Source organism: Osmerus mordax, chromosome 6 (genome assembly GCF_038355195.1).
Source record: "Osmerus mordax isolate fOsmMor3 chromosome 6, fOsmMor3.pri, whole genome shotgun sequence".
NCBI lineage: Eukaryota > Metazoa > Chordata > Actinopteri > Osmeriformes > Osmeridae > Osmerus > Osmerus mordax.
The window spans coordinates 10,898,639-11,038,374 of record NC_090055.1 but is presented as its reverse complement, the minus strand read 5'-3'; the positions used below and the strand labels follow the sequence as shown (position 1 = coordinate 11,038,374).

The following is a 139,736-nucleotide window of genomic DNA, read 5'->3' as shown; positions in this document are numbered from 1 at the left end:
TTTCTAATGCATGAACCTCTATGGGGTAAGAGCCAAATGAGTCGTATATTTTTCATAAACATCAGAATTGTTCAGTAGCCTAAAGACTGCCATGTTTCCTGAAACTTCGCACCGCCTTTGACTAGCGTCTTTTGCGTTTAAAACCAATCAGAATAGCCTTCACAAAGCGGAAATGACAACACATGTTGTGTCAACCAATGTGATCTACTGAAAAAGCCTATTCCTGCCCCCTTTCTCAGTCATTTTGCAAATGGGTTCTGCAAATCGCGCCTAGAATTTCTGCGTGTTCTTTAGTTGTCCGATTGGACTGTCCAAACGGGTATGTATATAATGTAAACAGTCCATCGTCTTAATTTGTTAAAATTTGACACGAAATTTCTCCTTTTAAATATGTGTATCAAAGACAAATGTTATCACATGTCTCCTTGCAGGGACACACAACATGCGATTTTCTTGTGTATCACTGCGCGTTCGTGGAACAATAACCTCGTTTTCCGAAACAGTGTGATTATTACTATTCTGCAATGCGGACACGGACATGTGCATTTATAATTCATATAACAGCTGTTTTATTTGAGCAATTTTATAATTGAGTCTTACCTCAAGCCATATATGCAATGAACTACTTTCTCCCCGCCCCTTTTGAAATTGTCTTGTTGTAATGGGAAGTTTGGCGAGTAGCCTATTTCAGAGATTTGGTTTACTTTCAGACAGTTTCTTCCAATAAAGAAAAAGAGATGTTGGATGTTGCACGTTACAATCTAGCAGTTTTTAGGAACGATGTCTTATTAACTGAGTAACTGAACAATATGCTAAAGAAATGAATTGCCCTATAGTACTTTATTGCTTGCATGATATCGGAGGCAATTTGTGTTTTTAATTTCTTCTTGCAATAGCCAAACAATATATTGACTTACATTTTCAAGCAGCAACATGGACACTGACTTATTTATGGAGTGTGAGGAAGAGGAATTGGAGCCATGGCAACTGGTTGACGACGATGTGGAGGAAGATTACATGAATATAACGGAGTGTAACGATAACGGTGAGTCAATGCTCAACCATTTCAATGAAGACGTTGCCACACCCATTCTGAGCAGGCACTTGCCACAGTGCAACTGGATGTGTAGTGCAGTTGTAGCCTCTGTGGATATGTCTCTCTTCCCTGCATTTTAACTGTTCAACTTGAAAATGTAGTGTGTGTATCTCTTGTAGCAAACAATGCTGCCCTCACACCTTCTCCTGAGACTTCACGTCCCATTGTTTCCTCTGCTACTCCAACAGCAGCACAGCAAAATGTCCTCAGTGCAGACCGCTTGTCTGTGGGGACCATCAAAACACTGCTCTCCACTACAACGCGTGAGTAAAGTGTTGTACCATTCTAATGGCAGAGAAAATAGTATTGAACCAGTCAGACAGAATAAGTAGTTGCGTAGCTTTTGGAAAATGTGACTGTTTCCTTATCTTTTTCGTCTCCTGCTCTGGCTTTCAGCTTGTATGACAGCATCAGTGCGACCCAACCCCTCTGCTCCCCTAGTGGCATCTGCCCCCATGCCGGCTGTTGCCTCTCTGGTGCCAACGGGCATCGCCCAGGGACAGCAGCTGTTCCTGACACAAACCTCATCAGGACTGGGTACCATACTGCTGCCCACAGGCAAGCCTGGCACCCACTCATCCATCAACCAGCCCATCTTTTTGACTTCACAGGTAAGACCATCCTCCTCAGCTGTCCCTCATTCAATTCAGTTCCAGTCAGCAAGTGATTCAAATAAATCACAGCTTTTCAGTGACCATAGATAAAATGCCGTCGGTCGATTTAGTTCTTATTGATCCTTTCATAATGTTGATCTTTATTCTCCCACAGGGATTCCCAGTCCAGAATGTGCGGCCTGCACAGAACACGATCAACCCAATGGGCTTTGTGTTGAACATGCCAAATCAGCCTTTTCAGCCTATTACCCTGCTTGCTGGTAATTCAGTGTTGTAAACGTATAAGCTTATTATTACAATTTCATGAAGTGCATTTTCACAGTACTGTGTAAAACGTTTTACAAGTAGACAGATGTATTGCTTGGGTTTTATATCCTCTGTAAGGTTAAAGATACGAATGTGAGTGCAAAATATTTTCTATACATAAACTTTTCTATACATTTCTTGTGTGCTGACTATTTCCACCCCAGGGTCACCTGGTGCCCATGTGCTTCGACCTGTGGTAGGGGTGCCCCAGGTAATCCCTAGGGCCCAGCCTGCCCAGGTGAGACCCCAGATTCAGATCCACCAATTCAGACCCCCCACTGCTCCTGTGCAACCAAGAACCACTATGGCCATCAATATACCTACCATCAAGCTACCTGCCACCCTCACCATCCATACGAGCCAAGCTGGCAATGCCAGAAAGGTTACCTTTGCAACTACCAATACAACGGACACCCTGTCAACTGCTGCCACCACTACCCTACACCTGAACTCACAGACACAGTCGGGTAAGTTTAATAGAAACGCTTAAACTTTAGGCTTGTGACTAGGTGGGCAAAAGCCAAGGCCTTAATATACTTCCATTTTGTATGTGTACGTACTGTGAAGCACTGAGACAGACTCACAAGAGAGAAGGTAAGCCATAGGGTGTTTAATACCACCTTTTGGTGTAAAACAAATACAGTATTAAGGAAACTGAAAAAGCTGTGTCGGCGTGTCTCTTCAGTTGCCATGTCTCTAAGCCTCTGGACCTCCTGGCTCAATCTTTAGGGTTCTTCTCTCCTTACGGCAAGTCTGTGTAGCAGAAAACATGTCCACATCAACCAACATATCACCCCTTTTTGTCCCCTTTTGTACTCACCAGGAGTGGGGTAGATGAGCATCAGGTGTGCCTCATTGAGGCTCTCTTCCCCAGCCCAGGAGTAAAGGGCTGGGCTGAGGCTTTGCGTCGGTAACTGGCTGCCAGGCCTATGGCCGACAAGGCCCCCTTGTCACAGTACGCAAACACAACGCAAGCTGCATTGCTTACAATGTCCACAGCGTACTCTGTCTAAATGGATGTTATGTCTACTAGAAGGCAGGTCAGCAACAACATTTTCTACCTGTCCGGACATACATTCCAAATATTTCTGATAAACATGGTGACAGAGGAGGAGGAGGAGGAGGTGTTGTTAATGTCTTAAGAAGATGATAGAAACAGCGGCAGTGGTGCCAGTTTCTCCAAAATTCTCTGCCATTGTGTACTACTACTTGTTTGCTGTTTCTTTATTTCCATTTTGCTGACCGTCAGAGGATCTTTGGTATACTGCCACATGATCTCTGCTTGTATTGCGCCTTGCATATGCGTACACTTGGAGCACAATGGCAGCCATCATGCGTACACATACTTAATTTGAAGTCAATGATGGCCTTTACAGAAGGCCTTTGACATAACATGAAAAAAACGTAAACTAAGCATTTAACTAGACTTAAATGCAGTTCTGTCGTCAGCTAACATGCTATTGTTGTTTTTACAGTTTCTAAATCCTCTCAGCAGCTGAAGTGTCCTAGATGTGGAAGCCATTTCAAAATGCAAGCAGCCCTACAAGGACACATGTGTGTAAGGACTCTTGATGCACCTCAATGATTGACATTTATGCAACACCCCACCCACACACACACACACACACAAAAGGTTGAAATTGTGTGGAATTGTTTTAATTACATATGTATGATGTTACACAATCATATAATTACTGTTAAACCTATGTACACCTAGGCAATTCTTTTTTTATATACCCTATTTACACTGCAACATTTAGTAAAATTTAGAGAGATGTTGGTGTTTGGTCATTGGCATTTCAATATATGGCATTTCAATATATCGGACTATCTTGTGTCTTCTCATGAGCCACCACCACTAATCTGGTTGATCAGATGGTTATTAATTCAGTTACGTTAAAGGTGCTACTGTATGTGACCTCCCCCCTCCTAGTTCTGCTGTCCAGACATCGTAAACACCACTAACGCCAGTAGCACCACGGTCAACACTCTGGGGTCTCCTAGCAGGGTGGTTTCTGCAAACGCTTCCCTGGCTCCTGTCAACACTTTGAGTCCCTCGAAGTTGGTCATGAATGTGGAGTGCTTTTACTATGGTACCAAGAGGGGTTATCATGAGCCGGGTCTCAACACCAGGAAAACCCCCATGAATTGCCAAGTCTGCTCCATGACACTAATTGATAACGTTAGGTGAGAGTACTACAGTATTATTGTATTATATTTGAGTTCCACACTGCTCATGCTAAGATACTGTTCTGTGTGTGTGTTGTTGGATTTGTGGCTCTTAATCTGTTTTGTCTTTGTCCTTCACAGCATGATGAGCCACATGTGGTGCCACTCAAATCAGGGGTCGCAAAGTAGTCTGTCGAATGCACTCAAGTCCTGCCAGTATTGCTTCCGGCAGTTCTGCTCAACCAAACAGTGGAAATGCCACTTAGACAAAGTCCACAGTCCCATTGAATATCCCTGTAAGTATTAACTGCAAACTTGTTTTTGTGCAGAAATATGCTTATTTTTGTATTGAAATAAATGAATGTCTCTGTCCTACCAGGCATATGTAAGATTTGTGAGTGGGTGTTTGAGAGTGAGCATGTGTTCCTGAACCACATGAAGGCCACCCACAAACCAGGCGAGATGCCATACGTCTGTCAGGTGGGTGAACTTTGACCTCCTTGTACCCTGATCACCAAAATCAGTCAGACCATTTGGGGTTTTGTCCAACAACAAAAAAATTACTTCCACAATCTGCTCTCCTCTCATTCTCCTCGTGTTGACAGGTGTGCGAATACAGCTCATCCTTCTTCTCACATGTGTATAATCACTTCCTGTTGTATCACCGTAAGACAGTCTACTTGCTCTGTGTCTACTGCCTGAAAGTTTTCAGGAACGAGACGTCCTACCAACAACACTTTTTGCGCCACCAGGTAAATAACAAAAATGTGTATATAAAAATTCTGATATTGCAAGAATCTTGAGGATCCTTTCATTGAATTGGTTGTGAATGGACCCTAAAACCATCTTTTTTGTTGCTTCTTATATTTTTTTCTATAGAATCACAAAGCTTTCCACTGCAACAAATGTCGCCTCCAGTTCATCCTCTTACAGGACCTGATAGAGCACAAGACGCAGCACCACCGCACTGTTTGCAAGCCCAAAGAGTTGGAAGGCTTGCCATCAGGGACTAAAGTGAGTGATGTTGTGGACAGAAATATAATTTCTTGGAATCAGTCATTACCTTTTATGCATTTTTTTATTGGTCCCATTTCTTTGAATATATAAAAAAACATTACTCACTACATTACTCTCTACGTTGTGCCGCTTACACATCAATTGAATCATCTTACTATTCATGTGCCCCATAAGGTGATCATCAGGGCGCGGCCTGCAAACGAGATCCAAGTTGCCAGGAGGAACCCACTCATGCCTATTGATCCTGAGTTCCCCCCTTTTCCCATGCAAGAACCTGCCCATCACTACAGCGCCTTGAAACTTCTGAAGTTGAAGTCACCCAAAAAATTGCCATTGTCCATAGAATCTCAGCAGGGCAAAGGCAACCCACACAAAAGAAAATCAGTCAGCAAAATGCTGGATATGCTGACTAAGTTCCAGGACAAAAGGTGCTTTCTTTTGCTGTTGGGACTTTTGTATACAACTACTTAAGGTGTTTGTGTGTATGCTCTGTCTGTATGAGGTTAGTTGACCGTTCTGCTTTTCCAGTGGCATGCTCCTGGACCAGAGGTGTATGGAGTGTGGAACAGGTGTGGCCAGTTTCCCCGACCACTACCCTACCTCCGTGCGGTGTTTGCTGTGCACCTACAAGACTTGTTGCTCCCGCTCCTATGCTGACCACATGATTGAGTGAGTGTAGAAGTTTCCATCAAAAGTTAATTCTACAACTCTTACTGCATACAATTATGCACATATGAAGTTATGATAATAATTTATAGGTATAAAACATTTGTGGGAAATGATTCAGTTTCACTTTAATCTCTGACAGGCATGAGTTTTGACTGCATAAGTTGCGTACGTCAAGTATTTTGAAAAGTAAAATAATTGTAATTTATCTTGCTTGCAGCAACCATGTACCTCAAACAAACGCCAAGTCCTTTCCTCTGCATAAGAAGCCACCCCCCTGGTAAGATTGGTCATGCTCAGTTTTAATGTCTCTCTCTTTGCACAGGTATGTGTAAAATATCTCTGCTAAATTACTTGCTTTCTTTTTCCCTTTCTCAGTTATTTTAAGCTACAGTGTTGTGGGTGTGACTTTTCCTCCCCCACTGGTGACCTCATGGCCAAGCACCTGGTCCAAAACCCAGACCACAAGAAAAGCACATGTGAACGAAAGAGTAAGTGTGCACTCTAAATAATCGACAGTTTGTATTGTTTTGTGTGTGTGTTTTTCTGTTTGAACAATTTCAACTTAAAATCACAGCCAAAAAGCTTCTCACAGCAGTGATGATTGCATCTCTTAGACATTTAGTTGGTTGGTTTAGTAAGGTAAATAAACAGGAACAGTCTTGAATCAAGTGAGGACAATTTGTATAATGGGGAATAAATCCTTATTGAAACCTTGTTTATATTAAACAGTTGTGTTTACTTTTGCTGTTTAAGAATAGTGCAGAGGCTTCTGACCTTATGAAATCGAGGTTGTGAAATCTTGGCAGTCTGAAGCAGCAGACTAACAGCTGGCTTTGTGATTTTCTACCTCCCTTCCTTAGAATATGTGGAGTTTGACATTGGATTCTGCCAAGACAAGGAACTAGAAAAGAATGAAGACTTGCAGAAGCCTGCTTGGGCTTTAATAGAACACTGGACAAAACCTCTCCCTCCCGGCGTTGACGGTGCCATTACCAAGACCCTTAACTTCACTGTGAACTCTGGCCCTCAACATTCCTTATCTAAGAACAGTGACGCCATAGACTACTTCAACTTGCTTTTCCCCAAGGATCTCATTGAACTCATTGCCTACGAAACCAATGCACACGTCAAGACTTGCCAGTTCCTTGGCTGGCATGACCTTAACTGGATCCCTGTCACCCCCCATGATATCAAAGTCTTCATTGGTCTAAGTATCCTTATGGGCCTCGAGAACCTTGCTGAACTACCACATTATTGGTCCTGGAAGCACAATGCAAAATGTGACACCTTTTTCCGAGCCATGACATTCAATCGCTTTCAGCAGATATCTACTAACATCTGTATGGGAAGTCTCCTGAGTGAGGAGCATAGTGGCAATACCAGCAGTGATAAGCTCCATATTTTCCAGCCCATGCATAACATTTTGGGCCCTGCCATGTGGAACGCCTACCAGCCCAACCAGTGCCTGTCCATAGACCGTGCTCTGCTGCCCAGTCATGAGGACAAAACCGGCTCCACCAAAGGGGGGGACTCCAAGGCTCCACCACAGGTGTGGCTGCTCTGCGACTCCAAGTCAGGCTACTGCCACAGGTTTCTCATTCAGTTGAAGAAGGAGAAAAATATTGATTTGGGGTTCAGTGTCGTCTCCCCACTGGTGGACGGCCTTCATGAAAAACACCACCAACTCTTCCTGGCCAGTTCATTGACTTCTGTGCCACTCATGCAGAAGCTTCTAGACCAGGGCATATATTCTTCAAGCTCCTTCCCCACTCAAAGTCCCATCATTCCCAAAGAGATCTGGGAGCAGGGCAGACTGGAGAAGCCTGGGGACTTCCTACAGAGGCAGTATGGCCCCCTGTTGGCCACCCGCTGGATGGACACCAAGGAGATGGGCTGCCTGTCCACAAATGCTAAGCCCGGGGAGCCGGACACGGTGTGGAGAAAGTCCCAGACCAAAGTAGGTGAACTGAGCCCCATCAACCGGCCTCTGGCCTTCAGACTCCTCCAGGAGAACATGAGGGGTGTGGATATCTGCAAGCAGCTGTTAGCCTGCAACCCACTCGGAGGCCTGCAGCACAACAAGTACTGGAAAAGTCTTTTTTGCTTCCTGGTTAATTTGAGCATCGTCAATGCATTCATCACGCTGCGGGAGAGCCGCAAAGACAACCCACCACTGTGGGTGCAGGATGGACTTTTCACCCAGGTCGCCTTTCGCAAGCGCCTAGGAAACCAATTATTGAAGAGCGTCCGGAAACGCACATGGGTCTCTGCTGAGTTTAAAGTGGATACAGTCCAGAAGAAAAAGAGATTGAGGGTTCAGGTGAAAACAGAAGCATCAACACTTCAATTAGATGGAGACGGAAGGAAAACTGTCACACACAGGATGGTCAGACTCACCCCTAGGACCAGAAGGTGCCGGACCTGCCATCTGAAAAACCTCCGCCACGAGAGCGTGTATGGATGCATCATTTGCAAAATCAACCTTTGCAAGAGGACATCCTGCTTCTGGGAATACCATGGCTACCCACCAAATACTCAAGGTTGGTCACTCCATTTGAAAATGGATCATTCAAATATGGTTATGAATCATTTTATCATCACTCATTTTTTTCTGCTTCTATTTTATTAGTGTATTGTGTGTGTGATAGCTCAATCATCAATCTCACCTCTTTTTACTACAGGAAACACAAAGGTTGGATTTGTTGAAGATGAAACAAGGTATTGTGTTAAGACACATTTTCACAAATCAAATTCTATTGGTTTAGTCCAAAATTGTGTGTCCTCTGTAGTGACTCTGATTTCTTATACTTTTTTTTAAATCATAGCAGAAGCAATCAGTGGGTCACTTCAGACCAGGAGGATGACATAGACCTGGGAATGGCCCCAGTTGAGGAGATGGACTCAGATACTGATGATGATAGTCAGTTTGAGGTCATTGGCGAGGAGACAAGTCATCAAAGAGAATCTAAACCTCCATTATTGCTGCCCATGCCAGCAGAGCCTCCTGATGAAACTCAAACAGAGCTGCCGGTGGTTAAAGACAATGCAGAAGTGCTCTCAGCACGCCAGCTGAGGATAGCTCTATTTGCCCTATGTAGTGGAATAAGCCACGCCTCAGCAGATTTCTCCACCCAACCCCAGCTCATACAAAAATGGCTGGCAGACAAAAGGAGGCAACTAATGCACAATAGCAAGGAACAAGACAGAGGTAAGGCAGCAGAGAGTCTTGTGGAATGGGTCTTATCCCAGCGTGAGCTGCAACAGCCTGTCAATGAGAGGAACCTCTTCCACAAGGCCTCAGAGATCCACAAACAGGGCGGCTTCAGCAGACCCTTTCGTATCTCCTACGACTGGGCTGTGGGCTTCATGCTGCAGCATAAACTGGGTCTGCGTCCCCCAGGCAGGGCCCCTACAGTCAGCCTCAGCCTGCCACGCTCCATGGAGAACAACATCAGTGATTTCACCAAGTTCACCTCGAAAATAATCCATGTCCACAAGATACCCCACACCGCCGTAGCAGCCATGGATGAGCTGTCTGTCTTTGTGGACTTCAAGTGGCTTGCAGACGAGACCAAGGTGGAGAAGCATGCAGCCCTCCGTATGGTTGGGAGTGGGGATCCTCTGTTCACTATTTACCTAGCTGCACTGGCAGATGGCACTTTGCTGCCCACCTTGGTCCTCACAAAGGAGCCGCTGCCTGACTTGGTCCCATCTAACCATGTCATACTGGTAGCGAAGCAAGAGTGCATGACCAGGGAAGATGACTTAGATCTATGGCTATCTCGGGTGTGGCAGCAGCGCATGCCAGAAAAGAGCCATAGCAATAAAGCCATGCTAATCCTCGATGGCCATCGCGAGCACGTGTCTGACCACTTTCTGGGCACCCTCAGTGACAGCTGTACACTGCCGGCAGTTGTTCCTACCGGTTGTACCAGCCGTATTCAGCCTTTAGAGATGTGCATACGACCGATATTGCAACGCTTCCTGATTGCCCGCTGGGCCCAGCTGGCAACTGAGGATGGGCTGACAGGGGCTTCATGCAAAGATGTCGTTCAGCTGCTGACAAATTGGCTGGTGGAGGCTCTATCCTGCTTAGCTGATCAGCCTGAACTGGTCTTTAAATCCTTCCTCATTACTGGGCTGCTCACTGAGCAGAAGGACCATGAGACCATTCAGAGCCTGGAAAATGCCCAGTCCATGCTGTTGACTACTCTGACAGGAGTCTTGGTGGGGCCAGAGTTGGCTGCATTTGAGCAAGAGGATGAAGAGGATACACACAGTGAAGAAAGGGATTTAGGTGGGAAGGTGGATCATGTCTTACCACAGCCCCTTGTGGAAACGGATAAGGACAAAATTGAAGTTGAGGAGGACATGGATGAGGAAGATGTCGAAAAAACTGATGATGAAGATGAGGATGTAATAGAGGATGAGGACGATATGGATGAGGATTAGTTAAAAGTATGACGATAACCATTTAGATTGCAGTTGAGGACAAAACTGGGCGATGATCATTATAGTAAAACAATTTGGTGAGGTCAAGTAGCTACCACACAGCCCTAACAGCGTCCACCATAATAAAAACATCTTGTTTTCCTCTCCGGCTCTCCTACTCTGCAACACTTTTTTCTATCTGAATCTGTTTCTCCAGGTAATTGGTCAATGTGCCATTGGGCACCCCAAAAAACTCAATGGACCCCATGCAAGTCTTACAGTATGATTATTTAATGTAATTTTGGGTCAAACGTTGGAAATGTCCCTCATACTTAATCTGTTGATGTGTGATAAATTAGTTCAAGCAATAAAGTATATTGCTTGAACCTGGCTGTTAATATTTGTAGGTGCTGTAAACACTTTTAATAAAGTATAATACAGTTGACATACGTCTTCATGTTGATTTATGTTCTTCATAATTCCCTCATTGAGATGCCTGCAACAATAGGCCTATGTCTGAATGAAATTCGCTGTTGGATCACCATGTGACATATCTTCCTTTCAGACATGCACATTTAATTTAACATCAGACGACGTTGTGTCTAATGCTGTGTACTCAGATTTTGGACCGATTTCCCCCTTCCGACAATCCTAAGGTAATGTCCCAACAGTATTGTCCCGATTATCTACAGATTTTTTTATCAGATTTTCCCTTGGTGTGAGGTGTGTTAACAGTGACCGAACTTGCCCGGAAGAACGTCGGAGCGAATCGTAAATAGTATTCAACATGTTGAATATTTACGATCAGAAATCCTGATGTGTGGGGGGAACCCCGAGGACAAACACCACACACTATGCAAAACGGTACAATCTATGATTTTTTTGGTCCTCATGTTTGTGGTCTCACATTTTGAAAATCTTAAAAGATTTAAAAAAATGTTTAGTGTGTAGGCTTCTACCCAGCATAACGTAATTTTATCAGCCGTATCACAACTGTGCATAGCAAGTATCTCCATTGGCCGCCTTTGTAGGCTTCCCATCCAATCAGTCAAGTTAGAAAAGTCACTGGTGTTTTCTGTACTATTTTTCCATTGGCTTAAAAAACAGATTCTTTACTTTTGATTGGATTGGCAAGGCGCTCCCATATGCGTTGATCAACTGTCAACACATTAGTAATACCCTATTCACTAGGGTATACCCTAGTGTACCCACATTTATCCCCTAGTGTACCCTAGTGTGAATAAATGTGGGTAACAAATGTGGGTACAACTTTTGGCGCAGAATAGAAGAAGGATGTCGTTTAATGCAATAGTGCGGTTTTGATTATCTGTCAAATATTGATCTAGGGAAAGTGGAGGGAACCAACCGCGGACCCTATCAAATCATGTCAGCTGCAGAAAAGGCAGTCGACAGCAAGTCTTGTAGTATTATGTACAATTGAAGTTGCCAAAACACGCCCATATCTCCTTGGCCTAATTTTTACATGAACCACGCCTCATAAACGTCCTACCACTCAAACAGCTTCTACAAAAGCTACAACATTCCCATTTTCTCACTGGATGACACTGAGATCAGTTACGGACTGAACTTTGAACCTGGTTTAAGTGACTGCGGGATGGGTTAGTAGGCTATATGCCTGATTACTTCTACTTTGTTGTTAACGTAATAACTTAACCATTATGTATTTGTGCATGCATTAGTGGTTGTTTGTATGTTATACAAAGAAAATGTAGGCTAGTTCTTAATGGTAGAATGCATAGATTTACTTTTGCATATCCTTCCCCCAGCTGCGAACGGTTTAGAAACTTCGAATACTTCTTCTCAGACTCGTTCATTTGGTTTTGAACTGTGCAGCGAAAGTTACTCGAAATGCAATACAATTGTATATGGTTTAAACAAATGTAAAAATATGTGGACAGATGGCATAAATGTGCTATAGAAGTTTGCTATATTTTTACGCCGAGATTACAACATACAAGCCACTGCTATAGTATCATATGAAGTATAATTTATATATAATACTAAAGAGATGCACTATCCTACTTACTGACGCTTAATAATTGATGGAAAGGCAAACATGTATTTAATATTCAAACAATGTATCGTTTAAATGATAGACACATTGTTATTGCAACATATTTTTAGGGAGAATGTTAAAATATTGTAAAATATACAACATATCACAAAAATGTGGGGACTAACTGAGAAACTGGGCTTATCTATATGCAAACTTTCGATTGTAGTGAGAAAAACAGCTGTTTTCCTGTTTATCTTAACAGCCAAGCGCCCATGTTGTGGTCCTGGCTACAAGAGCCCCCTGGATGCCATGAAGGGTGAGTGAAAACCCTGCACTTGTAGGTCGCACTACTGAGACCACTAAAGGCTTGAGTTAATTGCATATTGAAACATTTGACAAAGTTTTAAGATATTGGCAGAATATGAGAATGTTTAGTTATCATGGGTCTCCTGAAATAGGGCCTCAGGAGAAGATTGTGTATTTGCCCTGCATCTATCGTAACACAGACATCGAGAAACCAGATTACCTGGCCACGGTAGATGTGGATCCCAAGTCCACCACCTACTGTCAGGTACTAAAGTTTGTGATTTACATGCAACACTTTTCAAGCCTTTGGACATAATGCCCTGTGATGTGTCAGTTTGTGTTGTGACTGATGATTCATTTTCCATTTTTTGAGTCTGTAGAAGAAATCTTTAGTGACAATTGAAATATATTACAGTTTTAGTCACTTTTTGCATGAAAAAGTATGCAAATAGAACTAAAAACAAACAAGAAATTGACCAGAAACTATAAAGTGTTTAGTCCCCTTGTGGATGCCCCCTGGCAGGTCATTCACAGGCTGCCCATGCCCAACCTGAAGGATGAGCTCCACCACTCTGGCTGGAATGCCTGCAGCAGCTGTTTCAGTGACGCCTCTAAGAAGCGCAATCGCCTCATCCTGCCTGCTCTCATCTCTTCGCGGATCTATGTTGTGGACGTGGGAACAAACCCCCGTGCTCCACGAATGCACAAGGTAACAAGTCAGGCAGTGTTTGGGTTTATGTTTGTTGTGTACTTTTTACGTCTGTTTTTTAGAATTCTAATGGTATTCATAGTGCATGCGCACTTGCATGTATCATTTTTTTGGATTTTCTCACAACCGAAAAGCATAAAAACAAAAATTACAAATCTTCTTAGCAACAATTTAGCCTTTTTTATCCACTTTGAATTCTACACATACTGTGTTGAGAAAGTTTAGATATATATTGTCTTTCTTTTTTAAGTTCCGAGAATACATTTCCCCAATCAAAAGTAATGTAATCTAAAACTGTTGATGTGCTCCCCTAGATAGTGGAGCCCACAGAACTTTTCTGGAAGTGTAACTTGGCCAACCCCCACACTACACATTGCCTGGCCAATGGCCAGATCATGATCAGCTGCATCGGAGACCCCTCTGGCAATGGAAAGGGTAGGAGAACCATCAGGAGATGTTGTCTTTTGACTATATTGAAGAACATAACCACTTTATATCAGTGAGGTCAATCCATATACAAATTAGACTGCAGTGAATCCAAACTAAACCAACCCCCTGATTACCTAATGAGGCGTATGTGCTGTTGCTCCCAGGAGGATTTGCCTTGCTGGACGGTGAAACGTTTGAAGTGGTGGGTAACTGGGAACTTCCTGGGGAGGCTGCACCTTTTGGCTATGACTTCTGGTACCAACCTAGACACAATGTCATGATGAGCAGTGAATGGGGCGCTCCAAAAGCTCTCGCCAACGGCTTCAACCCGGAACATGTCAAAGAAGGTGCATGAATTGAAGGCTCTGTTTATAGTTGGGAAGTAGGCCAACCATGTGAAATATGAGAATACCAGTGTGAACATAAGAGACGGAATACAATCAAATAAAGCTGTGACCAAATATTGACTTACTAAATGTGTTTGTGTAGGTCACTATGGCTCTTCCATCCACGTGTGGGACTGGACCACCCATAAGAAGCTGCAGACCCTGGACCTGGGGGAGGAGGGCTTGGTCCCCCTCGAGATCCGTTTCCTGCATGACCCTGCTGCTGCCGAGGGCTATGTGGGCTGTGCTCTATCAAGTACCGTCTTCCACTTCTTTAGGACTGAGGTGAGTGAGTACAGCACAGTTCACATGTCAGATCACTCTAAAGGGAACCACGGCACTAAATGATTAGATATACATTTTATATTTATGTTTTCTCTATTAAGAAAGGGGACTGGGATGCAGAGAAGGTCATCAAGGTTCCCAGGAAGAAAGTGGAAGGATGGGTCTTACCTGAAATGCCAGGTGTGTGTCTGCACAGATTTAGTTGCAAGAAGGCAATTTTGTGCTAGAGTTCATGATAGTGTAGATGTGTGATTTGTTAACCTATAAAATGCTGTTTGACTAAGTCTATGATTGATCTGTTTCAGGTCTGATTACAGATATCCTGATCTCTCTTGATGACCGCTTCATGTACTTCAGTAATTGGCTGCATGGAGATATAAGACAGTATGACATAACAGACAGGAAGAACCCTCGTATGACTGGCCAGGTGACATTCTGTTTTATAAACACTAGAATACCTCACTATAAACATAGAATACCACATGCCATGCTAAATACATTTTATACAAAAACGTTCGAAATAACGACTTAATAATGAAACAGTTATTGGAGTTAAAATGTTGAATTGGTGTGAAACTGGTTAAACTGGACTGTGATGCTGTACAATAAGTTTAAGATTGTAAGCAAGTAGTTGTGATTATGAAATTTGCCCCAGGCAAATTTATAGACACTGGTTAAGTTATGATTGTCAGACAATTTGCATCTTCTCTTTGTTGTTTCATGTTGTTTCCAGGTCTTTCTGGGTGGCAGCATCTTGAACGACGGGCCAGTCAAAGTCCTGGAGGATCCAGAGGACCAGAGCCAGCCCCCTCCACGCATCATCAAGGTCTGTATCTTTATATAATATAAACGTTTTTTTTGTGTGTGTCACTAAAGTTGATAAATAGCTGTGGTAAAATATGTGACTTACTGTATGTGTTTCCAGGATATTATATGCCATAGGTAGCAGGGTAGCAATTCTGACGTGTGTGTGTGTGTGTACACGTTTGTGTAAATCAGGGGAAAAGGGTGCAGGGGAGCCCCCAGATGTTACAGCTGAGTCTGGATGGGAAGAGGCTGTATGTGACCACATCTCTCTACAGCGCATGGGACAAGCAGTTCTACCCCAAAATGATTAAGTAAGACCCTCTATATTGTGTTTACCACCTAATATAAAACCCAGTTATTCTACTGTTTACTTTCTACGTACATTTCAGATTTAGGTAGAAGCTGATCTAAATACAAAACATCTGTCTCTTTCTCTCTCCCTCTCTGTAGGGAGGGCTCTGTTATGATGCAGATGGATGTAGACACAGCCAACGGTGGCCTCAAACTTAACAAAAACTTCCTGGTTGACTTTGGGAAAGAACCTGGAGGTCCTGTATTAGCCCACGAGCTCCGATACCCCGGTGGAGACTGCACCTCTGACATTTGGCTGTAATGTTAGTAACAGTAGGCCTAACCACCCTCAGAGAATAGATTGTTACTGTGGCCCCTTTTTACCAAATCTCTTGAAAAGGACAAAGCGTGTGAAAGGAGAAGCTTAATAGCACCTTCCCAGCTGGGTAGGGTAGGGTAGCCTGTCTGTCTGTTTCAGGCATGATTCGTACAGCCACTATTCTAGGTCTACTTCATGTGCAGGGTTTCCCGCAGCACTTTTCAGTTAAGGCTAAGCAACACACGCCTGCCGCCTTAACTACTGCCCCCCACTCCCCCGGTCTGACGGCAAACCCTACCACTTTAACTAACACATTTTCTGCGGAAAACCCTGATGTGCGTATATCTTTCTTCAAGCATACATTCCAAGTAACCTTATAATACGTGTTGTAGCACATTTCTCCACCAGGAAATGCTGAGTGTGTAACATGTAAACGTGTCCTTTGCAGTTGTTGTATGACAGGTCACAAATACCTGTTTCATGAAAATGAAATGAATTATCTGACTACAGCTGACTTTCTATAGAATCAATTAGTGCAAATTTTCACTGTGGTCTAATTGTCATTCCAAGGAAACTGGTTATTTTGCGATGTTTAATAAAATGGTTGCAGCTGATATTTCTGTAATATGTCAAAACATTTGTTGCTAGGCTCTAGGCCACCTCTTGGCTTGTTGCTCACTCATTTGAACATCTCAGTTTGCTCAGAGGGGTGGATAAGTCGGTAGACAGTTCTTTAAAATATTGCAGAGAAATGGAGATAACAATTTCTCTGCAACAATAGCAGAGAACTTTTAAAACAATAGCCAACTTCAAATGAATTCCACATGGTTTATAAGTTATTGCATTGGGAATACTGTTGTCATCCACCCATATCTTAAAACCACTTAAAAATGTAACACATTTAAGTGAAGTAAGAAGTTCTGATACAGAACTCACCAGTGCATAGTAATGCAACTTTAGAGAGAATATGAGCTACAATATCAAACTGAAGAAAATGAATTATCCTTAACACTAAGAAAAAGTAAAGTACTGTCCCCCAACAGCTAGACATACACAGCCATGGATTTTCACAATCAAGGCAAAGTTGCATCCTTTGTTTGATAGAGTAAAATATTAAGGTTTCATTGAAATTGGTGGCTGCTTGTGGTCTGCTGTCTTAACAGGAATGAGCTGGGCACATTATTATGGACACCTTATTCTGTCCTCCCATATTCCTGACTTTTGTTGGCCTCCTCTGCCTTTGACCTGTGCTCTCGGCAGTGCTTCCAATCTTCTCAGCATGATTAGGGATCCGAATGTATTGCAATTAGATGACATGCCTCGAAAACGTTGGGAGGAACTCCCTCTCACTTTCTCTGAAACACAGACAGGTTGCATTTAAATTTTGCACTAAGCCTACACATGTTGTGCTTGTTGTGTCTAACTTTCTGACCGACAGGTTAAGCAAGCATGTAGGAACTAGAGACACTTTAGTAGACATACAGCGAAAGTGGTGATCTGTCATTATGCAAGAGTATGCTGACCTCTGATCTTGTAAATATGTTATGAAGCTGGATTTCATAATACTCCTGCCTGTCCATTACTGGGGAATCTGCATCGGTCTATTACGTCACATTGCCCACATATTAGACCCATGTAAGAACGTTGACAATCAAAAGGAATCAAAATATTTCAACGCTACTGTACAACTTTACAGCCCTGGCAATTGCTGTCCTGGCTTCCTTTGTACCATGCCAGTGCATAGCAATCCCAAATATTTTTTTCATGTCAAGGAACTGTTGTCTTACTCTGTAATAATACATCGATCTCAAGGCTTAACTCTCCTATTAGCCTTCAAAAGACCATAAATGTTAAATATCACAAAACCAGACAGCCCCATAATGGTTTTTAATGCAGAGTTCAAGGTGAAAAGTGTCTGTTTGAAACTGGATTTAATGTTTGAAACTTTAATGCTACACATTCTTATCCTGATTAATGTGTAGACAACAAGATACACGTGGTGGCACTGGCTTTGAATTGATGAACCATTACAAAACCCTGAACTGGGATTCAGAAATGATTGATGTGTCTGGTTGTTCTTTCGTTGGAATACATTTGTGCTTCTCCTTTTAGATCTTCAGTGAGATCTCACCTCTAAATTCTCTCACTTCACTTTACACCTCGCTCTGTCCCTTCCTTCAGTGTTTGACATAACAGTAGGTACTTGATGAAACTTTGTCTAAATCAGCCTTTCTTAGTCCTGGTCTCATAAAAAAAAATGGGGAATGGAAAATTGGGCTGAGCTGTAAAACAGTCTGTGTACCTGGACAAGGAATGCTATGAGCATGTGCCTGTGCAGTGTGAGGCAGACTAGACCAGTACTAGGAATTAGTTGCTAAATAGTTAGGGGTTTATTCATTCCTTTTTACAAAAATTGTTTATTAGGGAAACAACAATAGATCCAATGAACAATAGAGTGGGTGCCAAATAAATTAAATTAAGAAAGTCCCAACATTGTCTCATCCTATCTGACCTCATTTATATATCTCACCAAACCGTAACAAGCCCCTACCTGGCACCCGACTGTGAACTAGCCTACTGCCACTATACGAAACCCAAACCTGTGTGATTTAATACCCAAGAGCTAAAACTTCAGCTCTTACATTTAGTAGACACTCTTATCCAGAGTGACTTACAGTTAGTACAGGGACATTCTCCCCAAGGCAAGTAGGGTGAAGTGCCTTGCCAAGGACACAACGTCATTTTGCACGGCCGGGAATCGAACCGGCAAACTTCTGATTAATAGCCCGACTCCCTAACCGCTCAGCCATCTGACCCCAGCTCTTCCTCTGTCTAACGAGGATGGAACATCACAGGATGTCAACAACTAGCTAAATCTGCCCTGTTGGTGTGTAAAAGGACAGACAGGTCTTTGTTCGTTGTTTTGCAAGCAATTTAAATCTTTGATCAAACAGTGATGTATATACCAGGAATTTATTTATTTATATAAAATGGTAAACAATAATTATTAAAGGAGGTGGCCTATAACAAACTTGAATACTGGACAGAGGGTAGAATAATAGTGTTGGTGCCAAACACATGAAATTAAGAAAAGCCCCTCATTGTTTCCTCCTAGCTGGCCTAAGTAGCATTACTCACTATACCCTAGCAAGGCCGGCTGTGAACTAGCCTAGTGTCACTAACAAAACGCTCAAACCTGCCTGATGTAGATGTAGGCCCATGGGTGTATTAACTGCCAACCTTGTCTTCTCCTGGGCTAGCTACAAGGATGGCGGACAGTGGGGAATTGATTAACACGATCGCCAAATGCTCAAATCCACAGAGGACATCAAAAGTGGTTCAAAGCTTGGCAAGGTAACAGGTGTTTTCGCATCTACATCAGCGGTGGCCTCTGCAGCAACGCCTTCAGCCAAACACGCACCTTACATCACTTTAATTGTGTTAGTGGCCGTACTCTGTAATTATCAATAGGGAGACAACAACACATGGGGCCACTGGACAGTGGAAGCCAAAGAAATTACATCAAGAAAATTATCACGCAATCTAATCCCAGCTGGCCTAATTGATAGATCTAACTAAACCCTAACAAGCACCCACCTTGTCTTTTCCCAAAAGTACACGGAGTGGCACCTTCCTGTGAACTAGCCTACTGTCACAAAGACCAAACCTGCGTGATGTATATGGAACCCCATGGGCATTTTACCTGCCAACTTAGTCCTCCTCTGGGCTAACTACAAGCAAGGTGGACAGAGGTGAAGAGATAAACACGATTACCACAAATGCTCAAGTCAACAGATGACAGTAAGTAGGGCTGTGCTATGTGGACAAAGGAAACAATTTCCCAATTATTTTTATGGTCATTACGATTCTATTTGTGATGATCATATTAGTCAAGACGTTTACTTGAGCCATTTTTTTTCAATATTAGCTGCTTTAATAATGTGCCCTAACAGAAATACTGAAGTTTTCTGCAATACTAAATGAATATAATCTTTGACACTTGTCTTCCAGAAATGATTCATTCAGGAAAGTTGGCATCACAGAGGTAGCAATTAGTGCACCCCCAAATATAAAGAAGAATATGGACCAACCAAAAACTACATCCTAAACCAACTAAAGCACACTTAAGAATATTTTGCCACAATAATGTCAAGCAAGCAACAACATGCAGCACCAAAACCATCCAGCTACACAGTAATAAGTATGCGCATGGACCCTGGACTGGCCCTCATTATCTTACAATACAAAAATAATTTGGGTCTATTCATTCTAATATATCAAAATGGTAAATATTAATAATTAATAACAATTGACGGCTACACTGGACAAAGGGGAGCACAAATGGCCAAAGAAACGAAGGCTACTAATGAAGATTCTCAAGCGGTCTAATCCCAGCTGGACTAACTGATGTAACTGTTCCCTAAAGAATATGGAGTTGCACCCAGCTGTGAACTTACCTAGTGTCACTATATAAAGACTAAACCTGCGTGATGTACATGCAATCACATGGGTTCCTGCCAACTTCATCCTCCCTTTATTTATTGTCCCTAAAGACAATAAATAGCTGTTTTGGAATATATAACATGCTGTATGTTGTCCCAGTGTATTCTAGGTAAACTGGGTACAATTTCTGACGTGTGTGTGTGTGTGTGTCTGTGTGAGCGTGTATGCACATGCAGGGAAGCCCCCAGATGTTATAGTTGAGTCTGTATGAGAAGATAATGTGACCACTTCTCTCTACTATGCCTGGAAAAAGTTATACCTCCAAAATGATGAAGACCTTGTAGATTGCGTTTACCAGTTAATAATAATAACTGGGGATGTTGCTGTTTACTTTCTGCATATTTTCAACTAATAAGTATAAAATAAAATAAAACAAAAATTTGATTTTGGTCTAAACTGGTCTACTTACAAAACTCTCTCTCTCTCTGCTTGGCTATTTTTGGATGCAAATTGACGTAGACGTCTCCAATGTTGACATCAAGATGAAGACGACTTCCTGGTTGACTTTGTGAAAGAACCTGGAGTACGGTGTTCATTTTAGGACATCCTCAGATCTCAGAATCAGAATCAGAAAGGGATTTATTCGCCATGAGAGTTTGCACAGACAAGGAATTTGCTTTGGCAGGAAGGTGCATACAATAAACATATACCTAAAATTTAAATTAGTGGACTAACTATACTAAGGGTACATAAACTAGCAGTACTAAGTGTGATTAGAATAGAATTAAATATACAGTAAAATATAAGTTGCCGTAAATTACAATATAAAAATACAAATATTACAAAAAATACAAATGTACAAGATACCATGTTGTAATGCAGTGCAAAAAGCAGTGTTTTAGGCAAGAAGTCATTTGAGTCAGTGTGGTCCCTTGGCCTTGTTGAAGAGGCCAACAGCGGAAGGGAAGAAACTGTTTTTGTGGCGTGAGGTATTGGTCCTGATAGACCGCAGCCTTCTGCCGGAGGGGAGTGACTGAAACAGGGAGTGTCCAGGGTGGGAGGAGTCGGCCACAATCTTCCTCGCTCGCCTCAGGGTCCTCGAGGTGTGCAGGTCCTCGAGGGTAGGCAGATTGCAGCCAATCACCTTCTCAGCAGTACGGATGATACGCTGCAGTCTGCTCTTGTCCTTGGCAGTGGCAGCAGCGTACCAGACGGTGATGGAGGAGGTGAGGATGGACTCAATGATGGCTGAGTAGAAGTGCACCATCATTGTCTTTGGCAGGTTGAACTTCTTCAGCTGCCAAAGGAAGTACATCCTCTGTTGTGCTTTCTTGATGAGGGAGCTGATGTTCAGTTCCCACTTGAGGTCCTGGGAGAGGATAATGCCCAGGAAGCGGAAGGACTCCACAGTGTTGACTGGGGAGTCACACAGGGTGATGGGGGTGAGTGGGGCTGTGTTCCTCCTGAAGTCCACAACCATCTCCACTGTCTTAAGAGCATTGAGCTCTAAGTTGTTCTGGCTGCACCAGGTCACCAGGTTGGCCGCTTCCCACCTATAATCAGACTCGTCTCCACCAGAGATGAGCCCAATAAGGGTGGTGTCGTCCGCAAACTTCAGGAGTTTGATGGACGGATGACTGGAGGTGCAACTGTTGGTGGAGGTGCAACTGTTGACTGGAGGTGCAACTGTTGGTGTACTCAGACTCATGTGTTAGACTCAAACGAAAAGGCGTCAAGTCTCAGACTAAAAAAGGCCAGACTCAGGTGAAACGGCTTCAGTCTCAGAAAAGCCTGTGTCGTTCTCAGACAAAATGCCCTCAAACTAAACGGCGTCATTCTCAGACAAAACGCCCTCAAACTAAACGCCGTCATTCTCAGACAAAACGCTCTCAAACCAAACGCCGTCATTGTGGAGGACCAAACCTGCCATATTTACAAATGAATGAATGAATAAATAAATGTCCACATCCATGCATTTAGACAGAAATAAACGAATATATGTATTAATTAATGCACAATTGTCAATCAATAGTTACATATATTTTACATTTATGTATGTATTTATTTTTGTATTTATTTATTCATTTATTGATTGATTTATTGATTGATTGATTCATTCATTCATTGTTCCCAATATGATAATGAGAGGAGGCCAGTAGGCGTGGAAACTGACGTTCAGACATTGCAATCAATCCAGAGCCATAGATTCAATCTAGCTAACGCCTGGGACACACTGGCTGCGAAGCGGATATCGTTTTTATGGACAACATAGCCTACATGGCCAGGCTGGCCGACCTCGTTGAAAACAAAGATTTAATTCACCATATGATATTTGGGTAAACAAACATGTTATAAAGAATTGACTACGTTAGTTGTGGGCTTTCATTTAACACCCAACTTCACTACGCTGACCGGCCAACCATGTGTTTACCCCGATAAAAACGATATCCGATCAATTCTCAAAATGTAAACATTTTAAAATAAAAAATCCTGATTGTTGATTGTCAAACCAACATTTTTGTCCTGTGTGTAAGAGCGAGATAGACGATCTGTCATAGCCCCCAATCAAGCAGATTTGTGAAGATTGACAACACAAAGTTAATCATCGAAGATGAAATGTAGCTTAGTCCTACATGGAGTTGTATGCCCAACAACACGTATTTTACAAAGACTACGGCAACAAAAGCCAAACATTGCCACGTTATGTTGGGAATGGGATGCTGTTGCGACGGTTGTTGGAGCAACAAGTTGCTGTCCTAGAAAAGGCATTTCCTGCTGAAAATGCGTTGGAATGCTGATTTTTTTTTTAATGGCTGAAAATACAGAAATGATAAAATACCCGCAAGCTGAAATTGATTTTAAAAATGTGTGATTCACACAAAAGAGGGAGTGTGGAAGCTGAACTGCATCATCTAACAAAGCTAAGAGCTTAAATAGCCTACAATGCGGGAGCAGCTGAAAGCTGAACTGTTAAACAGAAGAAGTAGGCTAGCTAGTCATAACAAGAATATTATAGTTTTAACAGCTGAAATTATAGTTGGGGTAGTAATAGCTGTAGCCTATCATTGAGTGCGTTTACTCGGCTTTCTTAGTAGGATTCAATGTGTTGATTGAATGAAACATACAGTACTAGGGCCGATACAGGAAGACACGGCGACACTTTGTTGCAGAAGGATGATGGTGCAAGTTTTGTCCGTGGAGCATACAACGATTAATAAAAATAATCATGTAGAGTCGTCATGTAAACGGAGTAATCGTATTATTGGCATAAACCGACAATTGCTAGTAATCGGGTTTCTCGTGGTCAAGTAAACGCACCAATCACCTGTGTGAGAGACTGAGTGGTGCGTGTCTGTCGTTGCCACGGTGATGGTGTAGCTATGATTGCTAACGCGCTGAGGGCAGAGAATAACAGAAATGTAGCTAGAATCCACACCTCAAACAAGTTAACCTAGCCGCAAAACTGTACGTCCAATCCCAAAAATAAGGATATTTTCCGAGACTCAATGATGGCTGTGTAGAAGTGCACCATCATTGTCTTTGGCATGTTGAATTTCAGGTGCTTTCTTGATGAAGGGCTGATTTTCAGTGTTGGCATGGAATGTCTTTTTGTGACTATATTTACTTAGTCCGAATAGTAAGCTACTGCTGTCCAGGTGAGACTCTCACCTGGCCCCGAGTCTTGACCAAATCCCTTGGAATGTACAGCATGTGAAAGAACAAGCCTACTAGCGCCTCCGACTGGTTGAAGCAGGAAGGAAGCATCTTGATTTTCATTCAGGCATGATTCGAACAGCTACTAGGACTTCTTGCTTTTAAGCTTATTTCTTAATTACATGTCTGGCACGTTACATGTCTGGCACCCCAGTTATGCTAACAGTAAGATAACATAGCATGACCTTGTAAATTTTGTATTTTTAACTGTACGAAAACCAGTTATATGTTTAAAACTTTTCCTTGTGAAGGAAAGCACATAACCACAGCTGACCCCTTATATTGATCAATGAGTTGAGTTATAATTATGATCTAGTTATAATTCTAAATTAACTGGTTGTTTTGTGTTGAAATTCAACTGTAACGGAAGAGAGCTGAATTGTAGGTAGGCTATAGAAAGGGCCCCTTGGCATGTCACTGACTTCTCTCAATTTACCCCGAGTAGTGGTAAAGTCGGGAGACAGCTTTTCGAAATGGATCCGAGAAGTTTGAGATAAAAGATAAACCTCAAAACTCACCGAAGACATTTTAGGTAGGCTACATCTTACGACATATACAGTAGATAGTCTTGTTAGGTTCTCAAAGACCGACCAGGCTGAAGGCAACAAGTTAGTGTTGTTTTGCAGCTAGCTACTGCTAGCTAGAGCTAACTAGTCTAGTTGAGTAAACTATCACAGACAACTACTGTAGTTAAGTAAATGCGAATGGTTGCACGTGTAAATAAGGGCCATAATATACATGTGTGTTGGCAAGCATTTTCTTCCTCTTGTAAGAAACTAACTGGGTACTAAAGACTAGATAAAGCTACCCTTGCAAGTTAGCTACTTGTGCTAGGCTAGCTAGCATGAGTGCTAGTGCAAATACAATTAATACTAGTTTGCCGTTTTGATAGTACTGACACTAGCTTGTTGCCAGTCAATAAGGTTATTTAGAAGAATGTTAGAGCTAACTTCAGAAGCTACTTTCCGCTATTTCAAAGGTACTTCTAAGTCCGATCTTATTCCATATAAATGTAAAGATGGCTTTACCAACATGGCTAGTGCTAGCTCTAACTAGCCCACCAGTTAGCTGTCTAGCTGGAACAGTTGCTAGTTGTTAGTGCAGCACAACAACTTCAGTTTAGCCAAATAGTAAACGAATCTTCGACTACTTATTTAAACTAGATGGTTAGAGCTACATGTCACCTAAACGTATGTTAATTTACTAAGATAGCGATCTATAAGTTTCATGAGTAATTTATGTCTAGGTTAGCTACTGACACTGGTCAGCATGGAGTTCTCGGTCATTTAAACGGATTCATGGAAAACAGAATAGAAAAGGAAGGTCAACCACGATATGTTTAAACTTGCAAATTTGTACACAGTCACGATTAAAAAAAGAAAAACATCAGTGCATAGTTATGCAACTTTATAGAGCGTATAAACTACAATTTTAGACTGAGCAAGTTGAATACGGGCCGAAGTTGTTGGATTCTTGTGTAGATGTGGTATGTGCTGCTTGACAGCAATGAGCTTGCCCTTATTCTAACTTCATCTCATTTCCTTCTGTTCTTCTGCTCTTACCTAATTTAGTTGGCCTCCTCTTCCTTTGGCCTGTGGTCTCGGTAGTGCTTCTAATCTTCTCAATGGGATTAGGGAATGGATTGTCGTATGGTGACATGCCTGGCACATATTGGGACAAGCTCTCTTTCACTGTTTACCTGAAACATGCTCAAACACACACTGAAGGGTTGGTTATCACATTCAGAAGTGAATGTGTATAAGTTTAAGTAAGTTGTGCAGAAAAAACAGACTGCTCATTATGGCAGTGTTTCATATGCCAGACAAGGTTTCTGACTGATAAGTCTAGTAGGGGCCAAAGAGATGTTTGGTGTGACCTGTTTACAACTAGGGATATCGGACAGTTATTGTAGTGTTAGAATACCATTATTTTGTTTTTGTTACTCTGTGTCGCTCTCTCTTGCGCAAGTTCATATGCAAGTTATTTGTATGTCTGTCAAGGTCTGCTGTACTTGTAGCCTGTTATACTTGTTTTGTTCTTTCCACATTCCCCCTATGTCTGTCTCACTCTGTGCACAGGAACTCTTTTAAGCTTCTTTACTGTATTTCTCTGCCTCTCTTGTGATATAAAGAAATAACATTGACATGTCCCTGACCTCTCTCCCTCCTCCACCAGTGGCTGTGTGGAGCGGTGAGCAGGCATGATGGGTGACACAGAGCTTGAGCAGCCACTGGCTCAGCAAGAGGAAGAAGAGCAGCCGCAGAAACGGAGTCCCTCCTCCACAGCCTCCCCCTCTGTGTCCATCTCCTCCTCCCCTTCCCTCTCTCTGCCCTCCTCCCCTTCCTCCGGCCCTCACCACCAGCAGGCCCTCAGCCTCACCCCCAGCCCCAGCCCCGGAGAGGGTCCACCCGCACCCAGCCCGACTCTGGATGTCATATCAGAGGGTGTCGGAGAGCTGAGCCTGGTTATTGACCCTGAGGTGGCTAAGAGGGCCTGCCATGAGGTATTGCAGAAGGTCAAGCAGCTGAAGGGTGACGGCGACGGGTCGGGGTCCGAGAGCGGAAGCGGTGCGACGGATCATGCGCAAGTCAATGGTACCGGGCACGCGGACACCTCCGTGGATGGCCTCACGGGTATCATTAAAGCAGCGAAGATCCGTGAGGAAGAGGATGCCGAGGCGGCAGGCTCTGTGAAGAGTGCCCGGCGGCGCCAGCGCCACAATCCCTCAAAGCAGTCGTGGCTGCTGCGTCTGTTTGAGTCGAAGCTGTTTGACGTGTCCATGGCCATCTCCTATTTGCACAACTCCAAGGAGCCTGGCGTGCAGGCCTACATCGGCAACCGCCTGTTCAGCTTCCGGCACGAGGAGGTGGATTTCTACCTGCCACAGCTGCTCAACATGTACATACACATGGACGAAGATGTAGGAGATGCCATCAAGCCGTATGTGGTGAGTTTGGGACCGCACTTAAAGTAAACGGCATGTCCCTGATATCTGTGTCAAGGGTGAGTTTATGTTCTGATGCTCCAGTGTTAAGTTTCATAGGGTGTACAGCCTACTAAACACACAGAAGCAGAATGGGCCTGTTTTTTGCAAGTGTCTTAGTGGTTTCATTCGTTTACTCCGCAGCCAGTCGCAATTAGTATTTCATTTTCGGCACGATACATGATCAAATCCCAAAAGAGCCCAAACCACGTTTTTCAGAGGCACATCCGCTTTCGTTTTAAGATCCCACGTCGGCTGTCTCCGCAGGTTCACCGCTGTCGTCAGAGCATCTCCTTCTCGCTGCAGTGCGCCTGGCTGCTGGGGGCCTACTCCGACGACATGCACATCTCCACGCAGCGCCACTCGCGCGGCACCAAACTCCGCAAGCTCATCCTGTCCGACGAACTGAAGCCGACCGGCGCCCGGGCTCGCAGGGAGCCCCTGACTCTGACTCCCTTCTGTCCCGTGGCGCCCGCCGGCCCCTCCTTGCACGTGCACGGGCTGGGCGGCGAGCACAGCCTGTCACCCTCCAAGCGGACGCACCAGCGCTCCAAGTCGGACGCCACGGTCAGCATCAGTTTGAGCAGCAACCTGAAGAGGACAGCCAGCAACCCCAAGGTGGAGAGCAGCCAGGATGAGGTGAGCGCTGGTGCTGAACGCACCCCACACCGTGGAGGGGGATGTTTTCACTTGACTCGTGTTACTGCTGTGGAAGAAATCTGGGATTTCTTATGTGCTCATATTAATCACGATCGATAAATCGGCTACTGCCTTATCTGGTCATGATTCCGATGCAATTAACATAGTCACATATTGTATTTGTACTGTGATTGTCTCCGTCTGCCTATAAGAAACCCCAGATTTCTTATACACTACCCATTCAGAGATCAGTAGTAGTCTTTTGTGGAAAACGATGGACAGTGTGCATTTATTTAGAAACTGCAGTGTTGCATCATACCTATATGCATGCTGCTGCCTGAACACTGGTTCTGTACAACACTGAAACCCTGTGGTCCAAAGCTCTGTCACATGATGAAGGGACCTCCACTTAAGCCAGAGTTAGTCAGATGACAAACCACTGCGTGCTTGTGCTACAGATCGACCATGATGGCGGTCCTGCAAGTAAAACCCTTCACTTAAATTCTGAATTTAGCCTATGACTGCTCTGGATGGACATAAGGAATCAAAGACAGGAAAATATTTGAGTAGGAGTTTGTGTTTTGTCCACCACTGGGAATGAGAAGAGACTCTTCGTACATCTATAGTTAATACTGTGCCTATCTGCGCACGCCCCTGAAAGTGATAAGCTGTCATTATGTAAGAGTATATGCTGATCTCTGATCTTGTGTATATGTAATTAAACTGTGATTTAGGATTACTCCTACCTGGTCTTCACTGGCCTTCAACCAATCAGACCCACGGTAGAACAATAAAAATGAAAAACTACGGGAAATATTTCAGGGGTCACAGAAATAGAAGAGCCCATCATCATTAGCACTGTCAGTTTATTTTGCTTTCATTCCGACAGCAGAAATAAACATTGGTTGAGAGAAAGCATGTCCCTGGCCTGTATTTTGGTAAAAATTGGAACAGGGCATAAAAGAGAGATTGTTTGCTCTTAGTGTCTAAAACAATTATTAATAATTAATGTAGCTAACGGGTTATAGGTAGAAGCACTGGCATTGAATTCATGAACCATTACAAAACTCTGAACTGGGATTCAGAAATGTTTGATGTTGGGTTGTCCTTTCATTGGAAGAGCTCTGTGCTTCTCCTTTTTAGATCTTAAGTGAGATCTCACCTCTCTCTCTTCACTTCTCACCTCGCTCTGTTTCTTCCAGTCTCTGGCTGTAGATGTCATGTGAGCATTGGTCGAATGAGTTAGTGAGAAGAAGTAATTAAAGAGTTTGTGAATTCAGAAGCTGCATCAAGCAATTTGAAGGCAGTTCGTGGCAGTCCGTGAGCTCAGTGGTTAAAGACCAACCGCATCACAGAAATGCTTAACATTTACATCTGACCTTTTCATTTAGCAGGTGCTTTTATCCAAAGTGAAATACAAATGGTGCATGTAGTAAAGTAAGTACAGCAGATAATCAAGGACAAAAAATGCACAGTTCTAACAGCAGTTCTGTAGTTGGTGCCTAGGAACGGTCTGTATTTTCGCCAGACACAGTGCGCTGTACAGGGTCAGGAGGATAACACGGCACTGAGAACTCGCTGCCCTACCCTGAGGGGATTAAACAGAGGAGATTTGTCTTATGTGATATTGGCTCTCATCCCAACGCTCTTCAGGGCAGGATGACTTGGCATTCAGTATGCATCCTTTCCACAAGCAGTGCTTCGCATTTCCTCGCGACTTGTTGGGTTATAACCTCCATCAACTCCAAAGTCCGAAACTTCACCTTTTTAGTACATAAAGCTTTACCAGTGTCTTACCTGATTATGAAATACACAAATTTGGTCAGCCCTCGCTATTATCAACCCCGTTGATCTCAGTCAATGCCTAAACATCTGGCGCCCTGGTGCCCTTTCCTGGCGACGATGACCTGGTGTCTTCATCCTGTTCTCCGCCCCTCACCTCACACCGTAACTAAGACCTCTAACTCCTGACCGTCTCTAGGATTCGAGCTCCAGCTCGACTGAGAGTCTCCACCAGGAGGCTGGGACAGTAAGTTTACCGCCCGTCATCACCAGCGCTCCCTGTGGTGCATTGTGTGATACCAGCCGTTTCCACTGGCAGCTAAGGGTCATGGGTTCAACTGCGCATGGTGGGGATTTGTAAGCATGTACCTGTGTGGGCTGTTAAGAAGAAGGAAAACGAAAAAAAAATTGGGACTGTTGATCTTTGGAATTATTATTGGTATTACCCAGATAAATTGTCATGCTTATAAATCTCCACTCTTCTGACAGATTCTATTTTTTTTTCCTGTAATTGAAAATGTCTTGTGTTTTTTTGGGGTCAAATTTCTGGTATTGCAGGTTCTGGTGTTCTCTGACTTCAATGTCTGTCAACTGTGAACTTCTTCCTGATGATTGAAGCTTTAATGCCTTCATTTACTTAAACAATTGTTGAAGTTATATTCTTCTTTTCCGTATTAATGGTTGTGCAGTTTCAACTGAATTATTTGGTGTTTGTGTCAAGTTTGGTAACAAAGTGATTAACAACAGGCCTTAGTAAGGTGGCCTTCCAGGTTTGTCCATTGTTTAACTTGGAATCATCAACTATTGCAGCTCCTCAATAATGTATGGATTATTTGCTGAAGTAATTGCTCACGGGGGGGTCTGACTTGCTTCACATTTGGTCAAATGGGGAAAAGGAGTGTTGTAGTGGGTTTTGTCGAGACCTGTTGGCCAAGTCATTACAATTACAGTTCTATCCCTCACAGTATGAACAATTACACCAGGTCAATTGTTGGTCCAATGACATTCTGTGGAGCATCCCTGACAGGATCAACATCATACATCTCACATCTGCCTTTTTCATCCTCCCTTCCTTGCAGCCTGTGCGCCTGACGCCCCAGAGAGAGTTCATCAAGTCCCTGATGGGCATCGGCAAGCGCCTGGCCACACTGCCCACCAAGGAGCAGAAGACCCAGCGTCTGATCTCGGAGCTGTCGCTGCTCAACCACAAGCTGCCCGCCCGCGTCTGGCTGCCCACCGCCCCCTTTGACCACCACGTGGTGCGCGTGCCGCACACGCAGGCTGTGGTGCTCAACTCTAAGGATAAGGTGAGGGAGGACACACACCCCTGCAACATCCAACATTTGACCGCTCATAAAGTTTTAAACCCTGGTGTTTGTCCCTCTCCAGGCCCCGTACCTCATCTACGTGGAGGTGCTGGAGTGCGAGAACTTTGAGATGTCCAACGTTCCCGTGCGGATCCCGGAGACGCGGATCCGCAGCACGCGCTCGGTGGAGAACCTGCCGGACTGCGGCATCACGGCCGACCAGCGGGCGGGGAGCTTCTCCACTGTCCCCAACTACGACAACGATGACGAGGCCTGGTCGGTGGACGACATCGGGGAGCTTCAGGTGGAGGTGCGTCTCACTGGAGCGACCAGACCGGTTTGGCATTTGTCGCTAATAACGCTCTCCGTTCGGCTCTAATGCGACTGTGGACTTCTTCTGTTTATTTTTTCAGCTCCCCGAGATCCACACCAACAGCTGTGATAACATCTCCCAGTTCTCAGTAGACAGCATCACCAGCCTGGAGAGCAAGGAGCCCATCTTCATTGCCGCAGGAGATATAAGGTACATGTGTAGATAAGGCTTTGCTCGAAGAACACAGAGCTATGCGACTGAACACATCTTGTCACAATGTTTGGTTTCATGCGCCTGACAAGCTCCTCGGGTGTTTCAGAAAAATCCTTTAGATTTAGAATCCTTTAGGTTTGCCTAAGGATGTGCATTTCTTAAAACAAAACTTTCTCTTCCTGTCACTTTGTTGCTAGGCGCCGTCTGTCGGAGCAGCTGGCTCAAACCCCCACCACGTTTAAGAGGGACCCCGAGGACCCATCTGCTGTGGCCCTCAAAGAGCCTTGGCAGGAGAAGGTCCGGTGAGTACTGACTCCCTCCTGGAGGGCCAAGTGGGCACTGTGCTGCAATATGGGAGACTGCTTAACACTTATCACTGCACACTGAAAACAGAAAGACTTCCTTTCATTCAGTTGTGCAATATGGATTGACACATCTGAGTATTGTATTTCAAATTTCTTATTTTTTATTTCTCCTGTTTCCAGAGACAAGTCTTGTGTAATTCTTATAAAAGAATGTTTTTAGAATTTGAAGTTTTTTCACGATATCTCATCTCCTTTTCATCTGGTAGGCGGATAAGGGATGGCTCCCCCTATGGTCACCTCCCTAACTGGCGCTTGCTGTCCGTCATTGTCAAGTGTGGCGACGACCTGCGACAGGAGCTCCTGGCCTTCCAAGTGCTGAAACAGCTGCAGGTAGATACTGTACCCCACCTCAGCCCTCAGCTAGGCTGGGGTTCCTTGATATAGATAAGCTACTGCTTCTGGGGCTGAAGCTCTCCATATGCCAAGGGAAAAAATATGCTAAGCTTTTTTTAGCCAATGCTATACTATGCTATGCCCCTGCTACATATCAATAAGCTGAGAAAGGCATCCTTTTTTGACCCCCTCTGTGTCTGTCCATCCTCCAGAGCATCTGGGAGCAGGAGCGCGTGCCCCTGTGGATCAAGCCCTACAAGATCCTGGTGATTTCCTGCGACAGCGGCATGATTGAGCCCGTGGTCAATGCCGTGTCCATCCACCAGGTAGCCCTGTCCCCCACCACAACCGGTTCATTCACATGCTTTTCATATTTGGTTTCCTTTCAAGCCTCTCCTCTTCCTCTTGTTTCACTGGATCTTATGGGACCCAGTTTTCTTCACAAACTCCGAGTGCTTGATTCTATTTTTTTGATTCCGTGCGCGTTGTTTCCTTGCGTGCTCAGGTGAAGAAGCAGAGCCAGCTGTCGCTGATGGACTACTTCCTGCAGGAGCATGGCAGCCCCACCACAGAGGCCTTCCTCACCGCCCAGCGGAACTTCGTCCAGAGCTGCGCCGGCTACTGCCTCATCTGCTACCTGCTGCAGGTCAAAGACAGGTGAGATGGCGTGTTTTCTAAGAGCCACTTTCCTCTTTTCAGCTGTAAATTGTACTTTTTCCTCTTTCTACTGCCTGCATCTCTTTTATTTCCTTGACCACCCCCCCCTCGCCCCCCCTCTGATGTGTAGCAAGTTTGTGTCGGGCTGCACGTTGACGCCTTTTCGGTCACTCGCCTTACCCTCTCTTCTGACCTCCGTCTCTCCACCCCCCCCCCCCCCCCCCCCCCAGGCACAATGGGAACATCTTATTGGACGCGGAGGGGCACATCATCCACATAGACTTCGGCTTCATCCTGTCCAGCTCGCCGCGCAACCTAGGCTTCGAGACCTCCGCCTTCAAGCTCACCAGCGAGTTTGTGGACGTAAGTCACATGACCGGCATGGGAACGTGCCTTCTCTGTGCTGTTTCTCTGCCACCCTCTTCTGACCCTGCGGTTTCTCCGTTTCTCAGGTGATGGGAGGTCTCGATGGAGACATGTTCAACTACTATAAGATGCTGATGCTACAAGGCTTGATAGCTGCGCGGAAACACATGGACAAAGTCATCCAGATAGTGGAGATCATGCAGCAAGGTAGGCTCTGCTCTATCCCCTTCTGTCTGACTTCTTGAATACACATGGGGATATGTATGGGGGGTGGGACGGGACGACGACAAACGGTCTGGTTACTATTATCCAAGCCAAACGTTCTTTTCCCACCATGTACCACATGTCCGCCTCTGTCCAAATCCTATCCACTCATCTGTACCCCTTTCTACACCCTGGCTTTAATCACCACCTCTGTCCCCAACTCATCTCAACCTTCTCCCTCTCCCCAAATCTCCACGCTTTCCTCTCCTCGTCTTTTTGTCCCCTCCCTGTCCCAGGCTCCCAGTTGCCGTGCTTCCACGGCTCCAGCACCATCCGAACCCTGAAGGAACGTTTCCACATGAGCCTGACGGAGGAGCAGCTGCAGGTGCTGGTGGAGCAGATGGTGGACGGCTCCATGCGCTCCATTACCACCAAGCTCTATGACGGTTTCCAGTATCTCACCAACGGCATCATGTGAAAAGAGAGTGTGTGTTTGTTTGATGTTTGGTTGGTTGAGCGCGTGCGCGTGTGTGTGGTGGGCATCCTCCATTAACAAACACACAGACTTGAGAAAACCACACAGCCCCGTGCCCAGCCCTTCCACCAAACCCTCTTAATACCTCAACAGACTCCTAATGCTTGTTTATAGTGGTCCCTCTAACACAACACCAATGCTTTGGTCCCTATTTTTCAACTGAGGTCTTCGCTCACAGGACTTTTATACCAGAACTGAAGCCCGAGGAGGTCTCAACTGTGAAGCCCCCCCCCCCTTTATTTTTCCAAAGACTTCCTCGCTGATCTGTGGTTGCCTCTTCTGTCTCTGTTTTAATTGCTCATATTTGTGAGTTTGTTTTTGTCGTAGCTTCAACGAGTGTTCCCTCTTTTCGATATGTAATGGTTCTGTTGTTCTGTCTCACTTAACACTGCTCCCTAGCTCCTCTGTTCTATTGCCTCCCACCACCAACCTTGTGTTTTACAGTCTCCAACTGAATCTACATTCATCCCAACAGATTAATGCATTTTGCTTTTTGTTTTATTCATTAATTTATTTTTTATGAACTTTATTGGCTGTTCCTAACCAAACACTTTCTAGACAAAAGTTAGACAATGAAATGTGGTTTCAGTTCTGTCTGTACTCTTAATTATGAACAAGGTACACTTCTCAAGAGGGCATGAGCAGATTGACTGCGAGGAAAATACATGAAGGTTATTTTGACACAAAATCTACCTGCAAAATTGAAAATTGTTTTCTCTGAAATAACACTACCAGCCATAATCTTCATTGGTATTATATTCATTGGCATAAATACGTTCGCTTGCCAAGGTGAATAGTGAAGTTTGTCACTCATTTGTTGTTTCAATGTCACCAATTCCATTGTTTCAATGTCACCTGAGGCTGTGCAACTTTTACTACTACTATACATTTATATCTATAGCCTTTTCTGACTGTATGAACAAGACAATACATTTCTAAGTAGGCCCCACCGCCACATACTTGTTTCAATGGTCAAAGCTAAATTTTTGTTTCATTTGCATCAATTGAATATGACACTTGCTCAGTGAGGAACTGTCAACTTGTATTGAACGAACCTTGTGCGTTTTACTGTGGATGAAAATGGAGATTAATGTAGCTGCTCTCGTGCATCAACTAAGCCACATGACATCCTCGCTCATCGGACGGGACTTTTACCTTGCAGGTGTTTGACAGGTAATGGAAAGCAGTGGAAGCTGGACACCTGTGTTGGAGTACCTTCATGAACATTCAAGTTTATAAAACGCTGTGAAAGCGTTGAAAGGAACCGGATGTCCTTTACTATGGATTCATATCTAAGGGTTGTAATACATTATTTGAAGGGCTGCTTTCCAGAGTTTATAAGATGGATGTTTAAATGGCCAGCGACTGTGGACTAAGCAGATATTTTTTATATTGGCTGTCTTTCAACAAATACAGTGTGCTACTGTAGTTTCCATCACGCCAATCTCCTTTGTGTCAGTTACTTGCCACCCATCACTCCACATGCAATCCCCCTTTCTAAACAAGTCTAATGAAAAGTGTGAGCAAACAAGCTATGTAATACTTTCTTAATTGTTTTTTTTCTACCACTTTGTTCTGCTGTCAAAACCTTTTACTTTCTGTATTACCTCTTGAACGGACCAGCTTTTGATCATGTGAAAGACCTCCATTAACTTGTGAATGTTGCTTTGTATAATAAATTTAACTTTATTGTCTCAGCGCAATTGTCAAATTTATGAACCGGTGCATATTTTCGTTCAGTGACAGTCCTGCAGTGACATCTAAGGAAGGAAGAAAAAGTTTGAAAGGTTGAGCGAAAAAATGTACACTACCTTTCAAAAGTTTGGGGTCACACAGACAATTTTGTGTTTTCCATGAAAACTCACACTTTTATTTATCAAATAACTTTCAAAATGAATAGAAAATATAGTCAAGACATTTACAAGGTTAATTATTATTATTAGAAATAATTTTTATTTGAAATATAACTTGTTCTTCAAACTTTGCTTTTGTCAAATAATGCTCCATTTGCAGCAATTACAACATTGCAGGCCTTTGGCATTCTAATTCTAATCCTTCTAATCATCCATTAGTTTTCTAAGGCAATAAGCAAACACAATGTACCATGCGAACACATATAGTTGCTGGAAATGGGCCTCTATACACCTATGTAGATATTTCATTAAAAACCAGACGTTTCCACCTAGAATAGTCATTTACCACATTAACAATGTATGGTGTATTTCTGATTAATTTAACGTTATCTTCATTGAAAAAAACAGTGCTTTTCTTTGAAAAATAGGGACATTTTTAAGTGACCCCAAACTTTTGAACGGTAGTGTATACACAATTATTTCCAATCATTCAATTTAATGGGTTTCCATATGTATATAAACAATATTTTTGACGTGAGTGGGCCATGTATTTTCTTAAATGAATAGGTTCTAGTTGTTGTGTCGCGTATGTGCACCACCAGAGGACACCAGTCCTTCACCTGACATTTGCTTTTAGGGCCAGCCCACTGTCCCATGACGGGTGGAGATATCCCCTACCTGTCCACACATGCCGCTATTAAGCAGACGTTTCGGTGATCTTGTACCCCACCTCCTTTGAATTTTCTTATGTTTTCACTTGTTTGAAGAGCGTTTTAGATGTTTGTAAGACTTTTTTTTTACTGTGACAGTCATATTATGGACGATACGATTTTTACGTTTTAGCAGCTTTACAATGATATGACAATCAACTTGCCTCGAGGGACACTCCTTGGACAGCTCGAGGAAGGGAAGGTGAATTTCTTAGCATTCACGCACTGAAGCAGGAAGTTGCAAAGAAGGGATAATGGTAAGATTTGTTTTAACATTATTCGACACGCACCTACATTTATTAGAAAACAAAAAGTAGCTCGTCGTTTCACAATATGCGGTCATCCTGAATTATGATACACTTACAGATTGGTCAGTCAAATCCATGCATTTCCTAACAGATTTGCAATTATTGCACAGTGCACGAATTTTAAAAGCCCCTCGCCTGAGTCCAGCCATTTAAGTTCCGCAAGTTCTTGTGATCTTACTAACTTGAGTTAAGAGTTGGGTGCAGATATTTCAGAATGCGGTCTTGAGTACTAACTTGGGACAAACTCATCTGACGGGATAAAAAAAAAAATCAAGTGCTGTGGGTGCAAATGAATCAGCAGGGACAAACGTGTTTGGGCAGGGTTATCCACACCAGGCTGGAGAGGGGAAGGAATGTTGAGAATTCTGGATGAGAAAATTTGGTCAGTTTTGTCTCTCCAGGCCCAATGGAGCCTACTCAGCTCATAATATTTCTGTCCTCTTATGGAATTAAAGTCATCAGTGAGCCACTGTCGTCTGTGCCCTGGTAAAAACAGCCTGTCTTCCTCTTTCATTGTTAAAAATAGCAGAGAACTGTGACTGGCCCTGCAATGACTAGACTGGACTTTTGCACCATAGTGACATGCTCAGTTTTGTCTTCTCAGCTTACCAATACAAAAGGTAGCCTCAAAACCCAATGCAACACACATACAGTACACACACAGGTGACAGTGTTTTATAATTACTGTGGCTTCCATTAAAAAGGGTTAATAAGTTACAATTAGTTTTTTTTAAAATTGTTTTTACTTCATATATATGTGCCAGGGTTTGGTTGTCTGTCCTGCAGGCTGCAATTTTTGATACCAGAAACCTTTTGTTGGTCATTCTTGATGTTATTATTGTCACTTGACCTCATCAGGATCCCAATGGGGACTGATGCATAAAGATCATGTATCCCAAAGAAATGAGAGAAGGTCGAGTCGTTCACTTGAAATAGGGAGATCTTTATGTGGTTCTGAATCTTAAAATGTATCCACATAATGATGGGTGGTACAGTGATTGTTGGTGGGTTCACCTGTTACCACTTTTAGCTTGTTTGCACCTCAAGTTTCAAGTTTTTATTGTCAGGTGCACAGAACAACACAAGGTCAGACTGGGCACTGAAATTCTTGGGACAAGACAACGCAAGCAACCTGGCATAAGATAACATATAAGTACTAAGAACAGATTACATCTATGATGATCTAAAATAAAATAAGATAAAATAAAAATCAATCATAATAATAAACATCCTAATATACAAAATAGTATGCAATATACAATATACTAGACCTCTAATACACATAATGACCTATACTAACCTTAGACAAGACCTATACTAATCTAAGACCTATACTAACCTAAGACAAGTGGGGTACAGTTAGTGCAATAGTGCAATCTTGAGTTGAAAGTGACACTGTGTAAAGTGACTAGTGAAAAATGTATCAATGTAAAGTGACTAGTGAGAAATCAATGTCCATTCAGAAGCCTGATGACCCTTGGATAGAAACTATTGTCCAGTCTGCTTGTGCGAGACCGAATGCTACGCACTTTATGCTTAATGAGTGTTAAGTATACAGGCTTACTAAAAGACAGGATTATTTAAAAAAAGATGGAGGGAAAGCGAGGGACTGACTTTTAATATTAACAGTTGCTAGAGCACCAGAATTTCAAAATCCCAAACTGTTTAGCGACACTTTTGTTTCATCCTCATCTCTTCATACCCTCATCTTTTTATTTGACCCTCCCCTCCTCTCCTCTCAGGGGAGTAAGGAGCGTTACCATTGGCAGACCCAGAATGTCAAGGTCAGCGGGGTGGACGACATGGTCCTGCTGTCAAAGATCAATGAAGAAGCCATAACGGACAATCTCAAGAAGAGATACATGGACGACTACATCTTTGTATCCTTTACACACACACACACACACACACACACACACACACACACACACACACACACACACACACACACACACACACACACACACACACACATACACATGTTCTGACCCCACCCAACACAATCCTGTTGTTAAGAGATTTGCCCTAATGATAGGCTACACAGTACACAAGCACATGTTCTAGTGTCTCAACAAGCTCCTCCATGTCACATTTGGCAGAAGGTGGCATGGATGTATTTATCAGATATAATTGAGACTATATGATTCTGGCTTGTTGGTTGCTCCTCTTTGACCTGCTGTGCTTAGACATACATAGGACCGGTGCTGATCTCAGTCAACCCCTTCAAACAGCTGCCATACTTCACTGATAGAGAGGTGGAGCTGTACCAAGGAGCTGTAAGTACACACACACCAATGTTATAATTCAGGAAGTGAATAACGTTCTTGGTTCTCATGGTGTAGGGCTTTTCCACTGTGAAGCTAAGGTCACTTCCAGGCTGGCTCAGATCCAGTCTGTCAGCCTCGCCCATGACCATTAAGCACAGTTAATAAGTTACCTGATCTATGTTAATTTCCACACCTCACTGCCTGCTCCAGTTCTTTTATTGTGGAAAAAAAACAACAAGGCTAGAAGTCAACAGAAACCGGTGACCATTGCAATGTAGAGTTTACTAGTGGTTTGAACACAATTTCTTAATGACAGAATCCCCTCCAGGAAACTGGTCTGTCTCGTTACAGTCGATGAAGTGCAGTTGATTTTTGCAGTGCTTGAAACTTGAAATTTGGTAAAGATCACAGTGTACAAGAGGGAGCTAATATTCGGTTCTAGTCGGCAGAACACAGAAGATCAGATGATAATGATGATAATGTTAAAGATGATGGTGGGGGGCGGTGCACCCTGTGGCTGAACTGGACTTGGATCCGGCCCAGCATGTCTTGCTGCATGTCCTCCCCTCTCTCTCTAACCTGCTTTTCCTGTCTACCTTGAACTGTACAATTCAATAAAGCATGCCCCCCCCCACACATTTTTACATATATGTGTATATGAAAAGATGATAATGATGGTGCTAATTGTTATCAAATATATGACCCCCCCTCAATCCCCGCTCCCTTCCTCTCCAGTCCCAGTATGAGAATCCCCCTCACATCTACGCCCTGGCCGACTACATGTACCGCAACATGATGATCGACTGTGAGAACCAGTGTGTCATCATCAGGTCTGACCAATCAACCCAACAGCTCTTGGACTTGATTCCCATCTTAGATTTACAGACATGCTTTAACAGCTTTTTACCATCCTTCATCTATTCCACGTGCAGTGGTGAGAGCGGAGCTGGAAAGACGGTAGCAGCCAAGTACATCATGAGCTACATCTCGAAAGTGTCAGGTGGAGGTGCCAAAGTTCAGGTGCAGGCTTCTTCTCTATTTTTACACCTTCACAGTCAAGCATGAAATAAAATGATCATTGATTAATCTCAAATAAAATAGCCATGATATGTAACTGTGTCATACACCCAGATTACTCTGACCACTTCTTGTTTAAATGACTGAAACATGAATTAAACATAAAAACAGTAATTATATAAAGATGATGAATGATGCTAAAATCTATCTGTGCTCATCTTTTGTGCTAATCATGCTTGTCCTTGGGTTTTCCCAGCATGTGAAAGATATCATTCTTCAATCCAACCCTCTGCTGGAGGCCTTTGGGAATGCCAAGACAGTCCGCAACAACAACTCCAGTCGCTTTGTGAGTAGAATCAGAACTCCACAGAATACTGGTTGTTAGACAGGAAGCGCTAAGCTGTCTGCTCAAAACCTTGTTTTTGGAATTACAATTCAGATTTGTACTCCCTGATCATTTACAAAGATAGGAACAGCACAAAGATATGAACCTCAATTTAATCTACCCCCGTCTCCCCAGGGGAAGTATTTTGAGATCCAGTTCAGTCGGGGAGGAGAGCCGGACGGAGGGAAGATCTCTAACTTCCTGTTGGAGAAGTCCAGGGTGGTGTCTCAGAACCAGGGAGAGAGGAACTTCCACATCTACTACCAGGTACGACCCAGCTTGTCACCACATCACCGGGAGGGAGAAGATGAAACACTGTGTGTTGTAACAACGTGTTAAGTAGATTTCATGTGTGAAAAGGATTTGTGACATTGTACAGTTAGTCCAGAAGCTTTCAACAACAGACACGGATACATTGCTGCTGTGGGACCTAAATGATGTCAGTATGCTTGATTTCGAATGACCTTTTGATCCCAGGTCTTAGAGGGCGCAAGTAAAGAGCAGAGGGAGAACCTGGGTATCACCACGCCAGACTACTACCTCTACCTCAACCAGTCCGGCACCTACACTGTAGAGGACGTCAATGACAAGAAGGAGTTTGCAGACACCATGGTTTGTTCATCTCTTTCTTTCTCTCTGTTTGTTGCTTTCTATTTATCCATATCCAAGTGATTTTCTTTCACTTTGTTCTCTTAAAATGTTCAAAGACTGTTCTCACTTCTTTCGATTGTGTGTGTGTGCGTGCATGTTTGTCAGGAGGCCATGTCTGTTGTGGGTCTGTCCCTGGATGAGCAGGACACAGTGCTGCAGATCGTAGCAGGCATCTTGCATCTGGGCAACATTGCCTTCCGAGAAGAGGGCAACTATGCTGTGGTGGAGAGTGAGGACTGTGAGTAAACAAACACATAGACATTCAGGCACAATTCAGACACCTAGAACATTCTGTGAATTTGTTTCCCTGAAACAAACGTAGAGAGGGATATAGTCCAGGTGTTTCCAATTTGATCAATTAGTCTTTTTCCTTTAGGACAATCATGTGAGTGCTCAGTGTTTTCATGGTTCTGTCTCTCCTCACCCCTCCTTCCAACCTCTCCTCACCCCTCCTTCCAACCTCTCCTCACCCCTCCTTCTAATCTCTCCTCTCTTCCAGTCCTGGCTTTCCCAGCCTTCCTGTTGGGCATTTCCCAGGAGGGCCTGAAGAACAAGCTGACCAGTCGCATCATGGACAGCAAATGGGGGGGCAAGACTGAGACGATCGCCGTCACCCTCAACACGGAGCAGGCCTGCTTCACACGCGACGCCCTCTCCAAGGCCCTCTACTCCCGTCTCTTCGACTACCTTGTGGACGTGAGTACATCTCCTGGCACTTTACAGTTTACTCTTTCGTTCTAGATTTAACTCTCCATGGATGTTTACTTGGTTGAACTGAGAGAGACCTATCTATGAATGCTCAATTTAGCTTTTTAGGGGCCATGAGTAAGCCATAAGATAAAACTGCATATACAGTATCTTTATCTGCAAATTTTAATCTACATGTGATATTGAGGATGTTGGTGTAGTAAGGTGTTACTTAGTTAGATTAGTTATAGCTTTTATTATATTTTGCCCTTCAGCTATGGGACACAAAGAAAAGGAATTTGTCGGCTTTTTAAAGCCTCTTAATTTCTAATTCAGTCTCATACTCATTATTCAGTTGTTCTTGTGTGCGTGCATGTTTGTTGGATGACACAAGATAAGGCACGTCTAATGATATGCGTTAAGAAAGAGCACAGTTTCCGCATGTCAGGTCTTGTTTTCAAACAAGGACATTGCTGTTATAGCTACACATTACGTTTGCCATGCCTTTTAGGAATAATTTAAAAAGTGCAGAGTAGATAAACAGTAAATGCTTTTGCTCTGCACGGCCCCACGTGAAATATTTACAAGTGTAGATGGACGTGAAATAGGGCTGGGCGGTATGGCCTAAAAGGTTTATCACTTCTTTGTTCGGCAAATCAACCCCACTGACGTTATTTTCAGACATCATTAATGGCTTACACTTGCCAACAAAAGTAGTTTGCTCATATGAATGTTTGCTTCCTCTGGAGTTGGGCTAGCTTGTTTGTTGACTTTCATTGGCTGGCACAATGCGTGCAGTGTCCATGCTGCATGTTTTTTTTGGTAAAAGATACAAATTTGAACAAGCCCACTAGGCAGTATCACTTGACTTATATTTTATACCAAACAGAAACTCTTTACTAATACATTTATTAATATATTGTGATATCCATGACATGGCAAAATCCATATCATGGCACAACGCAATACCGGTATTCGCGTTCATACCGGTATACCGCCCACCCCTAACGTGAAAATCGGATTATTTTCAATGTGCATGTTAAATCCCATGTTCCTTCCTCTCTCACCCTCCCTCTTCCATTTTCTTTGTAGAAATTGTTTTTATAATTTTTTGCCATTTCCCCATACCTAGGCTATATCTTTCAATTTCTCTCTCTAATTTTTTTCTTCTACCCTCCCACCCCAACCTTTCCCTTTCTTCATCCCTTATCTCTTTCCCCCTTCTCCCACATTATTTCTGTTTCAAACCCAGTCTATCAACAAGGCCATGCAGAAAGATCATGAGGAGTTTAACATTGGTGTTTTGGACATCTATGGCTTTGAGATCTTCCAGGTAAACACCTTCTTCCTGCCCTTATTTCTGTAACCCTACAGTAGTGACATTCACAGGTTGACACATAGATCATAGGTGTATCTAATCTATTTGTGTCAAAAAATAGCTGACCCTTACATTCCGGCAGCACGCAATGTGTGCTGAACACTGTCTGCAGTAAATTACAATTTTGATATATATATATATATATATATATTCTTTTCAATTATACATTGTAATAATCTATTGTTTTTCTAATAGCAAAACGGCTTTGAGCAGTTCTGCATCAACTTCGTTAACGAGAAGCTGCAGCAGATTTTCATCGAGCTCACACTAAAGGCTGAGCAGGTAACATGATCTGGATGCTCCGACACATCTGCATGCGTTGTGTCATGCAGATGTGTTCATGTAGTAAAGAGTCTCGTTTCCGGCACGCACACACTCAATTGTCTCTGCCTTTGCAGGAGGAGTATGTACAGGAAGGAATCAAGTGGACCCCGATCGAATACTTCAACAATAAAATAGTGTGTGACCTCATCGAGTCCAAATTGGTGAGCGTTACCCAACATAAAGCACCACTTTCAATCACATGCAGACAAAGTATGGCACTTTTAAAGACGTACAGTAGTTCCCTTTAGCACACCTGTATAGGTTGCTGCAGTCCATGATGAAGCGTCACTGACATTTTCCCCTCACGGCCACAGAATCCGATTGGCATCATGAGTGTCCTGGACGACGTGTGTGCCACCATGCATGCCAAGGGCGACGGCGCTGACCAGATGCTGGTCCAGAAGCTCCAATCCCAGATTGGCACCCATGAACACTTTAACAGCTGGAATAAAGGATTCATTGTTCACCACTACGCGGGAAAGGCAAGGACACCTTGTGTCAGACCGGTGTCAAATGTCATTTGGCAAATATTGGGAAATAAATGTCAATAAAATGCACTTCTCAAGTATTTTTCCCTGGTGGTTCCAATTGACCCGGACCAGGTTCTCTTTTAATACTATATATAGAGAACATACATTCTAACTTTTTCACTTCCCCCACCCCTTTGAGACGATCAAATGATTGTGAAAGCAAGCGCTTTAGTGCATACTTTAGCTGTTGAAAATGTAGTCAAATCAGAACTCTAATCTGAACTGTTGACCAGGTCTGCCAACATATGTAACTGGTGGTGAAGTGAGCCACCTACTGGAAAGGTGATTGTACATACACTTATTGTTGTACATCACACTGAGGCAGAAACAGCAGCTACACCTTACTCCGAGCTAGTAGTGTCTAAGCAAGAGCCTATTCTAAGCTACCAGCTATCGTCCAATATGATAATCTTTGTACATTATGCAATATTTTGGTGCATTCAATATTGTGTTCATTCTATAATCACCAGAGATATATGGATCATGTTCTATGTCCTGGCTAACAAGTCTGTTTCCCCTAGGTGTCGTACACAGTCAGTGGCTTCTGTGAGAGGAATCGGGATGTGCTTTTCCCTGACATCTTCGAACTGATGCAGAGCAGCGAATTGTAAGAGTTAGAATATGCTCATATTGGGTGTATGTACTTAGCAAATTATATTCCAATTACTTCTTGAGGACAAGAACTACTAACTAAATAAAGGCGTTATGTATTTTCTGTTTGTCTTGTGCTCCCATTTGGGTAGTGTCTTCATAAAAGACCTCTTCAAAGAAAACCTTGAGGCAGAGAAGAAGGGCCGTCCAACCACAGCTAGCAACAAGATCAAGGTATCTATTTTGATTGACAAATGTACTTTGTTGTTGTCATAACCCGATCCAACAGGTTTAAGTAATAACCCCAAAGGATATTGTCACCTAGCTAACAATTAAATGGTGTGCAGTACGTGTGGGGGATATTTATACTGAGGAGAGGAGTGAGATTACCCGTTCCTCTCAGTAACACGTGCATTTCTTACTGTTCCACACAGAAACAAGCAAACACCCTGGTGAGCACGCTGATGAAGTGCACGCCCCACTACATTCGCTGCATCAAGCCCAACGAGACCAAGAAACCGAGAGACTGGGAGGACTCGCGAGCCAAGCACCAGGTGGAGTACCTGGGCCTACGCGAGAACATCCGAGTGCGCAGGGCGGGCTATGCCTTCCGGCGGCCCTTTGCTAAGTTTCTGCACAGGTGAGGTCACCGGTGGCAGCTTGGGGATTTTTTTCGGGGGAAACTAAAGTCTGTTGGAATGTTCTGTGTTTACAGAATGTGTTTGTGTGAATTGGGGGAAGAGGTAATTAATGACTCGGTTGTTTATTAGTGCACAAATTTTTATGGTGCTTCGGTCAATATTTGTGTGTGGTGGTGTGCGTGTGTCAGGTATGCCATCCTGACCAAAGAGACATGGCCCAAGTGGCAGGGGGAGGAACGGCAGGGTGTTCTCCACCTGCTGAAGTCTGTCAACATGGACCAGGACCAGTACCAGCTGGGCAAGACCAAGATCTTTATCAAAGCCCCAGAGTCAGTGAGTACAAGTCGATGGCCCCTGAACTCATCTTCACCTGCACCTATACAAGGCTCTATTATTTATTTATTATCTATTGAAGACTGTTATGTGTGTGTGAGCACAGTTGTTCCTGCTTGAAGAGATGCGGGAGAGGAAGTTCAACGGCTACGCCCGTGTCATCCAGAAGGCCTGGCGCAAACACATCGCTGTGCGCAAGTACGTCCGCATGAGGGAGGAAGGTAAGATCATCTTCACCATCATCATCCTCACCATCACCATACTCAACATTATTATCATCATTAAGCTGTGTATTGGTTACCCTTTGAATCATTCTATGGATTCGCATTGAGCTGTGACAGTCCAATGTACATTTCCATTATAAGATAAACCAACAGTGCTTTGTGCTTTTGATGTACCCTTACAACAACACACTACACTGCATACATCGGTGCTTATATGCTATTCCCAAACATGGTATGTAGCTTGCTGTGTTTTAACTGTACAAATAGATGGAGCAATGGAACGGTTGTCAAAAGTGAGAGGATAAAATTCCTCAAATATGAAGAATTTTGCCCCTCTATACTTACCTCATTCTATGTACTCATAAATACTTCTGTAAATAGTGTATGTACTGTTAAGTAGTTGATAACTGTATGGTGTGCATTATAGCCTCCGACATCCTGCTGAACAAGAAGGAGAGAAGGAGAAACAGCCTCAACCGCAACTTTGTGGGTGACTACATTGGCACAGACAACCACCCCGAGGTCCGCCAGTTTGTGGGCCGCCGTGAGAGGATCGACTTTGCGGATGTGGTCGTCAAATATGACCGCAGATTCAAGGTAAGCTGGGGGCCGTCCGTTTTTGTGCCTTAATTTTTATTCTTGAGAGACTGTGATGCACAGTTTGATGAATAGGAATGGATATGTCTTTTAAGTTTGTCACTGAATATCTACAGTGTAAACTTCACTCTCTCACTCTCATTATCTCTCTTTTTCTCTCATAAAGACTGTGAAGCGTGACCTCATCCTGACCCCTAAGTTCTTGTACATGATTGGTCGAGAAAAGGTGAAGCAAGGCCCAGACAAGGGGCAGATCCGCGAGGTTCTGAAGAGACAGATTGAGATTGACAAGATCCAGTCCATCTCTCTCAGGTACCAAGTTCTAACAAGTCACCATAACTTTACACACAAGAAGAAATGGCTACTTCATTCAACGTTTTCATCCCTCCTTACCTCACCTATTATTCTGACCCCCCTTCCCACAGTACTTTGCAGGATGACTTCTTTATCGTCCACGAGGAGCACTATGACAGCGTCCTCCAGAGCATCTTCAAGACTGAGTTCCTCAGTCTGCTCTACAAGCGCTATGAGGAGAAGACCCTTCGGAAACTTCCTCTCAAGTTCAACAACCTGTTAGTCCATAGCTGCTTCTATCATCACACCAACCCAATATTTATCGTACCGGTTATAGCTAGGAATGTAGTTCTGTTAAAGAATTTTGTTCCATTGTGAATCTAGGTGTCTTTGGGAGCTTCAGAGTTCAATAAATTGCCTTCCTTTGTGTGTCCCCCATCTCTCCCTCATCCCCCTCTCTCTGCACTCCAGACTGGAGTTTAAGGTGAAGAAAGGTGGCTGGGGTCCCTTTGGGGCAGCAGGCTCCAGACAAATCCAGTTTCAGACGGGCCAGGGAGACGACGTAGTTCTCAAGCCCAGCAATAAGGTCCTCGTAATCAGCATCGGACCCGGACTTCCCAAGAACTCCAGTGAGTCAAAACCCATCAAGTCTCAGGACTGTGACCAGCCGTAAACGTCTCTGATTCTAAGAATACATCTTTATGAATTATTTTCTGTATGCATAGATACAAACTGATGCTTTAACATTTGTTTATGGAATTATTAAGTAAATAGCTGAATAATCTTCTACACCATTTTTTTTTTAAAGCACCCATCTGGTTCTTGTGTTTTAGGGCCGACACGCAGGGACAACAGGAAAAGTCGCTACATGGACAACCAGACCCCTGGATCAGGACAGTACTCACGTGGTGAGAAAGGCTAACACAGTAACACATCAAACCAGGTTTTACGGTGCATGGCCACTTAGTTTACAACGCAGCACAGTACAAGAGATGAGTTACAACAAAGCAGGGAATTGAACCCGGTTCCTCTGTGCATCGCAGGCTCCCCCAGGACTAGAGGTGGGAGCCGTGCTGGAGGTGATCGCCAGAGTGGCCGCCCGCCATCGTCCAGGAGTTCAATGCTGCGTCAGCAGGCCAGTATGGATCAGCCTAGCCTGCCTCGACACCTGGGCTCCCGGCAGCCCTCCAAGCGCTCCAACAACAGCAACCTCGGCCAGGCCGACATGGGCTTCATGGGAGTACCTGATCAGGGGGTCGCTGGGTAAGTGGAGGGAGAATACCACATGGAGATGTCTGTTTTTTTACAGAACTGATGAATGTTCAGTAAGTACTTTGGTTTCTTTTGCACAATTGGTGTTTATTCTTGAAGTATTTTGAGTTACTTAATGTTCTAACATCAACTATTAAATACTAACATAAGTTAAATGTATTTTCTATACATTTATCTATTTTCTATGGTCTCTCTCTCTCTCTCTCTCACTTTCAGTTCTGTTCAGGAAAAGCTTTTATTGTCATGGAATAAATGTGTTAATATTGCCAAAGCAGCAATTAATTGACAATTATACCAATTATAGTGATGAGAGGAATGTTCAGCATGTTCTTTCTCTTTCCCTTCTCCTTTCTGTCTTTGTCCCACTTCTTCTTAGTCTTCATCGTCGACGTTCAAAGGAGTACAAGCCTCCCCCAGGAGCTAACCGCCCTAAACCAGCTCCCAGGCCTAAACCTCGCACCCCACAGTGCAGGGCGCTCTACGCCTACGATGCTCAGGACACAGATGAGCTGAGCTTCAACCCAGACGACGTCATAGAGGTCCTCACTGAAGGTACACTTTCTATTGAGTACTGCCTAAGTAGCCCATTACTATGGCTCAGTTTCAGACATAAACAGGACCAATGTTTTCAAGCAAACAGCAGTAACCATTCAGTAACAGGTATCAGAAATGTTTACATGCCCACACATACTACTGCCTAAGACAACATTGTGAGTAAAAGTGTACAACGTCATACCAAAAATCCATGTCTTATGAAAGTACCTGTATTGAACAGTAGGTATATAGTTCATTAACAAAAACAATTAAGGTCCTGATCTGCACTTTACATTACATTTCACACACCTATATCTTACACTGACAGATCCCTCGGGCTGGTGGTATGGTCGTCTGCGAGGGAGAGAAGGCATGTTCCCTGGAAACTATGTCGAGAAGATCTAGTTGAAACCTTAAAAATTGATGCTTTATTATAACACAAACAGTAGAGACAAAAACAACAGGACTTTACATCATGGAATCATGGTCTTGCCAAAAAAACAAACATTCTGCAGTGTACTCCAATGGTTTTTTTTTTTTTAGGGGGGTCTATTTTAGCAGGGAAAATGTTCAAAACCATATTGAGAACTTTCGAATAACCCGTTTAGACTGGTTTAATGGAAATTAAACTGTAATTTGTTCAATCTGGTTTGCCACATTTCTATATAAAAGCAAATATGGGTCACGTAGTCCTTGAAGGTGGAATACATGTGGAACATTTTTATTAACTTGGTATTTTGTTTTTCTAAAACCATATCAAACAATTGTTTGTATGTGGTCCTATATGTATGAAATTAACACAACTATGGTATAGCAAAGTAAATCAAGGGAGCTTTAGCATCCTGCACAACTTGAAATGCATATCGACATTATAGTTAGGCCTACTATTATGTCAGTTGGTAAGATTTTATTTTTCAGCAAAAACACGTTTTATTTGATTGTATATTGTCTAGAAGAGCATAAAATAAAGACGTTTAGATGTTTATCTTATTCTCTTTTTTCACACGGACAACGGACCCGGTAAAATACGTAAAGTCTTCAAATGTAGGCTACATTGTGAGAAACAATTAAATGATCAATAATATACATTTGTTGCGAATTACTAGGCTAAATTATGTTACATCATGCGCTCAGTTGGATATCACTGTCAACTCGAAGCAGTCCGTGTATGTATAACACGCCTTTGAGTTACATTTTAAACGGATGGCTCTCCGATTCGTGTAACGTGGTCCCAGCGCGACTCGACCCTGAGAAAGAGCAGCGTAGGTATTAGTAAGGTCTTTATTAAGAACTTGGGCCAGAAGGAGTGCAAGGAGGCCTACTCGCTGCAAGTTCACCAACGTCTACACATCAATAACCTTGGACAGGAGTGAATGAGCAGCTCAGATGTCTTCAGCAAGCATGGAAAGATCACGAACGTCTGGGCCATGAAGGTGGACAATGCCATGTCCCGAAGGTTCGTGTTTGTCAACTTTGAGGTATGTGATTTAAAGGCTGTGGATGAGATGAATAAAGTGGCATTCAACGGCAAGCGCATCAATATGCTGTGCCCAGAAGGACCTGAGTGTCAAACAGCTAAGGCGCAGATTCCAAAAGAAAATGGGATGCAAGACCAATCCTTCCTCGCCACGGATTAGTGGGCTAGCCCGCAGTCATTTAAAATAGAAAAACTCATTTTTTGTCTTCTAATACTTTTTGTCAGTATTAATTAATTGAATGTTTTCCAAACCTCAACAGTAGGGCCTACATGAGTGGCCAGGTTCAAACCCATGAGGCTCAAGCCCAAATGCCGGCCAAGGTCCAGACCAAGACCCATGCTCATGCCCACACCCTGATGTCTATCCAGCAGTACAATACTTAGGCTACTGTTCAGGTATTTCGAAGATGGCTTTTACATTCAGTATAATACAGTTGTTTTCACATTGTTCAGCACTAGCCCCTGCATGTGCAAAATATATAGGCTAGCATATACTGAATAGCCGAGAGCCTCTATGTATATAAATAGCCTATAGCCTATATGTCGTTTTTTTTCTTCTACAAACCAAAAGAAGATAACCATTGTTTTTTTCTATAAAATAATTTTTAGTCAATGGATTTCTTCTTTCAGTGTATATTGTATCTTATGTAATTATAATTTATTTAAGTACAAAAATTATGTCATAGTCTATGTATCATATGTAGACTTGCTTTTTAGACTGTTGTTGATCTGGGTAAAAACACTCGAACGTGTAATACTACAGTACCCATACCGCACCACGCTCCTATGTTAACCAGAAGCTATCGACGCATGGCACGTGATACTGCAGACTTCAGTAGGCTACAGTAGCTAGCTGCGTGCAGAAACAGCAGCAGCTAGATAGCTTCTAGCCTTCAAGTCCTGGGAGCGTGCAAACCTAGCACAAGATCAAAGCCATTCAAGTTGACTAAATTTACGACTTGTCATCACCTTTAAAACCATCGATGCCAAGTATGGAAACGTTTCTGCAGAGCTGTCACGGTGCACTGAAGGTACGTACAATGACTGAATCCGGGGGTCGCGTGTGATTGGTTTTGTTTCATCCATTATTTCTTTTGTAATATTTTGTCTTAGGAATATTCTACGTCGTCTGTAAAATTGTTTATGGAATTGTCTGATCATATTTGTTATGCATGTTGAATAATATAAAAACGTTTATTTACCTCTGCGAACTTTCAGGAGGTATATAAACGGATTTATTAACTTTTGAGAACGTCTTCTGGACCAATAGGAACAGCGTATTGGTCCAATTGTTACACTAGTATATAAGAAACGAAATTGTTTTGTCATGTCCAACATAACGTTAACTCATTCAGAACATCTCGTGCAGCATGTTGGCTAGGTGCTAATGTTGGTAAACGAAAGTTTTAGCATATGTCAGGTAGCTAGCTAAAAGCAAACTTCCTCATTATTTTGCATCCCAAGTCTCCCGGAAGGTCCGGGAGTTTCCCGCATTTCAATAGCGGCTCCCTGACGCCCGCAAATGCTGTACAATCTCCCGGAAATCGGGGATTTTGTATTTCGAGCGAGCGAGACTGTCTAATGGTCATTTCTGGTAGAGATAGGTGCATATCGCGCGTCCTGAGTGCGTCGGGGGGGACGGGACGTGCAGGTTGAGGGGGTACATCATGCGTCCGGATTGCGTACCGGGGGGGGGGGGGGGGGGGGGGGGGGGGGGGTGAGCTACCTCCTGGAAATGAGTCTGCAGGTTGGGATGTCTGTGTTTACGCAAAACTGTCTCAACCATACAGTTTATGGTCTCAACAGGATCGTGCCTATGACTGCCGGCTAGTTAATTAGTTTGCTATTGGTATTGATTTCAAAATGTGAAGCAAGCTATTTAGATAGTACAGCCAACCCGTCTGTCTTGACCGTCCAGTGTCACAGTGAGCTCGGCAATAGAAATGTCACGTGCAATAAGGGTACATTTAAACTACTAGTGTACAGTGCCCGTGATGCAGTTGGTGCTTAAGATGTCAGTGAAACACACAAATGCAGATTAATTCTATAGATAGTGCACAGTTCCCGTGATTTTTTTTGTGGCACACAGATTCCTGGAATTACAGATGGGGCACAATGCCCGCGATGATGTCAGTGACAGAGATTTCTGGAATTATAGACAGATAGTGCAGTGCCCCGTGCCCGTGATGCAGCTGGCGATGACAGCTCAGTGGCTTTGATACCTATATTTCTCAGATCACAATTTCTGTCATCTCTGAAGTACTTGTTCAAAATCATCTATTCCAGTCACTTATGCACATCATAAAACCAATTTCTCATTATTTTAACCCTTGTGTTATCTTCGGGTCATTCTGACCCATCAGTCATTGTGACCCACCGTCGTATTGCGACAACTTTACCGCATAGAAAAACAAAGGGAAGCATTTTATTTTAACCGTTGGGCTGTCTCAGACCCCCCACATTACAAAGGTTGAAAGAAAATTATTTTTATTTGTTTTTGTATTGGGTAAAATTGGGTAAACACAACGATGGTTCGTTATGAACCTTTGGGTCATGTGACCCGAAGGCAGCACAAGGGTTAAGCAAATTGCCAATGCTCTTGTACATTTATGCAAATAATAATATAGCCTTCATTTGTCTGCTGTTTTTTATGTTATCATTTGCTTATGTTATGTTGATCAAAATGTATTATATTGGTTCTCTGTTAAATTGTCTTACCACCACAAACATCTAGACATTTAGTTCATAACAGAAGTTATTACATGCACAATGGTTTAGCCAGTTGTCATGATGTAGGCCTAATTCACCATACAGCACTTGCATGTACAGTTCTGCCTAAGAGGTGTTCATGTTTACAAACATTTGTATTTTTTTCTTTGTGCTATGCAATGCTTTAAAATAGTTAAGTGGTAGGAATTGTGCCCATGTCTGTGATGCAGCTGTTAATTATAATGTCGTAGCACATTTGGAAAGTGTGTAACCCGCCTTTACCGTCTGACACTTGCGTTGTGAATGATTGTACAGACAACTTCTCTGGCGGTGTGAGAGTTTATTTGTACCCTCAAAAAGTCTGGACAGAAATACAAAATACAAAATGTGGCACAATGAGCAGGCTTCTCCAACGCAACTAGCTCAGAAAGTCTCCGCACAGACTGAGGCTAACCATTACCAATAACAGATTAGCAAAATGTAACAAGATAAATCAAATCAAAATCAAATTTATTTGTATAGCCCTTTTTACACGCAAGCATGTCACAGAGGGCTTCCCATACGCCCGTAGAACTGCCCCTCAACCAACCTAAACCCTCAAGGAAGACAAGGAAAAACTCCCAAAAAACTCTCAACAGGAGAAAAAAATTGAAGAAACCTTGGGAGGAGCAATTCAGAGAGGGATCCCCTCCTCCAGAGACGGTTGGTGAGAGAGAGGAGCAGAACACAGGCTAAACATAGTCATACAGTGTCGATGGGTTTTGAAACACCAAAATCCATTGTTCAACTTTATAGATGTAGGACAGGACCGGGAGACTCGCGACCAGGTCCAGCGTTGGCTGACCGACGACCAGGCAGGTGCTGACAACTCAAACCCCCCACACCACAAGGGATGTGTGTGGGGGGGGACAGAGAGAGGAGAGCAGGGATTAGAGAATGCTAGGAGCAGCTAACAGTTACAGTCATAATAGAATGAGATCCCCACCGGTCAAGTGTGGACTGGTGCAGCAATTTAACAGAGCAAAAAAGGGGAATTTGATGCAACCCCACACACCAAGACAGCGACAGCCCCCCTCGTTTGGAACATGAAATCTGTTCTAGGGGAGAGAACTCTAAAATAAGTTATACTTATAGAATAAGGATGGAAACAACCCGTGCCCCGTTGCCTCCAACTAGTAACATACTTACCTTTAACAGTCGTAGAATTGACTAAACAATAACGTTTTTAACCTAATTTTAAATGTCGAAACAGTATCAGACTCCTTAATTGAGACAGGTAATTTGTTCCAGAGAAGAGGTGCTCTATATGAGAACGCCCTACCTCCAGCTGTTTTTTTTCTTAATTTTGGGAACCACCAGATAGCCGGCATCTTACATTTACATTTAGTCATTTAGCAGACGCTCTTATCCAGAGCGACTTACAGTAAGTACAGGGACATTCTCCCCAAGGCAAGTAGGGTGAAGTGCCTTGCCCAAGGACACAACATCATTTGGCATAGCCGGGAATCGAACTAGCAACCTTCAGATTACTAGCCCGACTCCCTAACCGCTCAACCACCTGACTCCCCATCTTGAGATCTAAGTGTCCTTGCGGGGCAATAGGGTGCAAGGAGACCGGAGAGGTACAGTGGTGACAATCCATGCAGAGATTTGTAGGTTAGTAGTAGAACTTTGAAGTCAGCTCTGGCTTGGATAGGGAGCCAGTGTAGAGAGACAAGAGTAGATGTTATGTGATCAAACTTTCTTGTTCTGGTCAATAGTCTAGCAGCAGCATTTTGCACCCGCTGTAAATTTTTTAGGTGGGTAATTGGGAGGCCAGAGAACAACACATTGCAATAGTCCAATCGGGACGTAACAAATGCATGTATTAGTTTTTCGGCATCATCCTTTGAGAGAAATTTTCGTATTTTGGCAATATTACGTAGATGTAAAAATGCAGTTCTGGTAATTTGCTTAATATGGTACTCAAACGAAAGGTCTGGGTCCATTGTGACTCCTAAATGTTTTACTAGCTGGCTTTGAGAGACTTTGACCGCGTCTAGGTCTAAGGTCAGATTGGAAAAATTATTTCTATATTTTTTTTGGACCGAAAATTTGAACCTCGGTTTTATCCGAATTTAGAAGAAGGAAATTTGCAGTCATCCAAGCTCTCAACCTAGAAACACATTTTTCCATAGCATGTGGAAATTCTCCAGACTTTATAGACATATAGCTGAGTATCATCTGCATAACTGTGAACATTTACCCCAGAGCTTCTAATTATGTTTCCTAAAGGCAGCATATATAGAGTGAAAATAACAGAGGGCCTAGAACTGAACCCTGTGGTACTCCGTATTTTACAGTGGAGCTCCTGGATGAGCAGCCATCATAGTGGACATATTGTGATCTATCAGATAGATAAGATCTAAACCACTGAAGTGACGTACCAGAAATCCCAACATAATTCTCCATACGTTCCAAGAGAATCTCATGATCCACCGTGTCAAAAGCTGCACTTAGGTATAGAAGAACCAGGACAGAGATAGAACCCGCGTCAGAGGCTAACAGTAGATCATTGACTACCTTGGCTAATGCAGTTTCAGTGCTGTGGTGGAGACGAAATCCAGACTGGAGAGGTTCATAAAGCTGACTTGAGGAGAGGTGCTCAGTGAGCTGTTGTGCCACAGCCTTTTCTAAAATTTTGGAGAGAAATGGCAAATTTGAAATTGGCCTGTAGTTGCTAAGAAAACAGCATTACATACAAAAGTGACATTACCTGGACAGAAATACAAAATACAAAATGTGGCACAATGAGCAGGCTTCTCCAACGCAGCTAGCTAAATGCAAGAGAGGGAGGGGAGAACAAAGAGAAGAGTAACGTTACACACAGACGCTCTGTGCAGTTAAGCTAGTTCAAGGTCCAGCTAGCCCACCAAAAAGTACTCGTCCACATTACATGATATTCCCTTCCCTTCAACAACAATAACATTTCAACAGCACTAAACAAAATGTAACTATCAACCAAACAGATTTGTGACCTTTTCAAACAATACAATTATAATTTTTCCCACAGTTGCGCTCCCGAGCACGCCTCACCTCAGAAAGTCTCCGCACAGACTGAGGCAAGATTGCACCATGCACCCCGATGACGTCATCGACAGAACGCCAAAATACATTCTATAAAGCTCTTTAAAGTATACACAAAACGTATAATTAAATAAAACAAACAGCAGTACAATAATGGCAATTAAATGGAGAGGGATTTTATGTGAAAAACAAATGATTATTCATATCTGTTACATGTGCAGGCAGTTTTGACAGTAAACACATACATTTCTGTTACAAAATTCACTGATTTATACTGAAAGTATCCACTTTATATTGTCGTTCTGTTAGCTAGCCAGCATTTCATCCATAATAATGTGTGACTTTCTATATGGTCTAATTAGACTACATGACTGTAAAGGTTTTTTTTATTCAGAAATTGTTACAGATATTGTTACTGTTACACCAAGTTACTTTCGCCGTGACATTGTTCACCACAACACTAGCTAATTAACAACTAGCTATATTCAGAATAAATCACTAACCATTTGCTCTGAACGTTGTAAACACACCTTGCTGGCCTTGTCCCTGAGGACACCAGGTGGAGCTTGTTTTGAACCCAAACAGTGTGGGGTAATGTTAGATTAGTGAGATTAAAGAGCTTCTCATTGAGGCAGAGAGCACACACTCAACACATACACAAATACACCAGTCCACACACTTTAGTGCTTTTAGTGCATCAGTCCAGTGTGTCTACATTGGGGATGGAAGAAGAGCATACAATGAGAGAGATGAGTGGAAAAGGAAAGATGTTAGGAGCTGCATTGAACCATGAGGCAATGTGGCATCCTCCTTTTCTTTGCTATCCTTGCTGGTTTGAGAACAGACACCACAGCTCCTTGTTGTCCAATCTTTTCTCATCGGTAGGTTTGATCTTTCTGAAAAGCTATTTTTGACAAGATTATGCAAATGTGGGGGAAGGGTGTAAGTGAGAGCAAGAGAAGAAGATAAAGAGGTAGGCTAGAACGAGTGAGATTAATTAATGGAAAGAAGGTGAAATGTTTCCTCCTCTATTTCTGTTTGTATGTGTGAGAGAGGGAGAGAGTGTGTGTGTGTGTCTGTGTGTTTGGGATGCATGTTTCCTTTTAATCCCCTCTCTGGTTGTGTACAGAGCAGGCCGTACTCGACAGGTTATTGATCACGAGGGGAGCTTTTGTTATTGTCACAGTCTATTATCCCCCCACATCCATACTCTGCCCATCAGTGCTACACAGATCTCTCTCTCTCTCACACACACACACACACACACACACACACAGTCAACCCTGTCCAGAATACTCTCATAATGGCTGTTTGAAAATGCACTGTGACTGTCACTGGATGTGCCATTGTGTACATCTAGTTTTACTGTCTGAGGTCATGGCAGAAGTTAGCCAAAAACAGTTTGACAATGGTCCATATTCAGTGGGATAAAGCCTTGAAGCATGAAATAGGAGCCAGAAATAGTATAACCACTCAGAACTAAACAGGAGGCCTCAAACTCCATTTGTGGAGCCTCATCGAATTGGAGCAGTATCTGATAGCCCACATGAATTTAATCAGCTACTGGTAGAGAGCGTTAGTAAAATGGTTTTCTTTGCAAATGGCCTCTTCCTTTATTCCTCTGTGATCTTGGACACATTAAGTCGATATTTAAATAGGGTCTCATCATAGGACAGGAGTTATTATGAAATACAAGGGATAAATGTAGCTGCCTCTTACCTTGGAGATCAGCATTATCGAATTGCCATAGTGCTTTTTATTAAATTTGTTGCTGGATATTACTCACCCTGTGCCATTCTCTGAAGTTGGCTAGTAGCTTGGTACAGTATCCCGTCTGATGCAGTGAATATTTAATAGTTACATCCCATGATGGATGTAGGTTGTCACTTATCCCGTCCTGAACTCAGCCAATGATCATACACCTCCCTCATCCTTCCTGTGATATGTCATGAGTCCCTTGAAAAGGCACTCATACCTCACACATTTTGTCTACAGTTTTTGAACACCAGGGATGACCTCAGAATCATTTCAAATAACATGTAACTCGCATAGATTTATTGGAATCAAGACCAAAATTGTTGAGTTTAGCCGTGTGTGAGTATCAACTATGGGGGTTAAATAAAAAAATTATCTTCAATTAGATTAGGAGTAATCTAATTTACATACGCACACACACTCTGTATGGTTCTAGTGATGTATGTTTTGCTTCTATACAGTTGTCCAATGGCAAGCTTACAAAGTGTGTTACTTTTTTTTCTCCCAGGAAGGAAACACAGATGGAAGCCCAGGGTTCCACGTGGTGTTGGGGAACGAAGCCTGCGACCTTGACTCAATGGTGTGTGCCTTGGTGTATGCCTACTTCTTGTCCAAGGTGAGAGTCAGACTCAGCTCACCCACCCACAGTGTTGACTTAGAATCATAAAAGAAAAAGCTGTACTAACAATCAATGACCTAAAGTACAAGTTCATTACTTACTGTTCACTTGGCTCGTATAGTGTACGTGATAACACAAATATAATATGTAACAGTTGGATTTCCCTGAAATGTAATGAAATAAGAGAGAGAGAAAATATTGAATGTGGAACACACTCTCTTTTTACAGTATAGAATAGAATGCCACCGACAAACACCTCAACATCTCACTCTCCCTCCCCAGACACTTGACTCTGGGAAAACTCCTCTGGCCGTCCTGAACATCCCCAGGGCAGAGTTCCCGCTGCGGACGGACAACGTGTTCCTGCTGCGTGAGAGCGGCCTCTCCCAGGACTACCTGGTGTTCCGGAACGAGCTGGACCTGGCGGCCCTGCAGCGGGCCGGGCGGCTGGACCTCACTCTGGTGGACCACAACGTGCTCCCCAGGTCTGGCTGGAGATATCAGGCTGTGTGTTTGTGTGGGTGGTTTGTGTGTGTGTGTGGGGATGTGTGTGGATATATGTGTCGGTGTGTGTGTGACCCCCCCTGCACGTCTACATGTGTATCTGCACACTTGTGCTTGGAGGAACCTGTTCTCCAGTGCTTTATCATGACTCATAATCATGTTTATTATTCATTTGGTAATCAAATCTAATTATGAAATCATAAACCTCTTACCTATTAGATCACGTTTTTCCTCTTGCAGTTCCGACAGTGACCTAGAGGGGGCAGTAGTGGAGGTGATTGACCACCACTTTGTGGAGAGAGCTTCTTCCCCCTCCTGCGCCATTACCGTGGAGACAGTGGCCTCCTGTGCTACACTTGTGACTGAGAAGATTTTCCAAAAGGCTCCTGATGTCCTTGACCAACAGGTGGCGCAACTGTTATATGGTAAAACTCAACTAATACAGTGTGCACAGCACAGAAACTAATAACATATTCCCTCTGTACAGATTACAACTCCTTCACAATATAATGCAACTTGTGATTGGGTTCCATATTGTATGAACAAAACAGGATTCTATTCCACTGTACTGTACTCTACCACGGTCTACATGTTGTCCTCTATGCTCTGAACTGTGTGTGATGTATGCCTCTGAAAATGTCATTTCATATAGTTTAAAGCAAATTCATAGATCCCATTGTACTTATTCTTCTGCTACAAGTTCCATGTAGCTGAACTAACTGTAGTATGTCTCGTCCTCATGTAAGTAGACTAGAGGCACCCACTAGAGGCATAATGCAACCTCATGTTTGTGAGGCCAGGTACCATTGTACTAGACTGTGTCAACATGGCCCCGGAGGCTGGGAAGGTCACCCCCAAAGACAGCCAGTATGCCGCGCTCCTGGAGACACGCTTCCCCGGGTTGCCACCGAGGGCTGCTCTTTTCCAGTCCCTGCAGAACGCAAAGTTCGATGTGTCAGGTAACAGATCTCAAAATGTATACCAAATTTGGACCCTTATCAGTATACTTTTAATCGAATGCTTTCTCTCGTGCAACAGCACTGTATAGCCTACAGAAATATTTTCAACAGTAAAAAGTTGGAAATGCGACTTCTGAGGTGTTTCATCTATACTGTACATACACGCCATGTTTATTCCCACAGTGGATCACCACCTCTTCTCTATCTCTCAGGTCTCACTACAGAACAGATGCTACTGAAAGACATGAAGGCAGCGTCTGGAGAAGACCTGAAACTGGCTGTCAGTGTTATATACATGACAATGGAGGTCAGTGTAAAACCACTGGCGTTCAGTTTGAAATGCTGTGCTTTGAGCTGCTTGGTCCAATGACCCTTCTTTTGGCATTGCTACACACACAGCCACACACACCCTTAGACAAGAAAAAGGCTTTGGCACTGGAATGTCCCCGATTACATTGTAATGGACTCATACCACATGTCAAGTCTGCCGGAACCACCCACAAACTCAAAAGGCATCTCAGGGTTTTCTCATGCTAGATTCAGACAAGACCAGCAAGCAAAAATCAATTTTTACAATGTCCACATCATTTGTAAGGCTTTCCTCAAGATGTGGCACATTCACACTATACAATTGGCCATCAGAAACGAACAAAACAAATGATCTGTCACTATATTGTCTGTTATATGTCATCCCTGGTTAAGGACTGTGTTTTTGAGTGTTCTGGAGGTTTTGGAGAGTGAAAAAGGTGCCACATGCAACAAATGCCCAACCATTGTATTTTAAATATTGCCGGTAAGTCATGTTTGTTCTCTGCTGACGGTTTAAAAAGCGATCAAACTAACGGTACATGTAATGAATCTGTATTTATCAGGAGTTTCTCCAAAGAAAAAGCCTAGATCAGGAGCTGTGCGCCTTCTGCCGCAGAAATGGCTACGACCTGCTGGTGGCTATGACCATCTCCTTTGGAGAAAACAAGGAGCCCTTCAGACAGCTAGCCATCTACAGCTCCAGCACCCTCTACAGGGAGGAGGTCCACACTACATCTTCTGCACATTACACCAACAAATTGTTTTTGAAGCTTTTGAAAGGGTTCTCCGGAGATGTTTTAGCCATATTAGCATTGACAGTTAACTAATATGAATGTTTATCCGATCATCCTTTTTGTTTGTCATTGAAGTAGTATTTTAGCATATGACTAGTCTGCTGTTCTGTTTGTGCCCTTGCAGATAAGTCAATCGTTGGAGCAGGCCCGGAACCCCAGCCTAAGCCTCTGTCCAATGAGCAGCCCCTATTCCCAAATCAAAGCCTATCTCCAAGGCAACACCTTGGCCTCCCGCAAGAAAGTCCTGCCTGTCATCAAGGACTTCCTCAGGGACAGAGAGCGCAGAGGAAGGTACTGTGGCAATGCTGAAGACATTGCCAGGGAGGCTGGAATAGATGAGGAATCCATGGTGCCCCCGACCCCCATGAACAGTCTGGTGGAAGGCTGTCCCCTTGACAACGGACTGCCCAAGATCAGCGCTGAGGCGCTGGTGGAAAAGTTTAGCAAATTGGCCAATGAGGCTGAGGGCACGGGGGGGCAATGATGTTGATTTCATTGTTTACAATTCAGTTGGAGCATCCACACTCCCTGATCTCAACAACATCTGGAGAGCTAGAAAGTTCATAACCAGATAAGGATGGGTCTATCCAGAGTGTTTCCTGGTTATGAAGGAAGACTAAGATTGAATAGTTGATCCCCTTGAAGGAACGACTGGTTGGCATGTGCTTCCTGTCATACAGAGTGAAAACGTTCAGAGCGTCCACCCCATTAAAGACGGTACACATTACAGACTCCAAAGTATGACAGATCCCACTGTCACAGGATTGTGTAGAAGTATTCAACAAGGGTTTCACAGATCTCAAAAGATATTCAGAAGTTAGTTAATAGTTAAAAAGAAGTTAATAGTATATTTTGATATAAATATATAAACTTGTTTTGTAGTAGAATGCAGTGATAATACTAATTCATCAAAACAAGGATCACAAATCGTTTCCAATACACTTGAGCAGCTATTAATCTTAAAAGACAAAAGAAAAAGCTAAATGGTGGCACTTAAGGCATGTGTTGATTTTCAAACCACCTACTTAACCTTGAGACATGAAGGTTAAATTATATTGGAATTAGTGGTGTTTTGCAGTGGTTTGTTGATAAATATGATAGGATTGGCTTTCAATGAGTGAGGTGTTGAAAGGATCCATTTGCAATTCATAGTTTGATTCACAATTACTTTCGTTTTTGCATTACTTCAGTTTAGATTTTGATCAAATAAAGTACACAAATGAACAGTATGACACACTTTTACATGAAATGTCTTTTTATTCATTCATGTGAAAATACATGTTTAATTTAAAGTATTAGTCAAGAGAAAGCATGGTAGCTTACTTTGTCAATTTAAAAAAGCACGTCATCTAAAATACATTTATAATGAAGATTTGGAGCGATGATAGCTAACTCTTAAGGTTATGTATAATTATTGACAAATGATTGGTTGTGATGGTCCCGCATATCCTGATAATTGCCAAGAAGAATTGTTTATTTGTGTGTAAAGTTCTTCTCTAAAGGTTTAAAAATCGGTTTGTCAGTTTTATTTTGCTATGTTGTGAAGAAGTACAATCAGGAGAAAGTGTATACAGTGATTCTTTTCATATTTTAAATTAGTAGAGAGAAATACGTTTGTTTTTAAAATGAACTTGATTACAACTGAATGTTTAAATACATTTACAAAATTAGTATTAAAACAACATTTTATGTTATTTAATGTATTTCGTCTCAAATGTCTTTTCATGCTTTGTTAGCTTAGATTCATCTCTTAACTTTACTTCTATACTGTGAGTTCGATTTTTTTAAAATATTTAATTTTTGTGTAGTATTTGTAATGCTATATTGTACAGTTTAGAAGTGACATGTGATGAGAGAGGGGAAGACATGCAGCAAAGGGCCACGGTCAGATTTGATCCCAGCTGCTGCAGTAAGTCCTCAGTTTTAACCTTATAACATGACCCAATGCAGCGTCACATTTAGACACATTTAGTGGGAATACAGGCAAATTTTTAGGGAACCCTCGGTTCACATGCTTTAAGTTACCATTAAGTGCTAATACACTTAACCAAGTCCCAGGTAAGCTGAGCCAATAGGGAGGCAACCACAACAGGTTGTACTGAAATGCAGAAAAACCTGTAGGGACAGGGGAGAGGGAGAGTCCACTGACAGACGCACAGCAAGTCAAACACGCTCTATCACACGCACACACACACACCCATATCAACAGGACTTCCTCAGGAGCAATGCAGATGAGCTGTTGCAGCAGGCTTAGTTGCTGAAGAAACAACAGTTCCTTAATGTGTCATATCTCCAACGGACAATCCTGATTGCTTCGATTTGAAGACATGGGAACCTACTCCGATACAAGAGAACAGTACCTGACAAATGGGTAAGTCCTTTCTACAAAAGGCAAACCTAAGGTTTGAGTAGATGCTTTGAATTCTCTCTTCTGATTTGCCTGAAATGCAGTGTTGATTTCCTGATATACAGTACACAGGAAATAGTGCTAATATATTTGAGCCAATTTCAGAATGGGCCTGTCACAAAAGTTGCCTGAGGGCAAGTTAGATCTTATGATACTCTTGAATGGAGTAGAGTATTGGATTTTGCATGCATCTTTTACATGACTCTGTAGATGTCATGTGGCCAGTGAAAGAAGGAAGTGAAGAATCAAAAGTCACTGGTCTTGTGTAACAAGACACTATGTGAGGAGAAGAGGGGGACTTTTTCATTAATCCAGGAAGTGTCAACTGACTTCTAAACGCTCATCAGTGTCATCCCTGGACCTCCAGGAGGACGACAGAAGTTTGAGTTCACAGACATTGAGCATGCCAATGTAGTTGCAAGGATTAGGAACTTTGTATTGCTTTTCACAAGGAACAGTCAGACTACAGTTTAGCAAAGGTTATGACAGTTATAGAAAGTGTCACAGCACTTGACGTCTGGCATCCTGGCTCCTGATTGGGTGGCTAAAGGTATCGCATCACATGTGACTAGCTAAAACGATGGCATGAGAGCAGATCTCATTGCTCAACATTGTTATGTATTGAAATGGCACCCCTTTCCCAAGGCCAGTGAATCTGCTTTTCTACACTTGGAATATTCAAATGTGAATCATTGTCCCAATAATGTACCATTCCTTTCATTCGGTCAATCAAATTACAATAAGCTTCAGGTTAAAACATTAATTTGGCAGAGATAGGTGCTTTTACATCAAGACAAAATATACTAGTCTGTCTTTCTCTGTTGGCCTCCGAACTTCAATATCTCAATCACGTCAAGATAGTTTCTTCCTCCAGCTTCCAATCCTGTCCCTCAAATAGGCTCAAGCTACAAAAGACGACCTCAAAATAGTCAGCTGCCTTTACATGCTCAAGTTTCCTGAGCACAGAGCACAAAGGAGGGCAGAGTACACCCATGTCGTGCTTCAACAGGCATACCAACAATGGAGAGGTCTTCTGTTCTGAGTCCTTCCCACTCAGGATCCGACTCCAGGCTCCAGACTCCATCATGTGTTCAAGCCATTCAGAAATAGTATTCTCTAGCAACGTAAAAACATAAAGTAGTGGTTTGGGTTGGTCATGGCTGTCCTATGCTGTGTGTGAACCATGATCATGTGAATGCCTGTGGTTGCATGCGAGATTTACGGATTGTGGTAGTAGTCTAAATTAAGGGATTGTGAAATGTGTCTGGATCCAGGGTGTGTGATCAAGCTAGGGATTAGTGAAGTGGGCTCCTGCACAGAGGATTTGCTTAGCACCCTTTTCTGCAGACATTGCCAGTCCGAACAATTACTATACCTTTTATTTACCCTCAATAGGTGTTCTGTTGTCTGGGTATACAAGTATTTGTGTGACAGTGTACAGTGCGCCAAACTAACATGTGAGAAGAATCCACCAAAAAGAAACCAAACAAGATTTACAGGTATATGAATAATTGTTCATAATGAAGACAAGCCCTTTTCGAAAATGTAAAACAGTTCACATGCAGTCTGTCTTCCTATCCCTCTCCCTCTCTTAATGTGTAATAAACTGCACACATTTGCTGGATGAATCAGCCTAGAAGTTGAATTTACATAGAATTTAAGTCAGAATTGTAAAGATTTTTTGTTAGATATGCTCCAGTAGATTTTTTACCATAAAATGACCCCCGCAAAGTGGAATCTCAGGTGTTACGAACGCGTCACCAAGTAGCCGGTGAAAAGCCCACTCATTGGCCAATCGACACACCACCATTCCCGTGTATCTTTTTCATAGTTCTTGTTCGTGCACAACTTGCATAGTTAACCGTATCCTATTTTTAACTTAACCTACCGAATTCATAAACCTTTCAATCTGTATCTGTATGTTAAATCAATTCAGTGGAATAGACACATTTTACTTTGTGTTGAGAGGAGAATTTATGAAAACAGGTAGAGCAACAGGTATGTCGCATTTTTTTAAATCTGTATTTACATTCTGAAACCACACAAATAGCAATGTAGGTTACGCGGTTGAAACGGGAAGAAGGATTTAAAGAAGTATAAAATGTCTTTTTATTATAATTTATAATAAATATATTTTCTTTCATGTAGCCTACTACAGGTATTTAAATTGTAAATACACTGTTCACTAAAACAGGCGTATCTATACATTGCCTGTTATGTTACACATAAAAAATACAATAATCGGCCAACTAGAAAATCTAATTTTACTGGCTAATCTCCATCAAATCTTAACCATTTAGTAATGTCATCCCCATTTTTTTTATTTAGATCTGATTCATTAACATTGTCCAGCTACTTCTTTGTGTGTAATCAAGTCTTTAATAAATGGACAACCATACACCATAATAAGACCATCTAGTAATCAATTGATGAGATCCTACCATTAAGGGGGACAGGGCATGGACCAGTCTTTCCTAAATATGTGGAAATAGTCCTAGTAACATAGGGTGCTGTTGAATTCTTAGCTTTCCTGAAATCCTGTCGTGTGACACACTGGCAGTTGCTCAGGCCAATGACAACCAGAGGACATGCTTGATGTAAGATAATTTGTTTAGTGTGTGTGTGTACGTGTGGGTGTACATGTGTGTGTGTTGTCTTTATGCTGCACATGATTCTGTGTGTGTGTCTCCGTCAGTATGCTCTTACCAGCCACTTTGGAGTGAAGTGAGAAGGAACCAGAGGGTTCTCCTCAAAGGGGAAATATATATTTTTGGTGAGAGCATGTGACTGTGTGCATGTACATGTGTCTTTAATAAGGGTTTCAAAAAAGCCTTTTTGCTCATTTCAGTTAATCAGGCGAACACGATTTAACATTTCACTTTGATGCCAAACTTGGCATAGCTTGTGTCAACTTCGCATATCACCCTGGTTTCTCAAATTATGTCAATACAACAGTATGACCGTTTGACAAACCCAAACTGCTTGCTGGGATTGTCTGATTCATTGAGGTCATGTTTGTACAGGTAGTGAAAAGTACCTTACTCACTCCTTTTCCCTATGTACTGTGGTATATGTGGAAACTGTACTGACCACAGGGATTACTGCTCTAATGCATCACTGCCCCACACATGTTGTCATGATGTTTCTATATGTGTTTCACTAGGGAAATGAGCTTTGTGATGAAATAACGTCTGATATGGTACTATTTAGCCTTGTGCCACGGTAATATAAAATGCATTGTGTGATGTGGTATATTCATCAATGCCAAATATTTTCTAGAAAAATAAATACCTGTCCTTACATCGGTCAATAAAAATATGAAACGTAAGTATCACAGAAAAATAAATTGTGTTTTGTGTCTTTGATCCAAGGCATTCCGAGGGGGCCAAGGTAGCAAACTACTTCCAGGACATGGAGCTGAGGGAGGAGTGGCAAGACGAGGACTTTCCCAGGTCAGAGGTTAACTGGTTCTTGACCTTTAACCTGTGTGGTATAAATGTGTGCACAACATCTTTCTAACTTTGAAGAAGAATATTATATTCTTATATCAGATTGAATAAGAATTCGAATGAGAATATGAATGATATTGAAAGTACTTTGCTTACCACACATACTGTCAATGCACATCATCCAAGAAGGATTTACTTCCTGCTTTAGACCTCTGCCTGAGGATACTAACAGCCCAGAAGACAAGCAAGAGAGTCACAATGGAGAGAGACCAGGTAAAGCCCAGTTGCAACGCTCTATGCCTTCAAAGACCTGGCACACAGCGAAGTCAGCTGTCACACTTTCCCTGGAAGTCTCCTGTTATTATTATGTGTACAACAAAGATTGAAGGAAAAATTAGACAGAAATAAAATTAGACTGAAAGAAATTTTACTGTCAGAAAATGATGTTGGATAGGATATCATATAAAGGCATTAACTGTAATAATGAAGTAAATATACTGTAATACTTTATAATACTGGTAAAATATCAAATTATTGAGTAAAACATGCTGTACTATATTCTTCCTCTCTTACACATACTCTTCACATCCTCCATCCCTCTCTTTCCTTGCCCCAGCTCCGCCCACCAGCTTGGCGCTCTCGGGTAACGGCATGAGGAAGAAGCGTCTGGTGGCGCCTGCCCTGAGTCTGACCCTGGAGAACACCAATTCGCTGGACCGCAGCGTGGTGTCGGGAGAGGAGGGCTACCTGGCCGCCGGCCTCTCCCTCTCGCCCGACGACACGGAGATGGACATCAACCTAGAGGCCATGGAGACGCCGTCGGACAGCGAGTCCTGCACTTTCCCTGACAGCATGCACGAGCTGGAGTGGGAGGGTGAGAGGAAGGGGGAGGGAAGTTCAAGGAGTAAGAGAGCAAGGGAAACAAACAGATGGAAAGAAACTCATTTTTGTGTCACTGTTTCATTTGAGCAGTTCTCTTATATAGTATACAGTGTCATGGAAAGGGCTTTTGACAGTCAATCAGACAGATCAAATCTGAAGGTGAAGACTGACATTTAGAAGGACGTTCAGAAATATAGGAGGTCAACTTGAGAGAAACAAAGAAACGTTAAGCCAGGTACTATAATGAGACAAACTGGTGAATCAGCACAATAAACGATCCACTATTTAACCCCTCCAACCTACTTCAAATACTGTATATCTACCTGACTGACAGCACCCTCTGTTGACCTCCAGATGACCTGCCACGTCTGGGCCGAGGGGAGAGCGGGGTGTCCAGCGTGGCGGTGGAGCAGGCGGAGATGGGTCCTATGGACCTCGACCAGGTCGACAGCAGGGGGCGCCGGTGGAGGCGTTTCTGCATCGCTGGCCAGGAATACCATGTCAACATGAGTGTTCTGGAGCCCTACCTGCAGGTGCTCTCCCACGGAGGTAAGGTCTGCCAGCACTGGGAAGTACCCTAGTTCAAATTAAATCATTGGAACTGAATTGACCTATGGTGCCCGTGCTTCACATGTTTTGTTTTGTTCTTAGAATGTGGGAGGACGACACACTCACTGTTTCTTTAAAGTAACATAAAACATTCTTTAGACCTCCCAGCCTCTCTCCAACTGGTTTTCCACCCTTTGATCGCTCTGAAGGTTACTATGGTGAGGGGATGAACGCCATCATCCTGTTCTCCTCCTGCTATCTACCAGAAAACACGATGGAGAACTATGAGTATGTCATGGATAACCTTTTCAGGTCAGTATGTTCTACAGTTTCTACAATCTGTGTGATAAGTTACACATGCAATTGAGCATAGACACTTTTGGTCAAACATTACTATGTTCCATGAGTTTAGAAATCTCAGAACAAAAAATTACAAGTATTAGTATTTGTGATTTAATTAGTTGTTTTACTTGACGATTTTGATCTTGGTTGCTGTTTGGTAACTTCTTCACAAATGTACAGGATGTTGAGAGCTGTGCAATTGGGAACAGTGTTGCAACTGTGTGTGTACGTGTCTGCTTGAGTGAGTGTGCATGCGCGTGGGTGCTTGGATGTGCGAGCATGTCTGTGTGAGCATGTGCGCTTTTGTGTTGCATGGACACTTCCCTTTGAAAAACAATGTTCCCTTTAAAAGTGTTGACATTAAATATCCTTCATGCCAACACCTGACCTACCTGCCACACGGACTACAGATCAAATTGTTATTCTGTTACAGACACACCCACACAAAGCATTTCTCCATCCAGCTCATGTCATGTTGTGACAGGTACATCGTGGGGACGCTGGACCTGATGGTGTCAGAGAACTATGTCCTGGTGTACCTGTGTGGCATGGCTCCCAGGAACAAGATGCCGACTATCAAGTGGCTGCGCCAGTGTTACACCTCCATTGAGAGAAGGTAAGGGAACTCCCAATATAATAGCTGTCACACTCCTAACATTGTACAGTATGTACTGTAGCTGTCCACAGTCCTGTATGAGCCTGTAAGAGCTGGAAGCCAGGGTTGGCATTTCTAGGAATTGCTAGGGATTGCTGTGGTGTTCAAATACAAGGTCATCTATCTCCGCTGTGTAGAGTGAGAAGTGTTTTAAGATGTGTTTTAAGCGAGATATTTTAACAAACATTTTGCCATGCATGCATCAGACACTCAACAGCTTTAGTGTTGGTCCAATAGAACGTGTTGTATTGGCTAGTGTTTCTTCCTGTTGAATCTTGCATATTAACTATGAAATCACCCCAACTTTTAATTCTAACACACAGTAATGCCTAAAGTGGGACTAAAATTGGGTGTATTTTTAATATTCTTCAGAAGGGGGCGCTACAATCATTTTTTCTCTCCATTCGACGGTTTCTCTGTCATACTGTAGGTGTCATGGCTACTAGTTGGAATGTGAGCGTCAGATGCCCATTTAGTATATGAGGCTCCTCTGTCTGCCCTCCTTGCCTCTCCTGTGAAATATGACAGGAATGCTGTAATGATCGAGCGCTGTGAGGAACTGGAGTGTTATCGTTAGGGAAGTACTCTCTCCCAGCATTCCTTAGATAACCTCCTAACCCCCTGACTGTAGCGGGCAGGGCTCAGCTGTGGGTGTGTGAACAAGGTGGTGAAAGTGTGTGTATGTATCCCTTTGTTGTAACTCTCTTGTTGAAGCTAATTTTGAATGTAGTATATTACCAGAGCACAGTCCTTGTTGAAAGTTTATTGGACTCAGTGGTGTTTATTGGACTTCATAGTCAGTCCTGTCTTACAGTAGGTTCCCAAATTAGCTCATGTTCAGTTCTCAGTTTATTTCTCAAATACCACATTTCCACCACTGTTGAAATCTAGTTTTACACACTGTAGTACCACATTCAACTTTGATACTTAGTGTGTGTGGCTCCCATTTTAACCAGGGAGGCAACCTTATCTCTGAGGCAATGTGTTTGTATAGTCCATATAAAGGCAGCTCAGTTTTCTTTCTCCCTCAGTGACTGGCTAGCAGATACACTCACCACAATCTAGCCTTTACCCACACCTCCTCCACTCTGACCTCCTTGTTTAACATTACATCCCTTTATATCCCGTTACGTTAATGAAAAACAACGGCACGTTCAAAAGATAAGACGGATAAACAAGGATAGTGTAATATCACTAAGGATCAGTAAAAAGTTAGCACTGACCAAAGTCAGTGCACAATGTCTTCAGATGATCCCAGAACAACAAAATGTCTGACTTTGTGTGGCATTAGTGAATCATGCATTTCCTATCAATGCTGTGCTCTGAGGAGGACAGTAAGCAGCTGACTGTGGCGTTCTAACCTGTCCGTACATAGTGTGGGAAAGGTAATCGTCATGTTGCACACTTGGGGTAGAATTCCCTCCCACTTCATCTTAGACATCAAAGGGTTTGGGATGGTTATGACAAAATACCGATCATCCCTCAGACGTTACCTCACATGTTACCTCACCTGTTTGCAGTGACCTGAGCCTACAGTTCTTCCTTTAATTGGATGTGTAATGATTTGATAGTTTCAATCATGTTCTCTCCTTTAAAAACAACGTTTCCAGTACCTGACCAGTTCCTGATCAGTGTTAAAAAAAAGACTTGCTCGTGACTGTGTGTGTCTGGTCTCCTCTTATAACCAGGCTAAGGAAAGACCTTAAAGGTCTGTTTGTGGTCCACCCTGCCTGGTATGTCAAAGCCCTGATAACCGTTGTCAAACCTTTCATTAGGTAAGGACTGCATTTCATTTTCTTTATCAACATTGACTGTTCTTCATTTGATTGTGAAGGCATAACATTTTTCACGCCATTCATTACTCCTCTTTTGTCTGTGTGTTCCTTGCAGTGAAAAGTTCAGCAAGAAGATCAGGTTCATTCACAGCTTGCAGGAGCTGTCTCAGTACATCCCCATGGAACGCCTCCAGATTCCTGACTGCATCAGAGAGTAAGTTTACCCCTTCTCCACCTGCCATTGCCTCTTGGCAACAGGATACATTAGGATACATAAGGTGTTCAAATATGGTTACAGTTCTATTAACTCTCCACTGTACAATATGCTGCAACAATCCATAAAGCTATTTACCGTGGCCAGATAGTTGTTCCTTCTGGGAGCCCTGTCCCCACAGGAAGTAGGCCACTAGATGTGTTTGTTACACACTGAATCTGATTCACAAAAATGGAAGAAACCATCTAACAATGCTCTGTATATAACCACAGAATCCCACAGACTATTAATACCAAGCAATAATAAAACAATGTTCACTCCCATACAGTAATGGCATTATTTCTAAAATGTAAGGATTACTCTTTTCCCCTCTAGGTTTGATCAGAAGACAAACAGGTGAGGCACATTTTGGCAACCACCAATGTACATGTGGAGTTACTGAGGAGCAGACATTTGGAAAGGAAAGGTGGAGGTTGGGTCTACAAGCCGGACAACGAAGGGAACGCTAAATCACCTTAAAAAGTAAACAAACATGAATGTGACCTTGCAAGAGCACATGGGCATCTTGTTGTACAGGACCAGACTTGTATTCTATAAATTATTTATTGATTATTTCTTTGAATGTCATGGGAATGGACGTCATTGCATGGCAAAAAAAAAGGAAAAATCTCACTATTCTTAACTTGCTTGGTCAAGTTTACTACTCAATATTTCACTATCACTCAGTGCTTAGAGTGCTGAATCTCCACTGTCTGTTACACCCCACTAATACATGCCGCACTACTGGGTTATTCTGTTTTGTAAAAGGAGATTAAGAGGTTGATATCCTCCTTTACTATCTAGTGAAAGCACACATCCCACAAGAACCTTGTTGTCTTATTGCAACTGTAAAAAGCTTATAACTCTTACTGAAATGCAGCACCACCATAGTATATACTAATGGAAGTTTGGGTAATACACCAGCAACCAACAGCTAGTTTGAGGCCACTTAGGTACCACTAGAGTTAATTAAAAGAAATATATAGTTTTATGTTACTGTTAGCATTACTGATATATTTTAGGACTGCTAATGCTTCTGTATGAAGTTGCTGAGTAAAGTTTCATCTGTAAGACTGTTTTACAGAGGACAGTTACTTTTTATTATTTATACTTGAAGTTAAAATAAGGAAATTATGAAGCAAAATGGATAAAACACACATTTTCAATACATCATGAATGCCTAGTTATAATGTCAAAGGTTGTCACTGGTTAGTCTTTCCCCAGAGCAGATATTTATTAGACACTAGCAATCTATAACTAATTCACCTGGCAAATATAAAGTCATCCAGAAGTACAGTTTGAATTTGGGCTATGTCTTCCAATTCTAAGAGACATGATTGTTTATACTGTCTGGAAAAAGGACTTTATATCCCATGCAAGCCTTAAATGAAGAATTGTCACCATGGAAATATTACAGACTCAGGAAACAAGTCCTTGACAGCCACAGGAAGTGAGGTAATCAAGGAGGAAGATTACTGCCAAAGACCTCCAGTTCACTACTTGCTGTTCAGTAATCTAAATTTACTGGGACTCTTAATCTGGAATCTTGATAATTCTGTTTATGAACAATAAACCAGTGTGATGAGTATTTTTGAATATAACGCATACTGGAAACCAAAGATATGTGTGATAAGTGTTTTGTACATAAAGGAATGCATTACATTTCTACTGTTGAATATTGAAGTATAATAAATCACATTTGTGTTCAAATCCATAGGTACTGTTTTTTGTTGTTGTTTTTGCTTCTCTTTGGCTTTGGTAATAATAATAATAGTAAGATGGGCATATTTCATGTAACACTGAATTGTTTGCACAATTAAATACTTTCCATATACAATACTGTGATGTAGAACAACTGTACATGAAAAAACGAAAAGAAACGTTTTACTAAAAGACAGAAGACATTGATCTAATGCATCTAGAGAAAAACGAAATATCTATAACATGTCCCGATATTGTAGATTCTTAACACCATTGTGAAAAGGTTACAGGTTTTCAGGGCAAGATCTATTGGTCTCTTTGACTGGTGTAATTAGTATGTGAATGAGTGATTGGCTAGGCTAGACTCTAAACAAATTAAGAATGTGTGGCACATTCGATTTGATTCACAGATGGCTCCATTTAAAAATGTTTGAAAGTTGGAGCATGGCCATTGCACCTGCTCATTCACAATTTCTTTTATTTTGCCATGAAGCCATTCTAGCAAATGTCATACACTATATATGGAGGTGGTACACAAATGTTCAAACATTTTACTTTCAAGTGAAGGAAAAGGAGAGTTCTCAGAAATGACTTTGTATCAAAAAGTTTTGATTTCATAAAATGCAAATGGTATAACATGATAATTATACAACAAATGTGGTGTTAATTTAGTTGACAAGGCAATTTGCTGTACAGTTTATATGAACACTACATGATAAACAAAGGCAACACATCAGTCATCCTCAACTTTAGGGAAACTAAAGACCCAGTGAATTCAATCTATGTATTAACATGGCTTTAGATGACAAACACATAAAAACACTGTTAAAATGAAAGGTTCCAGTGGACACAGTCAAAACAATTTCAAATGAGCGACAGGCCAGGCAACAGGAACGACAGGGCTGGTTATTCACAATGCAAAGTCATCGTAAGGTGCGACACAAAAACAACAATTGTGAATAAAATAAAAAAACAGCCCATATAAATCAAGAAATGTGTCATGTCAGTGACATACTATTATTAAAATAGCTATCTTGGGCCGATGAAATATGCCATATTTGGTTCCCCCCAAGAGTGCTAGAGTTGACACTGTGTGAGTGGGAGGCCCAGTAGAGCTGACAGAAGGAATGCACAGTAAAGTGCTAGGAATTTTCCACTCTCATCAAGGTGGGGGACATCCTACAATCCCCTGCTCTTTAAAAACACCTTAACAGAATGTTCCTTCAGTGTCCTGCAAGGATGATTCTTTAATAACTGGACAGGCTCATAATGTTTCCAAATGGATTTTCAGGAGAGAATCAGATCCTGCCCTTGGACATCATCTAAATCTTACGACTTTGATGTTAAATCAATTAAAGCGTATTCCATCATGGGCCGACAAAAAAAAAATATTGAAAAAAGAGAATAAACATTTCTTAGCTGGCCTGGGTGATAGACGTTTGATCTTCTATCCTGCTTGGATAAGCAGTAAGAATATAGACTGGGACATTCAGATGGTTTTTAAACAAATATAAACATGATATTAGTCTTCTGGACATCTCCAGAAGCAGTCATTATTTGCAGTATTCAAGTTCAGCAGCTCACGCACAGACAAAAATACAAAGGTGCTCAATGGCTGAAAATCCATCGGTGGGACAAATCTTGTTTTGCAAAAAACATCCAATAAAATGAACCAAAAGGAGTCTGGTTTAAACCAGTCTAAGAAAAGAGATCCTGTGGAACCCACAGAAAAGCACACACTTCCCAAATGTTTTCCAGTTTTGCAAAGCATACAGAGCGCAGCTTTCTCATTGGACAAGGAAAACATGAAGAAGGCCATCCCATGATCCACTTCACCTGTGAAGTCAAAATGAGTTTTCGGGGGGTATTTGAGTAACTAAAATGAGACCACAGGTCAAAAGAATTTCATTTTCTGATTGATTTACTTTATATTCATGTGCCATTCAAGTTTCTATCGCTGTACAGAATAGAAGTAGTCCATGGGTATCATAGTAGTGCAGAAATGTACTTCACCTACCATTGCTGGAGGAACACAGTAGCAAACAGCTATGACATGCTCCTACGTCCATTGGAACTGGGGCCTTTAGATCTCATCTGCTCCTGGACTGACCCTGACTGCCAAAAAGAAGGAAGAGTCCTTATGTTTCTGTTGGCATTTTTTCTGTGATCATTTTATTTGAGAGCTCAGTAAATAAATACTAAGAGACAGTATTTACAGGATATCCATGTGAACAGTACACTGTACAAGTGTCACATATGTGTGTTGATACAGCGTCTCCTATTCTGCACACTGAAACTGAAACTGAGTGATTTCATCTACAGGACTAAAGTGATTTAAAACCATGTTTTTGTCCCATTGTATGCAATATAACGTTCTGGTTCTATGGTTCGCATGAAACATGAGCCTATTTGGAGCCCTGACAATGTTTTCCATCTTAACTGGTTCCATATGTTACCCAGCTCAATTTATAATTTGTGAGTCATTACTATTACATAACACCGATGGAGGCTGTATGATTTCATTATTGAGGGTTAGACAATAAACATAGCCCAGTGTGCTCCAGTATGGGTTGAACTCTGTATTTATGTCCCATATGGGTTACAGATTATGCCCTAAAAACCATTGTCCTTTGACAGTCATTTTAAGGCATTGAAATAGCTCAGGGCAGACAAACAATGCAGTGCTATCTGTCAGGAGGACAATGGCCCTTCGCTTGCCTTTCAGGCTATGGCTAATGGGCTTCTATGGCCTGGTTATTGTGAAGGTCACATTGGTTTTCTTCAGCTGTCTTTCATATATATGTTTCACTATACTAGCTACCCTGGGTTGCCGAGTATAATCCATAGCTGGTTTAAAATGTAGAGCTCATACAAGCATTCAGGCACCGGAAGCACTTATCAAATACAAACATGTACAAAATGGGCACAAATTGATCCATCATACTGAGTCACAGTACATTTAAATTTGGACTGAAACAAATTGTGCTATACAACCCTGTATTAACATCAAATAAACCTGACTCTTTTAAGAGGCATTGGGGAAACTCAAAACACAATGGTCTCTGCAACCTATTCCTTCACCACTCATTTATGCAGTTTCTTAGTACTTCCCCATTTCTGTGTGCAGAGAAATTTGAAACTGATATCAAATGTGTGCTATAATACTTTCAATTCCTATGGTCACAATAATATTAATAATGAGTGTGTGTTATACAATAATAATCAATTGGTTAAATCATTGGACCTTGTGGAATTGATATAATAATTTCTCAGAATAAGAAGCACCTTGAAATACCTTGAAAGGGAAGTGTGTTTCACAAGTGTCACATACACCTCCTTAAAGTACATACTGTACTAGCATACAAGGATATTCTTATTTTCACAATTTGCTTACCGGCTGGAGTCCGTTAGCCATCTCCCCAGAGCCTATGTGTGTCAGGTGAACAAAGTTTGTGGGCTCGCCAATCATGCTGCGGTCAATTTTCCTCCGCCTTTTCCTCTGTAAACAAAAATAAATGCAGATTCAAGTTTAGATGACAGATAAGCCTGTTTCTGTTTTCATGTATGCAATTTAGCAATGGAATCAATACTTCGCTGTCTGAAAAACTATCAGACAATGTTGCTCCTTTTCAACTGAGACTCAACTGAACTAGTATTGACGTAACATGGGTGCTTGTGAAATCAACAACTACTCCTGACATAACAACTTTTCCCAATATTGTCGTGACTTCCATGAGAATTTGGAGAAGGTGAATCTCCTCTCTCTTTATTATGCATGTCACACTCAATGGAGAGTCTGATCACTTCATTACCGTCCTCTCCCCATACTTGTTTTATTAGATCAGTGCAAGTTCCTCCACCAACATGTCATCACATGCCACAGTGTGCTGCAAACAAACCAGGTATTACAACCCAGTATGCTGTGGTGGTATTCACTCAGAACAGATCAGAGACTGATCATTCACACAGCACCATTTGGAAAAAACATGAACACAATATTAATGACACAACCAATACAGCCATTATCAATGGCATGACAAGCACCATACTCTATATTTTTTTATAACCTTTACAAACTACACTTTTCTCCACAAATCAAACTTAGCTGGGGAGTCACTTGTTACGACACATAAACTATTTCCATAACAGTCTGGGTCTCTCTCCACCCAACAATAGAACAAACAGCAACCTAAAAATATAGAAGAGGAAGGAGGAAGGAGGGAGGAAAGAGAATGAGCTCACATTAGCAGCCAAGATGAAAATCCCACTTCCCCCTCAGAGAGACTACTCATTGTTAAAAGAGGGACCTGAATACAAGGGTCAGGGGTGGGTAGGGGGACGTTACTATGGAGACATGCTTCAGAAGGTCAAAAACTTAACATGTCTATTCTAACCCTAATTTATTAAACTGAATCAATGTATCAGATCTGTGGAAAAGACCAAACCATATTTCAAACAGGGATTATAAACAAAATAAACTTCAAGCCAACCAATTACTAAGCTACATTTGCTGCCAGAGTTACTGCCCTGGTCCTTGTTTATACACTGTAAATATTGGATTTTTGCTAATATAAATACAACTCAGTACTTGAACTGAAAAAGGTTGTACTGGAAGACAAACTTGCAAGTGTGCCAAGACACCTCCGCAATTTACAACACACAGTTTTCGTGTCATAAACTGTAAGTTTCATTTAAATTAGTCTAGGTTTTCAAAACTCTACAGTATTTCAACCCCGTTGTGACCTTCATAATCACTGCCCATGTCTTGGAAATCCTGATTCTGCATCTTTGGCCACCAATTAGTATGTAATAGGCAATGACAGAGCTTTCTTTGTTTTTACATGCCTCGTGTCTGAGCCACTCTCCCAACGACACAGAAGTCTACCCTTCTTGACTGTTGAGGCCCTCTCGTGACTACAGTATGTGGGTCAACCACTTGAGCACAAAAAAAAGAAGTAATTTTCCTCGTTCAATTCCTCTTGTATTAGCCTGACCCATTTCTGACACACTTGTGCTGTAACATAGGACCCTCCTCGCTTGTTGTCTGTGAGTGACTGAAGAGAGTGAGCTAATGAGTTCAAAACCAATGTTAGCTGCACGAGGCAACAGTTGGATGGCCTTAATACTGCACTGAAACCAAGAAGGTTCTTCTGTGGGGTCAATCTGATATATATCTAATCTAAAAATATGTACACATTTTAATTAAGTCATAAGAACCCTTTGAATGTCAGACAAGCAGGTCAACGGTCTTTCCCATGATTCCCTGGAAGAGTGAAACACTCACCGGGGGAGGTTTGGCCACAACGCAGCAGCCGATCTTGTGCCAGAACTCACTCATCCCAGCTGTCCTGTTGGTGAAACTGTACTGGAGACCCTGGGCCTCTCTTGATGCCCTGGAGGCAGCCGAGTACTTGCCGGAGTACAAGGGTGAAGCTTGGGGGGCAATTGTGAAAACTTTCCAGTGACCCAACTAATCCAGGAAAAACAAGAGGTGTCCCGTAAGGTCCTGTACACAGACCGGATGTAATTCTCTCAACTTTTAAGAATTGGCCTGTTCTCCCCCTTTCTTGTGCAGGTTTCCCATGGGGTTTGTTTTTTCTCTAGAGTCAGACTACATCTGTTGGGCCTGTTGAGACAATATCAGATTCCATTACTTGAAGTCTGACAAAAAACAGGGAAGGTGAAATAGTTACACAATCTCCACCTGCAACAAATGCACATACCTCTTTCACATTGATATATATACACTCAGAATTAAAAATTAAAACAACAACAGCCCTAAACAGGGTTTAACCATTTCCCTCCACTCTACACATTTGAAAGGATCCCTTTTAGCATTACATTACATTTAGTCATTTAGCAGACGCTCTTATCCAGAGCGACTTACAGTAAATACAGGGACATTCTTTCCGAGGCAAGTAGGGTGAAGTGCCTTGCCCAAGGACACAATGTAATTTGACACGGACGGGAATCGAACCAAGAACCTTCTGATTAATAGCCCGACTCCCTAAACGCTCAGCCATCCGAATCAAGTATTTAAAAGTTAAATGCTAAATGGATGCAGTACAGATAATAGCCACTAAGTCAGGCAGAACTGTATTTGCAATGTGCTGCAGAGACACATGGTGAAGAAACGATCGATGATATCACACCCCTCAAGAAATTAACTAGGCCTAATTTAGGAAGGGAATGTTTCTCTACAGTCACTGTGTCTCAATTATGAATGTTCCTTTAACTGAGGGAAAGACATTGAGTCTCTTTACATCAACATGTGTTGGACGAGAATGTTTGGCAGTGCCAAGATGAAGACAAACATTGCACAGAACAATCTTTGGCCAAGGTTAGCTCCCCAGTGGTCCACATGTCCTAATTGCAACCATAGAGGATAAATGGGTAATCGTTCTGTTGTATTATTGACATTATAGCTGTCATTAAATGTGTTTACATGTATAATTACATCTATTGAACACATACAGTAGCAAGCATTAGTTGAAATGTATTCCTCAAGCATGGCAGATTAAATATATTTGGTTCAAATACACCATGTCTACACTATGCTGTCACATTAGCTGTCAGCATGCTATGTGTCTGTGACACAGCATGAAAGAGGAGACACTCCAAATGTAGTGGCACAGTAGCCTACCTTTTTTAATGAAATCAATAGCCTACACCTTTTACCAAGGTCTACTAGCTCTACGTTTCCCTATTTCAGAGCTGAGAGCATCATAGTTAATTTGAACAACACATTCCCTCAAAGCAAAGCCAAAGACAAGTTATTTTGTATCTGATATACACCAATGTTCTGATTAGGATAAATCTTGTTTTAAATAGTAATTTGTGCAAAACGGCGAGCGAACTTATTTTTGAGGAATGTTGATAGTGATAGTTCAAACTGTAGGAGTTATTTAAATGCCCTTACCGAATAATCTAGGAAGCCAATTGTGTGTGTCAAACGAGAGAGAAAAAGAGACAGCTTTCATAGCCTACATTAATACAGACAGACAGAGATGGTGTCTGCTATTACAAAAATTAAACGGTTACTTGGTTTATGTTTAACATAAGAGAAACACAATACGAACTATTTACCTACTTACCAACTGAGATGGCAATGGTCTGTCTTAAACGAATACATAGACAATGAATTAAACCATTAAGAGCTCGACTCTACTCCTTCCCCAAAAATCTTAGACGAACATGGACAGTAACACTACAGCTATACTCTTGTCGTCGCCGTTGGGCTGAACAACTAACCGTTGTCTACACAGATTGCCTTCAGAAAAACGGGTTGATGTGTATTTTTATTGTAGGCAGAGTCAGAGCGCCGCTTTCCGGTAGCTCTTGTAATCACCAGTGTTGTGCACGTTCATACCTCTCATGAACTAATTCAAAGTTCAGTTCATACAAGTAAATATGAATCGTTCACGTTCATAGTTCACCATTTAAATTCGGAACTATAGGCCTAGTTCAGTTCATAGTTTTAAGGTGTGTGTTTACTGTGTGTACAAATTCCGCAAAAAATAATAAGGTGCATCAGATCAGATGTAGTCGCTGAGTCTGCGTCTCTGCTTTCACTTGCCATTTTTATGAGACAGAGAGCTGCTGTCTTGGAATACGTTGCTTGATTGTCTACGTGTGTGCGATGAATCATGGGTAACGTAGTGCGAAGGCTACATAGAGAAAATGTTAGGGGCACTGAGCAATGTGCAAGCATTCGATTTAGACAGCGTCTCTCCTCAGGAGAAGGAAAACATTCCGTAACGTTTTAGCTAGACCTCAAATAATATGAACGTGTTCACCGTTCAAATTCATTATTTGTCATTAAGTTGCGTTTAGTTCATCGTTCTCATAAAAATGAACGTGTTCAATGAACGCGTTCTTTTGAACTCGTTCATGCACAAGTTCAACACTGAAAATCTAGCCTGGTCCTAACCAGACTCAAGTACATTTCATTTGTACAGAGTCTGGCCTCGCTCCATTGACAAGGGTTGACTTCCTTGTAGGCGGGTTCTCTGTTGAAGTTTAAAACTATTGGATCTGCCCAGAGCCACTCTGATCTGCCGTAACCAATCGCTAGCGTTCGCCTTAGCCAATTCCTTCACCACTACTGTAAGTAACAGAGCTAGAACGAGCTGGAAAATCAAACTGTTCCCGAACCCCGTGGGGAGGAGGGCCACAACATCATGGCCGCCAACAAAACTCAGCAAACTTGTTCTTGCTCCGGCTTTAGCTGTTGGATATTCGGCAGCGTTGCCACAACGGACCGAATGGCTTCGCTCGCATCTTTCTCCGCCGCCATTACGGAACTACAACACAAACTAACGCACGACATCAAACGTCATCGTTCTCAGCCACTCCCTCTGTTCGCTGTTTGGCCGGTTGAAAATCAACCTGAAAAATCTAACTTACGTACCGAATGGCCAGACCCAGAGCCTTTTCTATGGCTCTGGCCAGACCTAGTACAGAAGAAAAATCAAAATTAAGCGGAAGTACGTAGGAGGGCAGAGCCAGGCTACTGAAAATCACTGTCATTCATATATTTAGGCCATGCAATGCTAGCCTGGCTCTGATTTCACAATTCTGTAAAACAATATATTGGCTTCATGTTTTTCCAATGATCACCTGTAGTCTTGAAAAAAATATTTTGCATGCAGATGAAGTCTGGTGTCTGGACTGGATCCTTTTCACGTCACTCACTGCTCTCTTGCGACCACTGCCTCCCGGTGTTTTTAGGTGAAATAAACAAACAAACAAAAAACTTCAAAGATATTACATTTACATTTTACATTTAGTCATTTAGCAGACGCTCTTATCCAGAGCGACTTACAGTAAGTACAGGGACATTCCCCCGAGGCAAGTAGGGTGAAGTGCCTTGCCCAAGGACACAACGTCAGTTGGCATGACCGGGAATCGAACTGGCAACCTTCGGATTACTAGCCCGACTCCCTCACCGCTCAGCCAACTGACTCCCTTCGTCATGAAAAGACATGCTTTTTCATCTTAAAGAGTTCTACAAAGACTCTGCTTGTGTTCTTCATTCAACCTACTACCCCAATATGTTTCGCCTATAAATGATCATTGCACAGTCTCACGCTCGCTCTAAATACCAAATCCCCGAATTCCGGGAGATTGTATAGCATTTGCGGGCGTCCGGGAGCCGCTATTGAAATGCGGGACACTCCCGGAACTTCGGGGAGACTTGGGATGTCTGAGTGTCGGATTGGCCATCGGGAGATTTCCCGAACGGCCGGTCCAACTAAAGGCCGCTATGGCCACGGCTATGGTTGCCACCTTCAATACAGAAAAATAAGGGACGCCTGCCGCAGCGGGGGCCACACCCCTCGAGGCCACGATGACCACAGGCCCAATGACGTGCCAGTGGTGGTAAATCACAACTTAAAACATGTTTTCATAAAAATATTAAGATGGATACATGGACATTATAAAAATATATCTGCTATTGAAATCAGTGTGAACAGAGGCACTCAGTCTATCACAACTCAAGTGGTCAGCTAAATGGTAGCTGAATACACAGCTATGACTATAATAAACATAGGCCTACAAAGTTTGACAGTGAGACCACAAAAAATAGGCTTTTGGAGGAACTTGTGAGAACCATATTTTATGAACTTATTAAATTAACAGATCCATAACTTATTAACTTTAAATTAAACAAATGCTTTGATACTCAAAAAGTCTCTTGGAAAAATAGATATAGTGCAGGAGACTTGCAAATGATCTTCCATGAACATCATGAACATGATAACATCAGTGGACCAGAAGTGTGCAGTATTGGGGCATGTCAAGCCTACTTCCTTTTATAAGTGTAAGCCTACTTCTTATTACGTGGGGGTCACCTGGAGCTGCCTCCGCCATTCTTTCAAATCGACTCTACGCCAAGAGACCCGACTTCCTCTGACTGGCTGTGAACCTGAAACAAACCGATCAAACCAACGATGGCAGCGAGTATTACCCAAACAGGGGCAGAATAGGACGAGTCTTCACAGAATGCGGGTGGGATGATTTGCATGGGATGCTGCATTGAAGACAACTCTGAAAATACGGGACAAACCCCGTCCCGTATTGATTCAAAACGGGACGCGTTATTTTATTCTCAAATACGGGACGATTCCGTATTTTAAGGGAAGGGTGGCAACCCTAGCCACGGCACTATGCAGTCATGCCAGCCGCGTATTAGGTCAATACGCGGCTGGCATGACTACCCATTAGCCAATCAGAACGCTCGTATTGTCGTTGCCATATAATAAACTTTATTATTATATAGCCTATTTGTATTAAGCAACTGTACACGGGTCACGGGCCGGTCTGCATTTCAAAGTCCCGGGCTGTTTTTCAGTTCCTGTCCGACCCTGCTTATGACCTCCATAAAGAGGTAATTGTGTCTACCTGGAACAGCTGATTGTTCAAGACAATTATTAACTTTGTTCAACACCCCTTCCTGCATGTACATGCACAAAACCAGTATCATTTGCCTCTTACAGAGAGTTCAAGTGATCAGCTTGGTTCTGTCATAGTCTTTTTCATCAAAATGACCGAGGCCATGGACTCAATCAGCTGTCCCATTTGTATAGATCCACTGAAGAACCCAGTGACTATTCCCTGTGGTCACAGCTACTGTATGGAATGTATTGAGTACTACTGGGATCAGGATGATCGGAAGGGTGTCTGCAGCTGCCCCATCTGCCAAGAAAGCTTCATCCCAAGGCCTGTGCTGAAGAAAAACACTGTGCTTGTGGATCTGGTGAATAAAATAGAAAAGATCGGATTTGAGTCTGCTTCTACATCTAACTGTTATGCTGGATCTGAAGATATGTATTGTGACGTCTGCACTGAGAGAAAGCAGAAAGCCCTCAAGTCCTGTCTGGTGTGTCTGGCCTCTTACTGTGAGGCTCACCTACAGCCTCACCATAAGTCGCCTGCCTTGAAGAATCACAAGCTGGTCAAAGCCTCCTCAAACTTGCGGGAGAAGATCTGCTCTCGTCACAACAAACTGTTGGATGTTTTCTGCTGAACTGACCAGAAGTGTATTTGTTATCTATGCTTCGTGGATCAACATAAAGACCATGAGACTGTTTCAGCTGTAAGAGAAATGAAAGAGAAATGGGTGAGAATCTAAACTTTCAATAATTGACTCTGATTAACGTAGAAAAGAAGGCATGGCCCATCACTAGGTCAATGCAAAGTTAATTCTTTGGTAACAGAACATTCTTTAAAATCCAAAGTCCATTCTGTACTACTTTTTGCTTGAGAGTTGGATAGAGCAAAGGTTATGCTACTTACACACTATTAGATTCGTTATTTTATTGTCCACACCCTTTTTACAAATTAAGTACTGTTTGATGTGGTTGTCTTGATTCTTAGGTTCTGAAAGGAAACCATGATTAATTTATGAGAATAACTATAAATATTATAACACTGGTCTCAACAACACAGGCCCAAACTGGTTTTGCTCCTAGGATCGAGTACTTCTCCCTGGCAGGGCCGAGTCTCAGACCCATCCATTCACCTGCAATGTCCCCAGGGGTCTGTCATCGGTTCAATCCTTTTTATTCTCTATATGCTCCCCCATGGCCAAGGCTTCCATAAAAACAGTCTCCTTCACTGTTATGTGACAACACCCAGTGTTTCATGAAAATCATCTCTTTTCTTTCATTTGGTTGAACTCTCTCATAATTCACCTTACATCGGTCAGACTACTCAGAGAACGGAGACCGTGACCCCCTCCCTCACCCGCAGCAACCAAACCAGCAACACCTTGTACCATCTTTAAAATGTTGCCAAACTGTGGACTTCTCTCTTGCTGTCAGATGCTACAAAACTTGTCGACGCCTTTGTCTCTTCAAGAATGGAGTACTGGAATACACTTCTCATCAAGACCCTGGTTTGGAGTCTTACTGTAATAAGCTACAGTACATTCAAAACAGCACCAGGATCCTGATGATAGTGTGGAAGCACCACCACATCGTCCCCATCCTCATATCCCTCCACTGGCTCTCAGTCTCAGATTCAACTCAAAATCATCTGCTAACCTTCAATGGCATCCAGGGAACCGCACCCAACTACAACCTCAAAGAGCTCTCACCCCATCATTCCGCCCACCTCCCTCACAAGCAACAGTTTCCTCCTTCACGCCCATCAAAGCGTAATGGCAGACTGTATTATCATACATTTTCTATATACAACACATACAACTATGTACTGTGACTATGATTCTATACTTACATTTACAATAACAAATTATATTCCTAGTAGACCCTTTATCCAAAGCAATGTAAAAACTGTGAAAACAAAAAGTACAGCAGAAGATCAAGGATGGGGAAGTGCATAGTTCTACAGTATTTCAGTGGTCAGAGTCAAACAGTCTGTTACCAGTCACATCGCAAAGTCACTACATCTCAGCTCCTAGGCACGGTGAACAAAAATGTTTTTCCAGTGTGACAATAACAATTAATTACTTAGATACAGTGCAATAACATCTCAATTAATCATAATATCTCAATTCCTCAACTACAGTCTAAAAATAACATCTCAATTACAGTAGTATTCTAATGTCATATTCTGCCTATAAAACAAGCACTGTTGATAAATGATGTTTATTTATAGATGGAGCTGGGTTTGAGTCAACAAAAACTGCAGCAGAAAATCCAGGAAAGAAATAAGGAGCAGAAGGAGCTCCAACAGGCTGTGATGTATTTTAATGTAAGTGTTATCAAAAGAAAACAAATATCTTGTCTGTTGGTGTGCATATGTGTGTGTTTGCAAAATGTGTGGTTTGTCACCTTACAGCACTCAGCACAAGAAGCAGAAAAGAACAGTGAGAGGATCTTTAATGAGCTGATCTGCTCCATTCAGAGAAGACGCTCTGAGGTGAAGGAGCTGATCAGAGCCCAGCAGAAGGCAGCAGTGAGTCAGGCTGAAGGACTCCTGGAACGCCTGGAGCATGAGATAGCTGAGCTGAAGACAAGAGACACTGAATTAGAGAAGCTTTCACTCACAGAAGATCACATACTCTTTCTCCTGGTAATTCCACTTACCTTTTATCTACAACACAGAAGTAACTGACAGTTCAGCTAACCTATTGTTTTGTCCGTCCGTCCGTCCCCCCTCTCTTTTTCAGAGATATCCGTCTCTCTCCAGTCTATCTTCAGACTTACCCATCATCCTAGTCCCTCCTCCACTGTACTTTGGAGATGTGACTGAGGCTCTGTCTGAGCTGAGAGTGAAATTAGAGGACCTCCTTAAAGGGGAGTGGCTTAACATCCCAACCAAAGGTGGGTACAAAACTAGATCTGTGGGTGGATCACACAAGCACTTTTAAATTATGACAATATGCCTCATGATGTGATTTGACTGCCTCAATTTGAATGTGTTTTTGTGTCTTTAGTGAGTTTGGTTGATGTTGTACTGCCACTAGAGCCTAAGACAAGAGATGACTTCTTAAAATGTAAGTTTCTATGTAACTGTGTCTCTCCACTGACACTACATATTAAGACTGAGACAAACATAGACATGGAGGGAAAGTAGTAGGCTTTGGGCACAAATCTGCTTATACAGTATCTATCTACACATATTTTTCTGATTTGTTCCTTGCTTTTCTCCCAGATTCCTGTTCCCTCACACTGGACCCAAACACAGCACAGAAACACATCCGTCTACTAATGGGAACAGAAAGGCAGGATGTGTGTGGCCACAGCCTTATCCTGACCATTCTGAAAGATTCTATAAATGTTTGCAGGTGCTGTGTAAAGAGGATGTATCTGCACGCAGTTACTGGGAGGTAGAGTGGAGTAGTTTAGGGGTTTGTATAGCACTCTCCTACAAAGATGTAGGGTGCAATGCTGACTTTGAATTTGGATGCAATGACAAGTCCTGGAGCTTGCAATGTTATAATGGTGGTTATAGTTTCAAATACAATAATGTTGCTACTAAATTGTCAGGCCCCATGTCCTCCAGGGTAGGAGTGTACCTGGATCATAAGGCAGGTACTCTGTCCTTCTACAGTGTCTCTGACACAATGACCCTCCTGCACCACGTCCAGACCACATTCACTCAGCCACTCTATCCTGGGTTTGGGTTTGGATTTGTTTCTTTGGTACGTGGGTCCAGTTTTGAACTGTGCTAGATGGATTATAATTTTGTAATTCAGAAGATGATTTACGATACAATATTTATTCTACTGTCAATATTGTGTAGACATAGAAACTAGATTATCTGTTTTAGGAGCAAAATTCATTTCGGCCATTGATTTAGATTTTACTCAAAAGCTATCAGAGCAATGAAAGTGGTATGTGGCTTAGAATATTATTTTTGAAGAATTAGATTAAATTCATGAGGGAAAGATTATATTTTACACAGTACAATTTGAGCAATATTTAGAGACAAGATTTCTGAACCTTCTGAACCTTGAAATGTCTGAAAGTAGTCTGTACCTGGAAAAATTCAAATAAACTGTTTTGTGGAAAAACATTGCTGTTATATGTTATTTTCATGTAAACTCGTCCGCTAGGCAAGTGTGGGAGCGTCTAAGCTGGTCTCTCCTCCTTCACTCTTCCTCAGTCCGTTCAGGTGACCTGCCACCTGGGTACAAAATCCAGCCTTTAAGGAATCTGGACATCTGACCCTCCTCAGGATCATCCTGATAGCAGTGTGGATGTTAGGGTCCTCACACAGGACAGACTACCAGAGGCCAGCAGCCTTGTTAAGGCACCTGGCAGCAGGGGGAGCAAGAGAGCAGCCAGCCAGAGTGAAGGAGGAGAGCCCAGCTCATCCAAATGCTCGCGCACGTGAACCAACTAAAACACAGAGCAGGGAGCTGCACTGCTGCCCCTTAAACTTGTTAATCCACACAAGGAGAAGCAACAAATATGATCAACACTTTACACCTGCACATTACACAGGCACACACAAACAAACCCTCAAAATTAAATTGTATATTTTCCGCTATATTTGGTTCTTCATTATTGCTTTAATTACTAATGTCAAAATCAGGCATCAGTCTAATCCTAGACTAATAACTAGACTTCAATATTATCTGTTGATAAGTAATAATTTAGTTATAAAAGGCTTTGTCAAAATACACAGATTTTGTTTTTCATAAAACAGTGATGCACAGTTCAGATGCATTGTGGTCTCATCTGCAGGGCTGAAAGCGAGACAATTAAAAACAGCTGCTACTTCATCAGTAGAATATTTATTTCTGTAGGTATTGTCATGGAAGTCTTTTGAAGTTATCAACCCCAGATTGGGCGCCACGGTAGCTCACTGAATAAGTGCATGTACCTTGTAGACCAAGGCCTTCCTGCAGGCCCTTTGCTCCGTGTCATCTACTCTCTCTCTCCCCTACATTTCCTGTCCCTCTACACCATCTCTTGGAAAAATAATTAAAGCAGAAATACCCCCCCAAAAAATAAAATAAAAAATAAACCCCATATATGGCAGCCTCACAAATGCTCACACACCTGCACACACACATGTGCACACACATGCCCACACACATCTACACGTATGCATGCACACACACACACTTTTGAGACAGTGTTCACTGTAATCATTCCTAAACCACTCCTCTTCTTGCTGAGGGTGGAACCAGGAAGTCCCTCCCCTCCCTACAAGATCTCTTCAGAGAAGACGAAACTGACCTGTCCTTTCCTTCGTCTGGGTGAGAAGAAGAACAGTAAAATGGCTCAACAGGGAGTTCTGCTGGAGCACAACCAGTTCAGTTGTTCAATCTGTCTGGATCTACTGAAGGATCCGGTGACTACTCCCTGTGGACACAGCTACTGTATGAGCTGTATAAAAGACTACTGGGATCAGGATGATCAGAAGGGAGTCTACAGCTGCCCCCAGTGCAGACAGACCTTCACTCCCAGGCCTGTTCTGAGGAAAAACAACATGCTGGCTGAGGTGGTGGAGAAGCTGAAGAAGACAGAACTCCAAGCTGCTCCTCCTGCTGACAGTCCTGCTGGACCTGGAGATGTGCTGTGTGACTTCTGCTCTGGGAGGAAGCAGAAAGCCCTCAAGTCCTGTCTGGTGTGTCTGGTCTCTTACTGTGAGGCTCACCTACAGCCTCACTATGAATCTCCTGCCTTTAAGAAGCACAAGCTGGTCAAAGCCTCTTCACAACTGCAGGAGAAGATCTGCTGTTGTCACAATGAATTAATTAAGATTTTTTGTAGAACTGACCAGCAGTGTATTTGTTTGGTGTGTGTGATGGATGAACATAAAGGTCATGATACAGTCTCAGCTGCAACAGAAAGAACTGAGAAACAGGTGAGAAACAAAGCTTCCATCTTTGATTAGATTTGTGTAAATTGAAATATAAAAAAGAAAATGTTGCTGTAGTAAACAATCAAACTGCTGTAATTAGACTTTCAGTTTGTGGTTGTCTTGGAATGAGCAAAGGCTATAGTTATGTAATAATTTTGTAGCAGCCCACACCCATTTCAGGAGGTGAAAATTACTGCCTGCCTGCTGTCAGTTAAAATGAATCATCATCTAATACAACATAAAATGATAAGTATTCATAGTTTCACAGTGCTTATAAAACACACATTATTCATAACTTGTGTGTTTATCCTCAGAGGGAGCTTGGACTGAGTCAACAGAATATTCAGAAGAGAGTCCAGCAGAGAGAGAACGAGCTGAAGGAGCTCCAACAGGCTGTGGAGTCTCTGACTGTGAGTACAGTTCTGGAAGACATATCTGGACTTCAAGTGGGACAGGACAGAAATACAAAAATATGTCTGTGTTGTGTTATGTTCAGCATTCTGCACAAGCAGCAGAGAAGTACAGTGAAAGGATCTTTACTGAGCTGATCTGCTCCATTGAAAGAAGACGCTCTGAGGTGAAGGAGCTGATCAGAGCCCAGCAGAGGGCAGCAGTGAGTCAGGCTGAAGGACTGGTGGAGAGACTGGAGCAGGAGATAGCTCAGCTGAAGAGGAGAGACGCTGAGCTGGAGCAGCTCTCACACACAGAAGATCACATCCATTTCCTCCAGGTACAGTAACTGACCTTCCATCTACTTTACTGGAAGTAACTCACTATTTAGTTGTTTATTGTTTAGTTCTTTCCCACTAACTCGTTTCTCTCTATCTCTCTTTCTGTTCAGGGTTATCAGTTTCTCTCCAGTCCCGGTGTATCTTCAGACTTACCCAGCACCATCGCCCCTCATCTTAAGTACTTTTGTGATATGAGGGAGGCTGTGTCCAAGCTGAAAGAGAAACTAGAGGACATCCTTAAAGGGGAGTGGCCAAAGATCACAACCACTGGTGGGTAAAAAACACTAGACTTGTAGAGGGATCATACAAGCATCCTGTAGATACACTGTAGATCATACAAACATCTTCAGACTAATCAAACTCTTTTTACACACTATGTGTGTAACTTCATCTGACCTCTGTGTGAATGTGTTGGTGTGTTTGTAGTGAATCCAGCAGATCTTTTACTGCCACCAGAGCCCAAGACCAGAGCAGACTTCTTACAATGTGAGTATCTTTCAACGGTTCTTTTCTTCTCTTCACTTATACTACACACAAACCATAAGCTACTAGACACAGTAGCTTATGGTTTTTATTGAGATAATAGCAGTGCAGTTCTACATAAACCCCCACCATTCATACATGACAGCTGAACACAATAAGCAGGCAGCACACATTAGACAGTTGCACAACTGATGCAACTGATGCAAAAATAGATTTTTAATCTCAATGGGACCTTCCTGGTAAAATAAAGGTAAAATACAAAATAAAATAAATAACACAACTGCCATCAGGGAAAAGTGAGACGGCTTTTATAAATTATATTGACACATTGCCTACCTGCCCAAACTTACTCCAGAGATAGAAATGGAAAACGCTAGAAGTAGTTATCCACCAAATAAAATCGTTTGTGATACTATCTGACTGACTCTTTCTATGATTCTTTGTCTGCTCTGCTCTTCTCCCAGATTCCTTTCAGCTCACACTGGACCCAAACACAGCATTCAAACATCTCTTTCTGGCTGAGGGGAACAGAACAGGAAAAAGTACTTTTGAAGTCCAGCCATATCGTTATCATGCAGAGAGATTCACTGACATAGGGCAGGTACTGTGTGGAAATGCTCTGTCTGGACGCTGTTACTGGGAGGTGGAGTGGAGTGGAGGGGTTGGTATAGCAGTCTCATATAAAGACATCAGCAGAACAGAGTCAGGTCTTCTATCTAGATTTGGAGACAATGATAAATCCTGGTGTTTAGAGTACTATGGTAAATGTTTTCATTTCAGACACAATAATGTTAGGACAGTAACATCAAGCTTTGGTTCCAGGGTAGGAGTGTACCTGGATCACATGGGAGGTACTCTGTCCTTCTACAGCATCTCTGACACAATGACCCTCATCCACAGAGTCCAGACCACATTCACTCAGCCACTCTATCCTGGGTTTTTATTTCGGACTTTTCAGTCCACTGCCAAACTGTGTGTGCTGGAGTAGTTCACATTAGTGTCCTTCCCTCCTTACATCTCTGGTTGTGGAACTGCACCTCCATAACTTCCATATCTGCTCTGAGAGTTTTGAGGGAGTTTTTCCTTGTCTTCTCTGAGGGTTTTCGATTGGCTATTGTGGGCAACAGTGAAGTCAACTTTGTGATATTGCTGGGATAAAGGGCTACACAGAGTAGGGAGTGTACCTGGATCACGGAGCAGGTACTTTGTCCTTCTACAGCATCTCTGACACAATCCTGCACAGTCCAGACCACATTCACTCAGCCACTCTATTTTAGGTTTGGAGTTTGGTGTAATGACTACACTACTGAACTGTGTGAGCTGAAGTAGAGGTCCCCATAACTGTCTATCTTTCATATCTCTTCTGATTTGGTCTTACAATGAGAATTCTTTCTCTTCTCTATGAATGTCAGGGTCAGGGTTAGAGACTGATAGAGATTGACTCATGTTAAAGTATAGAAGACAACTCAAGCCAGATCCTGTGATGATTTTAAGGGTCAGGGTCAAGCACCTGCTTCAGTAGGTTAACGTAATGTGGAAGAACGTTATTTCTGTCTCCACTAGGACAGTTTGACTGCCTTTTTAGGTTCTGGGTTGTCAAAAGTATTTGACACTCAGCTGATTGGAGAGTAGATTGGACATCTCGACATGACAATACCCCGTGAGACACAGTGTCGCTAGCAAAGTCTCTCCAAAACTATAGTAGTAAGGGATAACAAAGTGTAGCGGGGTTTGCTCGTTTAAGATTAGCAATACTTAATTTATGATAAAGTATGTAGTTCTTGGGTGCACCACCTCTTATTGTTAAAGGGATAGAGGAAACCTTATTGAATAATATTGAAATAATAGCCTTCGTAATAATCGGTCTAATCTTAAGTAGTGAATTCTATGAAAGTAGAGCAGATCAGATAACGTGGGATAACGCGAGTATTATAAACAATGATTTATTTAAGGAAATGTAATTATAATGAACAAATACCAGAGAAGTTATAGGTTAGTTGAAAGTGAGTTGAGTTGAACTGTATACAGTAGGTCCTAAACTATGATGAGGGTTGGTACAAGGTGGTAGGTTGAGAGCGCGTGGGGAGGGGAGAGAGAGAGAGAGATAGGCTTCTGGAGAACAATGGGAGAGTATGTTAACTAATCCTAACGAAAGTTAGGTTAAATCATTTGCAAACAAAAATCAAACGTAACAAATTAAATCACAATATGCCAATGTAGCAATATCGCAGTTACTGTTGTCAGTTTGAAGAAGAAGAGTCAAGGTTCCGTTCGTCGTTGTCAAACGGTTAGAGCAAAGGAATCTTTCGTTCAAGTTCCTAGTGGTCCAGTGAGTTGCTGATTGAGAAGGATAGGTCAGATGTGTCGCGAACACTTCCGGTGAATCCTTGCGAAAAAGCCAGGATTGCTTGTGCGTCGAGGTTTTATAATCCTTGCGAAAGGGGGGTATCCTTTTGGAGGTGAACTCTTTGATTGGTCAGTTACTCCCACCTGGGCGTCCATCCTGAGATTGACGTATGGGTGTGAAGTGGTTGATGACTTTTCAGAGTTCAGCTATTTCAAATGTCCATGTATTGCTTATACTTCAAAATATAACAATACAACATTCATAAATGGTTTAGTTTGTAGATTCAATTCATTTTGATATCAAGATTGACTGATTTATCATAACAGGAAAGGAAGTTACATTAAAACATCAAATTATATCAACACAGCATTAAAGGGAAAGCATACATTATAACACATCAACTACTGTCATTGAAATAGTGTCCCTGAGCCATGTAGTCCTTGAGAATATGTTTGTAAATCCAGAAAAGTTAGTTCTTCCTTAAAATCCTTTGTCTCCATACTGTAAGGCCATTTTGGTCTACCTTCTGACCCCATGCTGGGCCAGAAGCTTTGAAGCTCCTGCTCTGGAGATAAGGACAAAGGGGGAAAACACCCTTTCTCCTTGTCGGGGGTAGGGGAAAGGTGTGATGGTACGTGGTTTGTCTGTTGGCTCTGCTACAAAAGATAACATTCGGCCAAAAGGTGTCTGTTAATCCAGCAGGCAGATACTACATCATATACCCATGCATGTAAATACATGGAGAGTTCAGCCTATTATGCTTGTATTGCTTCAACTGGTGATGTGGTTTCCTACATAAATAAATTCAATGTAGTTATAGGAAAGTGTTAGTTTTTAGCATTTACTATGAACAGAAAATTTTAGTTATTTACCAAATTGTTATGTTGTATAAATACCACAAGGTTTAAAAGAATAAAAGTTCATGACAAAGCATATCTCTTATTTTCCTTTTAAATATTCGGTAAGAGTCACATGACACATTATATCCAATTATCTCTGTAGTGCATTATCACTGGATATCGCTGCCTACATTTTAAACAGTTTTCATGAGGGTTTAGAACAATTCATTAAACATTGAGATGTGTTTTCGTGTAACAGGAGGTTAACTGATGAGGCCAACACAGGGAGACATGTTCTTTGCAATGGTCCACAAAAGGTTAAATAAATTATAACACTATTAATAGTATTATAACTGAAGTATATTTTCACTTTGAAACTGGCAGGGACTCTACTCCTGCCCTGAACAAAGACATATGCAACATTCAACAACTGAGTGGCTATTAAGTTGCAGTTCACATCAGAAAATAACGTTAATTCAATGCATTTATTCTGAAACTTGATCGAGGTGTTTTTTAGCTTTCACATAGGTAGAATGACGTATGCACTAATATGTTCCACATAGCACACACACAGCGTGCCCAAAAATACACAACTCCTCCACCTTGTTTTTGGAGAGTCAACATCCATGTTTTAACTCCAACCAGGGCTGGACTGGGACAAAAAAATGGCCCTGGCATTTTTGCTCAGTACGGCCCACCACAATTGGTCGGACTCTGAGCCACTGCATCTGACACAAGAAACAGAGGGGGAGGGGTGGAGCCTGTTAAGAGATGTGATTGGGCCAGCCCAGTTTCAGTATGGTAAATGAACCAATGGGCCACTGTCCCTGCTTTATGGGCCGGTCATTGGCCAATTTTAAGTTTATATATATAAAAAAACAAAAACAATAATAATATCATATCATATCGGCCCCAAGTGCGTCAGCCCACCGGGCATTTGTCCGGTATGCCAGATTACCAGTCCAGGCCTGGCTCCAACCCCACTTTCTAATCTTATACAGCTAATTATTTGATTGATATCATTATTTGTCTAATTTGGGGCTGGACTAATGAATAAATAAATACCTTACAAGTGATAGCTCTCTGAGAGGTCTGAGAGGCTCTCTGGTAGCCCTGAGCTAGTGCAGCTCTTAGTAATAGTTCTCAGCGAGAGGACCAGAATGATCCACAACAGTAAATAATAATATACGATACAATGTTAAAAAGATGTATCGTGAAGGAGATATGTGTGCAAATATTATGATTCTGTTAGTTCTGGTCCCGAATAAGTGTAACATATAAACTGTTTAAACGTCAAATTATAATTCACGTCTGGCACCCTTACCATGATGTTTCTGTAATTCACATGATAGGGGTTTCTGAAACCTGGAAAAAGAACGTAGGACCCTCATATGTGTTTTGGATTGATCATTTTATCATATATAAACAGTTGAGTTGTTTTATCCATTCACCTTTTCCATTTTATGAGAAAATGAAAAGCTATAAAATGTCAAAGGTAATGTTTTGATGTCCTCTGAGCATTCCTTTTTGCATTCAAAATAGATATTATTTGTTCGTAGCTTGCTGTGTGGGTTGGAATGATAAAACTGAATGTCATAAAACTGAATTCTGTCATAATACATGTTGTTTGACAATCTTTTGTGGTACTCAAAAAGCAAAATTCATTTTCCACAGTAGTAGCTGAAATCCTATAAGATATTTATCATTGCAACCTATTTTACTTTGAATTGCAGCTTATGTCAGATCATTTTTCAAACAAGTTTCAGAAGACAAATATATATAGAAAAGGTAATGTAGCTAATACAGTATAATTAACCTATAAAGTTGGGTGCAAAACATGCAATTTCTCTTTTTTTAGTCCAAACCCAAATGTATTACTAGAAGGGGGTATCTCTATACAGTTTCTAAGGACATTAGGAAAGGATTATATGCAAATGGATTTCAAACAGGCTTGTTTTCAAACTAATTTTCAGAAATCCACATCAGACAGATCAAAGATGTCTGTCTTTAATGGCAGCAGTGGTTTACAGGACAAGTCGATGTGTTCTTATAGGAAAAGTCGAAGTACAGCTAGTACATCTCGACTGGGATCCAGTAGCATCTGCTACACCCAAAAAAACAATTTCTAGAGCTCTAAGGCCAACAAGCCTCCTGACATCTGGGAGACCTTCCTGTGTGAGGACCCCAACAACCCCACTTCTATTAAGATGATCCTGAGGAGGGTCAGATGTCCAGACTCCTCTCAGAAGTCTGGATTCTGTCCTCAGTCATCCCAGCAGGCCTCAGTGTGCCCAGACCTGTCCCAGAATGCTGTGCAGTATGTGGAGGGCAGAGCCAGTGAGGTGGCAGGTCATCTTAACAGACTGAAGAAGAGGAAAGAAGGAGAGAACAGCTCAGACTCAACAGATCTTAAGAAGAACATCCCTGTTACAAAGAGAGCATGTCTGACTGTGCACCCTGAATGGGTCCTTAAGATCCACTCTTTACTCCAAGAGAAGCAGCAACAGAGGCAGGGCTACAGCCACACTTCTTTTCATAATTCCACAACAGACAAATTGAAGATGTCAATGTTGAATGGCAGCAGTGGTTTACAGGAAAAGTATATGTGTTCTGGTGGGAAAAGTCTGGATACAGCTGGTAACTCTGGACTGGGATCCAGCATCAGAAATATCAGCTACGCCGAAACCCCTAATCTCCAGAGCTCTAAGGCCAAGAAATCTCCATATCTCCATATCAGACCTCTTGGAGTCTGTCCTGTTTGAGGACCCCAACAACCCCAGAGTCCAACTCAGACTTGATGGATCTGAAGATGAGCCCCCCTGTTTCAAAGAGAGCATGTCTGACTGTGCAGCTTAAATGGGTTCTTAAGATCCGCTCCTTATTCAGAGAGGCAGTGACAGAGGCAGGGCTCCAGCCATACATCAGTCAAGGCACCTGACAGCAGGGGGAGCAAGAGAGCAGCCAGCCAGAGTGAAGGAGGAGAGCCCAGCTCAGCCAAACGCTCGCTCACATGAACCAACTAATATACAGAGCTGGGAGCTGCACTGCTGCCCATTAAACTTGTTAATCCACAGAAGGAGATACAACATTAACGATCAACACTTAATTACCCAAGCACACACAAACAAACTTTAAAATATATTCTGTCTGTTCTGCTAAATCTGGTGCCTGGTCATTGTTTTAGTGTCCAATGCAAAATTTGTCATCAGGCTGCTCTGAACTAGACTTCCATCTTATCAATTGATGATGTATATTGTCAGTATAAAATATTTTGTCCAAATACATAGGTTTCATTTTTCATAGAACAGTTATGTTTGGAGAAAACATCAGCTGAGTTGTCTCAGCTGAAAAAGAAAGACGGTTCAAATCAACTGCTACTTCAACAGTATACCGTTTATTTAAGAAAGAATAGTATTTTCATGAAAGCCAGTGTCCAAGGAGTAATATTATGAGTTATTTATGCCAGCGGCCCATAGACTCTATAATACCTCACTGGCAGTGCTGTTGGAGTACCACTTAATTCACCATTATTCACCGTTCTCTTACTGTAATTATACTGCACTGTTTGCACTGCTCTGTTAGCACTGTTTAGTTGTTTAGTACTATATACTATATATCACACAGTACTTGGTACACCTCTACCCATTTGAGGGCTTCTGTATTTACTTATACACTAAAATTCACCTGTACAGTTTGCTGGTTCATGCCATTCGCCGGTTTTCACTGTTAGCAGTATTATTTGTGTCACCAGTGGCTCTCATTTGTTAACCTGTCTCAATTAACCTCAGTCAATTGTTTGATCAATTGTTTTGTAAAAATGTGTACTACCCATGTGTGTCACCTGCGTAAAATTGTTTTGTGAATATCCCTCTGTGATTTAAACCAGTGTTTCACCCCATGCACAGTCCTGTTTGTTTTTGTTGGCTAATGGGCATTTTTTCTTTATCCTAGTATTTCCATATTGCATATTTTCAGTTTTCCTTTTTACTTCTTATACTTATTTCCTTTATTATCATGTCTGCTGCAGAGCTATAATTGACCTTGGGGATCAATAAAGTACATAAATGGACTTCTATTGAACTCGATCCTTGTTTGGCTTTGAGAGCTGCAGGTCAGGGCTTCTTGTGCCTCTGAGGACTGTACGTTAGGCTTATTAGTCCTATGTGTGTCCAAGCCTGTCCCAAGTCATGTCAACATTGGCTACTTCAAGAACCCCTTGACAGCAACCTTGACCTTGATCTGAAACAGACCTGAGGCCAGTAGTAAAGTCAGACAAGGTGTCTGACAGCAGGGGGCGCAAAACAACAGCCAGAGAAAGGGGTCAAAAAGCAGACAGTTTACCCCTAGCGTCATTCTGAAGTCCACTGTATTCATTGATGATCTATCATAGCTTTTAGTTGCTCTGTATGTTCATGTGTAACATTTGGATAGCCTACTCTTTATCCACTTACCAAAGGACAACATTAACTTTTAGCCCAAAAAGCTACCCAATTATTTCCCATGTTGGCTATACAGAAGGAGAGAGAGCTGTTTCATTACATGTTAATCATAATTGTTGAGTTTGATTCAGAGGACATTTTTAGTAGCACATGTTGCACATCTCTAACCAACGATTGGTCGTAAGGTAAGCTATTATTGAGGGTCATGTTCTGGGTACCAATGCCACTCCTACCGACAAACGACACGAGGTGTCCACGCGCACTTTCTGAAAGTGGATTGGCTATGAGTGATACAACTGTGCCATTTTGACCAATGACAGCACTGTACTCATTTCACTCATTTCCCAGCCGCATGCACCGACTGTAACGAGATGCTAGAGTGAGTAATAAGTGTCTATGGGATGCCCAGACACCATCCATATAAAGCCCATGCAGACTTCGAGTAAATGCACGCCAGCTTCAATACCTACATAATATTAAAATCAGACATAGAGAAGGTCCATTGTGTCAGCGTTTGCTGCAGTAAATCATTTAACTAGCCAAAGAGCTGATACAACAGATACATTTTGTTTATCCTTATCGGCTGAAATAAACGGTAATATTTAAAATGGTTATGACGAAGAAATTGAAGACTTTTGATATCATTTTCCATGACCCTACTAAGACTTATTGTAGTGGTGACAAAGTAGCCGGGAATATTGTTGTTGAAGTGTCGGAGGTGACCAAGTTATCCGCTATGCGAGTGTTTGGCATTGGATGCGCCAATGTGGGATACACTAAAGGAAAGCAGAGATGTCATGAAGAAATCGATTATCTTAAATACGAAGACACAGTTCGACTAAATCATGAACTAAGAGGTAATATTCTGAACTAGCTAAATTGAGATTGAATTCGTCTATACCTAATGCGTGTGACTTTTTTTTTCTATCAGCGGTTTTTACTGCAGTGTGCGAAGGCAAAACACTGCACAAAAGTATAGAAAAAATATGTTTTACGAAACGTAGACATTCACTTTGAGCCTATTAATGACAATAAGCACGACGTGAAGCATACGTGAAAATTGTAGGCAACTTCTTAATAATCAATAATTATATGCTTTCTGTGTTTTTAATTTACCTCAGATGCTGATGGTTCTGTCACTCTGCGACCAGGAAACAGATACGAGTTCATGTTTGCGTTTGAGTTGCCCCAGTCAGGGTAAGCATTCGATCGTTGCGCTGTAGCCATGGCTGTAGCATACATATAATTGTTTACTTAGGGCTGGAAGATTTAATCGGAAATTACTATTTTACTTTTCGTCCACAGGCAACTAGTATCCTCCTACAAAGGTAAATTTGGTTACGTGCAGTATTATGTGAGGGCAGTGATGGAAAGGTCTTCCCAACCTGCCTTGCAGTGTGAACAGCCTTTTGAGGTGGAGGAGCCTCTGGATGTCAACACACCTGACCTCCAGGTACACCAGCAGACCTCAAGAATGACCATTCACTACCACACTACTATGGAAACATCAAAGATTTTACATCTCATTACTACAGCAGTGAATTTCATAATGTTCTTGGAATTTAGAGAACTTCCCAAATGCCAAGACCCTCCACAGTAATAATAAAAATGAGTAATAAAGAGATGTGTCCATATCATTCAGTGCTCACTCACTCGCTGCCTCTTCTCCCCATGTAAATCCAGATGCCAGCTTCTGGGAGAAAAGAGAAGAGGGTGACTTGCATGTTCATTCCCGATGGCCAGGTGTGCATCAGCGCCAAGATCGACCGCAAGGGCTTTTGCGAGGGCGAGGAGATATGCATAAATGCCAAATTTGAGAACAACTGCTCGCGCATCGTGGTGCCCAAGGCGGCCATCATGGCGAAGCACAGCTACCAGGCTGGCGGCAGGACCAAGGTGTTTCGGCAGAAGCTGTCGGCCGTGCGCGGCGACCACATAATCTCGGGCATGTGCGATATGTGGCAGGGCAAGACCCTCCGTGTGCCCAAGCTTAAACCCTCATTGATGGGTTGTGACATCATCCATGTTGATTACACTCTAATGGTGAGCAGTACTGGACTCCCCAGATGGGCTCTTTGTGAACGTATCAGCTGAGCTGTTGATTTCCCACAGTCCTTTTTACTTTAAACTAGTTGTTCAGAATTGAAACAAAGTCGTATAGCCGTCCTACAGTATATTTAGCTCCGACACTCATGTCTCGCTCTCTCTTCGGTCCCTTGTCATTCCTCCAGATCTACCTCCACATCCCCGGTAGTGATAAACTGATCATGGAATTGCCCCTAGTCATCGGCACCATCCCGTTCAGCGGCTTCGCCAGCCGCACCAACAGCATGAGCAGCCAGTCCGAGTCGCTGGCCAGCCCCTCCAGCAGCTGGGCGTCCATGAGGCTCCCCTCCGCGCCCCCAAGCTACAGCGACATCTCCCGCGACCTGCGCATCGACAGCCTGCTCACGCCGCTGCTGGAGGATTGCAACATAGACGAGGAGGACGGTCTCTTCATGAGGGCACCGGCCCGTCATTACCCCCCACCCCCGGCGTACTCCGAGGTGAGCTGTGTGTCTGTCTCACAAGGCCAGGGTCTGAGGGGGTAGCAAGACAGTTTTCAAGAATTTGAAGTATTATACTTTCTCTTACATTTTTTGCATGTTTTTTTGTCTCCAGGTTGTTGAGGAGCTCAACGGCTGCAACAATGTTCTTCAGGTTTGCTGAAGTCACAACCTGTCAACTTAACCAAAGTGTGTGCTGTCTGTTGCGAGACTAGAGGTTGGACTGTAAAGTTGTAAAAGAGAAGCACAGCTGTGAAGTTTGGAGAAGCGGGACCATAACCCTAAAACAACAATGGAACAGAGACTAAGATTTTGGTCTCAGAACAGGTTAATTATACTCTGGTCTCAGCTATCCTCACAGTCTCCAACGTTGAATGTAAAACCTCAATGTCACACTGCCAAAATGCTCACAGAAGTTCACATTTTTGGGCATTGAGACATATTTTGTAAGTTATCTGACCTTAACGCCTCAAGTCATTCCACGTTAGTTCTGTACTTGAGTGCGCTTGAGCAGTCAGAGAGTTGCTGTGTTAGACTCATGACTGCAACATTAGAATTGTCACCCACACTTGAAGATGAGCACAGCAGCCATATGGTTTGTAGAAACCAAGCCAATGCAAGACTATGCAGTCAGACATATTGTGTTGTTGCACTTTTTGTGGTGGCAGATTGCTATATAAGTAAAAATTATATTGTATTTTTTTAAGGTCCTTCCTTGGTAGTTTTGACTGTTTTGAATGTACTGTAGTTTCCATGTATTCAAAGCACAAACAAGCTGATTGAATAGACTACACGAATGAAAAATCTAAATTATGTTTTGAAACTGTATATAGAAATTCAATATGAAGAGTATAATTTTTTTCAAGATACATGTTTTATATACAAATAAAATTTGACAGAACAACATACTGAATATATGTTTTTGATACTTGAATGAATAAATGAACAGCTTCTGCACAGCTTGACCTATTTGAGCCAAGCTAAAATACTGAGCAGGTGTAGGCCTACTGTGATACAAGAACAGTTCATTGCACTGCACCAGCCTCAACCATAAACAATAATATTTATATGTTGACGCTTTAGTGCATATAAGCCGTATCATATGTTGTGATAGACCTTGACACCAGTAAAAAGTCCCTATGACACCAATTCAGTTGAGTATTATCAACATGTTCCCCTGTAGTTCAGTCAGTTGAGGTCAAGGTAGAGCCATGTTTACACGAGGATGTACAGATGGTAAAATAGGTGAAAACACAGTTCATATGAGCATCAGATATTTCTGAAACTTGTGAGATATCTATTATTTAGTACTCTAAAGCTGCCTCTTTCAAATTCATCATTATATCTCAATACCTGTCTGCAGTGTGGCAGGTAAACATAATATATCTTCCAAATGACCTGATTCAATATCTGTGTAGTTCTACATATGTTTACATTATGTATGTACGTTGTGGAAAATGAAAAACAACTCGGTGGATGCAGAGAATAGTCTGTTAATAAGTGGGGGAAAGGTTGATTGCCACATTTCTAAGTAAAGCCATGGAAGTGACCAGATGAGACGGACAGGCCAAAATAACCTGTGAAACTGACAAACACCTGTTTCCATGGGAGCGTGCATGCCTGCATGTGTGTTTGCTTTATATCTACTTTTGAATTGTGAAACAAATTTAGGACAGACCCTGGGAGGATTTTATTTCAACACGTGGACATAGCAGAGCCAATGGAGGTGGTCTTGGATGTCAGTGAGGTAATTCATTTAGTAGTCTTCAGTTACTGGATACAACATTTCTGTTGCCTTGCCTGTGAAAGTCCATATTGTTACGTACACAAGCGCACTCAGACAAAATGACCATATATTTCCATGGAACACAGGTGTATGTAATGTAATGATACATCCAAGATTAAAATTGAACTTTTGTGTGCAATTTCAATAAGTAGTTGCATTCCATCCATCAATAAATTGCATGAGTGTTTTTGTACCATGTTCTATTTGAGAATATACGTGGGCATGAGCTTTTGTCTTGCACAGCAAGTATTGTGTATTGTACAGCTCCCCTGACACCTGCAGCCTCATGTCAAACTAAGGATAACACTTACATGTGAAACTTGTAGTACTTGTTACATATTTGTATGAATTCTCCAATACATGTCTATAAAATTTAGCTAAGTTGACTAAGTGTATATTCTGTTGTAGCTTGAAAAGGATCAACCATGGTGAAGGGATTGGAGAGGTGGGTTGGGTTGGGGGTAGGGTGGTACATCATTGGCAATGACAACCTCACCAAGTTGGGTAGCGGCAACCCCCACCAGAAACCCAATGCTGTTTACCAGCGTCTGCAGCTGTTCCCAACAGGGCCTTCTCTCCTCCCACCAGTCCTCACCACCTCCCTCTCTATCTCTCTCTCTTTCTCTCTCTCTCTCTCTCTCTCTCTCTCTCTCTCTTTTTCGCTCTCTCTCTTTTTCTCTCTCTCTCTCTCTCTCTCTCTCTCTCTCTCTCTCTCTCTCCCTCTCTCTTCCACCCTCCCTTCATCCCTCCATCTCTCTAGCTAATTCCAAGCTGCCTTCTCTAGAAGTCTGGGGTGCGGTCTATCGAGGCTGCCAACATATGTACACAAACAGTAGAGCTGGCCTGACAGACAGAGCCAAGTAGGTCTTCCATGTTGACGCTTGTACTCCTAACCCACCCACCTTGCCGTTACCACGCAGTTACTAAAGTTGGCATCTGTGGGAACTGTCATTGCAGATAGACAAGACTCAGAACTTGTGAATACAATGTAAACTATGCATTTATTAATTGTAGTAGTAGAATGCAATGTTTATTTTTGAAAAGTGGGGTTACAATGAAATACTGTTGTTATGGCCACAGCAGTTACAGTTTTTCTCGATTGGTTACACACATTTTCTGAATGCATACCTCATACTCTCAGTACTCTACACACAAATCAAAAAAACACACACACAATGGGCAAAACCCCTCACTTCTCCTGCAAAATTAAACTTAACATTCAAAACAATGTTATTTAATCTCAAAATGGTATTTTGTTTTCAAATGACAAACACAAACCATCATATGAATAGACATTTATAAGAACCATTTGAACACTGATGTGCTCAGTGTAAAACACTATGATGAATGGAAAACACACATTCATTCATCATAGTGAGTTAGGCCTTTTTTTGTTCAGTGTTACACTTACTACAGACAGTACATACATAAGTGTGTTGTAAAATATTTGAGAATATTGTTTTTATACTCAGAACACAGAAATACATGGTAACAAATATATTTTATGTATTTTTCCCAGAAAAACAATGTACACCGTGTACATCCCAACCAACACAAAGTTGCACATACAGTGGTCTACATACAAAACAACAGAATAATTTACTGTATAGTGTATACAGTTACATTATTATAATTTTCTTTGTATTTGCCGTAATGTTATGGCGTTATTTTCTAGGACCATGTTCATGATTTCAGTTTCCTGTTCAGGAGACAGAAGATGTTCCCGACCACCTTGTGTTGGTAATCTTTCAGTTCTGCCAAACAAATAGTAAAATACTGTAAATACTGTGTTGGAATACAAAGTAGGAATACATTTTCCAAATACTTGAAACATACTTTATTTTTTACAGTCCTACAGAACAGTCCACAGGCAATACTGTACTACTGTACTCATTGAGTACTGTATTGATATGCAGTAGGCCTACTGCAATTTTGTAGTGAGAGTAGATTTCTTACCTATTCTCATTTCGGAAAGTCCGGATGATGGATGCTACAGTGTACCTGCTCAAATTTGGCTGTACTCTTTGCCCAGCCTCCCTCATTGTTAGACCATGGTTGACCACATGGTCAACCAAAGCGGCTCGGATCTCATCAGAGATTATGGTCCTTGGCCTTCCTCATCCTCGTCCTCCCCGTCCTCCTCCTCTTACTCTCACTCCTCTGCCTCTGCCTCTGTTTCCAATGTTGGCATCCATTGCTCAAAAACAGAAGAGGTCACCTGTTGCCCTTTTATGCTAAAGCTCTGATTGCTAATTGTAAAACTGTGTGACAGGTGTTTGTCCATGCGATGAGTCAGTGTGCGTATTTGAATGGCAGTGTGTTCTTTGTGAAAACAAAAGATTTTCTTCATGAAAATTGTGCCAAATGCAGAGAATTGTGTGTAGTGTTTTGAAAAAAGTGTGTGTTAGAACTGCAATTTGAGTGTAAAGCAGGAATTGTGCTTGTAGTGTACCACAATTGGTTCATGGGGTTGGTGCATGAGTTACATGTTGTGGTCATTGTGTCTCAAGTACCAGTATTTGTGTGTAAACAATTGAGAAAAACTGTAAACCCTGGGGTTGTTTCAGCAGTAAGACATTGTGAGAATAGCTGAACAGCATTGTGCAGTGTGTGTAACAGGTGGCCACTATGTGGAGTGCAGAAGACATACAGTGGTCCCAAATTCAAGTTTAGATAAGCAGAAAAGACAATGTACATTATGTTGTGGTCTGTTGCCGTCATAGGTCAGTGGACATGAACTTTGTGGTGCCTCTATATCAGTGCTCAATACCAAGAACTTATTAGCCACCTGCTACTAAACTCAAATGTGCTGACATTAAAGGCCACTTTTGGTAACCCAACCCAGGCTGGTCCAGTAACCAAACCAAAATCAAAACCCAAGGCAAAATAAATTAAGACAAGGCTGAGGTGGTTAAGTCCTCTGAATAAATCACAAAAACTGTTTATGTTATATACAAAGGTTGGCTGGTAAACATTTTTTGGCTTTTTAAACCTTTTCTTGTGGGAGTGATATTTGGGTCACCTTTTTTCTATTAAACGTGGACAGGGAAAAACTAATAGGGATGTAACACCTTAAGCTGCATTGTCCATCAACCAGAAACTTTCCCCAATACCTCGTCTCACTTCCTCATTTCCTGCTCATGCCCAGTTTGGATTTGCTGAAGTGTCCCCCGCGTGTCAGACTGGGGGCACATTGAAATAGAGTGGTTATCTAATCCTTCCAAATACATGCACCAGGCATTCAGAAACCATAGATGAATCATAAATCATTTATAGCAAGTCTGTCAAAAGAGCCTTTGTGGGTACACCCCTTAAAATGCACCCCAAGATTTAAAAAAAATGAAACTCCATTATTTCCCCATTAAAAAAAAATCTTCAGAAATGGTCCCAGCCCGTTTATTATATTCTATGACTTAATAGTGAATTTTAGAAGTTTATTTTCAGTGATGATTCAGTATGCATATGGTTATCCAACACACTCACCCACAAAAAGTCACAATGATCAGCATGTCTTCTTCAAGTCAATGAGTTAAAGGCATAGAGAAAAAACTGGGCCAATAATCGACCACATTGGCACATTTCCATTGATTACCGGATTGCAATGAGATGGCAAAGGTTGTGAAAGCGATGTCGCAAACATAGCTCCATTTCTGTCTATTCAGCACTTTTTGCATTCTTCTCAAATATGTACCAGTGAACAGAACATTTTGCAGGACAAAAAGAACTCACATAAGCCATAAGAGCAGCATGCGACTCGTAGAATAGTGAAGAAGTCGGAGCCTTTGTGACATCTGTGGAATCTCAAGAGGGTGAGTGTAACAAGATGCTGGTGGGGTGCACTTTATGTTTCTGCTGACTCATTGTGTCTTCTCCGCAGGGATCACTGAAGGGGAATGGAGGGGGCAGGATGTGGAACGGAGGGGGCTGGAGAGGGCAGGGGTTGGATAGAACTGGCAGGGGTTGATATGGTGGCTGGCAGGATTTGAAAAGTAGCATCTCCATATTAGGAGCTGAAGCCCACTAGTCTTTTTGGTCACAAAAACCTTTTTGATATCTTTTCAAACTTCAGTGTTACGGCCATGAAGAAAATTGTGATTAGTTTTAAACTACAGGACTGTTAATTTGGTTGACAACACTGAACCAAGCATACACTCAACTCATGGTGTGATACATTACTGTACTGTCCATAATCAGATGAAATATTACAATCTCTCATTGTAAACTTTCATGGTACATTCATGGTAAGTCTGTAACACATCTTGGTCAGAACGCTGTGCGTATGTGTGCACAGAGTGTGGGTATGCTCCCAAGTTTACAGCAGAGACAAGCTTCCTGATGTTATTTGATCGGTTGAATAACTTTCACATGAACAAGGAACTGTAACAGTGCGCGTCCACTGCAGCGACGCGAATCGCTTGCCATCGCTCGCCTTCCCACAGTTCACCACGCTCGGGGGCGTTTCAAACAGATTAATGTAGAATGTAGTTCTCTAAAGTCACTGTTGTAGTTGTCATGGCCAAGTGTGCAGACTTGGGTTTACATACTCGCAACATCGATCAAAATACAACTTGTATACAAAATACAAAACTGTTTAATAGACATAAACGTTGACATGTGTAAAAAACGTTTTATTATATTACTCAAAGTCTGCTAATCTGTCGATACGATAGGGAGTTCCAGCCGGGCTAGCTAGCTACTGTAGTTACCACAGAACGAAGTTACGTAATGTGACTAGACTGAATTTGAAAGTACATGCACCAACAACTTCGGCAACCTTGCGCCATGCATCGTTTTTTATTAACATCTCTGTACGAATACAGCTATGTATCGTACAGGACTGGGTAAGCAGCCACACAAACGATTAGTTTCTCCTCCACCTTGAAACCTAGAAAGCTAGAAATGTTCACCATGGTTGCTACGTTACGAGAAACAAGAAAACACTCCGATTGGCCATCGCTAGAAAATCGCTCCTCATTTGCATCAAGTTGAGATAATCTCAACTCGGTCGCGTCGCGTCGCTACCCACAATGCACCACGCAAGCGATTCGCCTTGCTCCATTGAAAATGAATAGAAAACATGTTGTCGCTCGCATCGCGTCGCTGCAGTGGACACGCACTGTAAGGGTGAAAGTGAAAGGAGGCACGATTGCATAGGAACACAAACAAAAAATGCGGTCTAAAAATCTAAATCTTTGGTTTTGTCTTTCATTCCACACCATTGTATATGCAGGTACGATAAGAAGAATGAACTAATAACTAATAATTAAGTTGTATTTGTTTAACTAACGTGAACATTTCTACAACCATGTTATAGTCTGCTACAATTTCAATTACATTAGGCATGTTTTCAAACTGAATAACATTATGAAAAAAACAAACAACAACAATACATAAATAAAACTACTAATAGATTGTGATGTTTTAGATCTTGTTTTCATTATGGAGGAGCTTAGTTCCATGTCTCTTTCAGGTTCTGGAAGACATTCTCTGTGGATGTTGGCGACATACATTACAGGAGAGACACCCTTTCCAGAATTCACTGCTGTACTGATGCTGGATGATGTTCAAGTTGGTTACTTTGACTCTAACATCAACAAATTAGTTCAATCCAGGCATACAGCAAAAACAATTCGCAATGACATCGCTCAGGAGGGAGTTTATGTTTTAAATAACATGTACATTAGCATGAGAAGACGATTGAGTATTGTAAAACAGCGCTTTAATTTGACTACAGGTGTCCATGTCCAGCAGAGAAAAGCAGGTTGTGAAATGTTGGACGATGGAGAATCAGCCCAGATGATGTTCAGGGATGCTTGTGATGGAGTTGAAGCTGATGGATTGGTTTACAACATGACAGAGTATTCATACTCAACTGGAAATCCTTGGCAGTTGCAATGGGATCAAATGAAGCTTATTTATGTCAAAATGCGCTATTCAACCTTTTATCTCCCTGTTTGCATTCAAAAATTAAAGTATTTCTTAGAAAGAAAAAAGAAAGTAGTGCTTCGTAGGGTGCGTCCCAGAGTCAGGTTCATAGAGAAGGCAGTTCCAGGAGGGGCTCAGGTGAGCTGCCTGGCCACTGACTTCTACCCCCGATACATCAACCTGACCCTGCTGAGGGACGGCCAGCCTGTGGCAGAGCAGGAGCTCACAGGGGGGGCAGTGCTGCCCAACATGAATGGACTGTACCAAGTCAGGAAGACCCTGGACATCACATCCAAGGAGCTGAGAGAGAGACACAACTACACATGCACCGCTTCTCACCTCAGTCTGGACAACAGGCTTGACATCAGCTGGCAACCTAAGAACTCACACAAACATTCCATATCCATGCTCCTGGGTGTCTTGGTAATCATAGCCATTTTGATTTTTGGGGGGATTGTTTCCGGCCTCTTCCTATGTGTGAGGAGGGTAAGGAGACGTACTGACTCCAGGACAACTCTGCAGCAGCCGGCTAGTATTGATCAAGAGAATATGCAACTGAATCCATTACCTCTCTCTGACAGCTGATATTAGCTTTCTTCCTCTTGTTGGTATTACTGATGGCAAAATAATTAGCCTGTAACCACCCCAGATAACTTAGCATTTTAGAGTACATTCAATACATTCAAGAGGATGTTGTTTCATTTGTTATCGCTTGTTTAAGTCTATTCTTCTATAATTTTCTCTTTCTTTTTTTTCTGTTAATGAGCTCATGTAATCTCAGATGACATCTGAGAGTTTGCTATTTCCAATAATCTGTATAGAATGGATGGAAGTTTTAAGACTCAACATTTCTTCAAATTTTGAAGATCTACACAGGTCTATACCAAGGCACACATTTTATACCAGGCTGATTTTATCATCAGTGTTATTTGTTTGGTTGAAGTTTTACGCTGACACAGGATAATGAAAATGATGTTTCTTTCATTGTACACTTTTGTAATGCATTTTGTAAAGTGCAAGATGAATTGAGGATTTAATGTTTTTTTTAATATATCAAATGTTATGTTATGAATCTCTTCCAATGAGTCATTGCTCAGGAAGTGACTTCTCACCCTATACAAAAACATGAACAAGGGATTCAGGGCCCAGCTCTCTGACTGTCTCCTCATAAAACATTGATGATCAAAAAACTGAATCCATCCTTTTGTTCTGACACCTGGTATATGTATTTTCTTGTTGATACATTCTAATAGATATTGACAAAATCATTTGTAGTACCACATCAACAATAAAAATGTAACTTATTCAAAAATGTGTTTGAGCTGACTATATCTCCAGTTCACTAACTTGTTGGGGTCCGAGCAGCAAAGCTGCGTAAGCACCCATTGAGTTTCTGCCTATTATTAGTAGGCTAGGCATGAGTATCTTCTTCTTCTGACATTGAAGTCTGGAAGCCTACAGAACCGTAAGGTAAACATATTAGACATTTGATTGGGGACAGTCCCTTGATTCTCTTCAAGTTTCATGCTTGAAGCTTTTAACAATGTGTTGTTGGTGTTGTCTTTAAACTAGAAATACTGGACTATGGTACAGTAGTAATAAGTACTGTTGAAAATAGTGAAAACAGGTGCTTCCATCCATGCAGTGTAATGTTTGCAGGTTGCCACTATGTGGAGTGCTGGAGACATTTTCTGCAGCACCAAGTTTTATTGGAACTGAAAAATAGTGGGATGTCTGTAATACACTTTATATTTACTTAATAAATCCTAAACATGATAAATGCACAAAGATTTCGGTAGATTTCAAAATTGACAGCAACATTTCAAAATTGAATAATTTTCCCATTTTCTTATGCCTTCTTGCCATTGACCATTGACTGAGTATATGAAGTTGTAAAGCATTTTGGCATTTTTTATTTATTTTGTCGCAATTTTATTTTGAATAATATAAATAGTGCAACTATTTTAAAAAAACTTTTTTACATTTGACTACTAATTTCCTTTCAGATAATATCTGATTGTATTTTTATACGTTTTTGCATTTTTAGTATATGAATATGTATTTACATTACATAGATATATAGGCTCCATACATGCGTTCAATATACTTCTGTTATGCATATGACCCATTTATAGATTTTCACTGTTGATGTAACAATGCAATGTTACCTGATCAATTAACTTCAATAAAGTTGCAATAAATAAAGTTCCTATCGTAGTCTATCCCATCCTTACTGGTGATTGAGATGGTTTGACCCATGGTGTCATGTTTAACTGATCATGCAGGGCCACAATATACTGTAGTATATTTAAAGAGAATATATAAATAGAGATTATGTACAGTAACTCCAAGTGTGTGTCATGGAGGTGTGGCTCAGAGAGCTCCCTCTGAACAGGGTGCGTGAGAGAGCGTTCAAGACATTACCCTTCTCCTGCTGTTTACTCTGATCATACTGTTGTATTGCTCAAGTAAATGTCTGAGAATGACAGAAAAGTAAACTAGATTATTTCTAAATGGGTTATTTCATGTGCTGCAAGTGACGCCAACATCTGAAATGATTCATTTTCAACTAATTTATTTAGTTCCTTTAAACTCATGTTGACCATACAAACTATTTGGAAATATTAGTTTCAAGAATGAAAAATCCACTTTGCAGAGGGCAGGTGAAAGAATCTGACGACCAAAGAATCTTGGTGGCAGATATTGTGGCAGAGCCTGATATTTAAGTGTATCAGTCCAGCATTTTTTACTTTCACTATGCTCTCTCTCTCTCTTTCTTCTCTCTCTTCCACCTCTCTATGTCCTGTCTCAGGCAGTATTTCAATCCTTTTCTCACTTCTCTCGCTCTTTCTAACGCGCTATTTCTCTCTCCTCCACCTCCCTCCCTCAGTCTGTCACTGAGACATCTCTGCCAGCTCTAGTTTCAGCCCAGCTAGGCGTTAGTAATCTTCCACGGCACTTAGCTGTTTCTGTTTCTTAGCATGAGCTCTGATGTGTGTTCCAGACAGACCCCACTGAGAGGAGTGTATGTCTGGGAATGCATCGCAGTGCTAGGCTCTGGTTTGCATGACTTGTCTTGTCTCACGGTTTGCAGATGTTTTTGCAGCCCTTTTATTTTCACCTGTTTTTTGCAGCTCCTTGTCTCCATGTCATGTATACACTCTTGGGAACATCTGGGGGACACTTTGAGGAAAGTAGTCCGTTTATATTAATGCTATCAATGCATGAAAACATTCAAGGACATATATCATAGAGAAGTATTATTAAGTATTATTATTATTAGTACTATTAAAGAATTATCAGAATTGATGAGACACTTCAGAAATGTCTTCACAAGGAATGCATTCATTATCATATCATTTGTTAGAATTACAAATCAATCCGAGGTCATTGTGAAAATCTCTACCCAAAATGCTACAAATCCACTTAAATCAGATCATATTTAGTGGGGCCCCTTTTTCTGAAGGTCACTCTTCTTTTACAATGGCACTTACTGAGGAAGAGTCCTTCAGACAGACCATCAAAGAGATAGAAGTACCTTCTCCTGTAGCAGCGAGGGTCCCTGCAACGCTCAGCCCTTGAAAAGAATGTTTAGCTCTCAGTCCAAAGCCTTTTTTAGGAAGTAGGACAAAGATCACACACAAGGGGACATTGCCTCTATATTTTCTCTAAATGGCTTGCCATGGCCACAGGTTACTTGGGGCCAAGCATGTTCAAGTGACCTTTTCTCATCACTTTGTCATTGCTCTATGACACCATCTAAACAAAACCCTTATCCAAATAACCTTGGGCATAAGTACAAAGGTATCAGAGCAAAGTAATAGTACCTATCCAACGGAAGCAGATGTGCAGTGTAAAATCTTCTGCAAGAGACCTTCCATTGAATGGTTGAGTCGTGAATCCCCGTTGAGGGTTGCCAATGGAACCCGAGACTAAGCCCTGGCAGATTTACAGTGTGATCAATCAGACCATTTATTCTAGGTCTTGCGCTTGATGACAATGTCCCCCCACAAGATGTTCCAATGTATGACCACTTTGTAGTGTCTCTCTCCAGTTAAAACCTATAGTTTCTGTTCTACTTCCCAGCACCATGACGATGGCTGGTGTATCAGCAACATCTGTAAGCATGTCACACACTATTTACGTAAAATTGATTCCTGTCCCCTCTATGTATTCTTGCCACTGGTGGACTCAATTGCTCACCTGATGCCCCCATAATGGGAAACAATGCAGAAAAAGTGCCCTCTTAGATGCCATCTATGGTAGATGAACATGATAAAGTGCCCTCATGGCTGCCCTTCCAGTGAAGAAAACATGATGCGATGCAATCTAGGGTGCCCCTATGTGCAAAACAAACTTGATGAATTTCAGTGTAGGAGGAAGTGCATACTTCATGTAATCATAAGTCATTTTGGATTACTATAATAAAGTAGTGGTTGCTATGTAAACATGGACAGTGCTTTGTTTTGTCTTGAGCTTACGCATATCTCTGTATGACGCCACCTATTGGTAAGAGCACTTGTGTATGAAGGCTTTGCTTCAACAAGAGAAATATCTCAAAACATTAAGAATTAGCTGCAATTTTTTATCTACATCTTTCTTGAACAAAGAAAGTATGTGCATGATGTAATGTCTTATTTCACTGCACAAATGTTTTTAAACATTAAGATTAAGACAATATTAATATAAAACTCTTACAAAATGTTGTAAAATACAGAAATATAGACATACGCAACACAATAAAACATTGACGGGACATCTAAAACATTTTTCTTTGAACTTATTTTGGTCTAAAACCAGACTTAAAAACACTAAAAAACATAAAGTTTTGCAAAACTTTAAATTGACAATGAATGGTGAACACTTATAGAAAAGATGTTGGTGTACCAACATTGATACCTATTTTTTCCCATTGAAAATATACCATCCCACAATAAAAAAATAACTAACATTATAAAACATTACAAGTCATGTAAAAGCCTACAAACTTACAAAAATAAAACAATAACTATAATTACTCTGTTCTGGAGTGTCACATGTTTACCCCTCACAGGAGTCATTGAGTAAAATCATGCTTGGTGCCCAGTTATTTCATCAGTAAATAGCCTCATCCATGTTGTCATCGCTGTCCCCACCAAACTCCTCTCCGTTGTCAAAGTAGGACATGATGTAATCGGTCTCCTATGGGGACATACGATTTATTAGGACACACTCTGGAGTAAACAAAGATGCTCACCACACAGGGTTCTAGCATGAGAACCACAGAGGTAACTTCTGTATGGAGGTTGTGGTGGACATTTACAATACAGTGTTTTAACAGAAGTTTAAAGTTGGTTAAGAAGCTTGATACAATGAATGTTGAATCAACTCCATTTGGTAGAGATGCCATTTGCAGTTTATGACACCTGGGGAGGATGAGACAGCTGGTCTGGAGACAATGTGGATTCAATTGTATTGTTATTGTGATCTGAGGGAGCAGTTTAAGATGGATGAACTGATCAAGCTGCTCTGACCCTTCCTGTTGCATGGGTGGGGTTAATTAAATACTTGTTTGAAGATGTCCACACAAAGGACAGTTGACCATTTGACTGGTGAACTCCTGTGGCTTTAGTATCTACTGATTTGGGGAGAGATGCCACATCAAAGAACTGTGGGACACTTGGTATGGAGTCAAACTGTCACTGAGCAGTGCTGACCAATCACAGAGTTTGCTACATTGATGGATTGACCATCAGAAGAACCATTTGATCTAAAGTTTATATAAGGCAGGGTTTTAGGGTTGTTCTTCATAACTCTTGCGAACGATCTGTGGCTAGCACCTCCTTCGTTATGACTGATCACAAAGTACTTTGTTAATTCTTAATTTGTACAAGCAAAATAAATTTATTGAAACCGCCATCTCTTGACTATTCAAATCTACACAGTGCCACTAGAATTTTTCCATTACAAGTTTTAACACAAATCCTGCATTGCCTATCAAACAGTATTCATATAAAAATGCACGCACAGTTCTCAAAGGGAGGAGGTTAACCTGAGAGTTTATTTTCCAAACTCAGATTAAGTCTGGTCCAAAGCATAAACAAATGTGATGAGGTCTTCCAATCTAATGACTAGAAATGTGAATATGTAAATTGACATTTGTAATCCAAGATAGCTTGAATAGTGCCTGGTCAATAAAAACAAAACGTAACACTTGTTTCGTTGGGGGTTTGGCTAAGTTCATGAAGATAAGGTAAGGTATGTAACAAGTTAGGGTGCACACCTCTTCAAACTCTTCCTCGTCGTACTCATTGTCACCCTCCTGCACCTCCTCCTCCTGCTTTTTCTTCTCCCCCTCTTCATCATCCGAGCTCACCTCCTCCTCTTTTTTCTCCAGTGTCTGAAAACACATGAAGCATTGTGTCTGCGATGCTTTCAGATTTTACCAAGAGCTTCTCCCATAATCGTGTACTTTGCTGCATGCCATCAGAACACAAGGCTCGGTATGTTTCTGCTGAATGCCCATGGCCAAGTGATGAAGAAGTTGTGGCTGCTGCAGTGAGGACTAACCTCCAGTTTTAATATGATCTCTTCCTTGTCCACTCTGGATTTTTTACTAGGTTTGGGTCCCACTGGAACCTCCACAGTAAGGAAGGTGTCTGTGAAAGAGGTATAAGAAAAGAAAGATAAGAGAGCCATTAGGGAACCAAATTTCCATCATCTATCCCCTCCCCCAGTCTCCCTCCATTCCCTTCAAATGCCACTCATTCACGACACTGCTCTATATTTAGCCCCACAAATAAAAAGCGGATCATTTTTTCATGAGACGGACAGCGTCTTTGTCGTCTGCCTGCGATGGCTTTATCTTATCTCTCCTTTCACATGGAAAGCAGAAAGGCAAATGGATTCCCTTGTGTCCCTGGAGAAAGACCATGGGTCACACACACAGCTCCTCCCAAGACACCTGTGTCTGTGCCACTTCATCCATACAATGCAAGTTGCCCAGAACTTACAAACAGAGCAAAGAGGACCAGAGGTACATTTGCTAGCTGAGGCAGACCACGCTAATAACTTAGGACAGACAAATATTGATCATATCTACTGTATTCTGTTTAACTGTATACTTGCATACAAGCATTTTATTCTTCCAGTAAACACAATTGAAGGCAAAATATCAGTAACACGTGTGAGAGAAGACCAGACTTTTAAAATGTACAGAATAAAAACGTAAAAATACATAAAGATTTATGTCAATCAATTTAATATTAATTAAATTAACATTATTTGGGAAATAAGAGTTCACTTACTCTCTTTCTGGGGTTTTCTCACTCGTATTCGAAGCTCTTTAGGCAATCTTTTCCAGTCTGCAATGATAACAAAATACACATTCTTGGACACTGACAAAACTTCAAACACAAGCAGAGACCTTCCCAAAACGATGCTTCAGCATATCTACATCAAATCTAGTTTGGAGACTGCAGCCACACATTGTTACCTAACAAGGCTCAGAGTGACAGCTTTAATTTCCATCATTTTACATGGTTTGGATCAGCTGACAACTTCAATCAGGCTGTTGCACACTCTGTTACATCGGACACATCTGGGAAGGACCAGCGAATTATTTCATGCTCTTTAAAGGATTATATTATTGACTTCATTAATCTTTGTTTAACTACATTATGCTGGTAATCAGATCATGCTGGCTGCTCCTAGTCCATGCTATGCAGTTTCTCTCCTGTCTTGTCTCAGCTCCCCCTCAACCTGTTTAAACGTTCACCATGCTTGGCATCATCATGAATAATGAGACTCATTGTCCAGGTTTTTGTTTTCTGATTTGTCCATTTGCCAACAAATATTTTTTTTGAGCAAATGTTCTGTGTGGCAGTTTGTTAAGACGTATACCGTATTTTTCGGAAATAAAGCTGCGGCATGTACTCCGATTTTACAGTTTTCTTGTGGGTGTATGGCTTATATTTCAAAGCGGCTTCATATCCCGGTTTTAGAACAAAAAAAGTGGCTTTGTCCCAAGATCTCTACAGACAGTGCAGCTAATTTAATGCTCAACACTGGAAAGTAGCCTGTGTAGTGCACTTTCAGTTCATAAAGTATACTTCCTAAAGTACTTAATAGTATACCTTGGAATACTCTAAAGTAACCTGTGTAGTGCACTTTCAGTTCATGAACTATACTTCCTTTAGTGCCTCAGAAGTATACTTCGCAATACTTTCAAGTGCACTTTGAATTATTGAAAGAAAAGTACTTTAAGAATAAACTTAATAAACGTCCATTTACTATGATCTAGTTATATATATTTACATATTCAGGGGCCCCTCAAACACCGCTGAGCTTGAGTCACTTGGCGGGGCCTCACAAAGTGACACGGCAGATTCTTAGCTGAAAGAAGCTAATTACTGCGTAATCACTAACGGTGTAATAATCCAGCTCTTCTTATGAAACATAACAGTCATTTAACTCATGGCTACAATGGCAAACCAGCACAACAATGACAATTTCCACTCAAAAAAACACTTCATTGTAAGCAGACACATTTAAAAAACGAAATTCATGAAGTCACATTTGTATTTCGAACAAACGGCAAATGTATCAGCAAATTTTCACACTATTTACCGCCTTGCATCATGGGAATTGACCAGTCAATGAGCCACGCTATCGTCACTTTTTCACGTCATTTCATTCTTCAGTCAGTTTGTTAGTATAACCTTCAAATGCAACCCTTCTGTCTGCTTCTTTCTCAAGTAGCTTTTTCGTTTTTTCCATTAATACTCCAATTGATAATTATTAGTATAAGAGTATAGGGTTTCAGAATGTTTTGGCAGTAATTAAGGTTGCAGCTTCAGTAACAAAAAAGATTCAATGTGCAATGCATAATAGACTTTCCTAGACATGAATAATTAGAATGAGATGGATCTAAAAAATGTAACCTGTATTGTACTTTAAAATTATTTTGATGGTTTTTGCTGTGTAATAATAGAAAACGTACATCCTACTCCAGAAGAAATGTATACCATTTTCTGTTTCTAAGCATATCAAAAGTGAACTATTTTCTAAGTATACTTCTTACAAAAGTGAACTATTTTCAAAGCATACTTAAAAGTATATCAAAAGTGAACGATTTTCTAAGTATACTCCTTAAAAGTATATCAAAAGTGAACTATTTTCAAAGCATACTTAAAAGTATATCAAAAGTGAACTAAAAGTGTACTATCCATATTTTAGTATACTTATAGTATACTTTAATATACTTCTTTTTTGTAAGGGTAGTAGAACATAACATTTCATAATAATTTCAGTAAATCAAACAGCTGCAAGACCCAGTGAAATGTTATATACAGCTAGCAAACTAACTTTAGCTAGCATGTTCGTGTAGTATGTTCGTTTTAGATATAATTTTATATGATCTTGTGGACAATAAGACACGGACGCGGTCTCTTTTAACAACTTGTATTTTCCCACTGCTCTTCTTGACGTCGCAATTCGAACAGCCCTCACCAGGGTTGCCAGGTCTATGTGACAAAACCAGCCCAATGGCAAATCAAAACCAGCCCAAAACAAGCCCAATGGCCAATAAAACCAGCCCAAAAACCAGCCCAATATCAGAACTCAAAATATGCCCCTGCCAAACCATAGACACAGATTTTTTGTGTAGCATTGCTATCATTGCCAAATGTATTGTAATATCTACAAAGTAACAACAACTGTTTAGTATGCCAGCATTAAAAGCAGTTTTCAGGTTTTCTCGGGAGACTGAGAGCATTAGGCACGTGTGCACATGCACAGTGCGTGTGTGTATGTGGGCTTGTCCCATGTCCATGTGTGTACATACTGATCTGGAGTCAGTTTGGAAGGATTTGGGTATAAATAAATTATTTCATTTAAAATATGGATTTTTATTTAAAGATATTCATGTAATTTGCATGCAAAATAGGTCTACCCGAACCAGCGGACAAAAAATTCAACCCGTGGCAACACTTCAAAAGTAGCTAAATTCCGCGGGAAAACCGCGGACCTGGCAACACTGGCCCTCACTGACTTCACGTAATGCTTACGTCAGCATCATGCCAACGGCAACTCCGGAGGGACAAAACACCCCTTTCCGTTGAACATAGAAAGGTCTGCTACAGTAGGCTATCCTCAGGATTTGCAGGCTAGCTAAACTTATACTATATCTCAACTATTTTTTTTAGACATAACAATGGATTTTTCCACTAAATGAGTGACTTGGCTTTATTTCTGGACATACTATCCACAACCAAAGTGTGTTACACAATGCAGTAAGATCGCCTATACTCGTGCATTGCTTGGTATTGTAGCGACAATGCTCTTGGTACCCAGAATGCCCCATGGTAAGCTGAAAAGCTACTAAGTTAAAGGTCCCTTGACATGAAAACTTCAGTTTAGGAGGTTAACATTAATATGAGTTCCCCTAGCCTGCCTTTGGGCCCCCAGTGGCTAGAAATTTCGATAGGTGTAAACCAAGCCCTGGGTATTCTTCTCCGCCTTTGAGAAAATGAGAGCTCAAACGCTCGGTTTTGAAAAGCCCCTATTATGACGTCACAATAGGGGGTTACCTCCCGAGAATTTGGCCCACCAATGAAAAAATGAGCTACGACTAGGGTTGCCACCCATCCCTTAAAATAGTTGAAAACGGCTCTGTAAAGTCGGACATTCCAGCTTCTTGTGGTTTGCTGCGTTGACGTCAGTCATGGCCGATCAAGCGTTGTTTGCTTACTTTACTTTATTTATAATTAAACTTAGTCTTTCCGTTAGTGAAGAGGCAGACTAAAACCCTTTCTTCAACAAATTTTTTATTCAATTAAACAGTTTGATCCGGATTTGAGCGTTCGCGAAACTGAAGGTGTCAGAATAATTACAAAACACGTGTCAAAGTTGTAGTGTGTGAGTCTGGCCAATCATGAAATAGCTGTGTCGTCATTAGAACCCGTGCAGTTGTTCTTGAGAAAATGCGCTCGGCTACACAGCCGGCAGTTCTCGAATCGATCTCACGGTACTTTGATGGCTACGTCACAGTGACCTAGCCTCGGCGCCGTCTCAAGTCGGACAAAAAGTCTAACTATAATTCACTGTTTCAAGTCAGCCGCCTGCAGCCGCCTGCAGCGCTGCATGAAGTCAGTCCATGTCGAACGCACCTAGTAGAATAAAAACGACCGGACGAGTCGGGTAGCAAATCGGAAATTCAATACCACCTACATCCACCGGGGGCCGTTGCCTCAAGCCGAGGGGTGGGGGTCTGAGTTAGCCCCACCTCTTTCTTCCCCATAGCATTTAAAGCTACAGACACAGAAACAGCACGTCCTGAGGAAAGCTCATTGTAAGACTGTTCGTAGTGGCTGTAATTCTGCACCAAGGCTGAATTTAGGGAAAGAGACTTCAGATACAGTATTACGGGACCACTAAGGCCTATAAAAAAGCATCCAAAAACAGCATGTCATGGGATCTTTAGTGGATTAGCTTAGTTAGATAAGAATTGTTCGGAGTTCTATTGTTGTGTTTGTTCTGTTTTGATATGTGTAATGCTATGGTCTGTAGTTTAGATAATTTGAGTGTTCACCCTGATTGTGAATGTTGTCTCGTTAGATGGCTATCCAAGCTGTCCAATTTGAAAGTGGTGCTGGGTAAATGGACAGTCGGCCTATATTCCAGTGTGGCCTCCAATTTACAAACACAAAGTTCCAATTCTTGTGGGATGCCGCTTATAAAAAATGCGGCCTATTTTTCGTAAAAATACGGTAATCACTGTGGTGCAGTGGCAAGAATGAGCATCCTGGTCCTGGATCTCAGCACCATGCAAAGTTATTGAAACTTAGCTGCACTACAGACTCACCAGGGTTCCACTCAATAGTGTTGTCCGTAGGCTCGTTGTTCTGGTACTTATCAGAATAACGCTCCACATCTGTAAGTTAAAGAGATAAGTATTGGGACAGAACCATCCGGACCCTCTACTTTCATATCTCAAGTGTTTACCTGATCACACCCCTTCAAAGGCAAGCACTATAAAACTACAGCAAAACTCCTATAAAACTACAGCACTAAAATATGCTTGTATATCTGGAAGGCTTTCATGTACAACATTCTGAGTTTGTGATTCGGTCTATGACACATTCATGTCATAGACATGCCAAGCAGACCTTTTTGTGGGGCAGCAGGACGGATGTAAAATGGCAGGGTCTTCATGGCACCTCTGAACTCCTGCTTCAGGGCTAGCATGTACTCTAAGTCCTCTCCCATCACCAGAGGTACCGGCTTGTGTTCCATAGGCTACCAAGGCATAAAAATACTCACTTTAGCCTTTCTTATCTCTTAAGGATTCCTTCCTAACACACAGCGTTTTGTAGTCAGATATTATTGTGGCTAAATACATGAGAGGGATAAAATACACGTCACAGATTACAGAATTAACTTACGGGGAAAAGAGGAGTGGGCTGGAGAATGGAGGGGGGCACATTTTCCCCTTTCCCAATCCCGACTGCCTCCACACTGAAGCTCATGTGGCCCCTTCCGCGCCCACGTCCCCTACCGGCCATTCTGGAACAATAAACCTGTGATAGGGAATGAAGAGTAAAACGGAGATGGTTAGTAATTGTCCGTAAACATGCAATCAAACTATCGAAACAAATCCAGGGGGGTAGGCTATTACAGATATCAGGTTATGCGACATAACCGGGTCGCATAACCTGCTTTCTGTTACCTGGTAATGCACATACTTTCAAGATGAATAAACGTGCAAATAAAAATGATCTAGAATATTAAACAATTAAATGTTGAAATGGAGACTATATTTCCCCACCCATTTTACCTTCTTAAAAAACTTCACGTACAGCTTAGCTAGGCTTTGAAAGATGAAAGCAAAACACAATTGGAGTGTTTCCTCATAAAGCGATATCCAAACAATTTGGATAGCTGGAAACCCGTGCAATTCCTTGACAACTGTCCATTTTAAAAATCCATCAAATTTGAACTTTAACTGTAATATATTGTAAACATCTGTCTGAAGACAAGTGTCTTAAGTTGGTGGTCAATATTCTTTGTTTACATTATCTCGATGTTCTCTGAAAATGTAGTTGTGACACTATTCATTCACTGCCCCCTGGTGTTCCGGAGCTTTTTAGGAGTACTGAGACACTGTGCGTTCCTTACTAAGTCAACATGTTGCAACAGACATGCATGACAGAATTAATAGCGATGCTCCATCGTCTTGTAAATTGTTATAGCCTACTAGTTACGTATTTATATATTATTATAAATACGTAACAAGGTCTGGAGTTGATTTGAAGTGTGGGATTTGCATTTGGAAGCTGTTGCTGTGAACATGCGGTCCAGTGTTTCCCCTAGGTTTACGGCTTTGTGAGGGGGGGAGGGCGGCGGCGGGCCCTATAATGATGGTAGGGGAAACACTGCGGTCGAATGAGCTCTCAATGCAAGGGAAACAGGCCATCATTAGGTTGCGAAAAAGAAGAAATCCATCAGAGAGATAACAGGAACACTAGGAGTGGCCAAATCAACAGTTTGGTACATTCTGAGAGAAAATAATGCACTGGTGTGCTGAGCAACACAAAAAGGGATGGATGTCCAAGGAAGATAACAGTGGTGGATGATCACAGGATCCTTCCCATTGTGAATAAAACTCCCTTCACAGCATCCAGCCAAGTGACGAACACTCTCCAGGAGGTAGGCATATCCTTATTCAAGTCTACCATAAAGAGAAGACTTCACTAGAGCTATACAGAGTGTACACCACTAGAGTTAAACCATTCATAAGTCTCAATAATATAAGGCCAGATTGGACTTAGTCAAAAAACATCTAAAAAAAGCCAGCCCCAGTTCTGGAACAGCATTCTTTGGACAGATGGAACTAAGATCTCCCTGTATCAGAAAGATGGGAAGAAAAAAGTATCGAGAAGGCTTGGAATGGCTCATGATCTGAAGAATACCACATCATCTGTTAAACACAGTGGAGGCAGTGTAATGGCATGGGCATGCATGATTTCCAATGGCACTGGGACACTAGTGTTTATTGATGATGTGACAGAAGACAGAAGCAGCCGGATGAATTCTAAAGTGTATAGGGATATATTGTCTGCACAGATTCAGCCAAATTCTGCAAAGTTAATTGGATGGCACTTGACTTTACAGATGGACAATGACCCAAAACATGCAAAAGCAACCCAGAAGTTTTTTAAGGCACTGAAGTGGAATAATCTGCAATGGCCGAGTGAATCACCTGATCTCAACCTGATCGAGCATGTATTTCACCTGAGGAAGACCAAACGTAAGGCAGAAAGACCCACAAATAAACAACAACTGAAAACATCTGCAGTAAAGGCCTGGCAAAGCATCACAAAGGAGGAAACCCAATGTTTCGTCCATGGGTTCGAGGGTTCAAGCAGTCATTACCTGCAAAGATTCTTGACAAGGTATGTTTGTTTGATTTATGATTGTTAATTTGTCCAATTACTTTTCAGCCCCTGAAATAAGGTGTCAAAAAATGGTTGCAATACCTGAACGTTTCGTACAATATTTTTGTTCAACCCCTTGAATTAAAGCTTAAAGTCTTCACTTTCATTTCAAATCCATTGTGGGGGCAGACAGCGCCAACCTTTCTATAAGTGTGTTACTGTCCAAATGTTTATGGGCCTAACTGTATGTATTTAAAAGATGGTGTAAACAAATACTGAGAGATATACTCCAACAAAGTTGATGTGCACTAATACAGAGGTCTGTTGGGTAGCATGTTATGTCTGGCTTGTAAAAAGATTCAAGTTATAGTTTAAATCCTAGTCATCCTTAGCTCAGCATCCTGATGTAGCTTACTTGGGGATGATTTCACACCTGAATGATCGGTAAGACTTGACTTGTCAGTCAGCCAGATATTGTCAGCCTTGTGTGTTTGTGTGTGTGCGTGAGTGTGTGAGTGTGTGTGTGCAAGAGAGAGAGCGGGAGTGCGCACACATGTCACCGTGGGAACGCTTCTGTAGGAATCCAGTAAATCAGTTGCCATAGAAACTGTGTTCCATAATAGCAACAGTCACTGAATTAGTATTTTATTTAGTCTGGGTACAAGTACTTTCTCCTTATGCAGTTGTTTCAATTGAATTGGGAGCATGTATATTTCTTCTGTGTCAAATGACTTAATGAAGCTAAGAATTTTTTTTATTTTGTTTAGTTTCTTTGGTGCATATATTCAAGCTAAATTATATGAACACTTCTTAAAATGCTGCAACTGGTTTAACAATGAGAATATCCAACATCAATCATACAGTAATAAAGTGCATCAGCAGTTGTGTGTGTGTCTGTCAACTTATTCATAAGACCTTAAATATACATTTAGGAAAATTTGAAGGTGGGAAAACAAGTGTAGGCCTACATAATGTGCCTGTGGCTTAGGTGTGAAATCTTGTTGCAGATGCAACCTATGGGCAGGATTTAAATAGCCTGACTTTTTCATCCCCTAAAATGCAACTCTAAAACGTTCATATGTTCACTTGACATCCAAACAGCCAAGTTTAAACAGAAGTAGGCCACCCTGCTAAACGGATCGAGCTGACCACCGACTGTCTAGAAGACTCAGATAACAATCCGTCTTAGTGTAACAGTTTTTCTTTAGTCTTTCAGGTTTAGCATTAATTTACATAAGTTTATGAACATGGTTGTCGAACTCAACGGCATCTTGCTTAACATTCTGCTACCTTGCTGCTGAACAGTCAGGTTATATCTCTCCCTCCACCCCCCTCTCTCCCTCTCTCTCTCTCCCTCTCTCTCCCCACCTGCCTGTCAAACTCTGGGACCATCTGAGCGTGTCGTCTGCTCTCAGCATCTTCGCCGCGTTCCTTCCATGTGAATTCGATGAGTGGGAGCGCGAGAGCATCTCTTCTTCTCTCCAACCACGCGGCCCACTCCCGCCCCCGCAGCGAAGCTCCGCGTCTTCTAAACTCGTGGTGGCTCGAGAAGAGGGGGAAGGGGAGGCAAGCTGGCTCAACGCAGAATATTTGATTTGCGGAGCATTTCACAGATTGGTTTATAGAAAAGCCAAATGCCAAATGAATCCAAATTAAACGTTTTGCACTCCCTATGGTAAGAACCTGTTTTTAATTTACCAGAGCATGTTGTCAGCAATTATTTGCATAGCAGCCTAGCTTACATAAAAAACTGTAACCAAGCCTACTGTTGTTCTAGTTAAACCAATGCCTTTCTATTACCGAAGATAATAATTGTGCTGAACTACAATATAAATGTGAATAGCACATCAAGTTACACTGCGGCTTAGAATGATCCTTCAAATTTCACTAGAATGCATGTTTATATTTTTTATTATAGCAACATATCAAGCGACTCTAACAAGTAACTTGAAGTTATTTCATTTTTAAATGTTCTGTCGACAGAACTGCATGCTTTAGACTTCCAAGACGAATCTCCTCAAATGGAGTCGGATCGTTTTACTGTACCAGTGTGCTTTACATTGAAAGTGATTCTATAATCTGGTCTGAAATTCATCTTTACATTTTCTATAGCGCAGTTTTTCGAGTCCAGTTACACTTATAGTAACACTGTAAGCCTGAAAAATCATGAAACTGCACAGGTCTATAGTAAAAACTGATTGTCAACCTCCTCACTCAATGCGGTTGTGTTTTGAAGCAAAGCCTAACCTTTGGAATGTTGCGACTGGTGAGCCTTCATTTGAAACCTACAGACTAATAACGCCGTTGTGCTGATATGGTGAATATATATATACTCATTCTGAAACGACTGTCATCTTAAGGAAATGTCTAACTGCAAAATGCCCCGTTGTTCAGTAACATGCACTGTTGAATTCGTCTTTGCTGCCGCAGTTCGCCTACTGTTTAGTCAGTCACCTGGAATGGTAGACCACAACTTCGCTGGCGGTTTAATTTTAGAACTAAGACGTCAGTGAAACCAGCTGACGTAAACAAATAAAATAAATTGGTCAGAGTAAGTGCTTTTAGTTAGGATTTATTTATTACCGATATTATGGTGGGTCCGCGGTCAGTATTTAGTCTATACATTTTCGTTTTCTTGCCGCTTGACAGTACTAATTCAGGACCACGGAGAGCTACAACTGTTCAGAACGGAATCTTCACGCGGTAGCCTATGGTTCATTCGCTGACGGTTCTCCTATTTAATATGATGTAAATGATGAAGTGAGACAGTTGGGCTTTATGGAACAAAACATTAGGATACCTGGTGATTGGTGTTCTACCATTATATTTCCTTAGGTCTATACGGCGGTGCTGTCTGATTCTGTAGCTGTAATTTGACCAATAGGTTAATATAATTTAAGACTGGGAAAAATATATGTTAAGTAAATAAAATAACTACGTAAAACATTTGTGGAAGTGAAGGAAGAGGGCTGTTGAATAAGGTGCATTGGAAAATGTTGCTCCTGCTCACCATCAGTACTATTGCATACAGTATTAGACTGCAGTATACTCTCGCTAAACACCTTTAGAATGTAACTTTTTATGCTGACTTTCTATGCAGGAGACCACCTCTCATCATTGTTGCTTTTGATTCCTTGCAACATCCTGCAATGAAGCGTTAAAAGCTGTGGCCTGCATCATGGGCAGATGCAATGCTTGATGTGGCTTGATTGGGCCTGAAATCTAGACTCGCCTGAATACGGAGCTTTTCACTTTGGCCAAGGAAGTGATTGATCCACAATGTGAACCAGCGCAGAGAAGAGGACAGCATGTACTCAACCGCAGTCAGAGGTCACAAAGGGACATATTATGGTGCAGCATAGAACATTCACCATGGAGAAGATGGAGGCTAAACAGCAGATTGTATAACATGAGACATACAGTACGTGCCAAATGGTTCAGTGGGAGTATTACTGTATCACTGCTGCATGCGCTTGAATCCCAACCTGTTAGTGTAGCTCTACTTGGCCTTTACTCTCCTTGACTTCTTCACTCAATCTCCTTGGTCTTTCTTCATATAAAACTGGGAGGAAATGTAGTGCTTTAAAAGAGAATACGAATGTGTGTCCCACCAAGCTGCATGTGTAGAATCAAAGGGTGGATGTCCAACCAACTCTGGACAAAAACATAGCTGAAAACATGTTTCTTATGCATTATTCATACTTTCCATGTCGTTACAGATATACAACAGAGCAGTCTTGGCATCATAACTCATGTGTATGAGAGATGAAATGCAACGATGCAGTGAATAGGTCAGGGGTCAAATCCACCGCGAAACCCTCCCAGACATGCCTAATCGGTCTGGAGGGCCAATGAGAGGCACCTTTAGAGCTGTAGGCAATCTCATCCATCTTCCTAACAGGAAGTGATCAGCAGGTGGGCATGTGACATAGCGACGGCCACCTCAGGCTGATTTGGTAAGTTGGTGGTTTAGCGGGTGACGGTTGGTGCAGTGATATGGGTTCCTGTTGTAGTGTAGTGGAAAGCTAGGTGAACAGATGTCGTAGAGCTTTGTGTCTGACAGTCTCCTGTCAAGGGGCTTGGTGACTATTTAGTGCCAATGCATATGCATGCCTTTGATTGAGCTAATGAGCAAGCGAGAGAAAGTGAGAATTTGTGTGTATGCCTATGTGTGTGTATGTGAGGGAAGAGAGAGAGGGTGAAGGCATATGACAGATAGGGTGGGGGTTGGGGGAAAGTGTTCATTTTAATAATGTCTTCCACCCGCACATACAGACTCATCTGCACGCTTTCACAAGCACACATATACACACACATATTTTCTCTCTATAAATCATGCACACATTCCTTTCAATTGAAAAAGAGACAGTCTTGAAAGGGGAAATTTGACCAGCATTCAGTCACACAGATGAGCATTCCTTCACCTGCTGAAAAAAGGGCCACATGGCACAAGAGAAATATGCACTGGGTAAACAATATGAGGTCAACACATTAGACAGTTTGCTTGCAGGTAATCCATAAAGATACCTTGCTATATTTGTATAATTTGATTTGTAGTTTTTAGAAGCTATCGAAAATGTTGATTTGTCCAAATAGAAATTGACACAAAGTATTAAAATCTTGTTTTATACTAACAGCCAAATACTAATCTCTATTGTATTAGTGTTGTTACCCTCCACCTCCTATCAGCCATGGGGATAAGATGCAGTAGTAGTGACAGCTAGCTACCAGAACGATCCATCTCACTCCAGAATAGCTGTAACTACTGAACCCAAAATAGCTTATTTTTTCCACCTTCCCTCGGAGTGGGAGTGAGTCTCGTTTGCACTGGCAGCTGAATTGATGTCCAACCCCCCATGGTTGTCGACAAAACCTGTTGCCAAGGGGTCAAACTGGGATGCTGTGGGCATGGATGGGGATGGGGGGAGATGCAGCAAGAATGGTTGTGGAGGTGAGAGCAAATGATCATGGCTGCTCTGCGTGAGGTTGTGCATATGTTTTCTAGTCTGCTCGCCGGCTCGGTGAGACAAACACAGCCGCACCCTTCAGACGTCTGATGGAATCCCTGTCACAGTTCGTCACGGTAGATGTGGGGACCTTCAAAACCCCATGGATATGTTCGTGGAGAAGCATGGATAAAGGTTCAAATTTTTATTTGAAACGGATAGAAAACATAAAACCTTTCTGCACCTTTCGACCTATTTGCCATGGTTGCTCCTTCTCCATTTGATTATTTTGTGTATCATCTTTCATGACAATCCAACTTTTAATAACATCCTATATATTAAGGGATTTACAGTACAATGCACAGAGGTGGGAGTCACTGATGCACACAAGTCATGAGCCAGTTTGGTGTAAAATAATAATAACAACAAAAAGATTTCAGTTCAAGGGGAGAAAATGTGTCATATTTTCTGCTCTGCAAGGCCTATTGTGCGTCGTTATCTGACCGCCGCGACACTGGCACTCACGCTGTGCCTGTTATCCAGGCGCATCTTTGGCGATGAGTCATACCTCTGAGATGGTCTCCTCGTTATCTGTGTTCAGAAACCCAACCTTCCCCGCAAAAAAACATCAGTACCAAACCTCAGGTGGGCCATCTTTACCGTGTGCCACATCTCTTACCTCTGAGTGTGTGGTCTCTCTCTGCAAGGAGGTTTGAATACCTGTGATGACTTTGGTATCTTCGCTCTGAAACACTTCCTTGTGATAGCTACAGTAAGTTAGCTTAAGCCTATCTACCAATTCTGATGTAACAGTCATGTTTTCCATTGTACCTCATTGCTCTGAGTTGACGGAATGAAGAAGATCTTCGTGTTCAATTGCACCTTGTCGCTGGCTGCGAATGAAAGCGCTGTTGGATAGCTATGCCTTCTCCAATATCTTTTCACTGAGTATTTTCCTGCTGTGACATATCGTTACTAAAGGATGTCTTTGCTCTGAGCTGCCAACGGTATCACTGCTGTGGTACTGTATGATAGAGAAAGGCTTGTGTGTGAACTGCTCTTTGTTTCCTGCTGGCTAAGAAGCTCTTAAGGACCAGATACAAGTTGAGAGCCACATGGTCCAGTGTCCCTGTTGGCTTTAAGTTGAGTTCAACACATAGCTGCACCCCGTGCAACCTTTTTTGCAAATACATTCTGCATGAGGTCCTGTGGAATAGTGATAACATTTTGCCTCCACCTTGCAAAGGTGTTGGTGGTCAGTCTACTTGTTCAATCAGCCAATTGTTTTATAAATATCCACTTTCACATTGATTTTATTGGACTCACAGTTAGTCTTGGTCTTTATGCTTTAACGTGGGCAAACTGATGTTAGAAACACTCTCTCTCTGTCTCCCTTTCAAACACATACACGCACAAATGCATGCACTTTATTTAGGCCCACTGACACACACAAATGCACACACAGAATTCTGTGGGCGGCAGCCCTTGTAACCACGCACTCGGAATAGAGAGCCTTTCTCCAAAACCACGTCTCAACTCGCAGCCTGACAACCACTGCGGCCCTGACTGTCCCCAACACCCACTCCACCCACCAAGGCCCCTGGAGGCATTCAATAACGACTAAGTAACAACTGTCATTAAAGTGACATTGATACCCAACAGAATTATTTAGGCAAATAGGGTGATAATAAAAATTGCCTGGATGGATGAAAAGTAATTTAATTGAGCTCTGTCTCAATGAACAAAGAGACTGAGGTCCACCCAGGCATTGTAAAGTCTGTCACTCAAACTATTCTGTGCATATTTTGTTGAGTGCTAGGGAGCCTGTAATTTGTGACACAAATAATATATTTTACCAAAGACAGGCGTAAAGACAGATAATATAAAATATATAATTTGTGTTACAAATGACAGGTTCCCTAGTTTCCTGCATTATTTTGTTAAACATACTATGGTTTGTTGATTGAAATATACATCTATCATAGATACTAACATATGATAATATGGTTTAGCAGTGATTTTCAAGCTTGAACTTGTCTGCATCATGCCATTCTGATTACAGCTGTTACACTTCAACTCTTTGGAGTAAAAAACATTGCAAAAAGTATCTGTCAAGTCGACCTTCTAACTCCATTTGTATCTCACAGCTCCAGTCCACACCACTGCCTTTTTGCCTGTTAATTGACTTGTGTGTGACAGGTTGCAGTTAGCCTGTATCCACGTAGCTTTCCCTTATGACCTCCTAGTAACAGGGAGGCAAATTGAATTTTGAAATTGTCTCTGCGAAATACCAAACAGTCCGCTTTATAAACCCACACACATGCACATGAACACACACACAAATCCGTCCCTGGGGGCCATCCATCCACACCACAGGCACGCCAAATCACAGAGCCAGGCCTGCACGCACACATACTCGTAAGCACACATACACATACAAACATGCACACACACCTTTAAACACATTACTCTTTCAATGGTTGAATACTTATTGGGCTGTCCTTCAGTGTGGGAAAGTGTGGCAAGAATGACAATTTCAGTGAGGCTGCTTGGCTTGTTCTCACAGATCAACAGGGGGCTGCTGAGGTAATGAGGTCCTAATGACCTTATCAACCAGCCTAGGCAGGAGGAGTACCCTGGAATACGCTTTCAGCAAACCCCTCACTAAAGTGAGATTGATGTGGTAGCAACGATTGTGGTTTGTTTTATAATTAATGTACTCATCAACTGCACCTGCACTGGCTGTGATGTCCTCCCTCTTTTGCCCCTGCAATGATTACAATCCATGTTTTCTGTTGTCATAGACACAGTCTGTCCCCGTTCTTATAGTTAACCCTGGTTGTGAGCCCATGTTGATGTTTAACATGAACAGAGCAGGGTAAATCACCCTGGCATTCAACCATAATCCCCAGGTGACACAGCATCACCACTATTTACAGACTGTTTGTTTCTTCTCTGAGAATTATTTTGTCTCTTTTCCTCTATCAGTGGTTCATTTGCACAGACCAGAATTTATTCATAGACAACCTTTGAAGAGGTTAAAGCTCACTGTGATTGATCCAATGTAATTATAGACAAGGTGCTGTGATTACAATATCTTACATAATAACAGTGCAGGTAGCTTACAGAACTCCTATACGTTCAACGATTTGGAACTTTTGGAACTGATTTTCCACCCATAATGCACCATTTTAAAACATGCTACAGCAACTCAAGATTTGGTGCATGCTTCCCTTTTGCCAGCAAGACTGTGCAGTAGTTCATTCAGATTTGTGTAAATGAGCAGGAATATTTCATAAACCCCTAAGTATCTGGTGATAGGCGTAGCATTTGGCCCCCTTAGTCTCACTTGGCACACACAGTACACAGGATATTAGGCCTTCTATGTTATGAGTTTGCATAAATTGTTCAGCAATTCAATGTGGTGTGAATGCTAAGAAGACATACTTCCTCATAAGGATGTGTTGAGTGGTGTCGCAAAATATGCTGGGTTACAGGTGAAATGAAGGGTCAAGCTCTTGATGATGTGATCTTCTTTTTTGTCATGGCAATGATATAATAAGGCTGGCCCAGGCCTCCCCAAAATGTGCACACATCATAGCTCCAATGATAAATAGACTATTAGCACTTTTACAGCATTTTATTGTAGAGATAATAACTCTGGAATAGTTACCTTTTGTATTGTCTCTCTTTTTTAAACACGTAACCTGTCTCTCTCAATCATCATAATGATCATTCAATGTCACATTTTTTGTAACTTGATTCTAGCTCTAACAGGTAGGAATGACATGTTTCTGTAAGTTAGTGTCAAAGAGTTGTCTGTGTGGCATAGTTCGTTTACTTTACTACAACATTGTTTGTCCTCAGATTGTCCAGCCCCTTGTGCAGGATGCCTAGTCAATGCTAAGCTAACTAACAGGCTGCAGAAGGACTGAGTGGAGCTCCAGGGACAACCATGGGAGATGGAGTTGCCCTCCACACCGAGGGAAATGCTCTCCTCAAAGCAGTCTTCCAGGGCAAACTGCGACTGACCCGCCTGCTCCTGGAGGGAGGCGCCTACATCAATGAGGGCAACGACCGCGGTGAGACCCCCATCTCGGCGGCCTGCATAGCTAGTTACGATGACTCCCAGACCCGGCAGAGGATGGTGCGCTACCTCCTGGAGAAAGGTGCCGATCCCAACATCCCTGATAAGTCTGGACGGACCGCTTTGATTCACGCTTGCGCCGAGCAGGCAGGAAAGGAGGTTGTGTCACTGCTCTTGGAGAACGGAGCTGACCCAAGCCTCAAGGATTACTCTGGATCTTCGGCCCTGGTCCATGCCATCAACCGGGGCGATCGGGATACCTTGCAGGTTCTTCTGGATGCTTGCAAGGCCAAGGGCAAGGAAGTGATCATCATCACCACGGATACGTCGCCCTCAGGCACAAAAAAAACGAAGCAGTACTTAAACTCTCCACCCTCTCCGGCTCTGGTGGACAATTCCTCTCCGGTTTGCATGTCCCCTTCTGAGGTGGAGATCCGCACCTCCAACTCTCCTGCGGTGGAGAAAGCGGAAGAGGAGGTGGGCATCTTTAGCTTCGCGCTGACCTCGGCTTTACCCTTACCCTCATCTCGACCTCCGGGGGACAAGAGGCCACCCCCGCGTAAGCTCCTGAAGAGGTTGAACTCAGAGCCCTGGGGTCTGGTGGCGCCCTCGGTGCTCAGCGGTGTCCCACAAGACACTGCGAACATTGGCTCAGGGGAGGAAGCTGGTGGGGTCAGCAGGGTTGTCACAGAGATGAACGGTTTGTCTATCTCGGGCCCTGGCAGACCTCTCTTGTCTCGCCGGCACAGTATCGAGACCCATGACCCCTGTTCGCCCAAGCTCATCGACCGGTCTTGCTCCGAAGACTGTGCTGCTTTCTGTGGCTCATCTTGGGCCGACAAGGTCCAGCAGCATCAAATCCTGTACAGAAGGAACACTGCACCAGAATCCCAGGAAACTGCAGGAGGACCGGGGGCGGTGGCAGCCCGTGCCCTGGCTCACCCCAAACTCACCCGGATGGAACACTATGAGTCAGACACACACCTATGTCCCGAGTCCATTCCTGGGTCTCCAGACTCAGGCCGAGTGTCCGTGGAAAGACGGAAGTACAACGCTTCGCCCCTGTCCCTGCTCACCAGCTCTTCTCGGGAGTCACTGGAGAGCATCCCCAACTCTGTGTCCCCTATCACCATCCGCAGGCGGCCCCATGGTCTCCTGGAGCGTAGGGGCTCTGGGACGTTGCTCCTGGACCACATCTCACACACCAGGCCTGGCTTTCTGCCTCCACTAAACATCAACCCCCAGAGGCCTATCCCGGACATAAGGGCTAACGGGAAGCCCACATCCCCGGTCAACTGTGGTCCCAAGATTCTGGTCCCTATGGCCCCTGCTTCACCTAAACGGGGGCCGGACTTCAAGATGAAAAAGAAGCTGATGAGAAGACACTCCATGCAGACGGAGCAGATGAAACAACTCTCGACCTTCCAGGAGATACTGACCGAGAAGGTTGTTGAGTCGAATGGGGACTAAGACTATAAGTGACATGTGAGGATGGGATTGTTAGTTGTGAGGGCTTTTTGTGGGAAAGGAGGTTACTGTGACTTCTCCTTAATGGGTCCATGTCTTTATGGTTACGCTACCTTATTTAGTAACTTGTTTTTATTTAAATATGACCAGAATTTGGCTTTTTCTCGAAAGAGGCTTTGCTCCATTTTTACTCCATGTTGTCTAATGCAGCTGCTTTTTTATTTTTAGGTGACCTATTTTCCCTTAAAGGGTTTACTTTCTATAGTTTCACAGAGCCAACTAATATTGGTCATGTATTAAGGTTTTTCATTTTATTCAAATGTGTGCATTACAGTAATATTCCACATGCAATCAACATTTAAAAATATATAAATCTTGCTTTTTAGATGTTCACACTTGCAAGATTTGCACCAATGTCTTGTGAACCATTAGTGATGCAAAACATGATCTTGGCCTCTAAACTGATTGTATAATAATCAGTAGAATACAAAAGCAGCACCATGTTAGCAAAAAAGTATTAAGTGTTTGCAGACTGTGAAGTTTCACGTTTAGTATTTGTGATTTCACACTAAATGTTCTTTTGGTGAGGAGACAAAAAACCCAAATGTGTCTTGTTGACAGTTGTATTGCATCAGGACAGGTTGCTGCTTTGTGTACTGTATGATGACTCTACAGATGAGTATTTTTCAATTTTCCATTGAATTGTAATCAATCCACTAGATTGATGCAACTCCTTAGTTATTGATTTATGTATCTTATTCATTCATTTATTTATTTGATATCTGTACATTCTTCTGTACGCATTGTACTGTATGTACAGTATCTATGTCACATGCATGGACATGTTATCAGTGCACTTTTATTAAGGCTTTACTGTATGATTTTTTCTTTGTCTTTTGTGATTTCTTTGTCTTTATCTATAATATTGGTTAAGGAAGGTGTTTTTACTTTTTCCATCCATCCAGTTATTTATTGCCAAGACACACTGGTGTTTTGTCACAAGCCTAGCATAGCCTGTAAAACTACCATGTGACACACAATCTGGAACTTTCATCAGAGTGTTACAGAGAAATTATGTTATCAAAATAAATTTTTAAAGTTGATTGAAGTGCAATTCTTCTCAAACAAATTCCAAAGAGTCGGAGATAACCACAAATAAATGCACATTGGTGTTATGACTTTCTACAAGAAAAGAGCTACTAGCACATGCTTTGTAAATAATGTAAAGTAAAAACATCTATGTTTGATGATGTCTATGTGCAGTACTTTATAGGCTGGACAGCAACGTGAAAAACTTTACTTGACCTTGGTGAATGAGTGAAGTTGTTCTTACATATTTGCAGTAAAAGCAGTCTAAAGTATACTATAGTATTTGCCAAACGGGATATTATGAGCTGCTGCTGTAAGTCTCAGAGAGCCATCATTTAAAGTTACAGACCTGTTGAGAAAAAGCGAAGGATGAAATTTGAGCATACAATATTCAGAAAATGTGTTTGAATCTTACAAAAACATTTGTTTTGCTTCCATTTGTACTGTGTCTTTAATAAAAAATTATATGTCTAAGTGCTCCAAGGTTTGGTATTCACCTCTTGTTGATTTAACTTCTTGTAGGTTACTTGAAATTCACGATAATACAATTAAAAAAGAAATATTTTTGTATGCCTGTTAGAAAATAGCAAAGTCATGTAATATATTTTTCTTGTTTGAACTTGATTGTATTCAATTGTGGAATAAATATTGATTTTATGTTCACGTGTTTCTCAACCCAAAAGTCAATTTCCCAAAATATCAATGACCTGCCAATGTATTTATTGTTGCCAGTCATGAAAAATGTGGATCTACACTTGTGTATTTTCTGCATATTGTGTTGTTCTGTGGCTGCTGTTTGTATCACAACTGTATATCATGCATACTGTAGATCCTCCAAATATTGGCAACTGAAAAGAATGCTTACTTAACATTTCCAACCTGCTTCAAAATTGGGTCTTGGTGCTGTCTGCAGCACTGTTGAATGTCAAAAACATTTTTTTTTGCAAAGAATCACCAGGACCAATATTGATTGTATGCCTGCTTGACTATCTGATGCTAATCAATTCCATGACATGATGACAAAGTATTTGCTTCAGCAAATTTGCTTCAATTGCACTGATCTCAACACATTCAATTGAGAAATAAGAAACACACAAACAGCACTAACATGTCAGCTTTGGAAATTAACTTCTAATCAAATGTGAATGTACATACTGTACAAGTTTATATGAGTTCTGTAGCACTGCAGTGCATAACAGATGTAGTGCACAATCTTTTATGACAGAGACAGGTTTCACTCTTGGCTGACTATGCACGATGCTTTAACTAAGAAAACCAATGCCTTCTAACCAGTTATACATTACACTAGGCCTACACAATGATCCTGGATGTGAACAGTCAGGCTAGCTCCCTGACTTCATGCAATGTCTCTCAGCTGGCTCGGCTTGTCATTAGGCTTCAGCATCTTTGCCTAAGATTCCGTTGTCGTCTCAAACACAAGTGATTGTATCAGGCATCAGACCACAGTAGGATCACTCCAGTGCACTGCGGTATTGTGCAACACTCATTTGCACCCTGGCCCATGCCTTGCCTTTGGGACTGCGAGAACACTCCTTGCAGCCCTGATGAGTAAGTGCTATGATGGAAATCAATTGGGCAGCAATTTATAGTGTGACTTTGCAAAAGGACATGGCAGAATGCAATAACCTGCCGAAGGAGACAGACAGGGGAATAGGACGATCCCGCTGGTTATTATCTTCACATTTGCAGTTACAGAGTTTGCAAGAGCTTCTTTTAATCTTTCTTTTTCCCACTGTCACATACTGATCTGTATGCAAAAGCTATGTAAAGTCGACATGTTTTTCTCCACTCATTCAGGGTGGTGTGCAAAACAAAATATTTTTAAGAAGACCAAGCAGACTTGTGCCTGTATCGACTAACCCGCTTGGAGAGAAATCCCATCCAGAATTCCATCAGTGTGGTCCTCCATCTTATCCCAGTTTTATTTAAGGAGGAACATGGTTTGACACATGCCTGTCTTTCATTGCATTAGGGGCTCAAAGGAATGACCACTTGCTGCTTATATATAAACAGAACGTGTGCAGAGGCTAAGTAGGCCCAGTCATTGCTGCATGATGAACTACAGCTGTGTTTTACTCTACATTACCATTAGCAGTTGTACAAGTAGGCCAGTTAAACTAGAGGAAGGTCTATTTTGATGATCAAGATCATAAATGCCTTTTTACCTATGCTTTAATTCCTCGAGTTTGTTCGAGTTTGAATACGCAAAAAAATAAAGGTGAAATAAATGTTCCTTAGAGAAAGGTTAATTATTTTAAAGTCTGCCTTATTTTAAGGCAATAGACAAAACCCAAGCTACTGCATGCATTCTGACTAGACTATGACATTCTAGTGATACTGCCCGCCATGCTGCCTTCCTTCAGAGTTCCATATCAGTTTTCAAATTGAAACTGTGGTTACTGTGTTACCCTGCTTAAACTGCCACCTAGTGGATCTTTTTTGCACTTAACGAACGGGAAATCGGAGATGGGTATGGCTGCAGCCTGGAGCCTCCCGGTCTCATGCCCTCCCAACACGCAGCTGAACTCACAGCGTCGCAGTTATTAGGATTCCTCCGGAAACCTATTGTTATTGTTAGTTTTATTAGGAATCCTCCATAAGGAGGAAACCTATTGTTATTGTTAGTTTTATTAGGATTCCTCCGTAAGGAGTAAACCTATTGTTATTGTTAGTTTTATTAGCATTCCTCCGTAAGGAGGAAACCTATTGTTATTATTAGTTTTATTATTATTCTAGTACCATGGGAGTCAATGGCAGCCCCTAGAACCCTTGGATAACCTTTTGTGAAATTTGGCACACACATTAAGGACAGTTCCTTCTATACCTACACCAAGTTTCATGTATCCCATTAGACCACTCTAGCGCCACCAATGGGTCAAAGTTGGACTTGTGTTTACACATGCAACTTTTGAACCGTGTGACTGATTTTCAAAAATTAGGTACCATTGGATTCCCTGGATCAAGACGAGTTCAACGCACCCTATGACGTCAATTTCCGGTTATATAGATTTTCCGCTATTTCCGGTTGTATCAAAAACCTTTGAAAGCCTACTCCTCCTACAATTTTTGTCATATCTTCTTCAAAATGACCAGAGATGAGCTTCAGACCAAGCCTCACAAAAGTTATCCCATGGCGTTTTGATTTTATAAACCGTTTGTCCGGCACAGCCAATCAAAATCAGCAATAAAAAAAACAAACAAACAGGAAGTTGGGTCAAATCTCAGCAAATCTTTGAGATATCAACACGTAACTTGGTATGTCACAAGGAAGACACTACAACATGTTACCACTTGCAAAGGCTATTTCATATCTCCAAAAATGGTTGATATAAAGCAAATCGAATTTATCGCTAACGCTAAAATAATGCTTTACACATCCGCCGGTCAAAAACTGATACTTTGATTCAATCACAAGTTCATATGAAGACTCTTGAGAATGTTTAGTACACAAATCTGAGGAAAAGTTGACTGTAACATGAAAAGTCGATTTGTGGTGAATATTTGAAACATGCATGCTTGGCTAATTGCTAACGAAATTTCCAATGAAATGTCTCCCCTGCTCTTCAGCGCGCGCGTGCTCTACATTCTCACATACTCAGCCTTTCCCTTGACACACGCGCGGGCTTGGCGAGACGCATACACAACATTTCAGGCAATTGTGGCTGACCAAGCCCCCACTCATTCCTTGGCTTGAAGTGAAGGCCCTTGTGGATCTTGATGGTAATGCATTTTAGAAAAAGTTCTCAAAATCCTGAAACATTGATAGTATAGGCCAAGAGTAACTACCACACCACAAATGTCCCAATATCACCCATAAGTGACGCTACAGGCCACGCCCTGATACACAAAGATACAAGGCTTTCTGGAATGGGTAGGCTCAACCAAGCCCCCTCCCTTCACTCCTTGGCTTTAAATAAAAGCCCTTGTGGATCTTGATGGTATTGCATTTCAGATTTGGTATCCCATTGATAAGTCTACAGCATGGATGTTTCTATACAGTGACAATTTGTGAAGAATATACATTTTTCAATGGTTCGCAATGTTAGGAGGAATCCGCCATTGCTGCTTGCAGCTATATTTTTCTTTGTTTCCGTTGGATGCTGTTTATCTGTAAGTACATACACATGATGTAGAATTTGTGTAGACATTTATATTTTGCCGAAAATGTTTGTTTTGTTACATTGTCTCTGTAAATTAGGACTACAGGGTCGTCAAGTGTTACCAAGTGAGACACCCCCCCCCCCCCCCCCGACACGAGCTTTCACGTGTGTGTGTGTGTGTCCCTCACGGTCAATGCGTGAGGCTTGAGAACCCTGGTCGGACTAAGCGAGGTGAAGTTAGTTTCATATTCGACATTCGTCTCACATTCGGAAGACGCTACTTTGCAGCGTCGCGTTAGGGACCGGGTGAAAACTACCCATACCATTTTGAAAGATTGTGACTTTTATAATATTTTTATGAATATAAAACCTCAAACGAACAGCAGTGTATTCCAACAATGTATGGCCTACTTCCACACCCTGTACTTTTTCAATAAAGTTAAAAAAAAATGATAGAAAATCGCTAATCTCTGAAAATAGCATGAAATACTCACTAATCTCAATAACGTTTTCAAACTTGCGTCAAAAAATCTCAATTATACACCAGATTATTCTAATAATGTCTGGTATACTTCCACACCCTTTACATTTTCAATAAAGTTTTTTTTTAAATGTTAGAAAATCGCTAATCTCTGAAAATAGCATTAAATCCTCACTAATCTCTTGTTGATGATGGCGCCGATGATGGCTGCCTCGGTCGTTAGGTGCGTTCTTATTTGTCTCGTTTTGTCTGTTAATTCAGTGTTCTGCCAAGATTTCCGGGGTTCTCTAACTAGAGAAGTACTTTTAAACATCAGGACTACAACTCCTGTGGATTTATTTCCCACTTTTCTGCTTCCAGCGGCGGAATTAGTGGGAATTATAGTCAAAGCCACCCTCGGCTTTGTCCTAGCAGCGAAGCGCCGTAGGAGAGGCAAACGAGCCGGTGCTCTGGTGCGACTCCGTCGGCGTGGGGCACGCACAGCGTTACCGGGGATATTTCTCTCCAACGTGCGTTCACTGAGCAACAAACTGGATGAACTTCAGCTACTGGTGTGGAAAAACAGAGACTTTCATTCATCTTCCGTTTTGTGCTTTACGGAGACATGGCTGAGTGAACTGATCCCAGACTCTGCGCTACAGCTAGCAGGTTTCAAACTGCTGAGAGCGGATCGTAACCCTGTGCTCTCTGGCAAAACGAAAGGCGGTGGTATTTGTTTTTACATTAACAGTGGCTGGTGTGAAGATGTGACAGTGATTCTGCAGCACTGTTCTCCTGATCTGGAATCATTTTTTATTAACTGTAGATCTTTTTACTCGCCACGAGAGTTTGCATCATTCATTCTGGTTGGCGTCTACATGCCTCCGCAGGCTAGCGTTAACGAGGCTCAACGTGTGCTCGCCAGCCAGATACTGAGTGTGGAGCATGAAAATCCGGATTCCTTGGTTATTGTGCTAGGCGACTTTAACAAAGGCAATCTCACTCAAGAACTCCCAAAATATAGACAATTCATCAAATGCCCTACCAGAGAAGGAAACACCCTGGATCACTGCTACTCTACAATCAGCAAAGCATACCATGCGGTCCCCCGAGCAGCACTGGGTCACTCTGACCACGCCATGGTCCACCTGATTCCTGCATACAGGCAAAAGCTAAAGCGCTGTAAGCCTGCTGTGAGGACATCAAAACAGTGGACCAGTGAAGCTATGGAGGATCTGCGGGCGTGCTTGGACTGCACTGACTGGG

General features: G+C 42.0%; 12 protein-coding genes and 1 pseudogene across 18 annotated transcripts; 11 read left to right on the top strand and 2 right to left on the bottom strand.

Annotated features, from left to right (window-relative positions):
- The first annotated feature begins 2,949 nt into the window (after positions 1 to 2,949).
- On the top strand, positions 2,950 to 10,714 carry pogzb (pogo transposable element derived with ZNF domain b). Of its 2 annotated transcripts, none has more exons than XM_067237522.1 (14): positions 2,950 to 3,056; positions 3,492 to 3,574; positions 3,950 to 4,203; positions 4,327 to 4,481; positions 4,565 to 4,665; positions 4,791 to 4,937; positions 5,065 to 5,199; positions 5,377 to 5,630; positions 5,731 to 5,871; positions 6,089 to 6,148; positions 6,247 to 6,359; positions 6,732 to 8,411; positions 8,553 to 8,589; positions 8,700 to 10,714. In XM_067237522.1, exons 2-14 carry the CDS (start codon positions 3,545 to 3,547, stop codon positions 10,321 to 10,323), a joined length of 4,731 nt encoding a protein of 1,576 aa, XP_067093623.1. In that variant the 5' UTR covers positions 2,950 to 3,056; positions 3,492 to 3,544; the 3' UTR covers positions 10,324 to 10,714. The 2 variants fall into 2 exon arrangements, with proteins under 2 accessions (XP_067093623.1, XP_067093622.1); XM_067237521.1 differs by having other exon boundaries at positions 8,697 to 10,714.
- Positions 10,715 to 11,861: 1,147 nt separating this feature from the next.
- Positions 11,862 to 16,463, top strand: selenbp1 (selenium binding protein 1). The gene is made up of 12 exons (XM_067238067.1): positions 11,862 to 11,921; positions 12,582 to 12,635; positions 12,778 to 12,890; positions 13,149 to 13,334; positions 13,649 to 13,769; positions 13,928 to 14,110; positions 14,253 to 14,434; positions 14,536 to 14,614; positions 14,740 to 14,861; positions 15,168 to 15,260; positions 15,434 to 15,552; positions 15,692 to 16,463. The coding sequence occupies exons 1-12, from the start codon at positions 11,918 to 11,920 to the stop codon at positions 15,852 to 15,854; spliced, it is 1,419 nt and encodes a 472-aa protein (XP_067094168.1). The 5' UTR covers positions 11,862 to 11,917; the 3' UTR covers positions 15,855 to 16,463.
- Positions 16,464 to 24,436: 7,973 nt separating this feature from the next.
- On the top strand, positions 24,437 to 35,403 carry pi4kb (phosphatidylinositol 4-kinase, catalytic, beta). Of its 2 annotated transcripts, XM_067238549.1 has the most exons (14): positions 24,437 to 24,540; positions 26,184 to 26,955; positions 27,259 to 27,630; positions 29,612 to 29,659; positions 30,492 to 30,719; positions 30,802 to 31,029; positions 31,133 to 31,242; positions 31,443 to 31,547; positions 31,817 to 31,940; positions 32,156 to 32,269; positions 32,449 to 32,600; positions 32,831 to 32,963; positions 33,053 to 33,173; positions 33,467 to 35,403. In XM_067238549.1, exons 2-14 carry the CDS (start codon positions 26,209 to 26,211, stop codon positions 33,646 to 33,648), a joined length of 2,664 nt encoding a protein of 887 aa, XP_067094650.1. In that variant the 5' UTR covers positions 24,437 to 24,540; positions 26,184 to 26,208; the 3' UTR covers positions 33,649 to 35,403. The 2 variants fall into 2 exon arrangements, with proteins under 2 accessions (XP_067094650.1, XP_067094651.1); XM_067238550.1 differs by lacking the exon at positions 29,612 to 29,659.
- Positions 35,404 to 36,313: 910 nt separating this feature from the next.
- Positions 36,314 to 49,284, top strand: myo1eb (myosin IEb). Its single transcript, XM_067238320.1, has 27 exons — positions 36,314 to 36,525; positions 38,319 to 38,456; positions 38,763 to 38,852; positions 39,579 to 39,673; positions 39,776 to 39,863; positions 40,117 to 40,206; positions 40,381 to 40,512; positions 40,723 to 40,857; positions 41,002 to 41,134; positions 41,396 to 41,592; positions 42,836 to 42,916; positions 43,157 to 43,243; positions 43,360 to 43,446; positions 43,600 to 43,767; positions 44,337 to 44,422; positions 44,559 to 44,640; positions 44,841 to 45,046; positions 45,236 to 45,380; positions 45,487 to 45,601; positions 46,032 to 46,201; positions 46,368 to 46,513; positions 46,627 to 46,773; positions 46,967 to 47,124; positions 47,329 to 47,403; positions 47,539 to 47,758; positions 48,144 to 48,319; positions 48,630 to 49,284. Exons 1-27 carry the CDS (start codon positions 36,523 to 36,525, stop codon positions 48,704 to 48,706), a joined length of 3,327 nt encoding a protein of 1,108 aa, XP_067094421.1. The 5' UTR covers positions 36,314 to 36,522; the 3' UTR covers positions 48,707 to 49,284.
- Positions 49,285 to 50,641: 1,357 nt separating this feature from the next.
- Positions 50,642 to 62,129, top strand: prune (prune exopolyphosphatase). Of its 3 annotated transcripts, none has more exons than XM_067238058.1 (8): positions 50,642 to 50,809; positions 57,817 to 57,888; positions 58,210 to 58,412; positions 58,672 to 58,856; positions 59,232 to 59,390; positions 59,603 to 59,697; positions 60,263 to 60,421; positions 60,618 to 62,129. In XM_067238058.1, the coding sequence occupies exons 1-8, from the start codon at positions 50,762 to 50,764 to the stop codon at positions 60,975 to 60,977; spliced, it is 1,281 nt and encodes a 426-aa protein (XP_067094159.1). In that variant the 5' UTR covers positions 50,642 to 50,761; the 3' UTR covers positions 60,978 to 62,129. The 3 variants fall into 3 exon arrangements, with proteins under 3 accessions (XP_067094159.1, XP_067094158.1, XP_067094160.1); XM_067238057.1 differs by having other exon boundaries at positions 57,817 to 57,924; XM_067238059.1 differs by having other exon boundaries at positions 57,817 to 57,924; positions 60,316 to 60,421; positions 60,618 to 60,946.
- Positions 62,130 to 62,676: 547 nt separating this feature from the next.
- bnipl (BCL2 interacting protein like) lies at positions 62,677 to 72,514 on the top strand. The gene is made up of 10 exons (XM_067237956.1): positions 62,677 to 62,864; positions 66,272 to 66,352; positions 66,558 to 66,622; positions 66,966 to 67,223; positions 67,586 to 67,780; positions 67,990 to 68,092; positions 68,607 to 68,738; positions 70,466 to 70,552; positions 70,668 to 70,766; positions 71,142 to 72,514. Exons 1-10 carry the CDS (start codon positions 62,821 to 62,823, stop codon positions 71,164 to 71,166), a joined length of 1,089 nt encoding a protein of 362 aa, XP_067094057.1. The 5' UTR covers positions 62,677 to 62,820; the 3' UTR covers positions 71,167 to 72,514.
- Positions 72,512 to 79,681, bottom strand: cdc42se1 (CDC42 small effector 1). Its single transcript, XM_067237958.1, has 5 exons — positions 79,601 to 79,681; positions 77,791 to 78,132; positions 75,901 to 76,005; positions 74,524 to 74,621; positions 72,512 to 74,342 (listed from the first exon to the last, which is right to left on the bottom strand). Exons 2-4 carry the CDS (start codon positions 77,842 to 77,844, stop codon positions 74,553 to 74,555), a joined length of 228 nt encoding a protein of 75 aa, XP_067094059.1. The 5' UTR covers positions 77,845 to 78,132; positions 79,601 to 79,681; the 3' UTR covers positions 72,512 to 74,342; positions 74,524 to 74,552.
- Positions 79,682 to 83,052: 3,371 nt separating this feature from the next.
- LOC136943758 (tripartite motif-containing protein 16-like) lies at positions 83,053 to 86,646 on the top strand (annotated as a pseudogene).
- Positions 86,647 to 88,202: 1,556 nt separating this feature from the next.
- LOC136943757 (E3 ubiquitin-protein ligase TRIM16-like) lies at positions 88,203 to 91,120 on the top strand. The gene is made up of 6 exons (XM_067237201.1): positions 88,203 to 88,793; positions 89,105 to 89,200; positions 89,287 to 89,520; positions 89,632 to 89,791; positions 89,948 to 90,007; positions 90,469 to 91,120. Exons 1-6 carry the CDS (start codon positions 88,203 to 88,205, stop codon positions 90,990 to 90,992), a joined length of 1,665 nt encoding a protein of 554 aa, XP_067093302.1. The 3' UTR covers positions 90,993 to 91,120.
- A 6,971-nt stretch (positions 91,121 to 98,091) lies between these two features.
- On the top strand, positions 98,092 to 100,830 carry LOC136943759 (thioredoxin-interacting protein-like). Its single transcript, XM_067237202.1, has 6 exons — positions 98,092 to 98,486; positions 98,751 to 98,826; positions 98,935 to 99,082; positions 99,313 to 99,672; positions 99,861 to 100,175; positions 100,291 to 100,830. The coding sequence occupies exons 1-6, from the start codon at positions 98,237 to 98,239 to the stop codon at positions 100,336 to 100,338; spliced, it is 1,197 nt and encodes a 398-aa protein (XP_067093303.1). The 5' UTR covers positions 98,092 to 98,236; the 3' UTR covers positions 100,339 to 100,830.
- A 6,235-nt stretch (positions 100,831 to 107,065) lies between these two features.
- LOC136944178 (class I histocompatibility antigen, F10 alpha chain-like) lies at positions 107,066 to 108,702 on the top strand. Its single transcript, XM_067237834.1, has 2 exons — positions 107,066 to 107,191; positions 107,432 to 108,702. The coding sequence occupies exons 1-2, from the start codon at positions 107,131 to 107,133 to the stop codon at positions 108,469 to 108,471; spliced, it is 1,101 nt and encodes a 366-aa protein (XP_067093935.1). The 5' UTR covers positions 107,066 to 107,130; the 3' UTR covers positions 108,472 to 108,702.
- A 3,579-nt stretch (positions 108,703 to 112,281) lies between these two features.
- On the bottom strand, positions 112,282 to 120,955 carry polr3glb (RNA polymerase III subunit GL b). Of its 3 annotated transcripts, XM_067238070.1 has the most exons (8): positions 120,701 to 120,955; positions 120,309 to 120,443; positions 120,033 to 120,162; positions 119,729 to 119,797; positions 115,173 to 115,229; positions 114,436 to 114,524; positions 114,149 to 114,265; positions 112,282 to 113,067 (listed from the first exon to the last, which is right to left on the bottom strand). In XM_067238070.1, exons 2-8 carry the CDS (start codon positions 120,426 to 120,428, stop codon positions 112,981 to 112,983), a joined length of 669 nt encoding a protein of 222 aa, XP_067094171.1. In that variant the 5' UTR covers positions 120,429 to 120,443; positions 120,701 to 120,955; the 3' UTR covers positions 112,282 to 112,980. The 3 variants fall into 3 exon arrangements, with proteins under 3 accessions (XP_067094171.1, XP_067094169.1, XP_067094170.1); XM_067238068.1 differs by lacking the exon at positions 112,282 to 113,067 and having other exon boundaries at positions 113,387 to 114,265; XM_067238069.1 differs by lacking the exon at positions 112,282 to 113,067 and having other exon boundaries at positions 113,387 to 114,265; positions 120,723 to 120,928.
- A 10,246-nt stretch (positions 120,956 to 131,201) lies between these two features.
- LOC136944813 (ankyrin repeat domain-containing protein 34A) lies at positions 131,202 to 132,803 on the top strand. Its single transcript, XM_067238721.1, has one exon. It carries the CDS (start codon positions 131,202 to 131,204, stop codon positions 132,801 to 132,803), a length of 1,602 nt encoding a protein of 533 aa, XP_067094822.1.
- Positions 132,804 to 139,736: the final 6,933 nt, after the last annotated feature.

Bases quoted from the DNA above. Each gene is read 5' to 3' on its own strand.
- pogzb (XM_067237521.1), top strand. From the start codon at position 3,545: ATGCAAGCAGCCCTACAAGGACACATGTGT. The intron at 5,872-6,088 runs GTGAGTGTAGAA...TCTTGCTTGCAG, and splicing joins TATGCTGACCACATGATTGA to CAACCATGTACCTCAAACAA. The intron at 8,590-8,696 runs GTATTGTGTTAA...TTTAAATCATAG, and splicing joins TTTGTTGAAGATGAAACAAG to CAGAAGCAATCAGTGGGTCA.
- selenbp1 (XM_067238067.1), top strand. The intron at 14,111-14,252 runs GTGCATGAATTG...GTGTTTGTGTAG, and splicing joins CCCGGAACATGTCAAAGAAG to GTCACTATGGCTCTTCCATC. The intron at 15,261-15,433 runs GTCTGTATCTTT...TGTGTAAATCAG, and splicing joins CCCCTCCACGCATCATCAAG to GGGAAAAGGGTGCAGGGGAG.
- pi4kb (XM_067238549.1), top strand. From the start codon at position 26,209: ATGATGGGTGACACAGAGCTTGAGCAGCCACTGGCTCAGCAAGAGGAA. The intron at 30,720-30,801 runs GTGAGGGAGGAC...GTCCCTCTCCAG, and splicing joins TGCTCAACTCTAAGGATAAG to GCCCCGTACCTCATCTACGT. The intron at 31,030-31,132 runs GTGCGTCTCACT...TTATTTTTTCAG, and splicing joins TCGGGGAGCTTCAGGTGGAG to CTCCCCGAGATCCACACCAA.
- myo1eb (XM_067238320.1), top strand. The intron at 41,135-41,395 runs GTGAGTAAACAA...CCTCTCTTCCAG, and splicing joins TGTGGTGGAGAGTGAGGACT to TCCTGGCTTTCCCAGCCTTC. The intron at 45,047-45,235 runs GTGAGGTCACCG...TGCGTGTGTCAG, and splicing joins TTTGCTAAGTTTCTGCACAG to GTATGCCATCCTGACCAAAG.
- prune (XM_067238057.1), top strand. From the start codon at position 50,762: ATGCCAAGTATGGAAACGTTTCTGCAGAGCTGTCACGGTGCACTGAAG. The intron at 58,857-59,231 runs GTAAAACTCAAC...TTGTGAGGCCAG, and splicing joins GGTGGCGCAACTGTTATATG to GTACCATTGTACTAGACTGT. The intron at 59,391-59,602 runs GTAACAGATCTC...TCTATCTCTCAG, and splicing joins CGCAAAGTTCGATGTGTCAG to GTCTCACTACAGAACAGATG.
- bnipl (XM_067237956.1), top strand. From the start codon at position 62,821: ATGGGAACCTACTCCGATACAAGAGAACAGTACCTGACAAATGG. The intron at 66,353-66,557 runs GTCAGAGGTTAA...TTCCTGCTTTAG, and splicing joins CAAGACGAGGACTTTCCCAG to ACCTCTGCCTGAGGATACTA. The intron at 67,224-67,585 runs GTGAGAGGAAGG...GTTGACCTCCAG, and splicing joins GCACGAGCTGGAGTGGGAGG to ATGACCTGCCACGTCTGGGC.
- cdc42se1 (XM_067237958.1), bottom strand. From the start codon at position 77,844: ATGAGTGAGTTCTGGCACAAGATCGGCTGCTGCGTTGTGGCCAAACCT. The intron at 76,006-77,790 runs GTGAGTGTTTCA...TTTTGTTTACAG, and splicing joins TTGTGGCCAAACCTCCCCCG to AGGAAAAGGCGGAGGAAAAT. The intron at 74,622-75,900 runs GTAAGCAAATTG...TCTTTTTGGCAG, and splicing joins TGGCTAACGGACTCCAGCCG to TCAGGGTCAGTCCAGGAGCA.
- LOC136943757 (XM_067237201.1), top strand. From the start codon at position 88,203: ATGGCTCAACAGGGAGTTCTGCTGGAGCACAACCAGTTCAGTTGTTCA. The intron at 89,792-89,947 runs GTGGGTAAAAAA...GTGTGTTTGTAG, and splicing joins GCCAAAGATCACAACCACTG to TGAATCCAGCAGATCTTTTA. The intron at 90,008-90,468 runs GTGAGTATCTTT...CTCTTCTCCCAG, and splicing joins CAGAGCAGACTTCTTACAAT to ATTCCTTTCAGCTCACACTG.
- LOC136943759 (XM_067237202.1), top strand. From the start codon at position 98,237: ATGGTTATGACGAAGAAATTGAAGACTTTTGATATCATTTTCCATGAC. The intron at 98,487-98,750 runs GTAATATTCTGA...AATTTACCTCAG, and splicing joins ACTAAATCATGAACTAAGAG to ATGCTGATGGTTCTGTCACT. The intron at 99,083-99,312 runs GTACACCAGCAG...ATGTAAATCCAG, and splicing joins TCAACACACCTGACCTCCAG to ATGCCAGCTTCTGGGAGAAA.
- LOC136944178 (XM_067237834.1), top strand. From the start codon at position 107,131: ATGCGGTCTAAAAATCTAAATCTTTGGTTTTGTCTTTCATTCCACACC. The intron at 107,192-107,431 runs GTACGATAAGAA...TGTCTCTTTCAG, and splicing joins CCACACCATTGTATATGCAG to GTTCTGGAAGACATTCTCTG.
- polr3glb (XM_067238068.1), bottom strand. From the start codon at position 120,428: ATGGCCGGTAGGGGACGTGGGCGCGGAAGGGGCCACATGAGCTTCAGT. The intron at 119,798-120,032 runs GTCTGCTTGGCA...TTTAACTTACAG, and splicing joins TCCTGCTGCCCCACAAAAAG to ATGTGGAGCGTTATTCTGAT. The intron at 115,230-119,728 runs GTGAGTCTGTAG...TTATCATTGCAG, and splicing joins CACTATTGAGTGGAACCCTG to ACTGGAAAAGATTGCCTAAA.
- LOC136944813 (XM_067238721.1), top strand. From the start codon at position 131,202: ATGGGAGATGGAGTTGCCCTCCACACCGAGGGAAATGCTCTCCTCAAA.